The sequence below is a fragment of the Vulpes lagopus genome, chromosome 9, assembly GCF_018345385.1.
Source record: "Vulpes lagopus strain Blue_001 chromosome 9, ASM1834538v1, whole genome shotgun sequence".
NCBI classification, from domain to species: Eukaryota; Metazoa; Chordata; class Mammalia; order Carnivora; family Canidae; genus Vulpes; species Vulpes lagopus.
The window spans coordinates 28,422,332-28,566,510 of NC_054832.1; the positions used below are offsets into that span (position 1 = coordinate 28,422,332).

A 144,179-nucleotide genomic window follows, 5' to 3' on the forward strand; every position below is an offset into this window, starting at 1 on the left:
AGAGCCAATGGGAAATCTCAGGTAGAATAAAATGATGAGGCTTGACTTTTAGTAAGGTCACTTAGGTAATAGTGTGGAAGTCACTGGAGGAAGCATGAAATAACTACAGCAGGAAATATTAGGAGCCCACCGCAATAATGTCTGAACTAAGGCAGTTAAGAGGGCAAAAGTGGGCCACTGACAGCCTTGCTACAAAGTGGTCCTCTCCATCAGCTGCACAAGCATTGACTGAGAGCTTGTCAGAAACAGAGAATGTTGTGCCATATCTCTTACCTTCTGAATCAGTATTTTAACATGGTAATCTGTACATCTGGAAGGTACCACTCTGAGATAGGGAACGCAGTAGGGGCAGTTACTGGAGGAAGGTTAAGTCACTATCCTGGGTGTGGTCAGTTTAAGGTATTTATGGTACATCCAAGAAAGCTGATCCACAGTAGTTGGGTATAAGGGTCTGGAGGCTGGGTTGAAGTCTGGTCTGGAGAAACGATTTACCATTTATCAACAAGTTTGTATTTGAAGCCATGGTCCAACCCAAGTTCCCTGGGATCTGCCCAGGAAAAGTATATCATTAGTCAAGCAGAGGGCCCAGGAGGGAGCACTAAGAAACACCATTATTTGAAGTCCCATACAGCAAAAGGTATCCACAAGACACAGAAGGAACCTCCAGTGGTAGGAATACACAATGTGAGTAGTGGGAAGAAAGTTCCAAGTGGCAGGATGGTCAACATTCTCATTCCAGCAGAGGTCACATAAGAACACACAAGAGTCCATTGGATTTGGCAATCTTGATGTCAGAGTAAAGCTACAGGTGGAGATTATTTCCCATTAAGTTCTTTCTTGACCTTAGTATGTGGGGATGCAATTTAGAGTTTTCTGCTCTCAAAGTTCAGATGAGTAGAATATGTGAGAGGAGCTTGGTATGGAGCCAGTTTGCAAATGTTCTCTCTTCCAATAAGATGATAAATTCTTTGAGGAATAAGGAAGGCACATAAAGATGAGTAAGACCCAGTCCCAACCCTCAGCATTTATAACAAAGCAGAAATAAGACATCTGTAGTACAAGATGGGACATGTATTATAAAATATCATAGAGATTCAAAAGAGGAATACACCACATCCAGACAGTAAGAAGAGCCTGCTTACTTCTCCTCAGTTGTTAGCACAGATATATGTACATACTTAACACTTAAACTGCATTAATTGCTGAATTTTCCTCTCAACAAATCTGGTATATTATTAATAAAGTCCCTTTTATTCCAAAATCCAAGGAAACTTCAAGCTCATTCATGAGATATTTATTAAAATAACACATTTAGGGAAAAAAATCAATACAATGTATACATCATTACTGAAAACTGTATACCATCATACAAAAAAGGATTTTATTTGGGAAATTGATTCCTAATTTATGGCAAGTTTTACTTTCAGAAATAAAACCACAAAACAACACAATCTAATTCAATCTTAAAGGCTGGCATGCTGAGCAAGGAATGTTCTTATTCTTTGTAGGAGCTCCTTCTTTACACTGTCAGGTACCAGGGCTGAAATATAAAAATAAAGATATAAGAGTAAGAAGATTCTAATTAATATATGTCAAATTGGTATTTGATATTTCATTCAGAATGAAAATAATTTCATGAATAACCCATATGCTTCAAAAAAGAGAGGTAAAGACATCTGAAAAAATAAAGTATATCTGCAACTCATTATTTGAGTAAATTATCCATCCAATACCTAAACATACTGCACATTGATGAGAAAAAAACATGCGAAAATTCTTTAAACCAGGAGTGGAAAAGGCCTTTTTGAAATACAGAGAGTTATAACAGATGAATAAATCTGATATAAAAGCAACAATGACAATTTAATAAGTTGGTCAAAATCACAATAAACAAAGGCAAAAGACAGAAAGTGGGAAAACACTTACAGAAATGGGCTGATCTCTTACTACACAATTTCTCCAAATTGATAAGAAAAAGATCAGATTAATAATGACCAAAAAAAGATGAAGAAAAGGTAAAACACAGTTCTTGAACATAAAAGGGTTAGTTTAACTTCATAGCTGAAATGTGAATCAAAACCACATTCAGACAGCATGTTTTACCAATCATGTTGACCAAAATACCAAAGGTCAGTAATATCCCTTGTTGGCAAGACTGAGGGAAAACTGGCTCTCTTATATTAGCTGGTAGAAAACATAAAATCGGTACCACATTTTGAGGAAGATAATTTGGCAATACATATTGAAATATGTGCACATACTCTCTGACTCAGCAAAAATGCAAAAATTGCAACAGGAGTTACATTTGTGGTATTTTTACTTTTTCAATTTTGAACCATTTGACTATTAAATATTCAGAGTATCACTAAAAAATTAAAAAATTGTAAAAAGCCCTGCTCTTTGGAATTTTAATTAGAGCCTTGCTGCTAGTAATTTCATATAACAATTATATATCAATAAACAAACTACACTATTGTTTTTCCTTTCTTGGCTACTAATAAATAAGGACAATAGGAAATTCACTAAAACTTCTAATGCTACTTGTTTGTATCCAAAGGAAATGAAAACTTCAGATACAGTTCAGTAATTGTACACTGAATTCCACAAATAAGTACACAAATTAAGTAAGACACATACTCCTATTTACAGATTGCTTAGTTTAAGCTTGCTAGAAATAAAAGCTACATAATTAATTCAAGACCACTGGAAATGTGATCAGTATGTATATTAAACACTTAATAAAAATTACGGTGATGGAGTATAGATCAGTTGCCTTGGAGTTAGGGATAAGGTGTGAGTATAAAAGGATAGCTTGAGGGAGTTTTTTGGAGGGGAAGAGGGCAATTACATGAATCTGTACATGTGTATAAAATTCATAGAAGTGCACACTAAAAAAAGATCAATTCTACTATATTTTAGTTAAAAAAAATAAAAAATAAAAAAATAAACACTTCTGGCTATAAAAGGAGACTAAGAACATAAAACATTTATTTTTATTTCTCTGTTCTCTATTTGCCCATTTTCTAGCAGTGGTGCTATAAGGGATCGAAATGTCCAAGATATGAGTGTTAAAGGAGAAGCAAAGGAAATTTCTACCCTGTATAACCAGCTCCAAAATGTTAATAGTTGAAGCATAAATTACAGAAGGAAAGAAAAAGAAATCAGATAAAATTATTTTAAAATGTAAATTCAGGGACGCCTGGGAGGCTCAGTGGTTTGAGTATCTGCCTTTGGCTCAGGGCGTGATCCCGGGGTCCTGAGATTGAGTCCCATATTGGGTTCCCTGCAGGGAACCTGCTTTTCCCTCTGCCTATATCTATGCCTCTGCCCCTCTCTCTCTCTGTATCTCTCATGAATAAATAAAATCTTAAAAAAAAAAAATGTAAATTCATGCAGGAAGCTATAAATACTGTGTTTTGTTTTTCTATCCCTGAGACATGCTTGATGAAAAAGTCATGTGTTTTTAGGTGTAAGCAGGCCTACAGATGGCTGGAAAGGACCATGGGATTCTGTAGCTCTTTCCTAGCAAGTAGTTCAGAGAATTAGTATTTTCTTGTAATAATTTTCAAACTTTTTTACACTTGGATTCTTTTTACTACTACTATGTGAAAAAGAAGTAATGGATCATCTAATTTATCTGCTTCCACTTAAAATTACCAAAAGAAACCCTTCAAAAAATAAATGAAAATAATGTAGCCACAACTAGCTAACAATGTAATGTAATTCCTAACTTAATATTTATTACATATAATCAATGTTAATATAGTATTTCCTCTTTTTCTTTTGTCTTCTGTGAGGAAATAAAGATGATGGTAGAAATTTAAATATAGGTTACCTTGAATATGAAGTTTTAGAACTACCAAATTCTTAATTTAGACACTTAAGAAGACAGGGCTTTACTTATTTTCAAAAAGAAAAGCAACAGCAGAGCATTGATTCCGGGGCTGGAGTAAAACTTTGAATTATTAAATATTTAAATGAAATCAGGCCATACTTAATAAAATTTATAAATTCTAGCTTCAGGTAATACTTGCCTCTACAAAATCCCAAACTTTAAAAATTATCTATCTTAACAACCATTATCAACTTACTTTTGTATACTGTTTTAGAGTGCAAAAACATTTTATGCCTCTCATCTCATTTATTACTCAAGACTATGCTAGAGAGGCAGGTAGGCAATTATAATCTTTCCCAATGAGTACCCAATAATTTTGGAAAGGTTGTTTTTCCCTGTAAAAAAAAAGAAAAGTTGAACCAGCAAGAGAGAGAAGAAAAAATGTCTTCAGCACACGTTTCATTCCATATAATTTATATTCCTTACCTCTGCCTTTTGGTGTGATTTCAGCCACCAAGTCATCAACAGTAACGTGTTCTAGTCCTTTTTCTTTAATTACCTCTTATGCAAAAGCAAAAAACAAATCATATCATTTAAAATCATTATCTGTAAGAAAGATTTTCATAGAGGAAGGGTTAAGATCATGTTTTTAGAGTGCAAATTGGTCTTAAAAAAAAAGAGGATACTTCTTTCTTTCTTTTCTAATGAAGATTTAGTTCAACCTTAAACACATTAAGTATTCACCAGATCAAAATCTTAAAAGCCTGTTCATCTCTCAGCTAAATAACCTGTAACTTAACAATTTTAACAATTAGAATGAATGTGACTATAAGGTCAAATCTAACATGTGTAAGAAGCTGGAAATCTTTAACTATACATATCTTATTTCACCATAACCATACCACCTCTTGAATATGTATGGAAAGAGGAAAAAGCTATAATTTGAGTCTAACTTGTAATTTCATAGCCCAGAATTAAAGTACAGAATAACTCCTTTGTTCCTTTCTCTTCTCTAGGCTGGGCCAAAGGAAAGAGAAGAGGGTAAGGAGTTAACATTTACTGAAACGTTATTATGTGCTGGGTGATTAACAGCATTTGATATTCACAACAATCTAATGGGTTGGGCATTTTTCCACTCACAAGTGACCCAACTGAGTCTTAAAGATTAAATAACTCCTCCAAAAGTGAGCTGAAATCCAGCTCTAGTCTTTTCCAGTGAAGGTCTGTATGACCTCAAAATCTATGCTTTTTCTAATTTGCCACACTGCCTTCTTAGGATTGGTAATATAAATAGTCTCTATTATCATTAATTGTAGAAACCATGACTATATAATGGGAGTTCATTGAAAATATCCAGAATTCCATTATACCAAAGCCAAGCCAGAAAAGGAGGCTCATCTTCGTGACATGTATAATCTATTTAGCAGCAGCATCAATACCTAGCAATTTAACAAGCTTCCATTCTACATTTTTAAAAAAAGTAAGTAGAATTACCTAAGAGCTTTTCTAAGTAATTTTTATTAACACTGTAAAGCCAGGAGATATAATTCCTATAAAATCTGCCAATCATAAAGTATTCAATTTGTTATAAAGTTAAAACAGAGGAATAACTAATGTTTACTTTGAATAGGCACACTGAAAAAGGTTGGAACGCATACTTTGATGCCAGAAAAAATCTTACCTCACTTGTTTTAAGAAAAATACAATGAAAATTTCTACAGATTTAGGAATTATGTCTTATCAAAAGGAGATGGGGCAATCACTACCAGGAGATTATATTTTGTATTTGTTTAAAATTAGTTAGGCAGTCAATAGATCTTAAAATACTGCCTATTATTTTTCTAATGAACCCCAAGCCAACAAGAACAATAGAATTAGCTTATCTTGTAAATGAAACTGATTACCTTTACAGTGTGCCTTCAACTGGTCCTTCCAGCCACATTCAATTAATTTAGCTCTCAGCAACTCTTTGAGGCTGTTGAAAAAGAAATGTTTTCATATTAAACTACAACAAGGTACAGTATTTTAGACAGGAATGATTGAAGCAAAAGTTCAAATGTTCAATTAAAAATTGGCTGCCTTCTAATCACAAAAATTTTAACTGTGATCTAATCTTAGTTCTATTACTAAATAATTCTTTGGTCTTATGCAAGTCATTTGAACTCTGGACTTCATTTTCATCATCAGTAAAATTAAGTATGTAGATAGGGTACAATAATTCTCAAGAAACCCTCCACTCTCTGGCCTTCTCATACACTTTCTACTTCCACCAACAGTAATATTATGGGTCTTGTGACAACTTCTAAATAGTATTAGTTGAGCTTGAATTGAAGCAGCACACCTCGAAGGTTTCAAACTCCAAAATCTATTCTTTTTTTTTTTTTTTTTTTTATGATAGTCACAGAGAGAGAGAGAGAGAGAGAGAGAGAGAGAGAGGCAGAGACATAGGCAGAGGGAGAAGCAGGCTCCATGCACCGGGAGCCCGATGTGGGATTCGATCCCGGGTCTCCAGGATCGCACCCTGGGCCAAAGGCAGGCGCCAAACCGCTGCGCCACCCAGGGATCCCCCAAAATCTATTCTTTGACTACAGATTCTTATCCTTTCATTCTCTTACTTCCCCATCATATCCCTTTCTAACCTCAAAAACTTTCCCCTTTTTTCCAATAACCTTCTAAATTATATACTAAATATGGTATTTTATTGACTCTAAGACTGGTTTTTCCCCACATTTCAAAAATTCAGTAATTGGTATGCCTATCACAATTTAATTGGTAGTATCTTTTTTCCTCCAGCTGGTAAAAAAAAAAAAAAAAAAAAAAAGAAAGAAAGAAAGAAAGAAAGAAAGAAAGAAAGAAATTAAATGGTGTGTATCCCAACTAATGGCAGAAAAAGGGTGTAACAAAGTATTTTCTTTCCTTGTCGTTTTTCCATACTCAACTCTTAGAAATCCTTAATCTTCAACCTAAATCACTTTTCAGCATGAACATGTCATGTCCCAAACTAAACCACTTCTCTTTCAATAATATTCCCCCCAAATTCATTATGTGACACTTCTATCTGGATATTTAATTAGGTCTTTCCATCTTAATAGGGCCAACCCAAATCCTGCCTCTCTCCACCTCAACCTATTCTTCCTTTCAGAATGCCACTGTCCATCCTGGTTCCTCAAGCTAGAAAATTTAGCATCCTTCACTCAGCAACTCTGTTAACACTATACATATAATCCATAGAAGCAATTCCTATTGGTTCTAGTTCTAAGTATACACTACAATCCAAATGTTTTTCATCATCTTTGTTATTGCTCCCTTAGTCCAAGCCATCTTCTTCTCTTGACTGGACTGTTACCAAAGCCTCTAACTTGTCCCCCTGCTCCCTTCTTTATATACTTTGCTCTCTTTCCTCTTCCCAAAACGGTTTGGTGGCTTCCCAACTTACTTAAAAATTCCAACTCTATGCTACAGCCTAAATAACCCTCCATGATATTCCTCCTCTTCAGCTATGCTTCTGACTTTATCTCTTCTTCCCCTCACCTAATTTATAGAGGGTTCATGAGCCTCCTTGTGGTCCTCAAAATGCCAGGCAAGCTCCTATCTTGGGTTCTTGGCTCTTGGGAGACCCCTCATTCCTTCATATCTTTGACCTCTTATCAGTGAAACCTTCTTTATTTTTCTCTGCCTCAGATACACATCTCATTATTCTCAGTTTTATTTTTCCTCTAGAACTTATCACTGCCTACATAATACAGACTAACTGTCCATCTTCTCCCATTAGAATGTAAGCTCCATGAAAGAACAGACTTTATTTTGTTCACTACTCCATCTCTAGCACTTTAACAGACCATAGCATATGGCAGAAACTCAGTAATTTTAAATTGTATGAATGAAGAAACAGCCAATAATAAATAATCCCCTTTATTCATTACTGCCAATACTATATTCTCTCAGTTCCCCAAGGCATTGTTCTGGATGTCTTCTTCCTCATTTCTCACATGGAGGGCTGCTTTTACTTTAACAAATTATAAGTTCTCCCTTCCATTTTTGCTGTTTTACATTTTTAATCTGATACAATCTAACACATTCTTCTGTAATCCACCTCTAGCCCTTCAAGTCTATCTTCCACATTGGCAGCCTAATATTCCTAAAGAGCAAATGTGATGTAGTCATCCCCTTTCTCAGAATCTTTTAATGACTCCCACCACCCAAGGATAAAGTCAACAACAGATGTTTCTGCAAATCCATCACCCACTTTCCTGACCTTTCTTTGACACCACTTGTAGTGTAAGAAATCTGCATAGGGTTCCAACAATTGAAATGAGACCTAGGCCAGGTTGACCATAACTGGCCTATGTACCTAAGTAAGATGGTAATCACGCCAGGTACTTTGCTGGAACTACTAGGAGAAAGGTAGTCTGAGCCAGAGGGATATGAATTCTGAACTGCTAATCTTTGCCACCTGGTGGGTAGAGTCTGCTTGAGAATAAAGCCAACACAGAGGAAAACAGAGCTGAGAAAGAAAAAGAAAGACACATACTTGGTAACAATTTTGAGTGCCTGGACCCAGTGGAGACAGATGCAACTTTAAGCCCTAAACTTTGTAGTTAGATGAGCTTATATATTTCCATTGGTTAAGCCAGTTTCTGAGTTCTATCATTTAAAATGAAAGAATTTGGACTTCTACAAAATCCATTCCTCCTGTCCACTGTTCCAGCAACATCACTCTCACACTTTACCTGCTAGCTTTAATTCTGTAGTTCCTCAGAACAGTATGATGTTGTAACACACCTCTGTGACTGCACAGTCTGTTCCATCTGCCTAGAATGTCTTCTGTCCTTTATTGGCTGAAAGAACTGCTAATCTTTCTCCCCGTGCTGAAGTACCTCTTTTACTATTTTGTAATTGATTACCTTAACCCCACCATAGAATTCAAAAATCCCTCCAGTTCCTTCTTTATATTTTTCTTATGCAATTCTTCATCCTGTTTCTGGAAGCCTTTCTTGATTCCTGACTCTCTGTTTAATACTTCCAAACCTGTTCATTCTTCAAATATTTACTTGGCTAATTATGTGCTAGGGATGATGCTTAGGGATACACTGGTATTTCTACTGTCAAGGACTTAGATTATATTGAAGGACACAAACAAGCAAAGCAAGTGGATATAATACAATGTGATTAAATGCTTAGATAGAACAAGGTATCTGGGACTAAATAGATTCCTAGAAGAGGTGATGTTTAAACTAAAACCTGAAAGATGAAGTAGACGAAAAGATCAGGGAAGACAAATGTTTCAGGGAGTAGGAACACCACACGCTGCTCTGAGGTTAAGAGTGTAGTAACTGAACTGGTTCTACCATATTTTCTCCCTGTTAAAACTGGGTACCATTATGTTTTTAATTGCAGTTATTTGGGTATTTTTTCTTTTCTATTAGATTATACATTCTTTGAGAAAGAGTCATTTCTTATTCATCTTTCTAGATGACTCACTTTCCTTTAAGTAATGAAATACTGAGCAGACCTGTTTTTTTAGAAGTTAGGAATTGAAACTTCTGATAATCTCTATTTGCTGTAATTCCTTCCACTGACATCAGTTTTGTTCCTTGATATTTAGACTCTTATTACATATAACATAACTATAATTTAAAGATGTTAAATGTCATTTATTAACACAATCTCTTGCTTACCGTTCTCTTTCTCCAGTTTCTATCAACTTTTGGTTAATCGCTGCTCTCATCTGCGCATCTTTGTTCATCTTGCTAACCTGAACATCAACATGTATTTTCAGATACAGAACACATAAAAAGCATTTTCTTCTAAACCCTCTAGGTAAGCATCCTAATATATTTAACATCCTATCAACTGAGGGGGTGATAAATTTCAACAGTGTGTTAACAATGTCATTACTCTTAATATTGGTCACTGCATCCCAAGAAGTCATACTGATTAATTCACTTTACAATTTTCTTCCGCCATATACCCTTTATTAATGAGTCTTTGGATAATGATATTTATCGTATCATTTATGCAATACTTATGTGCCCGGTATTGGGCTAACACAGGGGTTGGGTTTTTTTTCCCCATTTAATTCCCAAAACTTATTCTTTCATGTAAGAATTATTAACACAATTCGTATTTTACAATTGAGAAAACTGAGGCACCAAGATAGCAAGTGGTGAGGACAGGATTTGAACTCATGTACTTTGAGCCCAGCAGTCTCAACACACTTTTAACAGCACATCATAACTGCTTATCATTTCTGCACCTTAACTGCATTCAAAATTTCGGGGAGGCCATATAACCTAGAGAGTAATACAAGATTAAGCACTCTTGGTGAAAAATTAAATTTCCAGATTAGGTTCAAAGTGCTTTACTTTTTTTTTTTTTTTTTTTCTGTAGGGTGTGCCCAGAATTCTACAACTGCCAAACTAACTCTGAGTATGTGCTTGTGTATGCTCTTCATCGAAGCTTGCTGGTGGAATAAAGGAAAGAACAAATCTCAAACTAACTCCTAATTTAGAAAACTCCCAATTTTCAGTGAAAAAAGACAACCAAAATCAAAGTGACGTAGAAAGGAGAGGAAGGTTAGAATGTAACAGCTGCAATAAGCTAACATTACTGCAGATAATTTGTCACTAACCTGGGACCACTTTTGCTGTGTCCCGTCTCGCCTACATGAAAACTCAAGACTGGCAACTGAGTTTTGAGTTGGGAAAAAAAATTTTTTTTGAGTGCAACAGGAAAAAAGGAAGGGTTGAGAAAGGGCTGAGAAATGTTTGCTTGTGGCTGGAGGCTAACATTTTCAAAATAATTCTAAGGTCTAATCGGTACCATTCCTAGAATATTGAACCTGATCTCGCCTTGGCCCCTAAAATACGGATAGTGACCTTGGGCAAGTCAATTCTTAAAGGCCTCAGTTTTCTCACTGGTAAAACGAGGGCGCTAGGGGATCCCTCCCAGTTCAGACATTCTTTGGGAAAATAGAATAGGGCGGAGACAGCGGGAGAGGCGGGAGGGGAGGAGCCAGAAAACAAAGCGTGGACTGGCTTCAGGCCAACTCCGGTTGCACGCCCTGTCGGAGAGCCCTACAGGCCCGCGAGCGCGGGTCGGGGAAGCTAACGAAAGACAGCACATCGAAAGGAGCCTGGGCTGGGCCCGGGTCCCGGCCCTGAGGACCACGGGCATAGCTCACCACCATCACCGCGGGCGAGGGCCGTCCCTTCCCAGCGACGAAATGACCCTTGCGCTGACGACCGTTACCTACCACACTCTTCGGCTGCCCGGACCTAGACCCTCAGTAGCTCGGGCACCTAAGCACACAGAAAGCTAAAACACGCATTTCCGGGGCGGGGTCTCGCTCCCCTGCCTATAAATGTGAGAATTTAACCAGCGCGGGCCGCCTCCTGGTAGCTCAGCCCTCTGGGTAAGAGAGTCCAGCCCATGTTGTCGCTGGGGCGTTAGGTCTCCAAGAAACTACACAGCCCGACATGCAACAGAGTCAACTTTCCCTTGGACACTACATTTCCCAGAAGGCGTCCCGCACCGCGCAGTGTTTTCTGGGATGGGAACCACGCCGCCTGCGAGCCTCGGCGCTACGGGCGAAGCGCGGACCTTTCAACAAGAGCTTTATTAATTCTCTCGCTGCGACCCAGGAAGGCTATGGAGGTGGCTGCTAATTGCTCTCTGCGCGTGAAGAGACCTCTGTTGGATCCCCGTTTCGAGGGTTACAAGCTCTCCCTCGAGCCTTTGCCCTGTTACCAGCTGGAGCTTGACGCAGGTGGGAAGCGGCGGCGCCCCCTGGCACTCTAGTTCTTCCCCTTTCGGCTGCCAGCGGCCGGACCCTTCCCTCATTTTCTTCCTTCCTGATTTGGGCGAGCAAGGCGTCCGGGGCCTTCCGTCCGGCCGGTCGGGCTGGGTGGACCCGGATGGGCCGCTTCTGGACACCGACGCCCATCCCGGGACCCAGTGGGAGTCTCTCGCGCGGCTCTTAGGTAGCTAGACCGGGGCGGGCCCGGGCTCCAAGGTCCGTCCTGCGGTTCGCGGTGCTGCCTGGGCTCCGGCCGCCTGTCGGTCCCTGGCCTGGGCTGCCGCGGAGAAAGCTCAGGCAGGACTTGCCTTCGCTCTCGAGCATCCTCTGTAACCGTGTGCGTTAAGAGGCCACGCCTCCTCGGAGGGCCCCCGGCTCCGGTTTCCTCTAGCGGAGCCCCACGTCACAGAAGAGAAACTCCGATGCAGTTCAGAGCATTGTCAGTTACACAGGTGCTGTCAGACCAAAGGCATTATCGTAGGCAACATCTCTAGAAGATTTTGAGGACAAGTTGATTTAGTACCTACACTTCTGCTCTTTTGTGTGTCTGAGGCTAGCCGAAACAAATTCACCCCTGCTTTTACGAGGTATAAGAAGCATTTTAATACATTTTAATACTCGCCTCTACTGGTGTTGACGCATGTTGTGAGTGGATCACACATTGAGAAATACTGATCTAAAGAATTTTATCAAATAAGTGTTTATGAAGCTTGTAAACATCTATTGAGAGCCTGTTTCATGTTTACAAGCTGTTATCAAGATGAATAAGATACAGTCTGTAGGGATCCCCGGGTGGCTCAGCGGTTTAGCACCTGCCTTCGGCTCAGGGCATGATCCTGGAGACCCGGGATTGAGTCCCACATCCGGCTCCCTGCATGGAGCCTGCTTCTCCCTCTGCCTTTGTCTCAGCCTCTCTCTCTCTCTGACTCTCATGAATAAATAAAGTCTTTTGGGATCCCTGGGTGGCGCAGCGGTTTGGCGCCTGCCTTTGGCCCAGGGCGCGATCCTGGAGACCCGGGATCGAATCCCATGTCGGGCTCCCGGTGCATGGAGCCTGCTTCTCCCTCTGCCGGTGTGTCTCTGCCTCTCTCTCTCTCTGTGACTATCATAAATAAAAATTAAAAAAAAAAATTTAATAAATAAAGTCTTTAAAAAAAAATAGAAGGCACAGTCTGTAACATAAAAGTGCAGTTGGCTACTTGGAAAGAAAAATATAAACATAATTACAAAACTGTGATAAGGCAGTGATTGGGTTATGTACAGACCGTAATGGTAGTGGTAATGGTAGTGCTTACGTATCTTTGCAGACCTGCCTGGGGATCTGGGAAAGCTTCCTGGAGCTGATATCTTAAGTTGGGTTCTGAAGGATAGGTAAGAGTTGACCGGGGTAAGCTAAAAGGAGCTTGGTTTTTCATCCCTTCCTTTCTTTCTTCCACCTCATGTCAGTAAATGGTACCACTATGTTTAGTTTATGCATTAAAAAAAGCAACCCAAAACTCAGTGGCTCAAAACGGTAAGCAATTATTGTTGCTCACAAGTCTGCAAGTCGGGTAGGTGTTTCTTCTAGTGTTGGCTTGGACTCATTCTTGTGTCTTTGTTCAGTTATGCATCTGCTTGATGGCTCTCCTCATCTTGGCTATACTTCCTCACAAATTTGGAGGTGTTCTGGCTACAGACTAGGATAAAATTATTTCAGATGCTCTTGCTTAGCTCTTCTCTGTGTGATCTTTCATTAGCCCAGGCTTAATCCAAGAGAAAAGTAGCAGCACACAGGCATTTTTTCAAGCTACTGCCTGGAATAAGTTTGCTGTTGTCCCATTTTTCCAAACAAGTCATATAAGCAAGCTTTAAGGTCAGTATATAGTAAGCTCATAGCAAAGGGTATAGATTCAGGGAGGCATAAAAATTGGGACTATTAGAGCAAGTCTATATATATAGTTGCTTATGTTGGAGTCATGAAGTATTTCTTCTTTTAGTCCCTCTGTTCAGTCTGTGGGCAATATAGTCAGCTCAAGGTTTGACTTCTTGCCTCTACCTTTCTCCAAATCAGTTATATCTTACCTGAACTATAGTTTATTGACTAGCTTTCCCACCATTCCATTCTCCTTCCTTCCATTCTCTGTAAAGCAGTATCATCATAGTTTTTAATTTTCTATTTATTTGATATCCTGTTTCCTCCACTAGACTGTGGAGCTCCCTGATATCAGTAATATTTTCTTTTGTTCACTACTCTATCCCTAGTGCTTAGCATTGTAGGTGCTCAATAAATTGAGTGAATGAAGAAGAGAAGGAGTTGTTATTGAGGTCATTCCATTCCTTAGAAAGCAAGAGCAATGGAAAAGGGTAAGTTGTGTGTAGGACACTGATGCAGCTCTGTGTAGGTGGAGCAAAAAAATCTGGAGAAGTAGAGACCACTTAGAAAAATAGGTGAGGGCACTGTTTGTCTTGTGGACTTTATCCACACATCTGGGGAGTAAGTCACTGTTTCCCAGACATTTTCTTGGGCCCTAATGATTAAAAAATAAAGCTCAGCTGTCAAAGATTTGCCAACTTTTTAATTTGCTAAGGGGAGATGTTTCTTTTTTTTGTTTGTTTCAAGTTTATACTGAAATTCTATTTAGTTAACATATAGCGTAATACTGGTTTCAGGAATAGAATTTAGTGATTCATTACTTATTATAATGCCCGGGTCACATCACAGGTGCTATCAGTGCCCATCACCCATATAACCCATCCTCTGAACACCTCTCTTCCAGCAACCCTCAATTTGTTCTTTATAGTTAAGATTCTCTTATGGTTTGCCTCCCTCTTTTTCCCCCTTCTCCTATGTTCATGTTTTGTTTTTTAAATTCACCATATGAGTGAAATCACGTGGTATTTGTCTTGCTATGACTGACTTGTTCACTTAGCATGATACACTCTAGTTCCAAAGTGGAGATGTTTCTTAAAAACTGATGTCCTCACCCATTCTTTCATAAACAAAAGGATATTTTAACATCAAAAAAGCAGAGAGCAAATTCTCACAGTAGTCCTCTAAAATGCATTAGCTTTATTAACTACTCACTAAATGGTCCTTGGTCTCTCCTCTTTTCACCATTGTTGGTTTTGGAGTCTGTGTTTGAGATGTACAGTTGGAGGTGATGAGGTCCCATTTAGGGTTTTAAGTATAGAAAAAAAGAGATTTAGAGATTGAATGGTTTAATTTTAGATTCTGTGGAGATTGAATTTGGAAGATTGGAGGAATAGGACCAGGGAGACCAGTTTGGAGGCTTTTGCAGTCCTTCGTGTGAGGGGCTTGCATTAAGAATTACTACTTGAGGAGGAGGATGGAGAGCTTAATTCTTTTAAAAACTCTTTTCTAGAAATAATGAAGTATGATTGAGGAGCTCCTCTTAGCAACTTGGTTTCTTTAATGCTCCCTAAGGAGTTTACATTAATTCAGCAAGATGTTAGTGACTGGTGTGTGAAGCTGTGCATTTAGGATGTGAGGATGAAGATGTGCTCTGGTTTAAAAAAGCTTGGAGTACTGGTCTATTTTTATTCTCTTGTTTTAAATAATGTTAGTAAATTGTTCTAAAGTTCCCTTTGCTACATAAACTATAACTGTCAGTCTGTGTATTCCAAAAAATTAAACAAACAACTCCCTTTTTTATGAAATTGTGATTGTTCTTTGACCCAGCAATTCTAGTTCTGGGCATTTACCTTATACAGATCTTCCTTGACTTAACGATGGAGTAATGTACAGACAAATCTTAAATTGAAAAATGCATTTAATACATCTGATCTACATAACATCATAGCTTAGCCTAGCCTACCTTAAATGTGCTCAGAACACTTGTACTAACCTACAGTTGGGCAAAATCATCTACCACAAAGCCTAATTTATAATAGAATGTTGAATGTCATGTAACTTATTGAATACAAAGTGAAAACCAGAATGGTTGTATGGGTACGGAATGGTTGTATGGGTACGGAAAGTGAATGAGCTGTTTACCTTCATGATCAGTCACGTGCCTGACTGGGAGTTGTACCTTGCTGCCATGGCCCAGCATCACCAGAATATCCTACTGTAATATTGCTAGCTTGGGGAAAAATTCAGAGTGCAGTTTCCACTTTTACATCCTTGCAAAGTTGAAAAATCCTAAATTGAACCATTTTAAGTTGGGGACTGTGTACATATTTTTTTCCTTGAGTCTTCATTCTGTAAATGTCTTTGTATATGTTTTCCCCTTACATTTCACCTAGCTAACTCATACTCCATTCATTCATCTTGGTTTACATGCTACTTATTCAGAGATTCCTTTCTGGACTGTCTAGTTAGAATCTATACTACACAATCTGTTTAAATTAGAATCTGTAGTCTGTTTTCCTATTATACCTGATCATAGACTTTTATCATACATTGTAGCATCCAATGTCTATTTTCTCTTTTAAGATTATTGGTTTTGTTAGCGATGGTTCTAATGTCCATATTTAAGTGCTTTGCTTTGAAAGGGCTGGAGCATGCCTGGTGATTAATAAGTGATTTTATATCACACATATTAAATAGGCTTATTAGGATAATTGATAATAAACTGCATGTATTTAAGTGTACAGGTTGGCAAGTTTTAAAATATATACACACTACTCCTGAAGTCCTCACCGTAATCAAGATATTAAACTTTGTTTTCTTCCTCAAAATTTCCAGTGCCCTTTGTAACTAGCCCGCTGTTCCTCCACTTTAATCCCAAGCAACTGTTGCTGTGCTCTCTGTCCTTATAAATTAGTTTGCATTTTCTAGAGTTTTATATACATGGAATTATACAGTATGTACTCTTTTTTGTCTCACTTTTACTCAGCATAATTACTTTTAGTTCATGTTTGTGTGAGAGAGGGATATTGAAATCTCTGGCTATCATTGTGGATTTTTTTTCTTTTCAGGTATTGTCAGTTTTTGCTTCATATATTTTATTTTATTTTATTTTATTTTATCTTATTTTATTTATTTATATTTTTTAAAGACTTATTTATTCATGAGAAACACAGAGAGGAGAGAGAGAGAGGCAGAGACACAGGCACAGGCAGAGGGAGAAGCAGGCTCCATACAGGGAGCCCGACGTGGGACCTGACCCCGGGTCTCCGGGATCACCATCTAGCACCAAACCGCTGAGCCACCCGGGCTGCCCATGCTTCATATATTTTAAAGCTCTGTTATGTTGCATAAACACTTTATCATGTCCTTTTAATAAATTGACACCCGTATTATTAAGGAATAACCTTCTTTATCCTTGTTGATATTCTTTACTCTGAAACCTTATCTGATATTAAAATAGTCACTCAAGCTTTCTTTTGCTAAATCTTACCATAGTGTATGTATTTATTTCCATCTTTTAACTTTTAACCTGTTTGTGTTTTAGTATTTAACATGTATATACTATTGGCAGAAATAGTTGAGTCTTGCTTTTTTAATTCAACCTGACAATCTCTACCTTTTAATTAGACTATTTACATTTGATGTGATTATTGATTTTGTTAGTTTAGGTCTTTCATCTTGCTGTGGATATTCTGTTTGTCCTATCTAGTCTTTGGGAAGATGAAATTTTCCCTTTTTTTTCCTAATTTTTCATTCCATTTTTTTCTACCTTCTTTTGGATTATTTTCTTATGAAATCATTTTTTTTAAAGATTTTATTTATTTATTCATGAGAGACAGAGAGAGAGAGAGAGAAAGAGAAATTGAGGCAGAGGAGAAGCAGGCTCCATGCTGGAAGCCCGTCTTATGAAATCATTTTTATCACTCTTTGTTATTTTACTGGTTGCTTTAGGGTTAAGGGTATATACATCTTTAACTTATTACATAATACATTCAAATAATTTTATACCACTTGTAATATAAGACCCTAAAATAGAATACTTGTTTCTTTCTTCCTGGCCTTTATGTTGTATTTGTGTTTTCAAAAGATACTTTTGGGGCTCCTGGGTGGCTCAGTGGTTGAGTGTCTGTCTTTGTCTCAGGTCATGATCCCCGGGTCATGGGATCAAGTCCTGCATCAGACTTCCCACAGGGAGTCTGCTTCTCCCTCTGCCTATGTCTCTGCCTCTCTCTGTGTCTCTTGTTAGTAAATAAATAAAATCTTTTAAAAAGAGAGACATTTTTGCCCTGTGTAGGATTCTATGTTGATATGTTTTCTTTTTTCAATACATTTGACCCTTGAATAATGTGGAATTGAAATATTCAGGTCCACTTATATGTGGATTTTTTTTCAATAAATAGTACATTACTGTAAAAGTATTTTCCTTATGATTATCTTAATAGCATGTTCTTTTTTCTAGCTTTATTGTAAAAACACAGTATATAATATACAGAATATATGTTAACTGTGTTATTGGTGAAATTTCTGATCAGTAGTAGGCTGTTAATAGTTTAGTTTATAGACAGTCAAAAGATGTATGTGGATTTTTGAATGTGCCACAGGTCAGTGCTCCTAACCTTTGTGTGATTCTAAGGTCAACTTGTCTTTAAAGATGTTGCCTGTTACTTTTCTTGTTATTAATTGTTTCTGATGAGAAATCTGGTGTTTTCCAATCTTTATTATTTTTACATGATGTGTTTTTTCTCTTTTATATTGGTTTTAAGCAGTTCGATTATGTTGTGCCTTGCTGTGGTTTTCTTCATGAGTCTTAATAGTTCTAAAGTTTGGAAAGTATTCAGCCATTATTTAAAAAAAAAAATTTTTTTTTAATAATCCGGTTGCCCGTTTTTAGATTGCCGGAAATTGATCCCAGTTCATCAGCGCTCTTGATTTGTATGTTTTTTCAAACATTCTTTTTTTCCTGTGTCTTATTTTGGGTAATTTCTATTTTCATGGTTTTACTTTCATTAATCTTTTCTTTTGCAATATCTAATCTGTTGTTAATCCCATTATGTGTATTTTTCATCTTGGATATTATTTTCATCTTTTTTGTATCTTCATGTCTATTGTTTTGAATGTATGGAATATACTTTAATAACTTTAAATGTTCTGTTCTGCTGATTATAACTTCTTTGTCAGTTATGTTGAGCTTCTGTTGATTGATTGGTCTCTTCATTATCAGTTTTGTGTTTTTTTCCTTTTTGCCTGCCCAGTAATATTTGACTGGATGCTAGAAACTGTGAATTTTACCTTGGCTGGAAGATAGATATGTGTTCTTATAAATATTCAACTTTATTCTGGGATGCAATTGAGTTACTGGAAACAGATTATTCATTTACTGTTTTATGATTCAGTAGGCTGGTCTGGAGCAGTGCTCAGGCTAGGGCTAATATTCCCCACTAATGCAACAAAAGTTTTCTGTGTACTCTACCCATTATCTCATGAATTTAGGTATTTTCTTCATTCTATCTGTTGGAACAGTCATGGTTTCCAACCTTGTGTGAGTGCCCAACACTTCCCTCTTATTCTAGAAGAGGTAGAAGAGAATGGAATAGTAAACAACTGTGTGAGAATTAACCTTGGACAGGAGAAGAGAAACAAGAAAATCAACAGCTGTTTTTCTTCTGTGTGTTATATAGCAAGTACTTTACATGTTTTAAGATTAAGCTTGTCAATAATTTTTTAGGACAAGTATTACTAATTTTCATTGAAGATGAGGAGATGGGATAGAAAGGCTAGTAACTTAATAAAACTACTTGACAGTGACCAAGCCGACTCTACAGCTCATCCTTTTTCTAATCTGTGTGGTCTCTTTGGGCTATTTTTTTCAGAGGAAGGAGATTAAAAGCTGGTGAAGAGTTGGGCTATAGTCAGGGTAAAGGGTGAAAAGAGCTATGTAATTATTGGATTTGTGTAGAGTTAACTGTAAATTTTCTATCTGCACTTAGGGTAGAAAATATGGGGAAGAGAGGTAGATGACCATGTTAATTTGTGCAGAAACATATAAAATAGGTTAGCGGGAGCAGTGCTCCAAATTCAGTTCTTTTGTTCTGTAAATCTTGTTACAAAACTCATAACACAGACTTGTACAGTAGTTACACCCTATCCACAGTTTTAGTTTTGCTATCTGCAGTTTGAGGTACCCATGTCAGCTGTGGTGCAGAAGCAGATGATCCTCCTCCTGATGTATTGTCAAAAGATAAGTAGTAGCCTAACACTACATCACAATGCCTATGTCATTCCCCTCACTTCTTGTCATCACGTAGGCATTTTATCATCTCCCATCACCAGAAGAAAGGTGAGACAATAAAATATTAGAGAGAGACCACCTTCATGTAACTTTTATGACAGTATATTGCTATAATTGTTCTATTTTATTATTATTGTTAATTTCTAAGTAGGCCTAATTTATAAATTAGACTTTATTATTGGTAGGTATGTATAGGTAAAAACAGTATATATAGGGCTTAGTACTATCTGGTTGCAGATAAGGGGGTTGGCAGGCTACTGAACTCTTATTTTATGTCTTTATATGCAAATAGCAAGCTCAGGAACTAGGCGAAAAGAAATGGTCTAAGAAGTGGCCTTTGTAAGTCAACATTTTAATGTTCTTTGCCTCTACCTCCACTTTTTTAAAGCTATTGTACTTTGCTATAGGTATTAGAATGAATCATATTTAATTGGTGTCAAAAGTGTTGAATATTGGCAATTTCATATTCAATATAACAATATATTTTGAAAGGAAAAGAAGCAGTAATTGTAACCATTGTTAATACCATTACAAGGATCATCTCTATTTTGTATTTACTATATATTTATATGTATGCTCAATGCCAAGCACGGTACATGTAGTAGACCTTCAATAAATAATTTGCACATGAGGAGTGGAGACGCCGGCCCGCAGGCGCCATGGTCTTCCTCACCGCGCAGCTCTGGCTGCGGAGCCGCCTCACGGACCGCTACTGGCGGGTCCAGGAGGTGCTGCAGCACGCGCGGCACTTCCGAGGAAGGAAGAATCGGTGCTACAAGCTGGCGGTGAGAGCCGTGACCAGAGCGTTTGTGAAATGCACAAAAGTGCGGAGACTGAAGAAGAGGAACATGCAGACCCTCTGGATTAATCGAATCACAGCTGCCTCCCAGGAACATGGCCTGAAGTACCCGGCATTCATTGTCAATTTAATTAAGTGCCAGGTGGAGCTCAACAGGAAAGTACTTGCGGATCTAGCCATCTATGAACCAAAGACTTTTAAATCTTTGGCTGCTTTGGCCAAAAGGAGGCGACTGGAAGGATTTGCTGCTGCCCTAGGGGATGGCAAAGAGCCTGAAGGCATATTTTCCAGAGTAGTGCAGCATCACTGAGGGGGATTCCAACACTGCCTGCCCTTTGCAGCTGAATGTCTTAGGAAAATTGTTTTTCCCCCTGATAATCACAGTGGTTAACATAGGGGCTAAAAGTTATGACACCATGTGTGTAAGTTTGGTCAGCAATTATATTAGTTTGCATTTTAGTGACAGGTGTAAGAGAAAGGCCCCTTCTTCCCTTACTGGGACAAATCTAGAAATCTTACACAGATGTGCAAATAAAGCTCGTGTGGTGTTCAAAAATAATAATAATAATAATAATTTGCACATGAGAAACTATAAGTTTTTGAGGTTTCATATATGTTTTATAAGAAATTTAGGTAAGATTAAGGAAGACCTTCTTCTTGTTGTTGGACCCTAAGTTCTTTTTAAAAGACTAAAAGAAAAAGATTTTCCAGCAAAGCTCTTTTATTTCCATTGCAAGATAATATTAAATAGTAAAATATTTAGTACTATGGCCTTGTTGCCTTTTTTTTTTTATTATTAAAAGAGTTTATTTATTTATTCATGAGAGACACACAGAGAGAGGCAGAGAGAGAGGCAGAGGGAGAAGCAGCCTTCATGCAGGGAGCCTGATGTGGGACTTGATCCTGGGACCCCAGGATCATGCCCTGAGCCGAAGGCAGGTGCTCAACCGCTGAGCGACCCAGGTGTCCCTTAGCCTTCTGTTAAAGAGATTTCTCTTCTTCCACCATCTCCAAGATCCCAGCAGAGATTTGAGACTCCCTGCGCTCTGCCTCCTTTCTTAGGAGGCTCTACAACAGAGCTCCGCCAGTGGTTAAGTTCATTACATTATGGGCACTGCTTTTTCCTTTCGGTTCTGCCTCTCCTTTTATAAACTGAAGATGGTTGACATGAAAAATCCAATGAAAACTTTTGCTTTCTCATTTGAGGCCAGATATGCAGCTTTTTCTATGCACTAACAAGCTTTTACAAAGTATTAAGTATGTAATATGCCCTGTGTTCATTTCTGTGTCCTAATAATTTAGTAGATTATCTTGTTGGAACGCAACAACAAAAGACTTAGACTATATCACAGTCACCTAACAATGGTTTTCCAGAACCATAGGTTCACAGATGAGAATTTGTAGTAAGGCAGAGGGATAAGATGCCTCTGGCTTGTTTGTGATTGCCCAGGGTTTTTGGCACAAATATGAAGAAAATGTATTTGTTCTATCATTCTCTACTATTAGTACTTTGGGCCATTATGTTATCATGCACGTTTCTTGCAGTATTGAATTTCATCCACACCGTGGTGCTAGAAAACCAAGAATTGATGTTGCTTCTCTCCTAATCAGTGGAATATGTATTTCTAAGTGTTCCTTATAAAATAAATACTTCCTTGAATTACAAATAGCAGCTTCTTCAGCCTTCATCAGATCCATGATAAAATTATGATTTTACCCCTGAGATGCCTCCAAACTTCAGTCAGGCATCCTTTACCAAGATGACTGCAATAGCCTCCTGATGGATCTTCCTGGTATTAACCTTAAAAATAAAATTGGCCAAGTTATTTTATCAACAAAATGGATTTGTTTGGAATATTAGAGAATTGGAATTCGGGACCTGCAAGCTGCAGTAAAACCATCAGCAAGCCCAGCAAAGAAAGGAGAGGGATGTTATTTTATGGTGAAGATGGAAGAAGTTGGGAAGGGTTGTTTAGAATGAAAGTTTGCTGGAGAAAAGCAAGAGTACAGGGTAATGTTGAATTCTCCCTAGCTAAATTGCAGTGTAGTCCCATTTCTTGTAGGAAATGCAATGTACATCTTTTCCCTGTGGCAGCCTGTAATTGATGATTCTTTCCTATTGAATATTCTTCTGTTGGGGTCTGTAATTAACAGTTCTTCCTATAATTGATATTGAGTGCTAGGGTTCAGCCTCCTAGCCTCTCCACTGTATTTTTAGTGAATTTCCTTTTATTAATATTTACACTGGATTTACCTTGCTTTGCTTCAGTCTGTTTTACGTGTTGTAGTTACAAGTAATCTTTTATAAATTCAAATCTGAACTTTACTCTCCTGCTTAAAAAACTTAAATGAATTACATTGTTTATTGATAAAGATGAGGCCTTTCAGGATCCAACTCCTACCCAGTTTTCTAGCTTTGTTTATCTGTAGCCTTTTCTTGTACAGATCTTCATGGTGCTTTGTATTTCAGACAGTTTGGCCTTCTTTTGGTTCTTCAAACACCAGTTTTTCCTCCTACTTTGCCTGCTTTTCATTCTGTGTGTGTGTGTGTGTGTGTGTGTGTAGATATATTTCTTCATAAGTTAACTCTGTTTTATCCTTTCTAGCTGGGCTCATATTTCTGAAACTTTTATCAATACCCCCACTCCATAGATCAGTACCCAGTGCTGTTTCATTACATGGTACCCAGTAATTTTTCTTTCCAATATTTATTACAGTTTCATTATATATTATGTGATTATATTTGACTAATGTCCATTTTCTCACTGCATCATGAGTACCAAGAGGGTAGAGTCTGTGCTCTTTGCTCAGTATATCATTGGTGCCTATTAAAATATTGCTGAATAAATCACTGAATGATATAAAACAGGTAATAGAAGTTGGAACAGAGGAACATTATGGAAAAAAATACTTGAAATTAGAATATAGTAGGTTGAGGGTTTTTTAAATTTCTTTTATTTACAGTAAATTGAGTTTTATATTAAGGTAAGGTGTTAGCCCAGCATAATTTACTTACGCTTTTCCTGTCAGAGAGGAAATAAATTCTAAGCTATGGACAGCCCTGAACTATAAGGTTCCTATCTGGATGTGTGGGGAAGAAAGAGTGGGAAGCAGAGATCATTTAATAGATTAAATAGATCATTTGATAGACATTTAATAGGTTAAATTTATGAAAGTAGCTAGGAGAGTAGATCTTTATTTTATTTTATTTTTTTAAGATTTTATTTCTTTATTCATGAGGAACACAGGTAGAGACAGAGGCAGAGGGACCCTGGGAACACGCCCTTAGCTAAAGGCAGATGCTCAACCACTGAGCCACCTAGGCGTCTCAACAGTAGCTCTTAAAAGTTCTTATCATAAGAAAAAAATAACTATGAGGTGATGTGTTCATTAACTTACTATGGTAATCATTTCACAGTATGTTCATATATCAAGTCATTATCTTGTATACCTTAAATTTGTACAATGTTATATGCCAATTATATCACAATAAAGGCGGAAAAAAGTAAAATAAAATTATGGAAATTGCTAATATCCTAGTGGAAAACACTGTTCTTTAACTAGGAAACCTTGTTTCTATTCCAGGTAGAATATTTTGTTCTGTACCCCTGGAAAAGGTGATAAGACATTGGAGAAATCACCATTTGTGCTTACAGTTATTTCCATAATTGTGCAATGAAATAATAAAAACATTCTCTTTATTTCTTAATGTGTTGTAAAAAAAAAGAATGAGCTATAATAGAGGTAAAAGCATCTTAAAAACTATAAAAATTCTCTATAAAATACTTAATATTTACCCAAAAGACAGGATATTTTCAATTTTAGAATTTCCCTGTTCTTTTTATTTGTAATTACAGGGAAGAAGTACCTAAAAGAAAAGATCCCTGTCTTTAATGGCCACTGTCAGGGATCATTCAGTTTTATTCATCGTTTATCCTCTATACCCAGTGCCTAGAAATTGTTTTAGAATGAATAATATGGTGACTATGTCTGGAAGGGCTTTGTGATTAGCATTATGTGATTTCTTCACCTTGTAAGCATTCTGTGGAAAGAAGTAATCTGAGACGAAATCTGTGATGTTTATTTTTATTTTTCTTATATTTCAGCTGTGGCAGAAGTAAAACTTCGAGATGATCAATATACACTGGAACACATGCATGCTTTTGGAATGTATAATTACCTACACTGTGATTCATGGTATCAAGACAGTGTCTACTACATTGATAACCTTGGAAGAGTTATGAATTTAACAGTGATGCTGGTAAGAAAAATATCTGTAATATTAGGATTTTCCAAAAATTTTATTCTTAATCTTCATTCTTAATCTGATATCCAGAGAATTGAGGTACACAAATCTTTAATATATGGAATCCTTCCTATCATTAATCTATGTAAGGGTACATTCTGTTTAATTCAGTTTTAATTTTTCCCTTTGTTCCTGTTACATTTAAGTATTTCCCTCGACTCCTACCAATGAACAACTACCCAGTAATTTTTCTTTCCAACATTTATTACAGTTTCATTATATATTATGTGATTATTTGACTAATGTCCATTTCCTCACTGAATCATGAGTACCAAGAAGGTAGATTCTATGCTCTTTGCTCATCATTATATCATCATTATATATATGGGTTTTATAGATCAATATTGATGTTAACTGTTCATGTCTGTTTTTTTCTAATGTGAAATATTAACCCTCACTATGACAGTGGATTTTTTCCTTTTAATTCTTTATATATATATATATATATATATATATATATATATATATATATTTTTTTTTTTTTTTTTAAGATTTTTTGTTGTTGTTTATTCATGAGAGACACACAGAAAGGCAGAGACACAGGCAGAGGGAGAGACATACTCCCCACAGGGAGCCCAATGTGGGACTCAATCCCAGGAGCCCAGGATCATGCCCTAAGCTGAAGGCAAATGCTCAACCACTGAGCCACAAAGGCGTCCCTCTTTTTATATTTTTAATTGTGTTATTTGGGCCACAAACATTTTGTCTGCTATGGATTTGTCCTTTTAGCATCAAGAAATGCCCCTCTTTATCTCTGGGGATAGACTCTGGGAATGATTTTCATCTTGAAATCTTACATAAATATAGTTGTACTGGCTTTTTTATTTATTAGTGATATTCATTTTTTTCTATTCTTTTTCTTTCAGTTTATCAGTGTTGTTTTTAATCTAATGTCTTAGACCACTCAGCTATCCTGACATGACAGTGTTGTTATTTTTAAAGTGTGTCTCTTGTAAACAGCATATAGTTGGGTCTTGTTTTGTATCTATCTAGCATGACAATCTGTCCTTTAATTGAACGGTTTAGTACATTTATGTTTAATGGAATTACTGATATGGTTGGGTTTATGTTACCATTTTGCTTTCTTTTCAGTTTGTCCCATGTTCTTTGTGTCTTTCTCTGTTCTTACCTATTTTTGTATTAAGCAAATTTTCTTAAAGTTCCATTTAATTTTCTCTTTTGGCTTTTATCTAAACCTGTTTGTATTGTTATTTTTTAATGGTTAATGTATTCTTAACTTTAATGTATTTTTAACTTGTATTTATTAATGTATTCTTAACGTTATTCTTTAATGTATTCTTAATTGTATTTATTAATGTATTCTTAACTTGTATTTATTCTTAAGTTATAGTTTGCCTCTAATTAATATTATTTTACTATAAAAACTTTATAATAACATATATTCTTTTACTTCTCTTATACCCTTCAAGCTATTTTTGTCCTATATTTTACTTCATATGTTGTAAACTCCACAACAGATTGCTAGTGTATTTGCCTTAAACAGTCAGTAGTATAATAATAGCTTCCTAACTATTCCCTGCTCCTTCTAGTATGGTTCTGGATTGCATCTACAGAATCATCTGATTTTTTTTTTTTTTTAAGATTCCACATACTAAGTGAGATCATACCGTATTTTTCTTTCTCTGACTCATTTCACATTAGCACAGTGCCCTCAAGGTGTGTATCCATGTTATTGCAAATGGCAGGATTTGGCAGCCTGGGTGGCTCAGTGGTTTAGCACTGCCTTCAGTCCAGGGCGTGATCCTGGAAACCCTGGATCGAGTCCCATGTCAGGCTCCCTGCATGGAGCCTGCTTCTCCCTCTGCCTGTGTCTCTGCATCTCTCTCTCTCTGCGTCTCTCTCTCTCTCTCTCATGAATAAATAAAACCTGTGAGAAACAAAACAAAACAAAAATGGCAGGATTTCATTCCTTTTTATGGCTAAATGAAATACTGCATTGTGTATATAACACGTTTTCTTTATCCCTTCATCTATTGATGGAGACTTAGGTGTTTTTTTGTTTGTTTTTTTAAATATTTTGGCTATTGTAAATAATGCTGCAGTTAACATAGGGGTACATATATCTTCTGAAGTTAGTGTTTTTATTTTCTTGAGACAAATAGCCAGAAGAGGAATCACTGGGTCATAAGTAATTGTATTTTAAATTTCTTGAGGAACCTCCATACTGTTTTCCACAGTGGCTTCACCAGTTTATGTTCCTACCTACAGTGCACGAGGATTTCCTTTTCTCTACATCCTCTCCAACACTTCTTACTTCTTGTCTTTTTGATAATAGACGTTCTGTCAGGTGTCAGGTGATAATCTCATTGTGATTTTGATTTGCATTTTCCTGGAGTAGTGATATTGAGAATCTTTTCATGTACCTGTCAGCCATCTATGTTATCCTCTTTGAAAAAAATGTCTGTTCAGATCCTCTGCCCATTTTTTAATTAGGTAATTTGTGGGGGTCTTTGGGGCAGTTGCTAATTGTATAAGTTCTTTTTATAGTTTGGATGTCTTATTAGGTATATGATTTGCAAATATTTTCTCTCATTCCCTAGGTTGACTTTTCATTTTGTTGATCATTTCTTCTGCTCTGCAGAAGCTTTTTTAGTTTGATGTAGTTCTATTTGTTTATTTTTGTTTTTATTGCCTTTTCTTTTGGTATCAGATTCAAAAAATTATCGTTAAGACCAACGTCAAAGAGTTTACCACCTATATTTTCTTTTGGGAATTTTATGGCTTCAGGTCTTACATTTAAGTCTATAACCTATTTTGAGTTTATTTTTGTGTATGGTATAAGATAGTGGTCATGGTCCAGTTTCATTCTTTTGCATGTGGCTCTCTGGTTTTCCCAGCATTAGTTTGTTTTGTTTTGTTTTATTGAAGTTTGATTTGCCAATATATTCCCAGCACCATTTATTGAAGAGACTGTCCTTTCCCTATTGTATATTCTTGGCTCCTTTGTTGTACAGTAATTGATCATATATGTGTGATTTTATTTCTGGATTCTATTCTGTTCCAATGGTATTGAATTCCTTACTGTTTTGATAAACATAGTTCGTAAAGTAGTTTGAAATCAGGGAACATGATGCCTCCAGCTTTGATCTTCTTTCTCAAGGTTGCTTTAGCTTTTTGGTTTTGTTTGACTTTTGTTTTTAAAGCAAAAATAAATATATTTTTTGTTTTTAAAACAAAAATAAATAAACTTTATATATTTATTCATGAGACATGCTGAGACATAGGCAGAGGGAGAAGCAGGCTCCCTGTAGGGAGCCTGATGCGGATCTTGATCTCAGGACCTGGAGATCACAACCTGAGTCAAAGGCAGACGCCCAACCACTGAGCCACCCAGGTGTCCTTGCTTTAGCTTTTTGGAGTCTTTTGTGGTTCTGTGCAAATTCAAGGATTGTTGTATTTCTCTGAAAAATGCCATTGGAATTTTGATAGGGATTGCATTGAATCTGAGGATTGCTTTGGGTAATATGAACATTTTAATAATATTGGTTCTTCCAATCCATGAGAATGAAATATCTTCCCATTTATTTGTGTTTTCTTGTAATTTTTTTTAAGATTATTTATTTATCTATTCATGAGAGACACAGAAAGAGAGGTAGAGACCTAGGCAGAGGGAAAAGAAGGCTTCCCCCATGGGCATCCCGATGTGAGACTCCATCCCAGGATGCCAGGATCATACCCTGAGCCACTGCAGGCATCCCTTGTAATTCTTTTTATTAGTTTCCTATATGTCCTTCCAGAGGTGGTTTGTTTTTTCTGTGTGTCTGGTTTTTTTTTTTTTTTTTTTTGGAAGTGTGTGTGGAAGTGGAAGCCCAAAGTGTGTGTGTGTATACACATATATTTTAAAGATTTTATTTATTTATTTGAAGGAGAGCATGCACATGTGAGCACAAGCAGGGGAGGAGCAGAGAGAGAGAATCTCAAGCAGATTCTACACTGAGTGCAGAGGCAGACATGGGGCTCAATCTCACGACCCTGAGACCATGACCTGAGCTGTAACCAAGAGTTGGACGCCTAACACACTGACCCACCCAGGCCCCCTGTGATGTATATTTTAAAAGTACAAACTCTTCATCTTGGTATATGCAGTTTATGGTGCCCTTATCTCCAATCTTTGTTTTACCATTTTGTACCCCATACCCCAGCAATACCAAAGTCTTACAGTTCTCAAGAGATGCCCTGTATCCTGTTACCCTCAGCCAGTTTTCCATGTGATTAACTCTACTTGGTACGTTCTTTGTTAGTTCTGTGTCAGGTTGCCTCCCAATCTTTACTTAAGTCTCAGCAAAGCATCTCATCTATTAAGCTTTCCTTGACATCCTCCCTTTGTTCCTCCTGGAATATTCAAACCATTGGCTCTCAGATCTGTGTGAACTTTGAATTCCTTCTAGGCCAGGGGCTGGTACACCTTTTCTGCATAGGGCCAGATAATTAATATTTTAGGGTTTGTAGGCTAGACAATCTTATGTCACAACTGCTCAGTTTTACTTTAGTAGTGTGAGAACAGCATTAGACAATATGTAAATGAATGAGTGTGATGGCATTCCAGTAAAACTTTATAAAAATAACATTACTTGGATTTAGCTTATTGACTGTAGTTTGCCAACCCTTGATCTAGGCCCTGGGTTTTTCTTATATTTCTATGATCCTGCCGCCCAGCAGGAGGCTCAGTCAGCATAATTGTTGAAATAATAACACCTGTTTAAAGTTTATTCTTATCCTTTGGAATTGACTTTGCATTCATTCACTGATTCATTTATTTGAGAAAGAGTGAGCGTGCATGTGCATGGGAGGGGGGCAGAGGAAGAGTGAGACTCTTCAAGCCAACTTCCTGCTGAGCACAGAGCCCTACCTAGAGCTTGATCCCAGAACCCTGAGATCATGCTCTGAGCAGAAATCAAGAGCTAGCCACTTAACCAACTGAGCTACCCAGGTGCCCTGGCTTTGCATTCTTTGTAGGATCTTCCTTGTATTTCTTTCTTGTTCAGGTTCAGGCATGAGTCTTTGGTTTGTTGAGATTATTTACTGAATGATAAATATTTATTTTTCTTCCACAAACATTTATTGAATGCCATTATGTGCTTAGTAGCCACATAAACAAATAAACACATGATAACATGTAACAGTGGAAGTAGGGATAAGATTCAGACATAGTGTGGAGGAGGAAATGATAAATGTTGAAAGATGAAGTGTTCAGAGAACTTTCAGAGAAGATGTCACCTGAGTAGAATTTTGAAGGATCAACTAGTTGCTATGCAGATTGAGGCAGTTGTGCTGCAAAGCATTTAGGAGGTGTATTCAGCAAACTTCCACAGGCATGTGTGTGCATTACAGGTACTCTAGATTGATTTGCTGAAACACAGAGTATGTATGGAAAGACCAGTAGTATGTAGTCTGCAGTTGGTGAGGATGATGGCAAGGTGGGCAGAGGCCAGGTTTTGAAGGGCAGAGGAACAGTAATATTATTCTGTGTAAAGCAAAGAGAAATGTTAAAAAGAAAGATTGATTCTTTTATTTTAGTGCAATGCTTGGCTGGGAGAGGGGTGTGGATAGGGTCACAGTTTTGGGCCAGAAGGTTGGTTTTATCAGTTCACTTGTTGGTAATCACGATTTGGGATATTAATACCAATTTAAATCACAAGATTGATTGGAAATGTGGAATGAAAGTGTAATGATAGCATTTGAAATACTATAAGCAGTATGGACTGGTGAATATAGTTTTCTTCTCCCATTGGAAAGTTTTCACAGCAAATCAAATACTGTAATTTTATTAAGATAGTTTATTTGAATGGAATCAGGGTAAAGATTAATGTTTTTGATCCCTATTTCTGACCTATACTCAGGCTTTTATGGACATCTTAGAATAACTAGTTATAGTTCCTTATTTAGTTTAGTCTCTCTTTACCTATGGGCTCATTAAGGATGCAGTATACACATACACTCCTATCTACTTGGATAGCGTGTACCTATGAGTCAAATGTCCTTTATGCATACATGTGCAGTGTATTCTCTATACATGATTATACATGTCCATATGCTATATATGCATAATTGCATTTTTTTTGTGTCTTTTAAATTTAAGGGCTTTTATGTTTTTTAGATTCTGTTATGTTTTCCTTGTTAGGAAGACAAATCTAAAATCTGGAAATTCTCTAAGAATATTGACTTAGCCTAACTTAGTCACATAGTCTAATTCATACTATTCATTCAACCTTCAAAATATGTACTGAATACCTAACTATATGTTACACATTGTCATAGACACTGGGAATACTGCAGCATACAAAATAAAGTCTCTTCTTAATTCACAACAGAATATGAACGACAATTGACCGTTAAACAATACTGGGAATCTGAGTGCTAAGCCCCTCCCCTATTGCACAGTAGAAAATTTGAAATAGAAAAGTACAACTTAATAGCTTACTGTTGACCAGAAGCCTTACTGATAGCATAAAGTTGATTAACACATATTTTATATGTTATGTGTATCGTATATTTGTATTTATTTTCACAAATTAATACTGTTTTTTTATTTTGTTTTTGGTGATATCTGTCAGATTTTCATTAAAGTTTTGCATGCTTTAAGGAAAGGAATTGGAGAGCTTTCTGGAACTGGAACAGTTTAGGACTGGAATGATTTGTTTCTTGTATGTTAAACAAAGATGCTCTTTGGACCTATTTTATATCCTTTTGTTCTTTTCAGTTACAGTCTTCTAGTTACCTGTCCGATTGATTTTATTTGTAATTGGTTTAGTCAAAGTCTGTTTTTTTGGTAATTTTATAAATATTTTTTTGCCAAGAAAATTTGTTAATTTCTTAGGCTTTTACATTTATTCCTGTAAATTTGCCTGTTTTATGCTCTTGAGATTATCTTCTCTTTTTCCTCAATTTTTTTTCCTTAATCAAACTTTAGAAGGGTATTTTTATTACTTTATTTTTAAAGAACCACATCTGAGGTGATTTTAGTTTGTTTTCTGTTTAATTTAGCTTTTGTTGGGGATCCCTGGGTGGCTCAGCAGTTTAGCGCCTGCCTTTGGCCCAGGGCGTGATCCTGGAGTCCCGGGATCGAGTCCCACGTCGGGCTCCCAGCAGGAAACCTGCTTCTCCCTCCTCCTGTGTCTCTGCCTTTGTGTGTGTGTGTCTCTCTCTCTCTCTCTCTCTCTGTCTGTCTATCATAAATAAATAAATGAATGAATGAATGAATAAATAAAATTTAGCTTTTGTCTTTGTTTTTCAAACTGTATTAGTCATCAAAATCACTTGAAGTAAATGATAAAAACAAAAGCTAATTTCAGGCTATAGTTCTTAAAGATTCAGATTCAGTATGTCAGGTTGGTCATGGTCTGGGAATCTGTATTTTTATTAAGGACCTCAGATGATTTTGCTTGTGGTCCAATGACCAAGTTTTGAGAAACTCTGTATTTGTGGTGTAGAAAAATACCACACTTATTTCTTAATATTTTTCTAATTAGCAAAAAGGAAACTGGCTTGTTTTTTGAACTTCTGTGTTGGGGGCAGGTGGAGAGAGTTGGCCATTGATTACACATTGGCTTTTTTCTTAAGCACAGAAGTTGTTCTAATACCCATTTTATTGTCTGATTTTATTCTTTTTCTTTTCTTTTTTCTTTCTTTCTTTCTTTCTTTCTTTCTTTCTTTCTTTCTTTCTTTCTTTCTTTCTTTCTTTCTTTCTTCGTTGAGTCAAAGGCACACATGCACAAGTCTCAGGTTCTTTTGCTGTGGCTGGTTTACAGATACCTCACCCTGTTAAATCTGTGCTAAACACTATTATGGTCAGAGAAAAAGTTATATGGGACCAAGGAAGGAAATCACACATTGTCTGACCTTGAGATTTTGTCAGAAGCCAGCAGATGGCAGCAGTTCAACACACAAGGTTTATAGAGAGGCCTTACAAGTTAGTTTATAATCCTCAATTTTAGAGAAATGTCAGTTGGGTCCAGGAAGTGCTTTTAGGAACTAGAAAAAGCCTTAGGAAAGCAAAAGAAAAACGTTATATTTTTAAAATGTAATTATTATGTTGTCATTTTATTAGAGTATTATGGTTTCTTTTAAAGTAATGTTTTGTTTCTTAATATTTAGGGAATTAACTCTGTTATAACTTATGTTTCCATTTACCCTGAAAAACTGGTTTCTCCTAAAGTAGTATGTTGTCTCATGGTGCCTCTTTAAATTGCACTTAAAGATCAGAAGTTACTGGATTCCATTTTAAGCCCTTTGTGAAGCTGTGTCTTGAAGTGAGTGACACACTATAACTGTTTGTTAGTCTACCTCAGTTGCAGGCCAGTATCTCCATACTAGCATTTCTAGATCTGAATCTCACCTTATTTTCTATAGTTCCCTTTATTAATAAGGAGCCAGTTATTTACCTGGTTAAAGAAAAAAAAAAGGGAGGAATAAGTTATTTGAACTGTGTGTTTTTAATGAATTATTAAAAGTTTTCTGTTATATATATGAGACATTAATCAAAATCCACTTAATGAAACATCATTTCTTAAAGTTTTAGCAAAAAAGGAGAAAGGGAAAAGGAAAAAAGGAAGTTTTCTCTTCTTTCAAATAAACTTAAGTTACTAGTGATGAAAGTCTTTCTCCAGAAAAAAGATCACTTCCTTTCAAAAGGACAAAATCTTGGGATCCCTGGGTGGCGCAGCGGTTTGGCGCCTGCCTTTGGCCCAGGGCGCGATCCTGGAGACCCAGGATCGAATCCCACATCAGGCTCCCGGTGCATGGAGCCTGCTTCTCCCTCTGCCTGTGTCTCTGCCTCTCTCTCTCTCTCTCTGTGACTATCATACATAAAATAAAATTAAAAAAAATAAAAAATAAAAGGACAAAATCTTAAATGTCAACATGTAATAATACTAGTAAGTGGCATCCTTACCTATTTTTTCTTGACTATTTTCTTTAAACTTGAGTAGTGAGTAGTGCTTTTTATAAACATAGGTAGTAGAAAAATGCCTTGTCAGTTCAAACCTTGTCTTATAACTGTGACAAGAGGCCTTCAAATTCTGGTTTAGAGATATTTTTCATAAATACAGTTCATATATTATTAACTGTATCGTTTATATATGATATATTGACATTTTAATTTTTTATTACATTTTGTTGACCCAGGAATTTAATTTAAAAATTCTAGATAAGGTGTTAGTCTGAAGAAAAACTGAATATTCAGGTAGTTGCATTCAGAGTATTGTTGTTGTGGGGTGTTTTTGCAGGCAGAGGGGAGTATTCTAGAAATTGCAATGAGATCTGGGGTATCATTTGTTTAGAAAAACTTGGGTAGTGTTTTCTTCTCAAGAAAATGTGGAGTATAGGAGAGACCATCAACTTTTGGAGTGGGGTCAGTCAGGATTTCAATCTTAGCCCTTCCATTTTCTTAGCAGTGGAGTTCTGGGCAAATGATGTAATCTTTTTGACAGAGTTCTTTATCCCTCAAAGTGTACATAATGATTTCAACTTCATAGGGGTTTGTAATAGTTAAGTGAGATGGGAAAAAGTCAAAGCACTTATTTAATAGGATACCTGTACATTGTAGTTATTCAGTAAATGTACCATTCATCATTGAAATTTTAATTGTTCTGTAATTCAGCCATGGAATGTTACTCCAGAATTATTTTCAACAGCTTTGAACATAGTTACATTCACCTTTTTGTTTTTGTTTTTTTTTTGGTCTGGAAGAAAATGATTGGGTGGGACAAAGACATAGATCCAGTATCATAAAGCATTATTATGAGGACACTTTGTAAAACTGTCAGTGGAGGTTATTCAGAAATAATCTAATACTCTTAATTTAAAATTTACAGAAGAAAATATTTTACTGCATACAGTCCATTTAAAATTAAATGTACCCTCTGAGAATTTGATTTCAAAAATTAGGAACATCCAGATGCTTTCACTTAAAACTATCATTTAACTTACGTAAGAAACACTGGTGTGTTTCGTGTTTTAATTTAATTTTTAGCTTTACATTTATATACATGAATATCTTAATCATCCTATTGATATCAAAATCCTTTATCTGATAGACTTCCAGCAATCTTAAGTTATGTGTAACCTTGTATTTAAAAGAAAATAGCTTAAAACAGTAATTAGTAATTGAATATGAAATGAAGAATAGTGATTCAACAAATTAAGCCCTGCATTTGTCCTAGCAGTGTTCACTAGATTAGATGTAGTAAAGGGCATATAGTGGTAGAGACCACTAGAACTCTTTACTTTAAAATAGTTGTTTTGAGGAAGAAGTCTCATTTTATTTTATCCTATTAATATTTTTTAAACTATGTATATTACACCTAAGTTGCTCAGTTAAAAAAAAAAAAAGTCAAACAATGTATTTGAAGCAAAAATGGAAAGTTTCCTCTTAACCTTCAGTCTCCCCTACTGCCCATTTGAACATTTGGATAGTCATGTATTTCTTGTTGAGTTGCTAAGACTCCTTATATGCTGTAGATGCTAGTCTTGTGCTATTTTTGTGGCAAATATTTTTTTCCCTGTGTCCTACATGTTTTTTATTTTTTACAGGAAGACTTTCTCCACCCTGAGTTAAATGTGATTAATCTTCTAACAAAGTTATCTTCCTTTTTCTTTAAAACATTTAGATTATTAATCTGTCTGGAATGTGGAATATTTTTGTGTATGCTGTAGGGGAAAGAACAATTTTTTTCCAGATCTCTGGTATCCCAATAGCATTTTTTGACTGCTTCATTTATTTCTCAGTAATTGGAAACGCCACATTATGTTCTAAATGCCTACATAGGCATCAGCCTTCAATAGAATATCTCTTAATTGATCTCCATTTAACTGAACACTGAAGTAACTGATAATCTCTATTCCCTTTATATAATATACTGACAGGAGACCACAGTAAACTTAATGTTTACTGCTTGTAGGTTACTTGGTACTATGTTGATAACAATTCTATTTCTGCTAGTTGAGTTTTACATTACTAATACTCATAATTGGTCATTCTAAAAACTTTATTTTAGCTGTGCTTGTCATTGTATTTTCATTATTTAATCAGTATTAAATAAATCAGTAAAAAATGAATACAAAAAGAAGGAAAGGTGCCATTTCAAAGAAAACTAAACTAGATGCTTTAGAAAGAGACAGTGAATCACTAAAAAATGTGTGGCTGGTAAGGACATTTTGTATAGTTTACTTAAATTTTGTTAATATATGCATTTATCTAAGTAATTTTAGGAACAGGGAATGATATACATGAATCAAGATTTATTTTTGGCCTGTAGGAAAATCTGTTAACTGAAAACTAAAGCTTTAAGAACAACAACAAATTATTCAATTGAGTACATTTTGATACATGTTTATTTCCTGAAATGTAGACCTTTTTATATATATATATTTTTTGTAAAACATTTTAATGATGCAGTCCATCTTACAGCTTTAAAATGTGAGGATATAGATAAAATAAAAATGTGCTAAGTGTGGTGTTCTCATACTGCCAGGCTGGTGTCCATGGAGGCATTTAGAACATGATGTAGTATTTCCAATTAGTTGAAAATTCTGATCATTAACTCTAAACTTAAGAATGAAGACCAGATTATTCTAGTGTATTAGTTATCTATGGTGTGTAATATATTACTTCAACACATAGTGACTTCAAACAATAAATATTTGTCATCTCACAGTTTCTGAGGGTCAGAAATCAGAGTGGCTTAATGGGGTGGTTTCTGTGTCAAGGTTTCTCATGAGGTTGTAGCCAAAATGTCAGCCCAGAGAGCAATGATCTGAGGGGTCCACTAGGGCCTTCAAATAGCTCACAGGGTGCTGGTTGTTGTCAGGAGCCCTTATGTCCTTCCCATGTGGGTACAAGTGCAGTACAAGAGAGAGACCAAGACAGAAGATGTAATGAAAACTATGACCAAATTTCCGAAGTCACATACTGTCATATGTGACATACATGTATGTGTGTCACACACGCATGGCGTCTGTCATATTTTATTAGTTAGAAGTGGGTAGTACAACTCATACTCGGAGGGGAATTAGGCACCTTCTCTTGAATAAGATAGTAACCACTACACTGCAGATATATATTCTGTGTGCATATGGATCAAGGAGAGAAAAGGATTCATTTATAATATCTGGCTTCTTTTTAGGACACTGCTTTAGGAAAGCCACGAGAGGTGTTTCGACTTCCCACAGATATGACAGCATGCGACAATCGCCTTTGTGCATCAATCCATTTTACATCTTCAACCTGGGTTACCTTGTCGGATGGAACTGGACGATTGTATCTCATTGGTACAGGTGAACGTGGAAATAGTGCTTCTGAAAAATGGGAGGTGCGGTTTTGTTTTCTGTTTTTTAGACTTAAGCAAATTCTAGAAAGTATATATAAGGTAGACCTTAGTGATTTTGAAGTAACACTTTTTGGGCATGGTTTATGTTTGACATCTTCGTTTTTATGACATATAATGTTTTAGGAGTTTTTAATTAAATTTAAAATATATACCTTTTACAAAACTGATACATTAACCATTTCTGGTTTGACCTGGGGTCATTGCAGTTATCAAGAATTGCATTCATTTGTTCAATGAATGTTTATTGAGTAAAGCAGTACACTAAATACTGACATTGCCTCCTTCTTGATGAAGAGTTAGCCAAGAATTACATTGGGATATCTTCTCTACTCATGTTATATCTGTTAGTATCTTTATGGGCCTAGCATGCTTCTGAGGTACAACTCTGCTGGCTGTCTGGTAAGTTGCCATTGGTCAAATAATGAGTTTATCAAAGTATTTCTTACTTAGAGGAATACACTATAACATAAATATAGTAATATACCAATCTCTAAGATGATGTTTTTATTTCAGCTTTCTTAAAACAATGTAATAACATTTGTAAATCTGAGGGGCAGACTAGGATTTTAATAATAATAAATAAGGAATTAATTTCTTGAGAGCCATAGTTTCTGAAGGTCAGAATGACACTGAGTTATACTAGTAAGTATATTGTGATACTGCTAATAGCTGAATCTCAGCACGTGGCCTCTTAGTTCTGGGTAAAGAAATATGAGCTTAATATATTTACATCTCACAAAATGGTTTTATCAGACCAACAAATGCCTACAAAGATCGGGCTTTAATTATTTGAGAAGAACCAAGAAGGCCTTAGAACCAAATGGTTTATCTTTTTTATTAAGTTATATTAAGTGGTATACTACAAATTGTAGTAATTTAAAAAACTAAACAAAAAACACAATAAATAACTAGAACAACAATAGCGTGTTTGAAGGGAGCCTTTGCAGGCCTTGTGGTCACAGATTCAAATATTCATTGGACTTTGTGACATTTTTCTGCTATGGCCTTCGGTAATAACTTTTTTTTTTCCTTTTCTTTTTCTTTTTTTTTTTTTTTTAACTGAGGCAATGTGATATATAGCATGAATACCTGAAACAGTTGGAATGAGTTCGGAAGGTGATGGGCAGGAAATATATGAATGAGAATTTATGTATGATCAAGCTATGGAATCTGTTGGTTATGAGCAAGAAGAGACACACTGACCCAGCTCACCTTCAGCTTAAAAATAACACCACATACTCTGCATAAAGGAAATTCATATGGATCTATAATTCATTTGGTTTCTGCTATGTATATCACCTTGGTACATATTAGGCCTTTAGTATATTTTTTAAATCAAAAATTTTAAATCTGCTTCGTGTCCTCTTCAGTATACACTGCTGTAATGAAATAGCACCCTCTGAGATGTTTACAGTTAATAATAATTTTGACTGGGGATTGGGGAGAGGGGGAGTGGGACAGGGATGGGACTTGGGCATTAACTGAAGTGAGAGGGATACTGTGGAATACTGGTCACTTTAAGAGAAACACCTTAGGAGAGTTTTAGGACTTCGGGGAAGTTGGTGGAACAGAGAGGAAGCTAATGGTGGGAGCAGTTGGGGGTGCAGTAGGGCATAAGGCGGCCTCATAAGGGCCATGATGACTGCAGTGTAGAAAAAGAAAGGAAGGGAGACAGCAAGACTACCTGCTTTTTGCCGGTGTGTTGCATCTAAAATGATGGGGGTGCTCTTACCGGCAATATCATATTTGAGTTGCTGGGCTTGTTCAGGAGACTGGAAACTTCAGTATAAAATATATAAGAGTTTATACATCTACTCCCTGGTGTCATTCCAGTCCCTTTCACTCACATGAGAGAAAAAAGGGGAGGAAGCAATAAACTAGCTACTTGTACCTGACAAAACTTACCACCTATCCTTCTTCCCTTTTAGTCTCCTGTTGTCCCCCAAACAAAAGCAAAAACTGAGTCAACCAACTAAAACCTGTCATCTCAGTTTTGAGTGTTTGAGATATTTTTTGCTGTTCTTGCTATTTTCTGTTTGTGGAAGACTAGAATGGATTTGAAAGGTCTACAGTTTGAGTAATTTTGGTGCTCAAACACGTAGGGAAATTGACATTAAGGCACATGTTTGTAAGGCTTTCAATGAAAGTAGGAGCAGATAAGATGGGATTTCCAGATAAAGGATGTTTTGTTTTTTTAAGCTAACTTTTATCATTTGGATATTTTCTTCAACCACTTATTTTTTCATTTATTCAAAAATCTTACTTAGCAAACAGTCTTAAATGTGTCTTTATTATTTACTCTTAAATAAGTATAATGGTCCTTTAGCTTATATATTTGTATATAAAAAAGAATGTAAGATTTTGCGTCTCTCTATGGTGCTTATTAGATTTACTTTGTAAAAAGACACTTTAGTATTATATTTAAATAGAATTTGTTGAATTAAAACTTTTAAATGTAAAGGGACCCTTTATTTTTGAGAAATAAGGAAGTTTTAATGATTAGTTCTCCAGTTCCTTTGACTCTCACCTTTGCAGACTTCCAGGAAACAAACGAGAACCCAACAAAACAATAGTAAAAACCCATACATACACACATGCATATACGTGTACAAACATGAACAATATTAAGAAACTAAGAGGAACAAAGCAGAAATAAATCCTATATAAGATAGGAGAAAAGCTAAAGGAGTCAACATTGACCTGCTCATGTCCCCTTTTAGAGCACTGTTTTACTTGATAATTCTTTTCTAGGTTGTTGCTTCTAGTTTTCTTTCTCCTTTTGATGCTGCTTGGATGTCCTATTGTTTTCCTTGTTTTTAAGCCAAGAGTACTGATCATTTTTCTCTATTAAACAAATAGGCGTTTTTAAAAAGCTCTTTCTTCACAGAATGTTATTTGAACTTGCAAATTTATTTAAAGGCTTTTTTTCATTTTTCTATACCTTGTAGTAAATAGTATCCAAATTAGTTGTTGTATTGTCAGAATTCCATGCATTTCCTCTGTGCTACCTGCTTTTGTGTAATATATTTGTGTGTATAATCTTTTTTTAGATTATGTTTAATGAAGAGCTTGGGAATCCTTTTATCATAATTCACAGTATCTCACTGCTGAACACTGAAGAACATTCAGTAACTACCTTACTTCTTCGAATAGAGAAAGAGGAATTGGATATGAAAGGAAGTGGATTCTATGTTTCTTTGGAGTGGGTCACCATCAGTAAAAAAAATAAAGGTAAAATATAACAACATTGTGAGTCCACAGTGGTTGGCACCATTTAGTAGATTTTGAAATACAAAGCTGTTCCTGTATATAATGTTGGCTTTTTCTTGGGTGGTGTTGCTGTGATTCTAATACCTGACACCTAGTAGAATGAATTCCTATAGATAATTTCTCCGCAGGTATGGGTTATAGAAAAAATAGTAATGTGCTTCCACAGTCACTTAGGCCTTTTTGTATAAAAGGAGATATTCTCACATAATTCTAGAAAAATTTTAAGGATATATTTTAAGGATATATATATATATTCTTAAATGTGTATGTATATTACACAAGGATTTACATATATCGTTGAGTGTAAATTAATTATAAATTACAGTGTAATATTGAAGTATAAATTAAATATAAATACCTAGAGGGAAACAAATACCTTTACTTTCTTAAATCACAATTGTGCTTTCTTTCAAATCTAATTGAATCTTGCTGTTTGTTTCTACCTTCAGGAAAACTACTAGTTTTTCTTAGAGTACTTCACCATGGAGAAAGTTTCAATCATCTATTCAGAACTATCTGTCAGACTTCTAACTTGGACATTTGAAGTTATTTTTTTCTTTATTAATTAGGATTTCTTTCATGGTGTGGCCTTACTCTTCACTATTGCTTATTAGTTCTTACTTCAGAACTAAGTGGATTTTTCTGTAGAAGACTCTGCCCTTTTTCTCAGTTTTTATTAACTTACTCATTTAACTTATGAGTATTAAATTAGAGTTGACCCTTGAACAACATAGTTTTGAGCTGTGCAGGTCCTCATATATGTATTTTGATAAATACAGGATAGTACTATAAATGTATTTTATGATTTCCTGAATAACACTTTTCTTTAGCTTATTTTATTATAAGAGTACAGTATATAATACATGTATAAAATATGTGTTAATCAATTGTTTTTGTTACCAGTAAAGCGTCCAATCACCAGTAGGCTAAAGTTAAGTTTCAGAGGGAGTCAAACACAGATTTTTGACTGCACAGGGGATTGATGCCCCTAACCTTTATGTTGTTCAAGAGTTAACTGTTAATTTATAATCTGATAAAGGCTATTAGTATTTGTGTTCTAAGAGGGTTTTTTTAATTTTAAAATGAGCATGTGTATAGATGTACAGATACTGTGTACTGTTGTTTTTTTTTTTAAGATTTTATTTATTCATGAGAGACAGAGAGAGAGAGAGAGCGAGAGAGAGGCAGAGACACAGAAGGAGGGAGAAGTCGGCCCCATGCAAGAAGCCCGACGTAGGACTTGATCCCGGGTCCACAGGATCAGGCCCTGGGCTGAAGGCGGTGCTAAATCGCTGAGCCATCCAGGCTGCTCCTGTGTACTGTTTAATATAATTTGTTTTTTGTTTTTCCCAATGTTGTAGTTTCATATCTGGAGGAACACAGTAACTTAAAACTTTAAGTTTTAGAAAACATTTTTTGTATAGGGCTAGGTGGTAACCATACAATTTATTACCACAACTGCTCAGTTCTGCCATTATGGTACAAAAGCAGCCATAAGTAATACATAAATAAATGAGTATAGCTATATTCCAATAATATTTTTTAGGGATGTTTGATTTTTATGTAACTCTTAAGTGTATTTAAACATTATTATTGATTATTCTTAAAAAATAAATTAAAAAATTTAAAATACAAAATTCATTCTTAGTCTAGAAACCATATAAAATAATGCATAAATGAAACTTTGCCTCCACTGGCCTTACTTCAACAATTCTCTGCTTTAGATAGTAAAAACTTTAATTTTTTTTAATTAAGGTACATAACTCAAAAACTTACAGAGAACTCATCATGCATGTTTTTCCTCCTGTTCCCAGTTCTGTGACAGCTTTAGATCAGTTCACAGTAACTTATCAGAACATGGTGACATTCTGCTCAAGCTCTACCACCTGCATTCCCTTTGCTTTGTGTCCTTGCCTCAACTGGACAGATATAATTAGACTCACTTTTCTTTTTTCTCCGAAGGTTGTAATTAGAAGAATATTAATTCTCCTTGTAGTTCACTTTTTCTCTCATTAATCTTCGTAGGTGTCTCATTCCTTTCACCTCCTTAAGTATTATTAATGTGATTGTTACTCTTTTTCTTCTTTTTTAATAAACATAATGCTTTTCTAAATGTGTTGAGTGGAATATCTGATAAGTAATGTTTTGTAGTCCAATAAATTTGAAAGTGATGTATAATATCCCTATTACATTAAACATGTTAAAGGCTCTAAAAATTTTGAGTTATAAAGACAATTTAAATTTTTTTTAAAGATTTTATTTATTTATTCATGAGAGACACAGAGAGAGAGAGAGAGAGAGAGAGAGGCAGAAACACAGGCAGAGGGAGAAGCAGGCTCCACGCAGGAAGCCCAACATGGGACTCAAACCTGGGTCTCCAGGATCAGGCCCTGGGCTGAAGGCAGCGCTAAACCGCTGAGCTACCTGGGCTGCCCAACAATTTAATTTTAATCAAGTATTTCCCAACTTAGTAATCGTGGCGTTCACTTGAAATTCACCTGTTATTTTCTCTTGCATGCATGTTGGGCAAAGCCACCCTATGTAAGTATGTAAGTCTGAGTCTTTGGCCTACTCTTTGCCTTGCATGTACATGCACAAACAAGTTTACTCTTAAATATGTATGAAATGAATGTGAATGTAGGTGAAGATTTAGAGGAAAAAATGACATATTTTAGAACATATTGTTTTGTATAATGTGACACTGAGTTACGATTTTTGACTACTTATTATGAAGTTTATAAAGTACAATCCACTTTAATTGAGTAACAGTGTAAGTAAAGGTATGGACTCAACTATAATGTTTTAGTACTTTTTAAAGCAAAAAAAAACCGCACCTGTTTTCAAGAATAAATTCAGTTATTTTACCAGAAACTTTCATGATAACAGTTAATTTTGTATCTTTTTTTATATTTCATATCTTAAATTTTAATTTTTAAATTAAGTATCATTATTTATGCTTGATTACAGTTACCCTGTAGATCTGTCTCTGAGTGTGTATAAAACTCATTTCTATCATAAACATTTCACTTAAGGAAACCCTCTTATCAATAGCTAGCATAAGCAGAAAAATAGTCCACACCATACCTTTCCTTTATCCTTAATGTGTGGCTCTTTTCAGAAGATGTCTATCATGTACCTGTTGAGAAAATAGATAGGCTATAAGAAAAGAAAAGGTAGATCCATCAGAAGCTGATATTTCAGGTAAGTTAGTCACTTTCAATGTCTAGAGCACTGCTGTCCAGTGAAAATTTCTGTCGAGTAGACATGTTTTATATGTGTGCAAAGGCTAGCCATGTGTGGCTGTAGAACATTTGAAATGTGGCTAATGTGACTGAGGAATTGAATTGTAAATTTTACTTAATTTTGATTAAATAGCCACTATGGTCCATAGCTACACATTGGAAAGCACAGTCTAGAGCAAATTTCATGAGACCTTACTAGTATTTTAAAATGGAGGTATATTGGGGCATCTGGGTGGTTCAGTTGGTTAAGCATCTGCCTTTGGCTCAGGTCATGATCCCAGGGTCCTGAAATTGAGTGCTTCATTGGGCTCCTTGTTCAGTGAAGAGCCTGCTTCTCCCCATGCTTATTCTCTCTCTCTCTCAAATTTTAAAAATTAAAAAAAAGTAGGGACGTATTTACAGAAAATTAGGTTATAACTCTTTTTATTCCTATGAAAAGACTTAATAGCATGGCTTTTAACAGTACACTTAAAATACTTAATTTTAATTAAAACTAATACACAAATATTTTCAGGATATTTTTATAATATAGTGTTTTATTTATAACTTCTTGTTTTAAAATTGTTTTTGGGATACCTGGGTGGCTCAGTCAGTTAAGTGTCTGCCTTTGGCACAGGTCATGATCCCAGGGTCCTGGGATCAAGCCCCTCATTGGGCTCCTTGCTCAGTGGGGAGCCTGCTTCTCCCTATCCCTCTGCTTGTTGTTCCTCTGTTTGCAAGTGTGTGCGCTCTCTCTCTCTCTGTCAAATAAAATCTTTAAAAAAATACTTTGTTTTTTTACAGATAATAAAAAATATGAAATTATTAAGCGTGATATTCTCCGTGGGAAGTCAGTGCCACATTATGCTGCTATAGAACCTGATGGGAAGGGTCTGATGATTGTCTCTTACAAGTCCTTCATGTTTGTTCATGGTGGTCAAAATCTTGAAGAAAATAAGAATGAGAACATGTCAGAGAAAATCAAAGGTAATTTTACTATTTACCTTCACGGAGTTCATGTGTTTATGTACACATACTTTTATATCTGTTTTGTCTTCCTCGTTAGGTTGTGTGTTCTATGAGGACAAGACAGTTTTTAATTTTTCTTCATTTTCCTTTATATTTCTCAGAATTGTCTTTTGCAAAATGTGCTACCTAAATAGTATGAACTGTTTTAATTAATAATTTTGTAATTACCAAAAATGTTTTTTAAAAATCTGTACTTTAGCTTACCTGATTAGATGTTTAACAGATTCCTATTAAATGAATAAATGAATAAATGATGTCTCTTTATTGATGTTAAAGAAGCTAGCATATTAGTATTAAATTAGTATTAAAGATATTATATACATCTTCTTAACTTTTAGTACTAAGCTGAAAAAAGTTCTTGAGGGCAAAATCACTAAGTTTTCCCAATGTTAAATGAATAAATGGATGGAGGTAATGTTTTAGAACGAAGACAATAATAAGGTCTTTCAAAAGAAATTTATATTTACTGGGGCGCCTGGGTGGCTCAGTCATTTGAGTGTCGACTTTTTTGGTTTCAGCTCAGGTCATGATCTCAGGGTCCTGGGATTGAGCCCTGAGTTGGGCTCTGCACTCATGGGGGGGTCTACTTGAGGATTCCCTCCCTTCCCCCACCCCGCTCGCATGTTCATGTACATACTCTTTCTCTCAAATAAATGAATCTTTTAAAAAAATAAATTTATATTTACATACAAAGAATATGTACTCTTTTTTTTTTTTATTTTTTTTTTATTTATGATAGTCACAGAGAGAGAGAGAGAGGCAGAGACACAGGCAGAGGGAGAAGCAGGCTCCATGCACCGGGAGCCTGACGTGGGATTCGATCCCGGGTCTCTAGGATCGTGCCCTGGGCCAAAGGCAGGCGCCAAACCGCTGCGCCACCCAGGGATCCCGAATATGTACTCTTATATTCAAGAGAATTTCACTCTGTAATCAGTACTATTCATATCTCTGATATAGCCAGAGAATACTATATTTTATTTAACAGAGATTTTTCACAATATTTAACAATTTTACATATTAATCTTTTTCCCTTTTTTAATTATATAAAATAAAAATTATTTTCACTATTTTTATCTATTTAGAGCTTTCTAAACAAAACATTCTTTGAAAGGTATTTGAAAATAATAATGTAATAAATATTTTAAAAATATTTTTCCCAGGTTTATAAATATATGCACCTTTGAATATCAGAGTTGTGCTTGATGGCTTTTTATTTAGGCTCTTAACAAATTGGTTTCCTTATGTGTAATATGTTTTTTGTTAGATTATCTCCAAGATCCTTTTCCAAATAAATTTGTCTTAATTTTAACATTAAACTCTTCTAGAACTTAGTCAAAAGAGCTATTATATCTCTAGACCACATGCCCTTCAGAACTCTTGGTGAGCAATTGCAAAGGAATGAAAGAATGCCCTAATCTTAGGAACCATTCTGCCTAATGACCCAAACCATGTGGTTCCAAGACAGATCATAGGGTGGTAGGGACACATCTTTTTAAGTCACTACCTACTAGTGCAGGTGTGGTTTTTCTTGTTGACATCTCACATTATGTTTTGAATTCCTTCTGAATACATCATTGTGTCATTTCTTCCTTTTTAGTATGAGTCTCAAATCCTCTGTATTTTTCTGGGGTTTTTTTTTGCCTAATAAACAGCCTTTACTTATAAAGGAAAATAATTTTTTAAAAAATTATGGATAAGTTGTTAATTATAGCATGCTTTCTTTTGAATAATCTGCCTTATTAACTTTTGTGGTAGACAGAAACTTGAGTAAAACAAATTATTTGTCCTAAAGAGCTTATAGTTATCAGTCTTTTAAGCAATAGTTGAAACTTTTTCAGTGAGTTTATATTAAAAGAACTTTTTCTAAAGAATGAGAGAGGCTCCGAGAGCTTGCTTAAAGAATGTGGTGCAAGTTAGAAATTAATCCAAAGTAACAATTTTATACTGAGAACTTTGCATTTTTATATTTTCTTCTATAATACCATGCTTCTTAAATTTTATCTAACATCAAATAGAAGTGACCCTTTAAGAAGATACATGATAGTTAATGCTAATCTTCATATCTAGTACTCAAAGTCTTTACATAAAAGTGCACAAAAATGATAACCCATAAAAAGAATAATCACATTTAGTGAGAGTTTATGATATATTTAATAACAGGATTGATATTAAATTTTATTTGCATTAACTCATTTAAACTTTAATAGTTCTGTAAGGTATATAATATTTTGTTACCTTGTTTTACTGATTAGGAAAAAGAGGATCAGAGATAAAAGTTGCATGCCAAAATTAATAAATGGTTGAGCCAAGATTCAGACCTGCTCTGGAGATCAGCTCTGGAGTACTAATTCCTAACCACTATATTATATTTCTTTCTAATGAGGGGGTAGACAGAGTAATGTTTATGGATATCATTAAGCAAATGTTTAATTCTTTTTGTATTTAAGCCATATTTTCTTATTTCATGGTTATAGTATGATGGGTTTAAAGGTGTTTCTTTAGTAGCTGGCTTTTTAGAAGACAAGCCAAGGAGATAGAGAAGGAGGTGAAGAGAGGATTCTTTTGTTGGGAACTTAGACAAAGTACATGGACAGCCCTTGAATTTCCTGTGAAATTGTTTTCATGCAACAAAGTTGTGGGTTAGAAGAGTCAATTCCTTTATAAATAAATATATCTTTCATTTTTGTATAGAGGTGTATTTCAGCAAATTGTGGTCTTTTGTATCACAGAATTCCATCGTTAGGTCATATCAAGGCAATGGGAAATTTCATGACAGTGGTTTATGACATATTTGTCATTCTTTTGAACTAAGAATCTGCTGTGTGTGGTGTGTGTGTGTGTGTGTGTGTGTGGTGTGTAAAGACGAGCAAGAAATAAGAAAAGAAAGGGGAACTGGAAGGCAGGGGGAGAATGAATGGGGATAAAGGTTTATTATCATTAGTATTAGTATGAATGTTTATGTTCTGAAGCATTTGGTAAGCCTGCAAGAGGAAATGTTAAGTGCAACTGTTAATACTCCTTGAAAGTTCCCCAAAGAGATCTATGTGTGTTTATTTATTTATAATTACTTTTTTTTGTAAGATCACTAGAAATTATGCTAGGTTCTTTTCGATAGGTGTTCTTTTGTATGCTCTAGTCTCTAGTGTGCATTTTTTTCTCCACTTTTTATTAATAATGTATTTTTCTTTTCCCAACAGAACCTCTGTATTACTGGCAACAGACTGAAGATGATTTGACGGTAACAATACGGCTTCCAGAAGGCAGTTCTAAGGAGGACATTCAAGTACAGTTTTTGCCTGATCACATTGACATTGTGCTGAAGGGTCAAAGGTTTCTGGAAGGAAATCTCTATTCATCTGTTGATCAAGAAAGCAGTACATGGATAATTAAAGAGAATAATAGGTATATACACAGTTGTATTTATATTTAAAATTTTGTTTTTTATTACTTTTTCTTCTTTTTTGTTTTAATCCTTTCCACAGTGGTCATACCAAAGCTAACTACTACAATAGGTCAGTCTGTATTGGTGATTCTTTTTCATGAGATAGATTAAAAATGGAATTAAAGTATCAAAAAGGATAATTAAGATTAAGATTAAAGATGCTAGTGCAGTCATTGTATTCTGTGGCAGAGCTTTTCATTACCAGCTCTGAATAAAATAATAACAATAGTAACAGTAATGAATAGATAAAAATGTGGGGTTTTTTTTTTGTTTTTTTATGAGAGAGAGAGCATGTGCATGCAGGTGAGGGCAGAGGGAGAGTGTGAGGAAGGAACAGAGTCCCCACTGAGCAGGGATCCTGACACCTGAAGCAGGCTGGATCCCAGGGTCCCAGGATCATGACCTGAACCAAAGGCAGATGCATTACTGACTGAGCCACCCAGGTGCCCTAAAAATAGTTTAAAAATTTTTTAAGTATAATTAAAATAAATAACCAACTTTTTAAATTAATTTCAATTTTCCAACTAGATAATAATTCCCGTTCTTTAAATTTTAAGATATATAAAAGGGTACACAGTGCAAAGCCTCCCTCCACTAGGCCTTCCAGTCACCCCTCCACTCACCATAACCACTAGTATCAGTTTCCTTCTACAGGTATTTTATTCATGTTCAAGCAGATATATATATTTTTTTGACCAAAAAAGATTTCAAAACATAACCATACATAATTTTTACAGCTTACTTTTGTTAACTTTCAACAATAAATCTTGGAGAACTTTTGATAATGTATATATAATGATTTATTTTATTCTCCCTTATGGCTATTTATGTTATTTTACTCTATCAACTGCACGATCATTTTTTTATAAAACGGTCCATTATTGTTGGATATTTTGACTGTTTGTAGTCTCTAGCTACAGTGAATGATTTATGTGTATATGTGTATATATGCATATATATGGAAAGAATTTCATGTGCAGGAATATATATGAAGGATAAATACCCACAAGTGTAATAGTTAATATTTCTTTGAAAATTATGGAGAATAAATATTTTTCTTATGTAAGTTAGCCATGTACATTTTTTTGTGAATTGTGTGTCCAGGACACAACAGTAAAAGGAATACATGACATATTCAACTTTATCAAAACTTTTTGGGGGCACCTGGTGACTCAGTTGGTTGAGCATTTGCCTTTGGCTCAGGTCATGATCTCAGGGTCCTGGGATCAAGCCCTGCGTTGGGTTGCCTCTCTCTGTGTCTCATGAAAAAACAAATAAAATCTTTTTTTAAAAATCTGAATTAAAAAAAATAATAAAAAATAATAAAAATCTGAATTTTAGCTATAAAAACTCAGTAAAACGAATATGTAAAACAAATGGTAAAGGTTAAGTATCTTTTAAAACTATAATCCCTTTCTCCTACTTTTATGCCCCTTTGCAAATCTGTTGTCCTAGATACTTTACTTACTCCCCAGTTATTTGGATTAATAAAATTACTTTTCATTATAGATTGTTAGTAATTACTGCATTCTGTGGTAGATTAATGGATCATATTAGGCATTTAATTTTAAAAAGAGTCAGGTTTTGTCAGGAATAGTTAAAATTAGATATTTTTACTTTAAATACAATTTTGAATTCGTAATATAGGACCCATATGAGTCTTTGATATGAATCCAAATCCTGAGAGTCTAAGAAATAGATACCTACTTCAAAAAAATTTTAAGCTTTATGATTTTTTTTTAAAGATTTAGTTTATTCATGAGAGAGAGAGAGAGAGAGGCAGAGGGAGAAGCAGGCTCCATGCAGGGGACCCGATGTGGGATTCGATCTCGGGTCTCCAGGATCACGCCCTGGGCTAAAGGCACTAAACCGCGGAGCCACATGGGCTGTCCAGCTTTATGCTTTTAGATCCTGAATTCATTTTGTTAATTGGGAAATTTGGTGACTTGGTTACATTCTTTTTTAATGCAGTAAGAAACATAGATTGATAGATTGATAAGTAATGATGTCATTTATAATTTAGTATTACTGAACTAAGAATTTATTATTCAGTGAATTCAACAAAAAAAATAATGATTTCCATGAATCTGATCCCTTGTCTTTCTGTTTAGCCACATGCTTTTTTAAAAACCATTCTAGTAATTCTTGCTAACCAATTTTAACATGGTATGTTTAAGTAATCACTATAGTTCTTCCAAAATTTTCATAATCACTCCTGCAAATATTTATGGAAGTATGTTTATTGTAATTCTCAGAAAAGTATTACTCTTTTAGAGGGAGAGTAATAAGTTGACTTGAGCTAGATTAAAATCAATCACTTAGACTTGATAGTTTTAAAAAATTCCACTTTCAAGGTGATAAAATGGTTTATAAAGTCCTAACCAACAATCTTACTTTCTTAATGAATGTCACACTTAATAGCACATTCAGTTATACCAATTGAATAAATACCTAATTTTGTTACCAGTTTGTCCATTTACCTGGATAATAAAGATATGAAAAAGGATACTAAGATGAACCTGGAATCTAATGTGTCTGGTAATCACCTATCTGACAATGGTTTGATCCCCACAGTCAAGCACATTGGCTTTTTGCCTCATTCTTTGTGAACCTTGGCATACTAACGCACTGAATTCGTAACAGAATCTCATAAAATTACTCATCACTAATTTTTCATTGAAGTATAATTAACATATACATATTAGTTCCAGATGTACAATATAATAATTCAACAATTCTGTACTCAGTGCTCATCATGATAAGTATATTTACACTTTTTAAAAAAAATATGTATTTATTCATGAGATACACAGAGAGAGAGAGGGAAAGAGACAAAGACACAGGCAGAGGGAGAAGCAGGCTCCATGCAGGGACCCTAACATGGGACTCAATTCCAGGTCTTCAGGATCATGACCTGGGCTGAAGGTGGCACTAAACCACTGAGCCACCAGGCTGCCCCCCCCCTTTACACTTTTTAACATATTTTTAAAACTTAATTATCTGAAATGTTCTTCAAAAAATATTTTATATCTTCACATTCTATTTAAACATGTTTTTATGTTTATGAGAGATTTGAGGGTAGCATTTATAAGTTGGCAAATTATCACGTATTAATAGAAGTCACCAGGCAGTAACCCAGTGACAGTCTAGAATAGCTAGACCTCACACAAATAGTTTCAGCATTTAATATACGAGCATAAACCAGTATTGTTTTCCAATTAAATTTAAGGTACTTGATTACAGTTTTACATTACAAAGGATGATTATGATGATGTGTTGGTGGTGTCATTGGTTTATAAACATGATTTTCTGTACTTGATTAAATTATTCATATCTCTCATTTATGAATAGTTAATGTTCTCTCTCACTTTAGAAGGATTTGTTCACTAGTCTGTAGGTTATTATGTATGGGGTTATATGTTTTTTGCTTGGATAGTAGGATATGATACTAGTTTTAAAATGTAGAAATGCAGTTGTGCTAAAAAGGGTTGCATTGATGAGGTATGCAAATTTAATGATGGTTCAGAAATTCTTTATAAATGAGATTGTATGAATTCTAACTTCTTTAAGTAGCAACTGACTAAAAACAGTATTTATTACATTCTGGTCACAGTAAAATTTCTTTAGTAGTTTTTTATATATATTTTTTCAGAGAGGCAGAGTAGTACAATAGTGAGGAACATAGACTTAGAACCAGACTGCTTTACTAGCTTGTGATTTTGGCAAGGTTACTTAACTTTTCAGTGTTTTTTTCTTTTTATCTTACTTGTCAATTGAAGATGAAAATAGTACTTAACTTTATTTGGTTGTCGTGAGCAATCAATGAGTTAAAATATGTAAAGTGCTTAAGACTGCACCTGGCATATGGGGAAGATTATGTAAGATTTGCTGTGATGATTCTTCATCATCATCATCACCTTCCTCTTAGAGAATATATTATAGTAGTAATTTTTAATGCTAATGATAGGAACTCATTACACTGAAAAGATATTTTGTATAGTCTCTTAAAATAAGTAGTTTCAGAAAAATTTAAAGTGCCGTAATTAATTCATGAGGTGGTGATAATAACAGCATTGAAAAAGAATAACTGATAGGCTTGCATGTTCTATTTGATAATTATGGTAATAGTTATTATTGTGTCCTTGCAATATTTTTCATTGCAGTTGTGTTCCAGGGCATGGGTTAGTATGGCACACATGTACCAGAGATGACACGTGGAAAAGGTTGCTTTCCAATGGAACAGCTACCACCACCCCACTTTTCTTTGTGTTCTAGCAACAGCTACTCCTATAGTAGCTTACATGAATTTCCCTTCCTATTCAAGAAGCACATGGACAACTCCTGTGCCCTGACTTAGCTCTCTCTCCCCTTCCTGCTACATCACACCTTTAATCTCAGGATTCCTTGATGGGCTCTTTTTTGTGTATTCGGAATTTGTGTTGAATGGTTTAAATATACAGAATTAGATTTTCAGTTGATACAGACCACATTAACAACTGTTTTCCCTAAGGAGTTACCAGAGTTAATTTCTAATTTCTACTTTCTTTTCAATTCTTTAAAATCTGTATTTTAATAATTGATCTAACTTGTCTGATGTTTACATTAATAATTATATATTATGGCTACAGTTTAGGAAAGTGAAGCTAATTGTTGTTGGCTCCATGTGCCAAGAGGCACCTTTAGTTTTAGTCTCTTTCCAGTTAACTCTATGTGCCCACCCAGTCACTACCCTCACCACCACCACTACTCCCCAATAAAATATCTCCTAGATCCACACTGCTTGCACTTCTGTCACTTAAGTTCAGTAATAGCCTGCATACCTGGACTACAACAGTATTTTCTCAGTGGTCTTAACTCTTGCCAGTCACTCTTCTCATCAAGTCATTTGACATACTATTTCCAGTGGTACTGTCTTGTTTGTTTATTTAGTATAAATTATTTTTATTTTTATTTTTTTTAGTATAAATTATTTACCCTTGGATTACAGATTTTCCATCATATGTAATATTAAAATTAATACAAGTTTTGGTAAAGCATCTCTGGACACCAACAGGAATAAATTCAGTGGAAGAGTTTGGTGTTGGTTATATAATTTGTATAGCTGCTTAATGTAACATACTTTCTCTTTTAACTTCTAGCTTGGAGATTTTTTTGATTAAAAAGAATGAAGGACTAACATGGCCAGAGCTCGTGGTCGGTGATAAACAAGGAGAGTTTATAAGAGACTCAGCCCAATGTGCTGCAGTAGCTGAACGTTTGATGCATTTGACCTCTGAAGAACTGGTAAGCAATTACAGTAGTAGTGTCACTTTCCAAAGGCCCAGAAGTATGTTATATGAGGATTATGCCATGTTTTTCACACATTATTTTACATTTGTTAATGTTAGAGACATAGATTAAGCACTCCAGACTGGTGTTTGAATATAGTTTAAATTCTAATATTCATTCCTTATACTACATGAATACATATATATATGTGTGTGTGTGTGATTGTTATATATAAGGTGGGTGTACACATATGTATCTGTGTGTGTACATATATATGTATACACATGCATACATACATATATATTCACACATATACACAAGTATATATGTTCTTTTCTAGAAAAATCAGTAGACTGTTACAGGGACAAAAATTATGATTTTCCTGTCTACCTAAGCAAATCTACTTGTCATCATTGAAATTTTCTAGGTTATTTTAGACACAAGGGGTTAAAATATTTACTATGATTTTGATTGATAGAGTAATTCATTGTAATGATTACAATAATATACTAATTCAACTATGAGATTTTGTTGAAATGTTCCAATCTGATAACTTTTAAAATAATATTAAAAATTTGAATAAAGTATACCAGAATTTCAGTTATAGGCTTATTCACCAAAAATTATATCAGCACATGTAAAATGTCTGACTTATTGCCATCTGTGGAGTTAGAGCAATGAGGAAAAATATATGAAGACATAGTCATACTGTAGGGTTACTTGTATCCTAAAGTAGAAGGGAAATTAAAATATTGAAGTAAATGTTTCTGTCAAAAGAAAGCATGGCCAAAATGGAGAAACCAAGTTTCATGTCTGCCAGCAATAATTAAAAATCTCAGGAATCACTAGAATTCATATATAAGACTATGAAACTGTGATTTCATAGTCCTGGTGTTCTAATAAGTCGTGCAGGCTGCATTGCCCTACTGTGTTCCTTCTTTCAGCAAGTATTTATTGTATTGCCCTCTGGAATGTAATAGTAGTTATAGTAGTAGAGGTTTGTTTTGATATTGTAGATTATTGCTGTTAACTGCCTTTTAAACTTGATTTTCTTTCAAATGAATATCGGTCTGTATGAGTAAATTATTTATGGCTGAACACCAGTGTGTTTGTTATAATTTGAAAAAAAGGAACATAGAATCTTATTATCTGCAACTGAAGATTGTCTTGTATTTCAAATCATTGTAATTTTTCTTGCCTTTCTGCATTGATTAGAACCTTTAATCCACTATAAAATAGAAATGGTGAATAGTGAAAGCAGACATTCTTGCCTCATTTGAAATCTTGGAAAAATTTTTTAAAAAATGAAATCTTGGAAAAATAATTGAATATTTCACTGTTAAGTATTATGGATTATTTTTGACATGTTGAGAAAGTTTTTTTCTATTTCTGTCATTCTGAACATTTTGTATCATGAAAGGCTATAGAATTTTGTCAAATACATTTTCTTCATTTGTAGGATAAACCCCACTTGGTCATGATGTATTATCCTATTTACATATTACTGGTTTAACCAGGTTTGTTAAATGTTGTTGAGGAGTTTTTGCATCTGTATTTGTGAGGAATATTGGTCTGTAGTTTTTGTTTTTTTATTTTTATTGTCATCCAGTTTTGATATCTGGGTAATGCTGATGTCATAGAACAAGTAGGGGAATGTTTCCTGCTTGTTCTTTTTCTGGAAGAGATTGTATAGAATTGGCATTATTTTTTTAAAATATAGAATTTGCAACTGAAACCATCTAGAATGGAGGAGGGGTTTTTTGGAAATTCTTAACCATAAATTTAATTTCTCATAGATATGGGATTATTTTGGGCATCTATTTCCATTTTTATTGTCTTTTTTCAGTTCCCAGTTTCATTTCTGTTATTAGAGTATTTTCTCCTTTTTGCACTTTGGATATATTTTGCTCTATTTTTAAAAGTGAAAGTTTAAATGATTGATTTTTTAACCTGCTTTCCTATTTAATGCTATACACTTCATTCTAAACAATACTTGTCCTGCATCCTCCAAAATTTCAGACTATCTTCTTAATCTCATTAAAGATTGATTTGATTTGGTGCTGTATTTCCTTTTTCTTTTTACGTGGCTGATATATTTTTTTTAAGATTTATTTATTTATTCATGAGAGACACACAGAGAGAGAGGCAGAGACATAGGCAGAGGGAGAAGCAGGCCCCATGCAGGGAGCCCCATGTGGGACTCCACTCTGGATCCAGTGAGCTCCAGTGAGTGGAAGGCAGAGAGGCTCAATGGCTGAGCCACCCAGGCTATTTATTCCCTGTTTGTTCTTACTCCTGGGGCAGAACTTTTCATGAATGTCAGCTGAGAGTCTAGGATGTTTTCCAGGGCTTCTCCTGTGTGAGCCCTAATCTTTAATTTTTGTCTTCTGAGCACTTGAATAATATCAACAGTCAACTTTTGAACCCCTTGCCTGCTGCTGCTTTCCACTTGTCTTTTTCAGCTCAGCTTGAAAATCAGTAAATGGCTACAGAGAAGCCGCAGAGTCTAGGGTTCTCTGTAACTCCCCTTTCTCTGTAATCTTGTCCTTTTAGAATGTGGCTGCCTGGGATCCCTGGGTGGCGCAGCGGTTTGGCGCCTGCCTTTGGCCCAGGGCGCGATCCTGGAGACCCGGGATCGAATCCCACATCGGGCTCCCGGTGCATGGAGCCTGCTTCTCCCTCTGCCTGTGTCTCTGCCTCTCTCTCTCTCTCTGTGACTATCATAAATAAATAAAAAATTAAAAAAAAAAAAAAAAGAATGTGGCTGCCTTGATAGTCCTGAACTTTTAATTTTTGCCCTCTTCAACAGGTAATGGAAAGGGGAAAGGAGGGAGGAGTACAGAAGGTGCTTTTTGTATGCTGCTGGACAAATAAATATATATGTTCTTGAACTGTTGAAAAAATGCCCCCAGCTAATTGGCTGGTAATTGCATTCCCAGCCAACCATAACAACCAGAATGGTTTCCACTGATACGTAGGCTGGAACAGACAACCACAACTAGTGGGTGAGACATGGACAGGTTTGATAATACAGATCTGTATAACTCCCTGCCATTTCGTTTCAGAGGCTTTCTCAGGTCATTTCATTAAGTTCTCAATAACATGACAGCATTTTTGGGAAACTGGGTATGTGGATATTTGGTCAGTCAGTTGTAGAATTACATTTCTGTTGTTTATATATGCAGTTTATCACTTGAGCATTGGGATTCTTTTACTCTAGAGGTATATAAGACCAGACAGTGATTCTTGCATTAAGCAATGGAACATATTAAAATTAATGATTGCATGTATCTCCTCTTTAGGCTTATTAGCTATACCTCTGTGTTTTTGTTTGGGGATATTTGTGTGTGTGTTTAGCAATTTTGGAGTTAACACTCTACATCTTTAATTCATTACTTACCTCTATCGTTGAAAGGTATCACTTTGCTCATAACTTAAGAACTTCGCAATGTATTTCCATTTCTTCATCTTTTGTATTATTCTTATTGTACATACAAATTATCCTTATTGTACATTTTATTTCTTAATGTTATAAACTCAATAAGTGTTATTTTAACTTTAATCAGTCAATTCTCTTTTTTTTTTTTTTTTTTTTAGTCAATTCTCTTTTAAAGAGATCAGAAATATGGGGGGGGGGGGGAGTCTTACATTGACCCACATCCTTGTCATTTCCTCTGTTCTACACTTCTTTGTGTCAATTCACATTTCCATCTGTTGTCATTTTTCTCCTGGCTGAAGAACTTCCTTTAGCATTCCTTATAATGTAGGTTTGCTGGGTAAATTCTCTCAGCTTTTATTTGCTGCAAAAATACTTGTTGTCATCCTTTTAAAATATCTTTTTTAGGTATGTAAGTCAATGTTGATGGTTTTTTATTTTCTCCCTTTTATAACTTCAATTATACTACATTGTTTCCTGGCTTGCACAATTTCTGATGGGAAGTTGGCTATCATTTGTATCTTTGTTTCTCTGTTCATGTGGTTTTTTTTTCCTCCTCTGACTACTTTTAAGATATTCTCTTTATTATGACTTTTCAACAATTTCATTATATTGTGATTTGCAGTGAGTTTTTTTCATGTTTCTTTGACCTTTCTGAATCTGTACGCTGATAGTTTTCATCATTTATTGACTATTTCTTCAAAATTTTTTCCATTCTTCCTGTCTTCTTCCAGTTACTTATTTGTTAGACCATTTGATACTGTTCCACAGGTCACTGCAGTTGTGTTTTTTTTGTTTGTTTTTTGTTTTGTTTTGTTTTGTGTTTCATTTTAGATAGACTATTATTTCATTTCAATCTCACAGGTCTTCAATCTCACAGGTCCTGTCTCATTAGTTGTCAGTCCCATCTTTTTTGCTTTCCATTTCAGGTATTTTCATATTTAGCAATTCAACTGGCTTCTTTTTGTATATTTTCCATACCTCTATCAATATACACATGTTTTTCTTTACATCTTTGAGTATATAAAACATGTTTATATAACCTACTTTATTATCTTTTTCCGGTGACTTCATCATTCTGCCATTTCTGTTTTTGCTGATTAGGATTTATTGGTCTTAGGTCTGAAATTTAGGTTGTTTTTAAAAATTTTATTTATTTATTCATGAGAGAGAGAGAGAAGCAGAGACACAGGCAGAGGGAGAAGCAGGCACCATGCAGGGAGCCCGATGTGGGACTCAATCCTGGGACTCCAGGATCATGCCCTAAGCCGAAGGCAGACACTGAACCGCTGAACCACACAGACGTCCCTGAAATTTAGTTTTTAATTACTGCTATAATCTTGATATTTATAAGAATGAAGAAATCTATTCTCTTATTGATGGTTTATTTTATTTTCTGGTCTAAGAATCCAAATCCAGATAAAGAAAAACCTCCTTGTAATGCTCAAGAGTTAGAAGAATGTGACATTTTCTTTGAAGAGAGCTCCAGTTTATGCAGATTTGATGTCAGTACATTAAAAACTACTCATGTGGTAAGTAGTTGATTATTATATTTCTAAAAATTTATGAATAAATACAAGTTACATGAGATGGTAATTGATTGACCTAATGTATAATTTGTAAAGCTGGCTTGATTGGCACTACTGGCTATGATCTAAAACTCCTCACTTCATGAAATGGCAGTTTTATACCAACATCCCCAATAAAACAGTGTTGTGTTGTTTTGGTAGTATTGTGTATTTGATATATTATGATTTTTTTTTTGCTATTCAGATTTTTATATGTAGTTACAACTAATTTATAATAACCTCATATCTTTTTTCATTTGAAATTATGACATAAGTATTTTATGTTGTCATTTCAATTTAATTTAATGGCTGGGTGACACTCTATAATGTTATTGTTGGTGTTCATATTTGTATGTAGTGGTTGTCTTAGAGAATATAGTATATACATCTTTAGTAAATTATTTTCAAATTGCATTATTCATGATGATGCTTTTTTTTTTTTTAAGATTTTATTTATTTATTTCATGAGAAAGAGAGAGAGAGAAGCAGAGACATAGGCAGAGGAAGAAGCAGGCTCATGCAGGAAGCCTGATGTGGGACTCGATCCTGGGACTCTGGGATCATGCCCTGAGCCAAAGGCAGACGTTTAACCACTGAGCCACCCAGGCATACCTGCTTTTTTTTTTTTTTTTTTAAGTCCCTTTTTTACATGAAGCCTTTTACTGTATTCAGGGGTTTTATCTAATAGAGTTACAGAAGTCAAATTAGACCAAGGCTCTAACAAATTGATTTTCAGTCTATATTCTCATTATGTTAGCAGTTATTACCTATTTAATTGCATCTTTACTTAACCTTCAATTTTTTGTTTGATCTTTACTAATTGGCATGCAAGATATAGGATTTTTAGTCTGTGGGGTTTTTTACTATTGACTGTTTCATAATATTACTTTTGACTCTTGTGAAGAATTTTTTCATTTATTTGTTTTGGTGTTTCTGATTGACTTGTGTGACCTTTTTTTTTTTCTTAAAGATTTTATTTATTCATGAGAGACAGAGAGAGAGAGAGGCAGGGACACAGGCAGAGGGAGAAGCAGGCTCCATGCCGGAAGTCCGATGTGGGACTCGATCCCAGGACTCCAGGATTATGCCCTGGGCTGAAGGCAGGCGCTAAACTGCTGAGCCACCTAGGGATCCCCCTTGTGTGACCTTCTTTATAAAATATGTTCCTAAAGAGCATGCATTGAGACTTTCGTTGTAAGTAGGTTCTGTCTTCAGAAGGTTAAGAAATGTCCATATGATCCCTCATTGTATCACATTTTTAGGGATGATATTTGGTAAACATTTGTAGCAGTTTGCACATACTCTAGAACTGTTTAATCACAGTTCAGTGTTAATTGCTAATTTAACTTCAATGATTTGGTATTTGTATAAATTGCAAAATGATCACCACGATCAGTCTAGTTAACATTTGTCACCATACATAGACATTTTTCTCTTATGTTGGGAACTTATAAGGTCTGCGCTGTTAGCAGTTTCAAATATGAAGTATAATATTATTAACTATAATCATCATGCTATGCATTACAATCCCCAATACTTACTTAAAACTGGATGTTGATAGCTGTTGACACACTTAATTCATCCCCCAGCCGCCATCAGGTGTGAAGTGTGAGGGAATATCTCATCGTGGTTTTGATTTGCATTTTTTGATATTTAATGTTGTTGAGCACCTTTTCATGTAAAAGATGGCCATCTATAGGTCTTCTTTGGACAAATGGTGTCTATTTAGTTCCTTTAATCATTTTTTAATTGCATTGTTTGTTTTTTGCTATGTAATTATAAAAGTTAATTATAAATTTCGGATATTAACCCCTTATCAGATAGGACTTATAAAATCTTTGCCCATTCATTAGGTTGCCTTTTCATTTTGTTGATCGTTTCCTTTGCTATTGAGAAGCCTTTTAGTTTGAAATAGTTCCACTTTTTAATTTTTACTTTTGTTGCCTTTGCTCCAAAAAAATCATTGCCAAGACCAATGCCAAGAAACTTACTGCCTCTGTTTTCTTTTAGGACTTTTATGACTTCAGATCTTATGTTAAACTTTTTAATCCATTTGAATTAGCTTTTGTGTATGATGTAAGGATAGTGGTCCAGTTTTGTTCTTTTCTATGTATGTGGCTATCCAGTTTTCCCAACATCATTTATTAAAGAGATGGTCCTTTCCCCATTGTATATTCTTGGCTCCTTTATCATAAATTAATTGACCATAAATGGGTGGGTTTACTTCTAGACTCTGTTCCATTGGACTCTATTTTTATGCCAATACTATACTGTTTTGATTACTGTAGCTTTGTAATATAGTTTAAAATCAGGAAGCTTTTTTTTTTTTTTTTTAAAGATTTCATTTATTTATTCATGAGATAGAGAGAGGCAGAGGGAGAAGCAGGCTCCATGCAGGGAGCCCGATGTAGGATTCGATCCCGGGTCTCTAGGATCATGCCCTGGGCGGAAGGTGGTGCTAAGCCGCTGAGCCACCCAGGCTGCCCCAGGAAGCGTTTTCTAAGATTGCGTTGGCTATTTGGGATTCTGGGGAAAATGCCATTGGGAATTTTGATAGGAATTTTATTGAATCTGTAGACTGCTTTGCTTAATATAGATATTTTAATAATTTGTCCAATCCATGAGCGTGGAATATCTTTCCATTTATTTTTGTTTTCTTCAGTTTCTTTCACTGGTGTCTTACAGTTTTCAGAGTACAAATTGTTCAACCTCTTGGTTAAATTTATCCTTACTTCTTTTTGATGGAGTTGTTAATGAGATTATTTTCTTAATTTTTCTTTCCAACAGTATGTAACTAGTGTATGGAAATAACAGCTTTTTGTATTTTGGCTTTGTATCCTGCAACTTTACTAAATTTATTAGTTTTAACATTTTTTTGCTAGAATCTTAAGGGTTTTCTATGTAATATGTCATTTGCAAATAGTGACGGTTTTACTTTTTCCTCTCTGATTGGAATGCCTTTTATTTCTTCTTCCTGCCTTAATTGCCCTGCCTAGAACTTTCAAAACACTGTTGAATAAAGGTGATAAGAGTGAGCATCCTTTTCTTGTTTCTGATCTTTGAAGAAAAGCTTTTAATTTTTTAATGTTGAGTTTGACATTAGCTGTGGGCTTGTCATATGTGGCCTTTATTATGTTGAGATATGTTCTCTCTGTACCATTTTTTGAGAGTATTTTATAAATGCTGAATTTTGTCAGATGTTTTTTCTGCATGTATTGAAATGATCATATGATTTTTATTTTTCATTTTATTGATGTGGAATATCCTAATGATTAACTTACAGATACCAAACCTTCCTTGCATTCCTGGAATAAAACTCACTTGGTTATATTTTATGACCCTTTTTATGTATTGTTTAATTCAATTTGCTAATATTTGGTTGAGAATTTTAGCATCTGTGTTTATCGTCAATATTGGCCTACAGTTTTCTTTTCTTGTGGCATTTTTGTTTGGTTTTGGTATCAGGGTAATACTGGCCTTGTAAAATGAGTTTGGAAGTGTTCTCTCCTATGCTATTTTGGAAGACTTTCAAAAAGATTGGTATTAATTTTTATTTAAATGTTTGGTAGAATTCACCAGGGAAGCTCTCATCTTGGACTTTGTAGGGAGGCTTTTGATTACCAATTCACTTTATCCATTTCTTTAAGTTGTCCTATTTGTTAATGTATAATTGTTCATGGTAGTCTCATTCTGATCCTTTGTATTTCTGTGGTATCAGTTGTAACTTTTTCATTTCTGATTTTGAGTTCATTCTTTTTTCCTTGGCAAGTCTGTCTAGCTAAGGTTTGTCAATTCTGTTTATCTTTTCCAAAGAACCAGCTCTTAGAGACTAAAAAGACAATAGAAAAGATCAGTGAAACTATTTCATTTATTTCCACTCCCATCTTTGTTATTTCCTTCTTTTTAGTAACTTTGGGCTCTTTTCTTTTTCTAGCTCCTTGAGGTATAACATTAGGTTATTTGTGATTTATCTTGTTTCTTGTGGAGGTCATTTATTGCTATTCAGTCTTAGGAACATTTTTACATCATTCCAAATGTTTTGATATATTGTTTTTCCATTTTCTTTTGTCTCAAGGTATTTTTTTATTTCTCTTTTGGTTTCTTCTATGACCCATTAGTTGTTTTATAGCATGTTGTTTAATCGCCACATATTTGTGAATTTTCCGGTTTTATTTTTGTAAATGATTGTAGTTTCATACCATTGTGGTCAGAAAAATGCTTGCTATGATTTCATTCTTCTTAAATTTATTAATATTTGCTCTGTGGCTTAATATATGATTTAATCTGGAGAGTATTCCACATTCACTTAGAAGAGTGTATATTCTGTTGCTTTTGGATGGAATGTTATATATAGAAGTCTGTTAAACCCATCTTAATGATCTTCTGAGTGAATGATCAAACTATTGGTGAAAGTGGGATATTCTATTCCTTCAGGTCTGTTAGTATTGCTTTATATATTTAGGTGTTGCTGTGTTGGCTTCATAAATATTTACAAATGTTATATTCTCTTGTTAGAGTGACCTTTTTATCACGATATAATGTCTTATGTCTCCTATTAGTCTTTGTCTTAAAGTCTGTTTTGTCTGATATAAGTATAGCTATCCCAGCTTTCTTATAATTGCCACTGAATGGAGTATCTTTTTCTATCCTTTCACTTCCAATCTATGTGTTCTTCTATCTGAGGTGAGTCTCTTCTAGGCAGCATATACATGGGTCTTAGTTTTTTCCTTCTTTTCAGCCACTCTGTATTTTTACTGGAGAATTTAATCTATTCATATTTAAATTAGTATTGGTAGGTATGTACTGATTGCCTTTTGCTACCTTTTTTTCTAGCTATTTTGTAGTTTCTCTGTTCTTTTCTTCTCTGTCTTCCTTTGTGATTTAATGATTGTTCATAGTAGTATGCTTAGATTCCTTTATCTTTTGTGTATCTACTACAGGTTTTTGCTTAATAATTGCCATGAGGTTTACATTTAACAGCTTATATTTATAATAGTTTGTTTTATGTTGATAACTTCAGTCTGAATGCATTTGAAAGCTCTCCATTTTTACTCCAATTTTATGTTTTTGATGCCACAATTAACATTTTTTAGTATTGTTTACCTCTTAACATCACTGTATTTACTACTCTTGTTTTTTAACGTTCATATTACCTCTTTAAGTGATTAACACACCATATTTACAACATTAGAATATTTTGAAAGTTAGTATTATTTACCTTTACCAGTGAGGTTTGTATTTCAACATGCTTTCCTGCTTCTGTTTGGCATCCTTTTTTGTTCAGCCTAAAGAAGTTTCTTTAACATTTCTTACAAGGTCAGTCTAGTGGTGATAAACTCCTTCAGCTTTTACTTCTCTGGAAAACTGTCTCCTGCAATGCTGAATAATATCCTTGCCAGGTAGAGTATTCTTAGTTGGAAGATTTTTTTCTTTCAGCACTCTAAGTGTATCATATACTACAATCTTCTGGCCTGAAAAATTTCTGCTGAAAAAACTGCCGCTAGTCTTGGAGGGATGGTGGGGGTCCCTTGTATAAAATAAGTTGTTTTTCTTTTCCTGATTTTGAGATTGTCTCCTTGTTGGGGCACCTGGGTGGCTTGGTTGGTTAAGCATCTGACTCTTGATTGCAGCTGAAGTCGTGATCTTTAGGGTAGTGAGATCAAGCCCCACATCAGGCTCCACACTGAGTATGGAGTCTGCTTGGAATTCTCTTTCCCCTACCCCTCTGCCCCACCTTTCAAGCATGTGCTGTCTATCGCCCTCTCGAAAAAAAAGTTCTGTCCTTTTTTTTAACTTTTAACACTTTGAATATGAGACGTCTTGGTGTGGGTCTCTTTGAATTTGTCTTACTTGAAACTTTTGGGCTTTCTGAATCTCAGTGTCTTTCCTTCCCTAGATTAGGGAAATTTTCTGCCCGCTTTTTCTTCATTCTAGGATACTTATAATGCATATGTTCTGCTTGATGTTGTTCCATAAGGCCCATAAGCTATCTTCACTGTTATTTCCTTTTTATCTTTTTGCTGCTTTGATTTGATAAGTTTTATTGCCTTGTATTTGAGTTCACTGATCTTTTTTTCCTATTTCATCTAGTCTGCTATTGAAGCCTTCTAGTATATTTTTCAGTGATGTTATTCTTCAATTCTGTGACTTCTGTTTGATACTTTCTTACATTTTTTTGTCTCTTTGTTGAAGTTTTCACTTTATTTATCCATTCTTCTGTGCTTAGTATCTTTATGACTCATCTCAAACTCTTCATTGGGTAAACAGACCACTTACATCCATTTCATTAAGTTGTCTTTCTGAGGTCTTATTGTTTTCTTTCCTTTGGAACATATTTCTGTTTCTTCATTTTCTTGACTCTGTGTTGGTTTCTATGCATTACATAAAACAGCCACCTCTCCCAGTCTTGCAGGCATGGTCTCTTGTAGGAGATGAAACTTAATGTTGAGCTCTGCTCTAGCTCTTGTCTCTCAAACCTTTTTGATTGTACAAGCAGCTTATTTTACTTTTTGTAGCTCCTAGTATTTGAGAATGTACCAAAACCTGTCAGTGTCCCTAAGTGGAGGATCTCAGTCAGCTACTTTAGGCTGACTGGAAGCCTATCCCCCAGGCAACAGCTTTTAAAGTATGCAAAATAATATAGTCATGTTGGACCATAAAGAGAAGTCCCACTGTCCACCAGAACCACGTAAACTAAAGGTGTCTCCAGGTGGCAGCTACAAAAATCAGAGTGCCAGAGAAGTATACAAGCTCCTTTCTAGGAGATACTGGCACTTTGGAAGAAGGCAAGGGAATAGCACAGCAATAGTGCCTGATGATCTCCATCCCTGGAAAGTATCTCAGATGTCCTTGTATGTGTGTCAAACCAGAAGGCCATCCCTTGGGCTAAAGTTCCAGGCCAAGCAAATAGGCCTTTTTCACAGAAAGACTGGGGTATGTTTCATTCTGCTAGTGCTGTGTCCTGGTGGTAGTAGCTGACCAGTAATGACATCTCCAGGTGTAACTGTCCCATGCAACCCAGGAATAAAAGCTCCACTACTAGAGATAGGCATTTTAGGGGGCATCTGCTGGGTAGCAGCCATAAAAACTGAGACCACCAGATTAAAAACTGGGGTGCCTGGTGTGTGTACAACAAGCTTCCCTCTGGAGATGATGTGCCCTCGAATACAGAAGAGGGAGAGTGCAAAGATAGTCCTAGCCTTCTGAGATTTCTGGAGAGGGTTATAGCTAGCTCTCAGTTGTATATTTAATTAGAAACCTGCCCCTCAGGCTGCAGCTATGAAGATAAACTAATCGGCCACTTTTACGAAAAGAAAGACTGGGTATTTGAGGTTTTTGCCTCCATGCTTTTCCCCTAGGGGTGGTAGTTGGTTAAGAATTCATTCTCTGTCCTATACAGGCTTGTGGAACCTGCAAGTATAAACTCCACTGGCTACCAGAGCCAGGTGATCTAGAGGCCCCTCATGGATGGCAGCCACAAAAATTGAGGCACCATTTAAGGGTACAGACTCCCTTCTGACAGATTCCAGTACTCTGGAGGGAGGCAGAAAGAGAATGCAAAGTTGACACCTGCCAGTCTGTCTCTTAGGAGCATTCCAGTATGCCTCTAGCTGTGTATTAAATTAGATGCTTTAATAAGATAAGCAGATGAACATCTTTCACAGAAAGTCTGGGTACTTTACAGTCATCTGCCTCTATGACTGGTGAGTGTGTGCCCCATGTCTCTTTAATAATAAGTTTTTCAGTTCAGGCTGCCTTGGCTTTCAAACATGTTTTGGAGGTTCATCTCTCAAGTGCAGGTCATAAAAGTTGGGGTGCTTGATATTGGGTTAAACCTATCAATCCTTAGGAAGTAGCTTGGTGTTTGAAGTGCCCTCTTGATTGTAGATGACTGTGCCAGGTTTATATATATGGTTTATGGTAAGATTATGTCTCAGCTCCTCTACTTGCTTGGGGGTGTGGGTTTTTTTTTCCCAGCGGGGATTGTTTCATATGTAGCTATAGGCTCAGTGTGTCCATGTGAGATGAGTTCAGGATCTTTCTATACTGCCATCTTGAACTGAATCTCCAAAATATCTCATCTTTGTTTCAGTTGGGTTAAATTTGAGACCAAAGTTTCTTTTTTTAGAAGTATAAGAACTTTGATATTTCTCTTATTAGATATTTTAAATAAATAAGCAAAGATTTTGTGAAGTAAAAAATGCATAAACATTGCTGTTTGAGTATAAATGTTCCATTTATAAATGGAACAGCTCCAACAACTAAGTAGTAAGTACATCTTTCTAAAGGCAGAATTGGCTTGTCAGTGTATTATATGAAAGTCAAGTTCTACCTGGTCAAATGTGTAGTTTCTTGGTATACACAAGAAGGTACCAGTTTGCTTGTCATTGGAGGAGGGGGAACAAAGTAGGCTGTAGTGTTTCAGATGTTCACTGCTACATCCACTTTAGGAATCAAACAGTACTTTATTGACAATTTGTACTTCTTTTTGCAATGTTTACTTCAAATTCTCTCTTCTTAATTTCATTTGTCACGACTTTGGACAGTTTGAAATTACCTGTACATGGAAAGGTCAGTATATGTCCTTATAGTTTTAGGAAACAATATTGTAACAAAAAGGTCAGAACTCTATATTATAAATGATAGATTTTTCAAAATATAAAATTTCCTGAGAAATGGAAATCAGGGTTAAGAATTTGGCATTTGGAAAATAAAATGTTAAATGAATGTATGCAGCAGCACAATAAAAGAGAAATATTAAATAGTAGATCTGAGAAAGAAAAGTAAAAGATGTGGTCACTGGGATATAAAGCTCAAATCAGAATTCAAATACAAATGAAGAATTATTTTTGCTTCCATCTTGAGCTATGCTATACAAAATAGTAGCCACTAACCGCATAGTAGTTAATGAGCATTTGAAATACAGCTTTTCTGAATTGAGATGTACTGTAAGGGTGAAATACACAACCAGATTTTGAAGTCTTAGAATAAAAAGAATATAAAATATATTAATAACTTCTTTATGAATTTAGTTTAGATATGCTTGGTTAAATATATTACTAAGACTTTTTTCCTGTTTTTATTACCTTTTAATATGATTACTAGAAAATTCAAAATTATATATGTAGTTGATTACTGTTATTCAAAAGAAATTAACTACATATATAATATAGTGACCAAATTAAATACAGACTTGAGCAATCAAAATGAGGATATTTTTGTGTGATAGGATATTTTTAAAAATTAAATTACAGTGAGTTTCTGAGATCAGATCAGATGGCATTCATCATACACTACTTAAAACAAGACTGAAATAGCTGAAAAAAATACTTGCAAGTTACAAATAAAGCCATCAAGACAGGAAGCAGAGGAGTTACAAAGAGGAAATAATTCTTTTAGGTTAGTGTCGTTATGAGAGCTAGTAGAAAAGGCATGTATCCAATACACTAAATCTTTTAAGAAGGTATTAAGGATAAGATCAGAAGTTAGAAAGTACCTAAACCAGTGGTTCTCAAATTTTTTGGTCTTTGAACCTCTTTACTTTTGTACATTGCTTGGATGGAGTATCCAATTTTTATTTGCATTGTATCAAATTTGACCAAGTATCAGAAATTAAGCTATATTGGAGTGCTGGATGGTTCAAGTCTGACTCTTGATTTTGGTACTGGTCATGAGATCAAGCTGTGGGGCTCTGCACTTAGCAGGGAGTCTGCTTGAGAGTCTCCCTCTTCCTCTCCTCTCCCCCACTTGGATGCACACGCATTCTGAGATAAATAAATCTTTTTTTCAAAAAAGAAATTAAGCTATTTAATAATTTTCCTAATATGGCCTCCATAACAAAGTACCACAGACTAGGTCATTTAAACAAAGGAAATTTGTTTTTTACAGTTCTAGAGGCTGCAAGTCAGAGATCCAGGTGTTAGTTTGGTTAAATTCTTCTGAAGGCTCTCTCCTTGGTTTATAGATAGATAGCTATCTTCTCCTTTTAGTAATCACGTGGTCCTTGTACTTGTGTTTGTTTCCTAATCTCTTCCAAGGATACCAGTCATATATTGGATTAGGACCCACCCTAATGACCTCAGTTTAATTTAACCACACTTTTAAACGTTCTGTCTCCAAATAAGGTCACATTCCTGAGGTACTGTGTGGAGTTAGGACTTAAACATATGACTTTGGGAGGATTACAGTTTAGCTTATAACAATATCCTTCACTTAGATTTTATAGCAGTTATTAACATTTGCCACATTTATTTTTTCTTTCTCCTATTCTATTTATTAAAACATTTAGGAATGAGTTGCACATACCATATCCTTTTACCCCTAGTACCTCACATGTATACTAAAAATGAAGGCATTTTCTTACATAACCACAATGTAAGTCAGGAAGTTTAACATCAATACATAACTGTTACCTAATACAGTTCATATCAGATTTTACAATTGCTCAAATAATGTTACTCAATGGCAATTTTTTTTCCTGATTCAGAAACATTGCAATTAGTTGTGATGTCTCTTTAGTCTCCTTTAATTTAGAATACCCAGTTACCCAGCTTTTATAACATTGACTTTATTTTGTACTTTTTATGAATTGTATCCAATATTTCCTAAAAAGCAGATTGAATTGTTGGATTTTGCCAGGAATACCACATAAATGATATTTCCTTTTTAGTCTATCATATGAAGAAGATCTTCATGGCAGTGTTGTGGTGTGAAATTTAATTGGGTGGTACTCACCATGTTCCTTGGCTCCTAAGTTATCATCTTCCCCTTTGAATTAATAAGTACTTTGTGTGAAGGTCAAAGTAATCTTTATAAAGGGATTAGTAGATTTTATCATTTCTCTCTGCCTTTCCTCCTTATACTGGCTACCTATCTGTCACATTTAGAATAATTAGGATTTTTACCATGATCTATAAGCCCACTTCAAATTTTCTGTGACCCACTGTACGTGTTTTGAGATTCAGTCACACACGCACACCTGTAAAGCAAAAATTTCACACAACAGTACTATCCTTATTGCGTAAGACATACTTCATTCCATACTATTTTCAGTGAGATAAAAACAGTAAGTTCTCTTTTTAATCTACTTAATTTTTCCAAAAATGTTGAGACCCATAGTTTAAAAGATACTGCCCTCCAGTGATGATGTCTCTCAGACTCGACCATTTTTTTCCTGACTCACTTTCCTTTGGCCATGACGGCCTTCCTGCTGTTCCTCGTATTAAAAACCTGCTTGTGTTAAAACCCTTATACCTGAAGGGTTCTGCCTTGTCTCATTTGTCCCTTATTCAGTCCTCTCTTCACGTTTTACCTTCCATCTCTTCATAACCTGTACCAAACACAATTGCATTTCTATCCACCTGCTTTTTCTTTTTTCTCATGGTACTTTGTATTTCTTGATAAATTTACATTGTCTTATACATTATGATACCACTAAAGATCCAATCTCATAATTTTCAAACATGAAAAAAAAATTTTTCTTATATTTCTTATAAAATGGCCATTGTCCACAGGTTTTAGTAAAGTAAAAACGTAAGTACATTTCCCCCAGTTGTATTTTATGCCACTTAGCTAAGATCTGGTATCTTCCTATGTTCCAATCTCTAGTCAGTGTTAAAACATCATTACATAATTAACTTTACAAATGGATATTCAAACAAAAATACAACTCAGAATTTTGTAGGACTTCTGTTTTCAAACATCAGTTTTGGACATGCCACATATGTACAACTTATTAATGAAATTTAAGCACAATATACACATTTTACAGTATATGGGTTCCCATGATCTGAAATAGTGCTCAGCCAGGGACATCCTCAATTGTTGCTTAATAATTACTATAAAGAAGGGAGAGTGAGATTACTTAATAATTACTATAAAGAAGATAGAGTGAGAAGACACTGAGCATGCCAATAAATTGCCAGTAAGGCAACTCACTCTGAAAAAACCTAAAAACTAGCACAACAAATCTTCCATAGCTAAAAGCGTAAAGAAAGGCCACATTGAGAGGGGCAGAGATACTTGGTCATGAACCAAACTCCCAGCCTGGGACCCACAAGCAAGAGGAATATCATAGGCTCAAAAGAGTTAGGGGATCAGTCCTCACACTCTGTATTCCTGGCCCTGGGGAACTGCACAGGGAAGGTCAGTCCCTGTAATATCTGGCTTTGAAAATCAGCAGGGTTCATTGCTTAACTCTGGAAGCTTTGAAAATTATGGGGCTTAATTGAGAGGGCCAAGAGATAAGAAACCAAGTATCCGCACTTAAAGGGCTATTGTGCTATATTACTTGGTCTGAGACCCAGCACAGAAGCATCAATTTGAAAAGTACTTAGGGTTAAACATAGAAATGTATTGCCTAATTTAGGACATGTGCCAGAGGGGCAGGAATCTGTAGGAACTTTCACTGGGAACAGAGGTGCTGGCAAATACCATTTTTCGTGCCCTTCTTCACCCTAGCTGGCTGGAAGCATGTGAGAGCCAATTTTGATATTCTCCCAACTACTCTGCAATGCACTTTTCCCTACTCCATCATTCCTTGTGGACTTACCACTCCCAGTCTGCCCCCCCACCCCCACCCCAGCACATGCTCCTCCAAAGTGGCTTCAGCCTGGACCATCTGGTGGGCAGCCCTGACCAGAACCACTGTCCCTCTAAAGCAATTCCTGCCCCAGGAAGGGGAACCTAAGTACCCCCTCCCACCACCACCAGCATGCCCACAGTAGCTATAGCCAGGCCTCTCAGCCAATTGCCAGGAGCAAGCCAGTGTACCTGCAGTCATTACAGACAGCTAGCATAAAGGCTGATCATGCTCGTGGCAAGCTCTGCCCACAGTGTGCCCACAGTAATCATGGCAGTTCATTATTGATCACTGGGTAGAGGGCCAGCCCTGCCTACAAGCAACCCCAGACCCAGCAGGAGGGTGCATGCAGCCCAAGAAAGGACATCCTTGGAGCACCTGGTTCTAGTGACCTGGGGGAATTGCACTTCCAGGCACCACAGGACACCTTCTACATTAGGCCACTGTTTATTCAATACCAGAAGACACAGCTCACTTACCTAATACATAGAAACAAACACAGAGCCAGACAAAATGAGGAGACAGGATTATGTTCCAGACAAAAGAACAAGACAAAACTCCATAAGAGCTAAACAAAATGGAGATAAACAGTCTACCTAATGGAGTTTGGAGAGTAATGTTTGGGCTTGATACAAGAGTGGATAAACAGTGAGAACTTCAGCAAAGGGAAAGAAAATATAAAAAGAACCAATCAGTGCTGAAGAATACAATAATTGAAAAATACACTACAGGAAATCGACAGGTTAGAGAATGTAGAAGAATGGATTGGGAATCTGGAAGACAGGATAGTGGAAAGCAACCAAGCTAAACAGGAAAAAAAATAATTCTTTAAATGAGGAGGTTAAGGGACCTCTCTGAAATATCAAGTGTAATAACATTTGCGCAAATAACATTTGCGTTATTGTTTTTAGGAGAAGAAAGAAAGCAAGAGAAAACCTGTTTGAAGCTATAGCAGCTGAAAATTTTCCTAACCTGGGAAGGAAACACACATGCATATTTAAGAGCCCCAAACCAGATGAACTCAAAGAGGTCCACACTAAGACACAATAATTATTATTTATTTTATTTTATTTTTTTAATAAATTAATTTTTATTGGTGTTCAATTTACCAACATACAGAATAACACCCAGTGCTCATCCCGTCAAGTGCCACCTTCAGTGCCCATCACCCATTCCCCCCCACCCCCCACCCTCCTCCCCTTCCACCACCCCTAGTTCGTTTCCCAGAGTTAGGAGTCTTTATATGTTCTGTCTCCCTTCCTGATATTTCCCACACATTTCTTCTCCCTTCCTTTATATTCCCTTTCACTATTATTATATTCCCCAAATGAATGAGGACATACACTGTTTGTCCTTCTCCGATTGACTTACTGCACTCAGCATAATACCCTCCAGTTCCATCCACGTTGAAGCAAATGGTGGGTATTTGTCGTTTCTAATGGCTGAGGAATATTCCATTGTATGCATAGACCACATCATCTTTATCCATTCATCTTTCGATGGACACCGAGGCTCCTTCCACAGTTTGGCTATTGTGGACATTGCTGCTAGAAACATCGGGGTGCAGGAAGACACAATAATTAAATTGGCAAAAACTAGAGATAAAGAGGGACTCTTAAAAGCAATGAGGAAAACAAATAGTTACATACAAGGGAGAGATGTTTCAGCAGAAACTTTTCAGGCCAGAGGGGTATGGCCTATGTTCAAAATGCTGAAAGGAAGAAACGTATAACCAAGAATATTGTACCTTCACAATCTAAGGAGAGATTAAAAAGTTTACCAGACAAAAGTTAAGGGAGTTCATCACCACTAACGTAGCCTTACACAACAAATGTTAAAGGGACTTTCTTAAGTGGAAAAGAAAAGGCCATAACTAAAATTGAGAAAATTATGAAGGAAAAACTATCACTAGTAAAAACAAATATACAGGTAAAGGTAGAAAGAAGATCAGTCACTTATAAAACTAGCATGTACATTGAAAGATAAAAGCAGTAAAATCAAATATATCTTTAAAAATTAGGAGATACACAAAATAAAAGATATAAGGTAAGACATATGCATAAAACATAGAAAAGGAAGTATATATGTTCTAACTTAATATAGACTGTTGTACACATGGGAGGTTATATATGAACCTCATGGTAACCACAAACTAAGAACCTATAATAGATACACAAAATAGTAAAGAGAAAGGAATGTAAGCATAACACTGAAGAAACTTAAGTCACAATGGAAAAGAGCAAGACAAGAACAGAACTACAATAGTAACCAGAAAACAGCAAATGACAATAAGTACATAGTTATTGATTACCTCAAATGTAAATGTACTAAATGCTCCAAAGATATAGGGTGATTGAATGGATTAAAAAAAAATCCATGCATATTCAGCCTATGTAAGACTTTCAGATTTGAAGACACATAGAGACTGAAAGTGCAGAGATGGAAAATAATCCCATGCAGATGGAAGTGGGAGGAAAAAAGGGGTAGCAATACTTATATCAGATAAAATAGACTTTAAAACAAAGACTGGAAAATTTTTTTAAATAAATAAATAAAACGACTGTAACTAGAGACAAAGAATGGGTAATTGCACATTGTTACATAATGATAAAGAGATCAACCCATTAAGAGTATATACCAATTATAATACTACATAATGATAAAGGGATCAATCCAACAAGAGTATGTACCAATTGTAAATATCTATGCAACCGACATAGGAGCACCTGCAAATATTAAAAGACATAATGGAGAAATTGACAGTAATACAATAATAGACTTTAGCACTCCACTTAAATCAATGGATAGACCATCAAGACAGAAAATCAGATTAGTAAGGAAACAGTAGTTTTGAATAACACAACAGACTAGATGAACTTAATTAACACACACACACAGAACATCCCATCCCAAAATGAAATACACTTTCAAGTGCACATGGAACATTCTCCAGGATAGATCTCATGTTAGGCCACAAGACAAGTCTCAACAAATTCAAAGAGATTGAAACCATATCAAACATCTTTTACAGTCATGGTGTATGAAACTAGAAATCAATTACAAGAACAAAACTGAATAAAACACAGACACATAGAATATAAACAGTATGATGCTAAACAACCAGTGGGTCAATGAAGAAATCAAAGAGGAAATCAGAAATTACGTGGAGATAAATGGAAATAGAAACACAATGACTCAAAATCTTTGGAATGCAGCAAAAGCAGTTCTAAGAAGGACATGTATAGCCATGCAGGCCTATCTCAAGAAACAAAAATATCAAATAATCTTACCTTACAGCTAAAGGAATGAAAAAAAAAGAACAATGGTCAAAGTTAATAGAAGGAAGGTAATAAAGAATAGAACAGTAGTAAATGAAATACAGACTAAACAAACAATAGAAAAGACTAATGAAACTGAAAGCTGGTCCTTTGCAAAGTTAAACAAAATTGATAAACTTTTAGCCAAAGTCATCAATTTAAAAAGACTCAAATTGAAGCAGAAATGAAAGAAGTTAAAACCGATACCACAGAAATACAAAGGATTATGAGACTATGGCAAAAAATTATCAAGTTATTCAACCCAGCTTGAGCTCTCCTGCCTTCTGCAGCCACCGTCCAGGGGCCCGCCCAGTCAGCTTGCCCGTGGTCACGGTTCAGCCTGTGGTTTTCTGTGTTTCTTGCCCACTGGGGGCGTGGGACACGCCGGGACCTGCAGGAGGGCAATTACCGTACACCTTACATACCTCTGCTTTTGTTGTTTTCAAATGCTAGATGAACGTTTCTGTGCTAGGTTCTTTTAAATAAAAAGGGGTTAAAACCCAGATGCTGTATATTAATTTGTAATTATGTATAAAGTAAAGCAGTTTTACAGTAAAACTGCAAAAAATTTTTTCAGTGTGTTTTCTGGGATTTTGCCACAACATACTGGCTTTGTATTTTATTTATCTTCCTCTCTAGTTATTGGCTTCAGACTCTACTTGTAAAGTCCCCTCCACCCTTTCAAAAAATAAATGTCCTTTAAGTCTTAAAAAAAAAAAATAATTCCTAGAAATCTATAATCTTTCAAGATTGAGTTAGAAAGAAAGAAAAAAATCTGAACAGACTGATAACTAGTGAAATTGAATCGTTAATCCAAAATCTCCTAAAAGCCAATGTCCAGGAACAGATAGCTTTGAAGGTGAATTCACTAAAAATTTAAAGAAAAGATAATAATACCATTCTTCTCAAACTGTTTCAAATAATAAAAGAGGAAGGAATGCTTACAAATTTATTCTACAAGGCATTACCCTGATACTAAAGCCAGGCAAAGACACTTTAAAAAAAATCACAGACCAGTATTTCTGATGAATATAGATATAAAAATACTCAACAAAATATTAGCAAACCAAATTCAAAAATACATTAAAAGGATCATGCACCATGATCAAGTGGGATTTATTCCAGAAATGCAAGAATGGTTCATTCTCCACAGATCTGTCAACATGATAAACCACATCAACAAAATGAAGAATAAAAAACCCATAAGATCATCATAACAGTTGCAGAAAAAGCATTTGACAAAATTTAACAAAAAGCATTTGACAAAATTTAACATTGATTTGTGATAAAAACTTTCAATAAAGTCAGGTATAGAGGGAGCATACCTCAACCCAGTAAATCCCACATATCAAAAGGCCACAGCTAATACTATACTCAAACTGAAAATTTTCCTCTTAAAATCAGGAACAAGACAAGGATGTCTACTCTTGCCATTTTTATTCAACATTGTATTGAGAGTCCTAACTGCAACATCAGACAAGAAAAAGGAAAAGGCATCCAACTGGTAAAGAAGTAAAACTGAGAAGTCCCACTACTGGATATTTACCCATAGAAAACAAAAACAATTCATAAAGATAATATGCACGAGTGCCTGGGTGGCTTAGTTGATTAAGTGTCCAACTCTTGATTTAGGCTCAGGTCATGATCTCAAAGTCGTGAGATGGAGCCCCTTGTCAGGCTCTGGCTGGGTGTGGAGCCTGTTCATTCTCTCTCTCCCTCTGCTCCTCTCCTATCTTCTCTCTTCCTCTCTAAAAGCAAAAACAAAAAACCCTAAAAGGTATTGCACCCATGTGTTCATTTCTGTATTATTCACAATAGCCAAAATATGGAAGCAACCCATGTGTCCATCAGTAGAAGAATGGATAAAGAAGATGTCGATGTTTACACACATGCCGGCACATGCACACACACACGCACACACACACGAATGTTACTCAACTATAAAAAAGGATGAGATCTTGGCCATTTGTGACAATATGGGTAGACACAGGGAGAGAATATTATGCTAAGTGAACTAAGTCAGAAAAAGACAAATAAATGTGATTTCACTTATATGTAGAATCCAATAACCAAAACAGACAAGAAGCAGAAACAGACCCATAAATACAGAGAACAAACTTGCCAAAGGGAAAGGAATGACCTAAACAGGTGAGTGGGAGTGGAAGAAACAGGCCTGCAGTGATGGAAAGAATAAGTCATGGGAATGGAGGACACAGGTATAAGGAATATAGTCAGGTGATGTTGTAGTAACACTGTATAGTGACAGATGGTAGCCATACTTGTGGTTAGCATAGTATGAAATAGATACTTATCAAATCATTATGTTGTTCATCTGAAACTAATAGAACATTAGATGTTAAACCACAATTAAAACTATCGCTGCAGATGACATAATATATATAGAAAACCCTAAAGACTCCATCAAAAGTTTGTTGGAACTAATAAGTGAATTTACTAATGTTGCAGGATACAAAATTATGAAAATCTGTTGTGTTTCTGTATGCTAATTACCATCATAAAGAGGAATTAAAACATCTCATTTACAGTTGCATCAAAAGCAATTAAAATACCTAGGAATAAATTTAACCAAGGAGGTGAAGGACCATGTACTCAGAAAACTAAAACATTGATGAAAGAAATCAAACAACACACAAGGAAATGGAAATATATACCGTGCTTATGGATTGGAAGAATTTATATGGTTTAAATCTCCATATTGGCGCCTGCCTTTGGCCCAGGGCGCGATCCTGGAGTCCTGGAATCAAGTCCCACGTCAGGCTCCCAGCATGGAGCCTGCTTCTCCCTCCTCCTGTGTCTCTGCCTCTCTCTCTCTCTCTCTCTCTCTCTGTCATAAATAAATAAGTAAATAAATAAATAAATAAATAAATATCAATAAATAAATCTATCTATCTTAAAAAAAAAAAGTCCATAACAGTCAAAGCAATCTAGATATTCAGGAAAATGCCTATCAGAATACCAATAGCATTTTTCACAGAACTAGAACAAAACATCCTGAAATTTGTATGAACCACAAAAAATTCACTAATACCCAAGGTATTGAGAATGAACAAAGCTAGAGGTGTCACAATCCCAGATTTGAAACCATACTACAAACCACAGTAATCAAAACAGTATAATACTGGCACAAAAACAGACACATAAATTAGTGAAACAGAATAGAGAGCCTAGAAATAAACCCATGCTGATATGGTCAATTAATACATGACAAAGGAGGCAAGACTATACAGTGGGGATGGGGCACCAGGGTAGCTCAGTTCGTTAAGGGTCCAACTCTTGCTTTGACTCAGATCGTGATAAGGTCATAGGACTGAGCCCCGTGTAGGGCTCTGTACTCAGCAGGGAGTCTCCTTGGGAATCTCTCCCTCTCCTTCCTCCTCTCTTTCTGCCTTCCCCTCCCCCACTCTCTCTAATAATAAATCTTTTTTTTTTTTTAAATGTACAATAGGGAAAAGATAGCTTATTCAATAAATCATCCTAGGAAAAAAGAACAGCTACATGTAAAAGAGTGAAACCGGACCACTTCTTTATACCATATACAAAAAAAAAAACCTCAAAATGGATTAAAAACCTAAATATAAGACCTGAAGCCATGTAACTCCCAAAAGAACACATAGGCATTAAAGTTTATGCCTCAGCCTTAGCAATATTTTTCTCAATGTCTTTCCTCAAGCAAGGGGAACAATAACAAAAATAAATAATTGGAACTACATCAAACTAAAAATCTTTTTGCATGGCAAAGGAAACAATCAATAAAATGAAAATTCACTTACTGAGTTGGAGAAGAGAATTACAAATGATATTAATTAATATGCAGAATACATAAAGAACTCCTATAACTCAAAAAAAAAAATCTGTTTTAAAAATGGGCAGAAGGGGGATCCCTGGGTGGCTCTGCGGCTTAGTGCCTGCCTTTGGCCCAGGGCGCGATCCTGGAGTCCTGGGATCGAGTTCTGCATCGGGCTCCCGGCATGGAACCTGCTTCTCCCTCTGCTTGTGTCTCTGCCTCTCTGCCTCTCTCTCTCTCTCTCTCTATGTCTATGAATAAATAATAAATAAAATTTAAAAAAAAAAATGGGCAGAAGATCTGAATAGAATTTTTCCAAAGAAGACACACAGGTGACCAAGATACCTGTGAAAATATGTTCAACATTACTAATCTTCAGGGAAATGCAAACCAAAACCACAGTGAATCATCATCTCACACTGGTAAGAATGGCTAGTATCAAAAAAAACAAGAAGTAACAAATGTTGGTGAAGATACAGAGAAAAAGGAACCCTCATGCACTTTTGATGGAAATGTACTTTGGTGCAACTGTTATGAAAAACATGGAGTTGCCTCAAAAAGTTAGAAATAGAAATAACCACATGATCCAGTAGTTCCACTTCTTGGTATTTATTCAAAGGAAATAAAAAACACTAACAAAAAAGCACTAACCTCCACTGTTCATGTTAGCATTATTGATGATAGCCAAAAACCAACATCAGGAATATTATGTGTCCATTGGTGCATTAATGGGTAAAGAAAAAGTGTATATACATAAAATATATTTTTTAGCCATAAAAGAGAATTTTGCCATTTGTGACAACATGGAACACTTTGATGGCATTATGGTAAATGAAATAAGTCAGAGAAAAATATATGATCTCACTTATATGTAGAATCTCTGAAACAAAACAAATGAACAATGACAAAAACAGACCTGTAAATACAGAGAACTGGTAGTTGCCAGAGGGGAGGAGAGTAAGAAGATAGACAAAATAGGTTAAGGGGATTAAAAAGTACATACTTGGAGTTTTAAAAAAAAAATCACAGGGATCAAAGTATAGCATAGGGAATATAGTCAGTGATATTATAACAACTGTTGATTTATGGTAACTATACTTACCGTGGTGAGCATTTTGTAATGTATATGATTGTTGGATCACTATGTCATACACCTAAAACTAATGCTGCATTACATGTCAACTAGGCTTCTATTAACATTAACAAAGAATAGTTACTATAAAATGGGCTTTGGAGAGCATCCAGTGATGGTAATTAAGAATATGGATTTGGAAGCCTACCCAAACTAAAATCCCACTTGCTGTTTATTAGCTTCTTAACTTAAATGTCTTAATGTCTTAAGTTTGAGTTTCTTCTATAAAATGGCATCATATTCCTAATTCTCAAGTAGTGAAGTTTAAATAATGTACTTGTAAAATAGTTATAAAATAGATATATGTATATATTGTTCTCTGCCTCTAGTTCCTAGCACAGAGTTCCTGAAACCCTTGTAATTTCCTAAATGATAAGAGCAAGAGGAGCATCTTTTTTTTTGTAATATCTGATCTTTTGATATAGGTTCCTGACACAGAGCCACTAATCCCTTGGTATTTGACCCTAGGTCAAATAACTCCTAGTAGGTTATAGGAATGTCCTTTGTTCTAAGGAGATGACTCTTGGTGGGCTTTTCACCAGAAAGACCACACCATGATTAGAAGCTTGGAACTTTTCAGCCCCACCTCCTATCCTTTAAGAAAAAGAGGGATACTACAGACGGAGTTAATGATTGATCATGCCTATGTGATGAAACTTTCATAAAAATCCCAAAATGCAGTGTTCATTGAGCTTCTGGGTTGCTGAACACATTACCATGTGTTCAGAAAGATGGCATGTCTGATGAGGGAATGAAAGTTTTGTGCACCTTCATATAGATTGCACTGTGCATCTCTTATCTGGATGTTCATTTTTATCTGTTATCATATTTTTTTATAATAAATATGAGTTTTGTTAACTCTCTTAGCATATTATGGAACTCAATGAGAGCGTTTTTAGAACCCTGATTTGTGGCCAATCAGAAGTACAAATGACAACTTGGGACTTGAGATTGGCATCTGAAGTGAAGATTTGAGAGAGAGTCTTGTGGAACTGAGGCTTTAGCCTTTGGGATCTGATGCTACCTCCAAGGAAATTGTGTCAAAGCAGAATTGAATTGTAGGACATCTTGCTGGTAAAACCCACACATCTGGTGTCAGAAATGTTCTGACTGATAGTATTGTGAGAGTAAAGGAGAAACACAAGAATATCTTTCCCTTATACGATTGTAGATACAGATCAACGCAATACTTAACGCATAGTGAGAAATGGGTAAATTTTAGCAATTTGTTCTCAGTATAGAATGTTTGGATTTGGAATTAAATAATAGAATTTGGAATTAAAGTTCCATATCGTTAACTTTTCAGTCTGGCCTCAAAAATACACTTTGTTTCTGAACAGATAAAACCTTTTTCTTAATACTCATTTTCAATTTAATTTGGTAATAGCAGTGATTAGAGGTTATTTAAATGTCTTTACTTGGACATTAATCTTCAAAAGTCTTTATTTGCTAAGTGTTCTACAAAGAGAAGAAAAAGTCTATCAACTGACTACTTGAAATACATTTCAAAGTTTTCTCCAGAGAATATTTTACTCTAATTGTATTGTAGTCTTACTAGTACTTCAAAGATAAATACAATCTTTTCTTTAATAAATATGAAAATAGAAGAAATGTGGAATTATATTTGCCAAAAGGTTTATGCATTTAGGAATTTTTTCCTAAATTTGGCAGTAGCAAAGAATGAGTTTGTCAAATATGTAAATTGTCTAGTATAAATTAATTCTTCTAATTTAAGTGTTAAAACTTTAAATTTCTTTTTTAATGGAATCCTACTAAAACTTATTATTTGCCCAACATCTTCTATAGAATATTTTGAAGAGAAAGTAACATTTTATTGATAGTTGAATGTCATCAGGGTAAACATAAATTACCATGCTGTATATGTATATAGTAATACTCAGAGATATTTGAAGTAAGTAAGGCTCTTTAACCCTATGGCTAATAAGTACCTTTAGCCTTCTCCATCTAAAAATTTTATTTTCTGGCTATTCATGGTTTGTTTCAGTTCTTTCCACTGCTAATAAACTACTGGGTATTACTTCCTTTGTCAGTGTTGGCCCAAAACATTGTTCTTATCCTTCTTTCTTATTTGCTGTCCCATTTTGCTCTTGAACACCAACTTGTCACTTTGAGATTGTGGCATATGTTCTTACTACTCAGGGAACTTTGAACATCTTATTATTGATTCTTACAGGTAATTGCCCATGCCAGATAATAGATAATGTCTCACTTCCCTTGTTTTGTCTGCTTCAAAGTATGATAATGTTTTTGTTGTTCTGCAGACATTTTCTTTCTTATGTTGATATTTTTTGTTTTTATAAGATCATACAAAAGTGCCCTTAATTTTAATTGTACTTTTTAATTATCACATTTCATTGTAATCTTAATTCTGATTTGTTTTTCTTTTGGACAAAATTATGTTGTGTGGATTTTTAGAGTTTGCAGGAAACAGAAAACCTTCGGAATTATCTTGAGATGGATATTTAGTTGCAAACACAAGTGGAGATTATAGGGAGCTGTAGAAACAGTCTCTTTCAGATCTCATGAAGAACTAGAAGGTCATTCTATAAACAAATACATTGGCAAGTCAGGTCTAAAGGAGAAGTAAAACATTGTTTAGAAAATAGCATGTAGTTTTGATGAACAGGTAATCTCCTTAGCTCTTGAGAACCGGATGTCCCTTGCTCTGTACTTCAGTGCAGTGCATGACATCTTTCCTGGATTATTTTAAGTAACAATAGTCTTTAGTTGCTGGAAGAAGAGCATCAAATCTTAGCATCTCAAGGCTCAGAAGAAGACCTATTGCTGCTGAGGGGGGAAAAAATAACTTTTGAAAACACCTCACTAGGCCTAGGGGAGAAATCAGATCATCTGAGGCCTATTAGAAGTTTCCTACCACTGGAGGAAGGAGAATATCACTGAAAAGGTCCAAACCCTGAAACTCAGGGATATAAGGCCCAGGACTAAGGCTGAACCAAGAGTATGAAGCCCCTCAACCCCCTGCCATGAGGCTAGGAAGCAGTGAGTAACTGACAACAGCAGTCTACCACTAAAGAAGTTAAAGCATAGAGAGACTCTGACAGGCAGATAGATATATAGTGAAAGCCTAAAGCTGGGGGCAAAACAGAGCTGAGGAAAATCCTCCATCAACTCAGCCCCCACCAGAGTATAACTTAACACAAGGGGAACTTGAAGCCAGGGTTGCACTGAGAGTAACTATAACAACAACAGAACTCAAGTTTAGACCAGCCTTTTCACATCCTTACTCTGTCATAACTACCCACACTAATGACCTAGCAGAAGTGTGTCCATTCCTAGGCATAAATACTACTTACCTCAGTCTCTACTGCCTTTCACATCCAGTATTCGATCAAAAATTACAAAGCTTAAAAAAGGGTGTGTGTGTGGAGGGGTGGGCACACCAGAAAGAAACATCCCACTGACAAGAAATAAGGCAGACTAGGTCACAAGACTCAAATCTCAAATGATCTGTATTTTGGAACTACTAAACAAGGAACTTAATGTAACTGTGTGATATTAAAGAGTTTTGTGGGGAAAATGGGTTACATGCATATATAAATAAATACAGAATAATAGCAGAAAGAAACTAAGCAAAATGAAAATTCTAGGAAAAAACAGCAAAAAGAATGCCTTCAACATATTTACCAGTATATTCAATATATCTGGAAAAAGAATTAGTGACCTTGAAAATAGGTCATTAAAAATTAGTAGAACCTAAGCCAAAGTGGGGTGTGGAATGAGAATTAAAAAGAAAAACACTGAGCAGCTAGGAGGTATGGGGAAATATTAAATAGTCTAACATACATCTGATTGGGATCCCAGAAGAGACATGAAACATTCACCAAAATAGACCAAAATAATCAACAAATTTTATTGATTGTCTTAAAAATAATTTTAAAATTTTTAAAAATAATCATAAACAGAATGTTCTTTGACCATAACAACTAAAGTAGATATTAGTAAAGCAGAAAAATCTGGAAAACCCATCCAAATAATTTGGAAATTAACACATTTCTTAAATAACCCATCAGTCATAGTGGACCTCACAAAGGAAATTAGGAAATTTTGTATTTAATGAAAATGAAGCACAATCCATATGGGATGCAGCTAAAACAATGCTTAGAGGGAATTTTTATAGCATTATAGGTTATATTAGAAAAGAAAAAATATACTAATAGTTTAATCTTGCACCTTAAACTAGAGAAAGAAGAACAAACCAAATCTGAAGCAAAGATTCTGCTCTTAAAGGTAAGAGCAGAAATCAGTGGAACTGAAAATAATAAAGAAAAGCAATGAAACCAAAAGCTGATCCTTTGAAAAGACTAATCTTGGTAAATCTCTAGCAGGATAATCAAGGAAAAAGAAAACACAAATTATCAAACCAGGAATAAAAATGTGCATAAAGGTCCAAAGACACTAAGGTGTAATAATGGAATATTATGAGTTCTATTTTCATATCTTTGACAATTCAAGTGAAACAAATTCCTTGAAAGATAAGCATTACCACAGTTCACTCAAGAAGAAATAGATAACTGCAGTAGTCCTGTATCTGTTAACAAGATTGAATTTATTGTTAAAACCCGAACAAATCTCCAAACCTAGATAGCTTCACCATTGTTCTACCAAACAAAGAAATAGTATCATTATTCTACAGACTGTCCCAGGAAATAAAAAAAAAAAAAAAAAAAAAAAGGAACATCTCAACTTATTTTATGAGGTTGCAGTACTCAGCCAGGAGGACAAAATAAAAAAGGAAAGAGGAAGGAAGGGAGGGAGGGAGGAAAACCAGTATTGTCCATGAATATAAATGCAGAAATTCTCAGGAAACTATCAATGAAATCCAGTAATAAGTAAAGGGATAATACATCATGACCAAGTAAAGTTTATCTTGAGAACTCATGACTGATTCAGCATTCAGATTGACATTCAGTATTATCAACAAATGAAAGAAAAATATTTTAGTCCCATTTATGCCATTTATGATAAAAATGCTTGCCAAACTAGGAATTGAAGGTAACTACCTCCCTGAGAAACCTAGAGTTAACATTATACTTTATGGTAGAAGATCAAATGCTTCACCCTAAGATTGGTAACAGGCAAGGGTGTTTGCCCTCATTACTCCTAGTCAGCATCATGCTAGAAATCCATCCTAGTGAAGTGAGGCAAGAAAAAGTAGTAAAAAGCATAAATAATTATCACAAAATTCCAGTACTATTATAAGAAGAATGAAACCATACATTGTTTAGGTTTTATCTTAAAATCATGTTTATATGCAGTTCCTTTATCCACTTAGTTTGCAACCTTTGAATAGAATTATAAGCCTATTTTCCTTTTTTTTTTTTTTTAAGATTTTATTTATTTATTCATGAGAGACATAGGCGGGGGGGCGGGGCACAAACACAGGCAGAGGGAGAAGCAGGTTCCATTCAGGGAGCCTGACATGGTACTCGATCCCGGGTCTCCAGGATCACACCCCGGGCTGAAGACGGCGCTAAACTGCTAAGCCACCAGGGCTTCCCAAAGCGTATTTTCCTATCATGGCCAGTAACCAACAACCCAAGAAGGATCAAACATCTTTCGGTGGCATGTGTTTGTGTGTGTGTGTGTGTGTCATAATCTTGCTTATTTAGCTATGTGGAATACTTGATTTAAAATGAAGACAAGGAAGGCTGGAATTTACTAAATAAAATGAATATTACACAATCTCTTACTATACATAGAAGAATTCTAAAATGTTTATCTCATTAAAGCATGTTTTGTCTCACAGTGTATTACTATTTGCAGTTACTATCATCAGACGAATTTTAATTTGTTTTTAAAACTTACAGAAACTTGGTTTTGAGTATATTTAAAACACCCAATCTTATTTCAAGAATAACTTGTTCAGGGGCACCTGGGTGGCTCAGGTTGTGATCCTGGGGTCCTTGGATCGAGTCCCACATCAAGTTCCTCTCAGGGAGCCTGCCTATGTCTCTGCCTCTCTCTGTCTCTCATGAGTAAATAAATAAAATCTTAAAAAAAAAAAAAAGAAAAAAGAAAAAGGAATACCTTGTTCACTTTTTTCCTGGGCAGATCTGCAAACTACTGAAACATGCATTATAGTAAAGTATAAAATTGAAAGTGATGGGCATATAGGTAGAACTATATATAAAATAGAATTTGACAATAAAATGACAAGCAGATAATGAATTTTTCTTATTTTTGAAAGGGTGCCAGAATCTAGAAACTTGTCTAAATTAAACAACATAATTAACATAAAGCTTTTCTTTGTAATAACTATTCACACATTCTTCAGCATAAAATTATTTAAGTGCTATACGATTCTATGAAGATCACTGCTGAGTTGCTGTGCTTTCCTTATTAATGTTGCTCATTTGTTTAATTTGCAATGCCAATAATATTTAAGGAAGAATCTATAGAAGATGCCTAGAATGGTAATAAAGAATATTTGCATTTACTAAGGTCTTTCTAAATGCCAACACTCTGCAGGTGCTTGAAATATATTTTACTCATTATAACAATTACAAAATAAGTACTATTATTATCATCATATTTACAGGAGAATAAAATAGGGGCTAAGTATCCTACCTAGAGTCACAGTTCTCACACTCAAAGACCATATAAAGGAAATGAGATAAGTTCTGTAGGAGAGGTATAAATTATTATTGCCATATTTCTTTTTATTAATATTGGAGAAAACTGCTCAGAAGAGAAGGTGCTATTTAAGTATGGCATAAAGTACAGGCATACTTAATTTTACTGTGCTTTGTAGATGCAGTGTTTTTGTTATTTGGCTATCCTTTTTTACAATTGAAAGTTTGTGGCAACCCTGCTGAGCAACTCTGTGGGTGCCATTTTTCCAACAGCATTTGTTCACTGTGTCTCCTTGTCACATTTTGGTAATTCTCAATAATAGAAAAGTTTGAAATATTATATTTGTTATGGTCATCTGTGATCAGTGATCTTTGATGTTAACTATTGTTTTTTGGGGGTGCCACAAACCTTGCTCATATGAGATGACAAACTTAATCTATAAATGTTGTATACATTCTAACTGCTTTGCCAACCTGGCCATTCCCTTCTCTTCCTCTCCAACCCTCCCTATTTCCTAAGACAATAATAATGAAGTTAGTTACCAATTAATAACCCTACAGTAGCTCCTAAGCATTAAGGTGAAAGGAAAGATCACATGTCTCTCACTTTAAAATCAAAAACTAGGCCTCTTGCTCCAAATGGTTAGTTAAGTTGTGAATGTGAAGGAAAAGTTCTTGAAGGAAAGTAAAAGCGCTACTTTAGTGAACACACCAGTGATAAAGCAAAACAGCCTTAGCTGGTACAGATTGAGTTTTAGTGGTCTGAATAGAAAATGAAACCAGCCACAACATTCTCTGAAGCCAAAGACAAACCCAGATCAAGACCCCAACTCTCTTCAATTCTGTGAAGGCTAAGAGAGGTAAAGAGCTATAGAAGAAAAGTTTGAAGGTAGCCAACCTTGATTCATGAGGTTTGAGGAAAGAAGCCATCTCCATAACATGAAAATGCAAGGTGAAGCAGCAGCAAGTTAACCAGAAGATCTGGCTAAGATAAATAATAATGGTGGCTACAGTAAACAACAGTTTTTTTTGTTTTTTTGTTTTTTAAGATTTTATATATTTATTCATGAGACACAGAGAGAGAGAGAGAGGCAGAGACACAGGCAGAGGGAGAAGCAGACTCTATGCAGGGAGCCGGACATGGGACTTGATCCCAGGTCTCCAGGATCAGCCCGGGGCTGAAGGTGGCACTAAACCGCTGAGCCACCCGGGCTGCCTCAACAACAGATTTTCAGTAGACAAAACAGCTTTCTATTGGAAGAAGATGCCATCTAGGACTTTGATAGCTAGAAATAAGTCAGTGCCTGGCATCAAAGCTACAAAGGATAGGCTTGTTGCTCTTGGAGGTGAATTTAGCTGGTGTTTTTAAGTTGAAGCCAGTCTTCATTTATCATTCTGAAAATTCTAGAGCCCTTAAAAATTGTTCTTAATCTACCTTCCTTTGCTATATAAATGGAACAACAAAGCTGGATGACAGCATTTTTTCTAACATGGTTTACTAAATATTTTAAGCCCACTGTTAAGACCTGCTGCTTAGAAAATAAAAAGATTCGTTTCAAAATACTACTGTTTGATAATGCATCTGGTCATCCAAGATCTCTGATGGAGATGTACAATGAGGTTAATGGTTTCATGCCTGCCAACACAACATCCATTCTGTAGTCCATGGATCAAGGAGTAATTTTGACTTTCAAGTCTTATTTAAGAAACACATTTTATAAGGCTGTGGCTGCCATAGACTGTGATTCTTCTGATGGATCTGAACAAAATCAGTTAAAGACCTGAACAAATTCACCATTTAGGGTGCCAGTAAGAGCATTCATGATTTTTGAGAAGAGATCAAAATACCAATATCAATAGGAGTTTGGAAATTGTTGATGATTTTGAGGGGCTCAGGAGTTCAGTAGAGGAAGTAACTGCAGATATGGAAATACCAAGAGAACTAGAATTAGAAGGGGAGTCTGAAGATGTGACTGAATTGCTGCAATCTCATGATAAAACTTGAACTGATGAACAGTTGCTTCTTTGACATAAGCAAAGAAAGTGGTTTCTTGAGATGGAATCTAATTCTGGTGAAGATGCTATGAAGATTATTGAAATTGACAACAAAGGAGTTGTTGAGTCCACTGTAATGGAGCTGCGTATAAAGTACGTGGGTGTGGAAGAAAAGGAGCATCTGAGTCGGAATAAGGGGTACATCACAGGATCTCCATCCCCATCTTCTTATTCATGGTTGATCTCCCTCAGTGGTTAGCCTTTTACTTGGTGGTTTAGGGCCCTCTAATCTCTCCCTGTTGTCCATTCATATATGCGAGGATCAGTGGTACATCATTTTCACTGTTACTACCCCATACATTCTTAAGGCACTTGTCTCATAAAAGTAAACACATTGTTACGAAAATATGTTTTCAATCTGTATTTCAGTTATTTTTTTTCTTCTGTGAAAGCCCTTGGTAAGTAAATAAATGAGCATATTAGAAGGACATGCAGGGAAGAGAGCTGAAACAGTGTTGGGTCTATCTTAGTATAAAAGGCCAGGCAGTTGGTGGTTTTGAAAACAAACCTCATTTAGCCAATGATTAGCAGGAGCAAAGCAAACCATGTGAAATTGCTGCTTTTGTAATTAATAGTATTTTGATTCTCCTGTAATAGAGAGCTGTATAAAGAGAGTGGAAGAAAAGGAACATCTAAGTCAGAATAAGGGGCCCATTTTTTTCCAAGAATAAATGTACCAGTTTTATTTTAAACGTTTCACTGTTATATAAACAAAGCTGCAGTAAACATCCTTGTAAGTATATATACACAGGTATAATCTGTGAACAATGTCTGCCAGCCTCTCTCCTTTCTGTGAAGAACAAACAAAAGCCCTATCCTCAGGCATTGCTGGAGCAACAGAAGTTGGGTTGCTCTGTCACAGGATTCTCCTGTGACCAGGAGCCTGTGCTGGTACAGCTATACCAACAAATCCTCTTGCTGGAGAGTCACTTCAGTTTTTCCTATTGAATACAGGTCAGGTCTCTACCTCTCATTTTAACCCAACACTTTTATTCTCCAGGCTGCTTTGAAACTCACGAGAACAATTCAGTATTTATCAAGTACTATGCATATTTTATATTTTCTACATTCGTTATGATTTTGTTCATATGGTATTTAGACATTTTTAACTCTGATAACATTAAAGAATCATTTCAACCTATTTTCATTAAAAGAAGTATTCTTGTAGGTAGAATCCAAATATGAGTCTCAACTTGATGTTTTTGTATTAAAATGAATTCCTCTGGTCATCAGTATTGCAAAAAAATTAACATAATAAACATTCTTGACATGGGTACTATAATTAAATTGTACATCAAAGTAAATAATTTATAAACAAACAGATTTGAGCTTTAATCCCAGCATTGTGGTTCTTCTTTGTAGCCTAAAACAAGTTCTCAAACTTTCCAACTATGTTCTTTTATCTATTAAATGAAGATAATAATAGCCTTGTAGGTTCTTGAGATTATTTATTACATGCCTGGCATTTAAGCACATGCTTATAAAGCCTAGGAGCTATCTTTGTTCTTGGTAGTTATTATTATAAGTTACATTTGTAAACATCATATTTGTATTCTGTGGTTTAAAAATACTTTCCGGGGATCCCTGGGTGGCACAGCGGTTTGGCGCCTGCCTTTGGCCCAGGGCGCGATCCTGGAGACCCAGGATCGAATCCCACATCGGGCTCCCGGTGCATGGAGCCTGCTTCTCCCTCTGCCTGTGTCTCTGCCTCTCTCTATCTCTCTGTGACTATCATAAATAAATAAAAAATTAAAAAAAAAAAATACTTTCCGGCTTAAAAATATTCTGCCTATAAATTAGTGCTTTAATATCATGTTTAAGCCAGGTTATTAGTATAGTGTAGTGGTTAAGAACATAGATTCTGGGTTTCAAATCTCAGCTCCATGACTTATTATTACCAGGCTGACCTTCAGTAAGTAACTTAAAGGCCCTGTATACCATTTTCCTCAACTTTGAAATGGACATGACGCTAGCACATTTCTCCCAGGCACATTTCTGAAGAAGTAATCAGATTATGCATATAGAAAGTTTAGAAGAGCTGCTGACATAGCACTGTGTGTCAGTTATTGGCATCATCATTATTAATTTGCTGTCTCTTTTTATTTTAGGTGAATCTTGGAAGCAACCAGTACCTTTTCTCTGTCATAGTGGACCCTAAAGAAATGCCCTGTTTCTGTTTGCGTCATGATGTTGATGCCCTACTCTGGCAACCACACTCCAGCAAACAAGATGATATGTGGGAACACATTGCAACTTTCAATGCTTTAGGTATAAACCAAGCTCTTTGCAGGCGCGTTTTCTATTATGTCAAAAATCATGGTCATTTATTTTAATTCATTTCTTTTTTTCTTTTTCTTTTTAATTTGAGCTGTCCTAATTATATTTAAATTGATTTGTGCTATAATTTCGTTGCTTTTACTATGGCTGGTGAATGTTAGTACTTTTGGAACAGTAGGATTAATCTGTTTTTATGCTTGTACACAAGATCAACACAATAGAAATCAAAAGTGGTTATCTAACCACTGGAGTCATTCTAATCAGTCATTTGTTTATTCCAAGTAAGCTATACTGTATTAGAACATGAACAGTGGGTTTGATAGTACCCTACGTGGAACTTGTATTCAGGTTTCTTCAGAGTAATCTTCAAAAACATAATAGAATTGCTCTAAGATAATGCTCATGAGAAGACATCTTTCATGGAACTGTCATGTCAAAGAGAGCCATTGTAATGAAAACACTTAGGGAAATGGTGGTAAGCAGAAATCAAATTTATTCTGTAGGATAAAAGGGAAATGGTTTTAAAACTAGGTCTTGAAAATTTTTAAGATACATAATTATAGACTCATGCAATAATTGGTTTTATGTCTAGATATATTAGTATTGTGTGGGAAAAGTTTTTTATATAAATTAGGCACAGTTATTGCTTTATTGAGTGATTATTTTAAACTGGCAACAGGAAGTAAAATTATACATTCTGAATACAGCCTTAATTATAGAGGAGATTTGTCAATTATCCTTTATAGTTAATAATATAGGTTGCTTAAACTAGTTAATTTAGACTCCAAGTGGATTTTTATGATGTGAAATACAAAGTTTTGTTGAAAAATTTAAACACATAATTTCTAGCCTCTGTACTATAATTTGCATTTAGTTCTGAGTCTTTTTTCAGTAAAGAAAGTACTATCACATAATTTTCATATGCTCAGATTATTCATTTGTATCCCTAAATCTGTTATCATAGAATTCTACTGTGCTTGAGTCTAAGTTAAATTAACGTTACGTTAGATGTAGTCTTGAGATACTATATACATTATTAATTTTCTCGAGGTTTAGAATTAGAGCTGATTCTAAAATACTCAAATAGGTATCAATATCCTCTTCACATTTCCTCCTCAGATCCTGCTGAATATTAAAAACCATCATTGAAGAATGCCTGGGTGGTTCAGTTGGTTAAGCATCTAACTCTTGATTTTGGCTTAGGTCATGGTCTAAAGGTCATGGGATTGAGTCCCATGTGGGACTCAGTGCAATGTCTGCTTGAGATTCTCTCCCTCTGCCCTTCCCCCTACCTGCACACACAAACTCTCTCTCAAGTAAATAAAATCTCAAAAAAATAGTATTGCTCCTTCTGTGCTCAGTTGTTCCTTTGCTCATTACTTGGTGAATCTCAATTTACATTAGTGTTCTATTTTTTACCTTACGTGTTATGACATTCAGTAACCATGTCCCAATCTGAAAGTCCTAATTTGTATTTCAGAACACAAACACCCTTTTAACCTGTAAAGATTTTTTTTTTAAGACAAGATTTTTTCAGAGCCTAATTAGTTTTCAAGGGATGTCCTAATTGAGTTTTTAAAATCAGATACTTGAATTTTCATTCCATCTTATAATCTCAAGGCCCTACTTCTGGAAGCTGAAGTACAACAAAATCCTGTTACATTGTTGGTGTATAAAAATACCACTAACATTATAAATAATAAGAGCATCCATTGTCATACTAGCATTTTCAGGTTCAAGGCCTATATTATGGACACACTCCTGAAATAACTTTACAGCAGTATTCTATAAATATTTTCCCATTTATTTGATAAAAAAAGATTCTTTAATGCTACATATCTGATTAATGAGCTTAATTATTTTTTTTTTAAAGATTTATTTATGGGACACCTGAGTGGCTCAGTGGTTGAGCATCTGCCTTTGGCTCATGGCGTGATCCCAGAGTTCTGTGATCGAGTCCCATATTGGGCTCCTGATAGGGAGACTGCTTCTCCCTCTGCCTGTGTCTCTGCCTCTCTTTCTGTCCCTCTCATGAATAAATAAAACCTTAAAAAATATTGCTTATTTATTTGAGAGAGAGAGAGAGAGAGGAGAGAGTCTCAAGCAGGCTCCATACCCAGCAGGAGTCACTCAGCCCATTTCACAACCCTGAAGATCATGACCTGAGCTGAAATCAAGAGTCTATCTATTTTGTTCCTTAGAAATTAAAGCTATATTTGCACCAGTTGGGAGAAATTGATTGTGGTTAATCATTAATGGTTCAGAATTCAACCACTGTTGAATATTTATGGTGTATATTTTATTAAGGCATTTTAATCTGTAGTATAGATTATTAAATACTAAATGTTTAATCACATTTTTCTTCTTTTTAATATATGAGTTTTATTTGTTTATTTCTTGGCAGGCTACGTCCAAGCATCAAAGAGAGACAAAAAGTTTTTTGCCTGTGCTCCCAATTACTCCTATGCAGCCTTGTGTGAGTGCCTTCGTCGAGTATTCATCTACCGTCAGCCTACTCCCATGTCCACTGTACTTTACAACAGAAAGGAAGGCAGGCAAGTAGGGCAGGTTGCTAAGCAGCAAGTAGCAAGCCTAGAAACCAATGATCCTATTTTAGGCTTTCAAGCAACAAATGAGAGATTATTTGTTCTCACTACCAAAAACCTCTTTTTAATAAAAGTAAACACAGAGAATTGATTACTCCAATATATTGGCTTCTCTATACTGAAAAAGTATTCAGTGGTAGCCAGAAGGCTGGTAGTCATACTATAGCCTGTTAAGTTTTACTATGTTAAATAAAATTATCTTGTATGAATTTTTTATTTTTTAAAGGATATTGGAAGTATATTCAAGAGATTATGATTCTGTAAAAGCTATGGAACAAAGCTGCAAATTTAGAGAAAACTGGCTTCTGTAAAAAATGTAAAGAAAGTCTTAGTAAGTATAATTTTTTTAAAAAAACAGGCTGTGGAATTTCATCTTTTATATGAAAGGTGTACAATTCAGCGTTTAAAAATAAAAATATTTATCATGTATGCCTTGTTCACTAATAGTTTTCCCTCATTCTGTACCTATAGAATTTTTAGATAACAATTAAAATGTTGATTCTTGTAAATACTACATTGCTGAGGAAAAGGGGGAATCCAAGAGAAGTACAGCAGGTCCAGTATTGTTAAAGGTTGCTGAAAGACTAAGATTTTTTTGAAATTAATTTTTTCCAATTTTTAAATTTTTGTCCATTTGTTCTTCTTCAGACATAGACAAAGAGAAATGATAAGATTCCACAAAGTGTAGCTCTTATTCATTGATAAACAACAAACCACCTCAGAACTCAGTGATTTGAAACAAAGATATTTGAAATTCACTGATTTGGCCATCTCTGTTCTTTCTTTGTGGCATCTCATTCTCCAGCAAGCTAGATTTGTCTTATTCCTGTGATAGAAAAACACTGCAGGAAAGCAAGCCTTAGTATATAAGAACTTATCGAGTCTGTGTTTCCATCATTTTGCTCTTCTTCATGGAAAAAAAGCAAATTATATGGCCAAGTATAGAGTCAGTGTGAAAGAGAACTGCACAGGAACACAGATAACAGAAGGTATAATTCTTTGAAGCCATTAATGTAACAGTCTGTCACACACAAATTATGATTTATCCTTGTAGTTCTCCTTAACCTTCTACAGTTAAAAAAGAAAATCCTGTTTATACATTAAATATTTTGTGTCATGAATTTTAGTTTCTCATTATTTCCTTGGATTTTTTTGGTTTGCATTTACCTGGAAAATCGTTCACTTCATATACCATTGTAATGAGCAAAAACAGCCAAGATAATAGGTAAGCAATCAGATATTAAGATATTTATGAAGTAGTAATTAGTGAGATGGTATCATTGGATCAGTAAGTAGATATACATTTTTTATTTACTTACTAGAAGAAAATGTGTATAATCTCAAGATTGAGAAGACTTCTGAAGACGCAGAAATAAAAATGTAAAAGATTAGTAAGTTACAAAATGTAAAATATCTTTATGGCCTGATTCTGTTAACAGTGGTAAAAGAAAAACAGCAGACTCTGGGAGGATATTTGTCAATGCATGATAGATGCAAGTTAAAATCTAGAATCTCAAAACATAATAAACATAATAAAAAAACAAAGAAAGTTTACAGAATAGAAGCAGACAAAGAATATTAACAGCCAAGTCATAGAAAAATAAGGATGGCCAATACTTCTAAGAAGATGCTTAGTCTCCCAGGTAATGAAGGAAATTGGTAAAAAAATGTAAAGTTTTGTAACAGTGCATATCAAGGTAGGGGAAAATAGGAACTCTCCTACACTGTTGGTAGGAGTGTCAGTAGGTACCAAAGGATACTTGGCAGGATGTATTCAAATAAAGTTCATTTTCTAGAATTCCAGAAATACTAGAAAACACTCAACATATGCACAGTGCAATAAATATAAGATTATACATTGTAGCAATGTTTATAATAAAAATTTGGAGGAATCTGTCCTTCATTAGGGGAATAACTAAATTGCAGTATTTTTATATTAGAATAGTATATATATTAGTATTTATAAAAAGCTTTAATTTAAATCCCTCTTTATGGGCCTGAAAACTCCCTGACACTTATTATATAAGTAAGATTTTCCACCTTTCTCATAGAAGAAAGATGCAGTTATATTGTAACATATAGGCAATTTACAACAGGATTTGTATACACAATTTTTTAAAGATTTTATTTATTTATTCATGAGAGACACAGAGAGAGAGGCAGAGACACAGGCAGAGGCAGAGGGAGCCCGATGCAGGACTCAGTCCTGGGTCTCCAGGATCCCACCCTGGGCAGGAAGCAGATGCTTAACCCCTAAGCCACCCAGGCATCCCAGGAGTTGTATGTTTTCCTAAAGAATAGATACACCTGTGAGAACTCTTTGTTCATAAAAATGTTAAGGAAAATATCCTTAGTACCTCAAAGGAAATACAAAAATTAGGATTATGTGTTGCCCTGGTTCCTAAATTTCTACCATGGGAAGGAAACAAAAAGAGCCAACCCCGTATCTTTGCTTTGAACAAATATTTTGGGTTTAAAAACAGGCAGGCCATGTTGCAAGACAAGTAACTTGTGTTGGATTTATTGCCAGCCACATCCATCTTGAGATTCTGTTCCACCTGTCTTTTCCTGCAGCACATTAACCCAGGCATGTATTATGGCCGTGTGTCAGAATGTGACAAGATCAATTACACAAGCATTTTTCAAGCCTCCATTTATGTCATTTTCTCATATCATAATGGCCAAAGCAAATGACGTAGCTTATCCCACAGAGTGAAGTACCTTGCAGAGTTACATGGCAAAAGACATGGGTATGGGGAGAGTAAAGAATTGGAACCATTTTTGAAATCTTTCACATGTACCCATACTATGTCCAAACAATATAGATTTCTAACCGTTTTCCCCCCTAGTTCGTGACACACACAAAATTCTACTTACGGCACACCAGGGCTGCTCTTGGCCAGAAGTGACCTCGGCTATCCAAGGACCAAGGGATTAAATATCTAGGTAATCTTTAAATATTTGCAACACACTGATTTAAAGTCCAAGAAGTAGTGTATACACTGGAAGACTGTCATAGTTAAGTGCTATACTCAATTTTCTTAAAAAAAAACTAGTGAAGATTTTTATTTTTGAAAATATACTGTGCCATTTAGATCCAAAATGTACAGTTTTTACCATTTCAAATGTACATACATGTCATTGTACCAACTTTTAAAGTGAACTTTATTATTCCCAGGGAAGATGGTTGAGTAGGATTGTAGGCTTAATTTGTCCATGGATACACCTAGATGAAACCCTCATCAGTATAAATAATCCAGAAAATGGCCCAACAGACTCCACAGCTAAAAGTAAGGAAGAGACCACATTGAAGGGGGTAGGAAAGGTGGAGACATGGTCCAGAGCCAAAGTGACCCACAGAACTGACCACGGGAGGGATGCATACTGCAGGCACAAAAGGAGAAAGGAGCAGGCCCTACACCAGGCATATCAGGCATGGGGGACCCATCCAGGGAAGATGAATACTCATAACATTTGACCTTCAAAACCAGAAGGTCTTACCTTCTCAGTTCTTAGAATCAGGGGGGCTTAACATCTGGAACAAAATCATGGGCTCAGCTCTGGGCGGGCCAGAAGGTGATAGAACACAGTCCCCATCATTGAAGAGACAGCATCACAAACAGCCCCTCTGAGATACAGCACAGAAACAGCAGGTCGAAATACACCCCAGCTATACGAGGGGGATTTGTTTGTTAATTTTGGGGCCTGTGCTGGAGACTTCTCCAAGGACAAAGGAGCTGGCAGGTACTATTTCTCTTACCTGCCCCCAGCCTAGATACATAGACACCAGTAGGAACCAGCACAGCCTGAACACTCTCCACCTAGCTTGCTAACAGTGTGCCCAAGCGCCAAGTACTTGTGCAGATCTGGCCTCATCTCAAATTCCTCTCACAGCAACCAGCACCAACCTTGCTAACGCTGCATGCCCTAATCCCTGTATTCTGCAGACTCGCCTCCAACACACCCTCAATTGGAGTCCATCCAAAGCGGTGCCACAAGCATGGCAGTGTGCAAACAGCCCTGATGGGTCAACATTACCATAAAGTAACTCCTGCCCAGGGAAAGAGGAGATAACCACCACACAAACCACTCCTGACTACAGTCCCAGCAGTGGGCTGGGGGCAGACATCTAGTCTGACTGCAGGCCTTGCCCAACAATGAAAGCTCTGGGACAACACGGGAAATGCCTTACAGGTCTGTCCTACTGCAGCTCAAGCAAACACTTGGTCTGATCCAATTCAAGCCCAAGGCAGTCCCAGACTGGACCATTAACACAGAGCCAAACCCTGCTACAAAAGGCAAAGAGAACTATTGCAGTGACTGGACTGAAGGCAAATGCAGTTCAGCCATAATAGTAGAGTGCATGCAACACACAGGAGACAACCCTAAGCTGCCAGGTGAACAGGAGCCATTGCACTGCAGGGCACTCCACTACCTCTTATAAGGCCATTATTTCAAGAGTAGAAGATGTAGATGACTTTTCTAACACATAGAAACAGACACAGAAAGACTAAATGAGACAGAGGAATATAAACCAAATGAAGGAACAGGACAAAAATCACAGCAGGAGAGTTAAATGAAAGGGATAGAAGTAATATACCTGATAGAAAATGTAAAGTAATGGTCACAAAGATACTCACTGGACTGGAGGAAAGAGTGAAGGACTTCAATGAGACCCTCAACAAAAAGAAAATAAGAAAGAACCAGATAAAGATGAAGAACTCAATAAATAGTATACTAGAGGAAGCAGAAGAATGGATCAGCAACCTGGAGGACAGTAATAGAAAGCTATCAAGCTGAACGAGGAAGAGAAAATAAAGAATAAAAAATGAAAATAGATTAAGGGAACTCAGTAACCATTAAGTGTAATACCTTCCGCTTATAGGGGATTCCAGAAGCAGAAAAAAGAGAAAAGAGGGGCAGGAAATTTATTTGAAGAAATAATTGATGAAAATTTTCCAAATCAGGGGAAGGGAACAGAAATCTAGATCCTGGAGGCACAAAAAGCCCCCAACAAAAATCAACTGAAGGAAGTCTATGCCAAGACACTAATAATTAAAAATGGCAAAAAGTAGTGATAAAGAATTTTAAAAGCAGCAAGAGAAAACTGATACATATAAAGGAAACCTCATGAGGCTATCAGCTGATTTTTCAGGAAAAACTTCACAGGCCAGAAGGGAGTGACTTGATGTATTCCAAATGCTGAAAGAAAAAAACCCTGCAACCAAGAAAATTCTACCCAGCAAGGCTATCATTCAAAATAGAAGGAAAGGTTAATTATATCTATAAGTCTGTCAAAGAATTCACAAAATGGTGTATAGTGTGACACCATATACTGGGGGGAAGAGGGGTAAAAATTTAGTGCTTTTAGAATGGTTCAAACTTCAGTCACCATCAACTTAATATAGACTATTATATGCATAACTATTATATATAAACATAATGGTAACCACAAGTCAGAAACCAGTAATATGTATACAAAAAATAAAGAGAAAGGAATCCAAGAATATGACTAAGGAAAGCCAGAAAACTATGAGGGAGAGGAGCAAGAGATGGAACAGAGAAGAACTACAAAAACAATGGTAAAACAACAAAATGGCAGTAAGTACATACCTATTAATAATCTGTATGTAAATAGACTAAATGCTCCAATCAAAAAACATAGGGTAATGGAATGGATAAAAAAGCAAGACTCATCTATATGTTGCCTATAAGAGACAGGCTTAAAGACACATGCAGATTGAAAGTGAAAGAATGGAAAAGCATGGAAATGAAAACTAGGGAAGCAATACTTATTTTGGACAAAATAGATTTTTAAACAAAGACTAACAAGAGACAAAGAAAGACACTACATAATCATAAAGGGAACAATCCAACAAGAAGATATAACAAGTATAAATATGTATGTCCCCCAACATGGGTGCACTCAAATACATAAAGTAGCTAATAAAAAAAATAATAAAAGATATAATCAATGGTAATACAATAATAGTTGGGGAACTTAACACAACACTTACTTCAATAGATAGCTTCCAAATTCATTCTGTGAGGCCAGCATTACCCTGATATCCGAACCAGATAAAAATATTACCCCAAAAAAGAGAACTACAGGCCAATATCTCTGATGAACATAGATGCAAAAATCCTCAAAAAAAATAGCAAATCAAATCAAACAAACATTAAAAACATAATAATAATTCACAGCACTCAAGTGGGATGCATCCTAGAATGCAAGGGTGGCTCAATATACCCAAATCAATCAATGTGAAACATCACATCTAAAGAGAAAGTATAAAAACTATAATCATTTCAATGATAAAGAAAAAGCATTTGACAAAAATACATCTATTCAAAAAAACCCACAACAAACTAGGTTTAAAAGGAACACACTCCAACATAATAAAGGCCATAAAAAAAAAAAAAAAAAGCATCATGCTTGGTGAAAAACTGAGTTTTCCGCCAAAGATCAGGAACAAGACAAGGATGTCCACTCTCACCACTGCTATTCAACACAGTACAGGAAGTCCTAGCCACAGCAATCAGACAAGAAATAAAAGGCATCCAAATTGGTAGGGAAGAAGTAAAGTAAACTATTTTCAGATGACACGATACTGTCATGTTACATATAACCTTAAAGATTCCACCCAAAAACTACTAGAACTGAGAAATGAATTTAGTAAGGTCACAAAATACAAAATCAATCTATAGAAGTCATTGCATTTATATACACTAATAATGAAATAGCAGAAAGAGAAATTAAGAAAAGAATCTCATTTATGATTGCACCCAAAATAATAAAATAAATACCTAGGAATAACTTAACCTAAGCGGTGAAAGATCTGTACTCTGAAAACTATAAAGCACAGACAAAAGAAATTGAAAGGCAAACTAATGGAAAGATATTTCTTGCTCATGGATTGGAAGAAAAAATATTGTTAAAATGTCCATACTACCCAAAGCAATCTAGAGATTTAAAGTTTAATGCCAACAGCATTTTTCACAGCACAAATAACGCTAAAACCTGTATGGAACCACAAAAGACCATAAATAGCCAAAACAATCTTGAAAAGGGGAACAAAACAAGGTATCACAATCCCAGATTTCAAGATACACTACCAAACTGCAGTACTTGGTATATAGTACTGGCATGAAAGTAAACACATAGATAAATAGAACAGAGACCCCAGAACTAAACTCACAATCATATGGTCAATTAATCTTTGACAAAAGAGGCAAGAATATGCAATGGGAAAAAGTCTCTTCAACAAATGGTTTTGGGAAAACTGGACAGATATATGCATAAGAATGAAACTGGACCACTATCTTACACTTTACACAAAAATAAACTCAAAATGGATGAAAGACCTAAATGTGATATCTGAAACCATAAAAATCCTAGAAGAGAGCATAGGGAATAATTTCCTGACATCAACTGTAGCAGCATTTTTCTAGATATATCTCCTGAGGCAGGGGAAACAAAGTAAAAAATAAATTGTTTGGACCACATCAAAATAAAAAGTTTGTACACATCAAAAGAAACAATGAACAAAACAAAAAGACAACCCCTGAATTGTAGAAGGTATTTTCAAATGATATGAAGAGTTAGTATTCAAAATGTATAAAGAACCTATTCAACTCAACACACACACACACACACACACACACACACACACACAATAATCCAATTAAAAAAATGGAAAGAAGACATGAACATACATTTCTTCAAAGACGATGCAGATGGCCAGAATGAAATGATGTTCAACATCACTAATCATCAGGGAAATGCAAATCAAAACCACAATGAAATATCACCTCACATCTGCAAAAACACAAGAAAAAGTGTTTCCCAGGATGTAGAATAAAACAAACCTTCATGCACTGTTGGTGAGAATATAAACTGGTATAGCCACTGTGGAAAATAGTATGGAGATCTCCTCAAAAATGTAAAAGTAGAATTACCATATGATCCAATACTCCCATTACTGAATATTTACCCAAAGATTACCAAAACACTAATTCAAAGATATATACACCACTGTGTTTACAGCTTTACAATGGCCAAATTATAGAAGCAACCCAAGGGTCCATCAGGAGATACATGAAGCAAGAAGTAGCATATATATACACAATAGAATATTTCTTAGCCATAAAAAGAATGAAATCTTGCCATTTGCAACAACATGAGTGGATCTATGGAGTATAATGCTAAGCAAAATAAGGCAGAGAAAGACAAATACCTTACAATTTCACTCATGTGGAATTTAAGAAACAAAATAAATGAACAAAGGAAAAACAAACAAACAAACAAACAAATAAAAGACTCTTAAATATAGAAACAAACGAATGGTTACCAGAGAGGGGGCAGTGTGAGGGGATGGGTAAAATAGGTGAAGGGGATTAACAGTACACTTATCATGTTGAGTACTAAGAAATGTATAGAATTGTTGAATCACCATATTGTACATGTGAAACTAACAACACTGTTTGTTAATAGTGGAAATTTTTAAAAGTAAACTTTAAGTATGATTTGCAGGGATACCTGGGTGGCTCAGTTAAGTATCTGCCTTCAACTGAGGGCCTGATCCTGGAGTCCCAGGATAGAGTCCTACATCTGGTTCCCTGCATGGAGCCTGCTTCTCCCTCTGCCTGTGTATTTGCCTATCTCTCTGTGTCTCTCATGAATAAATAAAATCTTATTTAAAAAAGTATGATTTGCACGCAATAAACTATGCCCATTTAACATGTGCAATTGGACGTTTTAATATATTTTTGTATAAATTATTCATATGTAACAATATATAATGAAATTACATGTATATTCATATATAACTAGTGAAATCACTACTATAAAGATGGACTGGCTTTATTAATAATACACAAAATCAATTTCAGATCAATTATACCAAGAATAAAGAAAGTCATTTCATGACAAAGGTCAGTTATGCAAGAGAACATAACAAATGTTTATGCTCCTAATAACAAAGCTTCAAGATACACAAAGACTGATAAACTACAAGAGCAAATAGAAAAATCAACAATTATAGTTGGAGATTTTAATATTCTTCTTTTAATCATTGATAAAACAAGCCAGAAAAATCAATAAATATTTAAGAAATTAAACTAGCACTATCAACCAACTTGACATTTATATGAATATACTAGCTAACTACAGAATAATGTTCTTAATATTCTTAATATTAATAAACATTCTTAAGGAGAAACATCATATATATCAAAATAGAGTATATTCTGGGACATAAAGCAAATCTCAATAAATCAAAAAGTATGAAGTCATAGGTTGTATGTCCTTCAGAGCAAAATAGAATTAAAAATCAGTAACAGAAAGGCTTTTTATTTTTTTTAAAAGATTTTATTTATTTATTCATGAGACACACAGAGACAGAGAGAGAGAGAGAGAGAGAGAGAGAGAGGAAGAGACACAGGCAGAGGGAGAAGCAGGCTCCATGCAGGGAGCCTGATGTGGGACATGATCCCGTCTCCAGGATCATGCCCTGGGCTGAAGGCTGTGCTAAACCACTGAGCCACTGGGGCTGCCCCAGAAAGCCTTTTTAAAAAATTCCCCAATACTGTAAAATCATATACACACTTCTAAATAAATCAAAAAAGAATCAAGCAGTAATTAGAAAGTATTCAAAATGAATGGAAATGAGACCTATCAAAATGAGTGATGCTGCTACAGCAGTATTTAAAGGAAAACTTATATCACTGAATACTTTTATTAGAAAAGAAGAAAGATTTCAAGTCAATGACCTTAGCTACCACTTTTGAAAACTAAAAAAAGAGCACCTCAACCCAAAGTAAGTGGCAAAAAGCAAATAGTAAGTATTAGGTTAGAAATCAATGAAATAGGAATTAAAAAAATCAATGAAACCAAAATCTGGTTTTTGTAAGAACTGATAAAATTAACCTTCAGTCAAACTGATCAGGAAAAAAAGAAGAAAGAAGAAAGATAAAAATTACCAACATCAAGCAATGAGAGAGATGAAATCACTACAAATTCTACAGATATTAAAAAATAATATGGGAATACTATTAACTTTATTCTAATAATTGTAACAGTTTCGAAAATATGAACAAATTCTTTAAAGAACAAGTGACCAAAGCTCAGTCAAGAAGAAATAGATAACTTGAAAAGCTTTATATTTATTTCTAAAATGGAATTTATAGTTAAGAACCTTCCCACAAAGCCTCACAGACCAGATGGCATAACAGACAAATTCTACCAAACATTTGAAGAAATAGTGTCAATGCTAACTTTCAGAACATTGAAAAAGAGGGAGCATAACCCTGATATGAAAACCCTGCAGAGACAATACAATAAAGGAAAACTATAGACTAATATCCTTCATGAACATGAATGCAATAATTCTTACCACAATTTTAGCAAATTAAAGGGTAATGTAAAGGATATGAAAAGGGCAGTACATCATGACCAAGTGGAGATTATCTGAGCAATGCAAGTTTGGTTTTAGATTTTAAATACACCTCAATGAAATTTACCATATCAACAGATTAAAAAACTAATAAACATAAAATCTTACCAGTAGGTATTTTTAAAGTTTTGGATAAAGTCTAACATCCTTGTGAGAAATTTTAGCAAACTAGAAATGAAAGGGAACATCTTCAATCTGATAAAGGGCATCTGCAGAAAACTATAGGTAACATCATACTTAATACTGAAAGACTTAGTGTTTTCCCCACTCTCCCACCCTTCCCCCTAAGATCAGAAATAGAGTAAGGATGTCTTCTTTTGCCACTTCTACTTAACATTGTACTACCAAGTTCTAATCAGTATAATAAGGCAAGGAAAATAAAAGCCATCCAGATTCAAAAAGAAAAAATAAAACTTTCTTTATCCACAGGTAACACAATCATTTGTGTTGAACATCCTTTGAAATTTATTTAAAATAAAAACAAAGTACTAAAACTTTTAGTTATCAGTTTCAGGAAATAAGATCAGTATACAAAATTCAACTATCTCTATATACTATCAACTAACAATCAGAAAGTGATGAAAAACAATGGCATTTACAATAGCATTATGTTCATGAATCAGAACAGTTGTGGTAAGATGTTTCCCTAGGTTTATCTAAAGATTTAATGCAATCAAGTAATCCTAACATGCTTTCTTCTTTTTCAGTAAAGTATGGTATTACAAAGGACCTAGAATACCAAAAAAGAATAAAAAGGTCTAATATCACCAGATTTTAAGACTTATTATAAAGCTATAGTAGTCAAGACAATGGACATGTGGTATTGGCATCAAGGCAAAGTGATTGGTAGACATATGGACATATATGGCCAATTGAATTTAGACAAAAACATGAATGCAATTCAGTGGAGAAAGAATAACTTCTTCCCAAAAAAATGGTGTTAGAACAATTAGATACCTATTTTCACCTTTTTATTAGACCAAATTGTGGTCTTACCAAAGACATAAGGTACTAATCCCTGAAACCTATAAATGTTACCATATTACAAAAAGTGATTGCATTAAAGATTTTACATGGAGATTTTATCCTGGATTATCTAGGTGGACTCTAAATTCAGTTACAGTGTCTTTATAAGAAAGAGGCAGAAGTAGATTATAAATACAGAGAAGAGGTAATGTGAAGATGGACACAGAAATCAGAATGATGTCCACAAATTAAGCATTCTGGCAGCCACCAGAAGCTAGATGAAGCAAATAACAGATTTTCCTCCAGGACATGCAGAGAAAGTACAGTCTTCCTGGTGTGTTGATTTTTAATTTCTGACCTCAAAACCATGAGAGAATATGTTTCTGTCATTTTAAGTCACCAATTTTGTGATAATTATAGTAGCCATAAGAAAATGCCTTATACTAAAATTGAAATGGATCATAGATCTAAAATGTAAAACTTTGAAACTTCTTGAAGATAACATAAAAGAAAAATCTATAACCTGGGGCTAGGCAAAGATTTCTTGTTTATGACACCAAAAAGCAAGATCCATTGAAGAGAATATCAATAAATTGAACTTTAAGAAATTATGTTCTTGGTATGACAGTCTTACAATAAAAGACAAGCCACAAACTGAAGAAACTTTAGCAAATCACTTATCTGATAAAGGGTTAACATCCAGAATATATATAAAGAATTCAACCAAACTCCTCAAAGCTCAGCAATAATCAAATGAATAAATGTCTTTAAATGAGCCAAAGTAATAAACAGACATCACCTCAAAGGAGATATATGGATGGTAAGTAAGCACATGAAACGGTGCTCAACGTTATCAGTCATTCGGAAATAAAAAAAATGAAAGTATAATGAGATATGATTATATAGCTACTGAAATACTTCTAATTTAAGACTGATCATACCTAGTGCTGGCAAGGATGTGAAGCATTTTGCTGATTAAAATGGTGAAATAGTAGAATCACTCTGGAAAATTGGCAATTTTATAGAATGTTAAACCTTATGACCAAAACATTTCACTTAACCATTCCATTCTCTGCAAAGATTTGTACATAGACACATTATCTGCAATAGTTAAACCTGAGAAAAAAACAAATGTCCATCACAGATGATAAATCCACTGGGAAATATCTATGCAATAGACTATTACATGACAATACAAAAAAAAATAAACTATTGATGTAATCAACATGGATGAATCACAAAATAATTATACCATGTGAAACAAGCCAAGAATGTACTGAATTATTTAATTCAGATAAAATTCTAGAAAGTGTCAACAAATTTATTTTGATAGGAAACAGATCAATGGTTGCTGAGAGGGGTTGAAGAAAGATTATAAAATATCATAAGGAAACATTTTGAGGTAATGGTTGTGTTCATTGTCTTAATTGTGATAGTTTTATGAGTATATACATAAGAAACTTTATTCAACAGTATTTTAAATGTGCCATTTATGTAAATGATTACTCCATAATGCTATTAAAATTTTTATCCAGGGATTAGGTATTGAATTTTATAAAACTTTTCTCCTATTGAGCAATAATTTTTTAGTATATTTCTGCTTTTATTAATAACTTGTATGCAGTAGCATTTTAGTACACATTTTCTATATATTTTGGGCATCAGCATCCATTCCCCTTCATTTTGGTAGTTATACCATAAATTCTTTCTGAAACCATATATTTGTGTCTTACTGACTCCATCCTTGACACCATCACTTAAAGCTAGGCCAGTCAGTATTTTGCATTGCTCTGGTTATGCTGATTGGTTCATAAATGGGAACCTAACCCATTTAGAATCCATGATTCACAATGAGCATTGGCTGTGATATCTGGGACAAAGAGAAGTCCCAGAGAATGAAAGGATATAAACAAAACTGAATTTGTCACTCTAGTAAGGTGAGAACCTCTCAAAATGTGGACCCAAAAGAGGGATAGAGCTAAGAGGCTGTAAAACAACAAACAGACCTTGATTGTATTATCTAGTCTACCTAGCAGTACTTAAAGCTAGTCCTATTCTTGGATGTTTGGGTAATGTGAGTCATTAAGCCTTTAGTCAAAAGAAGCCTGATTCCAAGATGAAAAATTCTCTAACTATGCTCTTAACATTGAGACTTTATGCTAGACATTTATATCTGAGTTAATGGATGATAGTTAAATTATGTTTTTACCAAGAGCAGCAGTAAACAGTGGTTTATATATATAAATTACAAGTGCTTTTTAGAAGGGGAAGTTTTTTCCACTTCAAAATGGTTTTGCTACTCTCCTTGAAAATGTATATTTATGAAAATAAATTTAGAAAAAAACTTCTTTGGTGCCAGGGAGGGAAGATAAAAGATTTAGGAGATGTTTCAATTCCGAAACTGTATTTTCTGATTTTGCCATTTTTCCTTGTGACCATGCTACAAATACTCTACTATAAATGTGGGGGAAGCTGTAGCATATTTTATTTTTAAGTCATTTATATTTTTTCTATTCTAAATTTAATGTTTTTAAGGCTTGAGATTCATTTTAATGTTTGCTAAAATATTCAACACAGATATTTACTTATTTCTGGAAAAATGGTACCAGGGAAATGTTGACGAAGATTGACTATATTCTTGACATTAAAATAAATATTGTTCCATTGTCTGCCATGTGTACTTACACCGTGAAAAATATGGTTTGGCATAAAACGTTAATTCAGTCACTGAAATTATAAAATGAAGAACACTCAAAGAAATACTGTTCTTCTCCAGTTCTTTGCTCAACAGCACATGTGTATTCACTGTTATTCTTTGTCTACAAATACATACTTCACTAGAGGAAAAAGGAGAAGGATGAGGATATGTTAATGGAAGTACAGGGTAATAAAAGTATGAAGTGTATTTTCTAATGTTGGTATAATAGATTTTGCTGGAGCTTTGTTACTGTTGCTTCAGGAACCCAGCTGTAATTAGATAGGAGGAAAAGCAACCAAGAAATCAATAACCCAAAACAAAATGGAAAGCTGCTTTGGAGAATAGCCTGGCGATTCCTCAAAATGTTAAGCATAGAATTACCATAGGACCCACTAATCCCAAGCATGGGTATATATCAAGAAAAATAAACACTAGTACATGAATTTTCATAGTAGCATTACTCATAATAGCCAAAAGTATAAAGAAATGGATGGGTAGATAAATACATGCTATATCCATATAATGGGATATTATTCGGCAATAAAAAGGAATGAGGTACTAGTACATACTACAACATGTATGAACTTCGAAAATATGCTAGGTTTCTGTGTAACTTTGCTAAATGCCAAGATTAATCAAAATGCAAACACAGATCTTCAAGTTTTATTTAGTAAAATGAACATGATTTAGGGAGTCAGATTTTCCTCAACACCTACTCTGTAAAATGGAGACAATACATTCCCCACAGAATTGTGAGGGTTATAGTTTATAGAGTGCCTAATTTTTTCCATACATGCTAGTTTCCTTAAAAGGCTTTATAGTATCTTAAAGAATATACAACTGATAAACACAAAATTATTGTGATAACATGATCTTGGGTGTTATAGGAGCCCTCCACCACCCCCACCACCCTCATAATTGGCTTCTAAAGCTCACAGAAAGAGAACAAAGTTTGCTAAGCATGCTACTTCTAGGCTTGGAGAACCAACTGTTGTTGAGGGCACCAGGGCTTACTAAGAGGCTAGTATTCACAGAACCTGTACTGCCAGCATTCATACTCTTATTACCTTCAGGTTATTTTAGTGGGCTGAGGTAAAAAGAGAAATTTCTCATTTGGAAAAGGGAGAGAGAGGGAATGCCTAATTATCCTCCCCAAAGAGATGCTGAGAATTTCTCGTAAAGCATGTAGGTGTCAAAGAAGAACAACTGCATTTGTTTCCTAGTCGGATTTCTGCTTAGCTATCATAGGCTTTTCTACCTGCCCTTTGCTCCTGGAGTAGGGTAAAGAACAGTGTGGACAGATGGTTTGGTAGTGGGATACTAGTGAGGAAAGGGGACACTGAACTGGGTTCCAGAGATGAGTCCTCTTCATAGCTGTGGGTACCAGTGTTAGGAGTAAAGAGAATCAACAAGATTGGAAGCCAGGGATTCTCCAAGGACAGACACAGTATGTGACAATGAAGCACCATATCTGAGGGCAGCTACAAAGTGGGTGCAGCTCTATGGGAGTAAGGTAGACTATGTAGCTGGGTCTCAGAGGGGTAACTGTTAAAACCAGAAAGCTTAATTCTGAAAGTCTCAGGGATGGGAATGAAGTTGGATAGACATTTGCAGGTTATTAATAGCAGTAGACTGTGATATAATGGTTCAGCTCCTGGCTACTGCAACCTGACTGCTTAGATTCATAGACTCAGGATCAGGGGCAAGGTGTAGAAGGAATACACAGTCTTTATTTTGCGATTGTGTTAAAGGTCCAACCTTTTACATTTCTTTGAAAACTTTCAGCAAGTTAAGGACAGGAAATTCTTTCAAAAATAACAAAAAACAAAACTCCTTGGGGTCTTGAAATAGAAGATAGACTAAAAACTCTATCTTAAGTTTATCTAAATAATGGGTTGGAATCTTTGCCTTAGAATACATAGGAGCCATAGGCATTTCAAAATTCCATTTCTTTTTTTTTTTTCAAAATTCCATTTCTTAAAGGTAAGAATAATATTACAGCTAATATATAAATAGCACCTACTATGTACCAGCCACTGTTCTAGCACTTTACATATTAAACTCTTTTCTCATAACAATTCTTTATTATTCTACTAAAGAGGAAACTAGGATACAGAATTTAAGTAATCTGCCTTAGTTATAAGCAGTAAGTGTGGAGCTTGGGTTTAAACCAAGGCAGTATGGACCCTGGGGAATTCTTAACCACTTTTTAAATCTGCTTTACATGTACAGGTAGTGACTTGTCCACATACTTTTTGATGATTGTGGTGGCGATTTCTTGTTATTTTTGTTCCAAGTCTCTAAGATTTTAAGCAGATGGAGTTTTGAACACAGTTGTATTTCTCAGTCATTGCTTTTCTTTTACTGCTTGGCTAACTTTTCCTGTGGCTGTCAGTATTTTATATCTTCAGAGACAGAGGCTTTGGGAAAGTAAGTAAGTAAAAATATTTAAATCATGGAAAAATTTGGTCTATGATTCTAGAAACTCATGACTTCGCCCCATGCTTGTTTAGGTGGGTCTAGATAATTTCAGTTGTGGTTTCCATAGCACTGCTTTTGAATTTCTTCCAAAGTGCATGCTTTTAATGGTTTCCCTGGTGATCTAGCAAATGGTTGACCCCAGCTGTATGATAATTCCTAATTAGTCTTAAAGGGTTTATTACAGTTTGGTATGATGAGAAGAAAAACTGCCATTCAACTGTTTCTGAACAACCCAACTTAAGCAATGCTTCTTTGCATAGTCGGGGTTTTTTTTTGTTTCTTTGTTTTTTGTTTTTTGTTTTTTTTTTTTGACTCTCTTTTTTTCCCCAAGTTTTGGCTCTCCCCCTCCCTGTTTTTAAAACCTTCCTTGAGTGTTTTAGTTCTCAAGGGATCACTTCAACCTGTTCTGAATCTTGAGCTAAATGTACTTGTTTACTTACCCAAGGACCATGTTTTACAAAGATAGCCAGTAGCTAAAGCTCCCTGATTTACTCAGGGTCCATGGATTATTATAACAAAGCAGGAAAGCCTGTTGACCTATTTGCCACGTCTGCCCACTATAGAGCCAGATGCAGTGACAGATTTTTGAAAGGAGTGAACTTCTTTGTAGGGAATTAACTAGTGGTTTCTACTGCATTCCTGGCAGGACTCTGGAATGATGACTCATAAGATTAGGCTCATTGTAGAGAGTTAAAGAAAGAAGTGGAACAAACCATCTCTCCCTTAGCAAATGTTCTCACTTTGGTGTTAACCAGTATTGATTCTAGGTCTGAAAGCAAGTAGTACCAACTTTTCAAACTGATGTGAAATTAGAAATTGCAGTCAGTCCATGGTCATCAAAAACTAAATATGTTGGGGTGAGTTGGAAACGTTGCTTTTAATAAATAAGGAAATTCAGTATTGCCATAAGCATTTAAGTGGTTTACGGAGAAGCTTTTTGGCAATTATACTCCTTAATTTTCTCCAAGAATTATATTTAAAACCACATTAAAAACTATTATATATTAATATCCTATTTTACTTTTATAGCCACCCAGATGAAAATAATGTGCTAAATGATAGCATTTTCTAGATAGTGCTGCCAAGCTAGTTTTGCCCATTCTGGAGTCCAGAATCTTAATTGTAATTGGAATCCTAGAGAGATTAACTTGGTAGATTTATTGTTTTATTGTATTTTGTTAGTATTCTAATACAACAAATTACTAAACTATCTTAGTAGTTCTGGAAGTCACAAGTCCCAAATTGGTTCTACTGGGCTAAAACCAAGGTATACAGAAGATTTGTTTCCTTGACTTCCAGCTTTTAGAGGCTGCCTGATTCCCTTGGCATATGGTTCTTTTCCATCTTCAAAGCCAGCAATGACAGTTCAATTTTTCATGCTTCATTACTCTGACACTACTATCCTTGTGCCTTCTTCTAGTTTTTGGGACCCTTTTGATTGCCTTGGGTCGACCCAAATAATACAGGATAATCTATCTTAAAGTCAGGTTATTAATAACCTCATTTCTATCTGCAACCATAGCATTTATTTGCCTTGTAACATATTCAGATTCTGGGGATTAGGAAGTAGGATATTTGGGGAAAGGGGTGCATTTTTCTACCTACTACAGCTAGTAGCCTATTATCTAGAACATATGGATTTTTATATCAGTATTGTAGGTTGAAGTCTTAAAATTTTTTATTTTATTATTTACTGTTGTTATCAAGATATAAAAAAATATATATCCTGAAAGCAATCTCTATCTTAAGCCCTATTTGAAATAAGAAAATGTACAAAAAAATAAGCAAATAAAATATAATACTGGTAAAAATATTTGCTACAATTATGATAAAAATTCATATATGAAATGTTCATACAAATGAGTAATAAAAACCTAAAGCTCACTCTAAACTAGGAAGATAGATTAAGCACATTTCAAAACAATTTCTGGAAGAAAGAAATTAGTGGGTGATGAAGCAGGTAGAGAAAATGATACCTATAACATTATGAGGCAGGACAGTGAGGATATAGGCACCAGTTTACCAAAATAGAACCCCATGGAGGTTCTGGACTCAGATTTGATTAGGTGGGAAAGTGATGAATAAGGCTGAAATCAGAAAACAAAACATAGCTCTGATTATTTGGAAGTAACTAAGACTTCTGGTGAAGATTCTGGAGCTTCCAAGAAAAGTATTTCTCATTTTATAATTTGGGCAGATCTGTAGCCTCACAAATGGTTCTGTACAGGACCATCATGAAGTGGATTATATTTGTTGACACACCCTGAATTTCCTCACTAGAGTCCTCAATTTTTTTTATGCTGGAGAGGGACCTAGTCAGAAAAAAGACCAAGATACCTAATATCACAGAATATCCATAGTGGCAATCTGCCCATTTGTTTAAAACACCAATGAAGGGCAGCTCTGGTGGCTCAGTGGTTTAGCACCGCCTTCAGCCCAGGGCCTGATCCTGGAGACCCAGGATCTAGTCCCATGTTGGGTTCCCTGCATGGAGCCTGCTTCTCCCTCTGCCTGTGTCTCTGCCTCTGTCTCCTCTCTCTATGTCTCTCATGAATAAATAAAAAAAATTTTTTTAAATAAAAAATAAAACAACAATGGATAGCTGATGGTGGGGATTCAACATTTATAGGATTTCCCAGAACCGAAGAAAAAAAAGAATTTTCAGGCTAAAAGGACCCACCTAGTGTCCAAAAAAGTGTAGAAAGACACACTTAGACAGTATCATGAATTTTTACAATTCCAAGATTAAATGATGATCCTAAAGTCTTCAAAGACAAAAAACAAATCACTTACAAGGAATTAAGAGTCATGCTGACATCAATTTTTTCCAGCTGTCCTAGAGAGTAGAAAATAATTGCACAGTAAATTGAAAATTCTGTCAGTTATTTTCAATCCAGAAATTTTCCTGCATGTAAATTCTAGGAAAGTTGAATATGTTCTTATTAAGGATATGAAATCCTAAAAACAGTGTGATCAAAGTAATAAGAAGGAACTTATGAGGACTTTAAAAACAGTTAACCCTTGAGTAGGTAGTATCCAGTCTAGTTAGGAAGAAAAGGACAGAGGGCTTTGAGAGGGAGAGCTCTATAAAATAAAATCAATGTTAGAGCTTAAAAACAAACAAACAAACAAACAAAAAAACCTCAGAGTATGCTAAATACATATAAAGCAAGAGAAAAAATTGCATAGAATTCCTGAGCAAAATAGAAAGATGGAGAAGTCATGGTTTGCAGATGATGCTAAGTGATTCATGGCATGAAGTTAAGTGTGTTAACCTTAATTTTCTCTTCCAGCGGCATTGGGTTAAGCTATTGTACACACAGAAGAGGAAATGCAATACAAACAGATTACTTGGGGTTTTAATGAACATTCTTATATAATCATAAATACAGAAATGTTTTATATCAGGTCTCAATTTTTAAAGTCAGCCTAAAGACACAGCAAAGAATCCCTGCAATGATTGCCCAAAATAATATAAATATTAACCTTGTAGCTGCAGAGGGTGACATATAGAAGGGAAGAGGAAGAGCCAAGAAAAAGCATGAGTGCCAATCTCTTTATCTCACAAAGTGGGATTTGATAAGTAGAATGTGCAATTTAAATTATCAAGGCCATCAACAGAATTATTTAAAAAATAATAAAACCACGAATATCACACTTAGGAAGAGTGTAACAGAGGCTGTTAATCCATTACCCCTATCCCTACAACCTACCCTAGAGGCTATCCCAGCTAATTCTTGCACAGATTGCTCTGATAGCCTCCTGTGTCTCTCTCTCTGCTAGAATGGGCTTGGTCTATAAGATGGACAAGCCAAAAGTGCTACTAATATGGCCCAGAAATAACCCTCAAACAATGAGAATGAAAGTTTGTCATCAGGGAGACAACTTTGAGTTGTCTCTTTTTACAGGGTCCCCAGAAACATTTAACCCAGTTACCCACAGAGACAACTCACTCATTAATCTGCCATTCATTAGCTTTTCTTTCGTCTGTGTTAGGTTTCCTCACGCCCTCACTGTGCTTCCCAGAATTGCCTTCCCAAATAAACTACTTGTACATAAACCCCTGTCTCAGGGTTTGTTTTGCTTGGAACCAAACTAAGCTATAAATGTGAGTCAAATCTTTTTTTTTTTTTTTTTCTACATCCAGGAGCTAATACATATTATCTAAATTTGATAAAATAAGAAATTTGAACATATTATCAAATGAATTATGGTGAAAACCACCAAAACAAATTTAAAGAGAAATATTAAGAGTTTGTTTCTGATGGAGGGTTAGGTGGGATGGCAGACTTTGCTTTTACTATATAAGTGACAAAGGACACGAACTATTTATAAAAGAAGAAAAGGCTAAAATTGTATAAAACTTTCTCAGCCTCTCTAGTTACTAAAGAGATATAATGATGAATCATTTTTCTTTTCTTTTTTAAAAACTAATATATATAATTATGTATATAATTTATTAATATATGTATTAATTTATTAATGAGAGATAGAGATGGGGGGTGCAGAGACACAGGCAGAGGGAGAAGCAGGCTCTATGCAGGGAGCCCGACATGGGACTTGATCCTGGGACTCCAGGATCAGGCCCTAGGCTGAAGGTGGTGCTAAACCACTGAGCCACCAGGGCTGCCTGATGAATCATTTTTCACTTAACAATTAGGAAATCTAAAAACTTGATAACCAGCTTTACATAGGTAACAAGAGTGAAGTGAGAAGCATTTTTTCATGCACTGTCAGAGAAATTCTAAACATACACAGTCTTCCTGAAAAGCCAATTTAGATATTTGGCTAGGAGTCAATATTTCTCATATCTGCTATAATTTCTTTTTTTTTGGATGCAATTCCAGAAGAGGAATAAAAAAATGCAAACATTTATCCATAAAGATGTTCGTTGAATCATTATTTGTATAGTGAAAACTGAAAACAAATACTTAAGATTAGGGGAATTATAAGTATATTAGCATACATTTATATATTAAAATACTACAAAGACATTAAATAGTGTGATTTTGAAGGGCTCTTAGTCACACGGGAAAATGCTTATGGTCTCAAGTGAGATGAAGGCAGAATACAAAATTAGATATGATTTACTACTTCAAATATTTAAAACTTTATTAGCAAAAATTAGCAAAAATGTTTTGTAATATGGTAAGTTCTAACTGGCATCAGTCTGTGAAAGAATTTTGTTAGGAAATTATTATATAAGACATTTGGAGTGAAGTTGAATAATTGAGATATAAAGGCAATAAATAGATTATGATGAATGAATCTACATGTATGGGGAAAATGCATTTATTTATTATTATTAGTAGTAGTAGTAGTAGTATTGCTACTGGTAAGAGGAAAAGAGAGAATAAAAGGTGTAGAAGATGGGAGAGAATGAAATGATGGCAAAAGGCCATGAGGTATGCAATATGGCTGTGCCTCCAGACATAGCCTCCATGAAACTTCTAGTGCAGTTCTCTAAACTCACAAATGTGATTTTTATGGAGGCTGATCAGAGAAGAGGCTACCATGTTGTGTGCTTTGTTCATGGTGTGGTACAGGTAATATGCAGGGATGCTGGATCACCTTCACAGGAGTGATGGGGATGATAGAAACTTTTAGGAATTAGCTCATGTCTTTGGAGGTATTTGGTTTCCACAAGTAATGGGTTTAGAAATGGGGGTTCAGGAAGTTTCACTTATATCTGAATCACCAGCATTATACCTACATTAAAAACTATTTTAGCAAGGACTTTGTAAGTGACAGAAGCACTTGGAAGGGTTTGAGCTGCATGAACCAGAGGCCATCTGGGACCTAGGGGTTGGAACTAGAACTTTAATGCCAGTGACACATATCCTCTTGGTTCTCTTTCCTTTACCAACTTTATTCCCTCCTGATCTCACTGGATTTCTCCATCTGCTATAATGAGACTGGCAACACGTTACAGTATTATAGCCTAACAGCTTTACTGATATGGGAAACAAAGGCAGAAGAGAAATTATTAAATTTCTTTACTACCTACATTGACAAGTCCTTGAAACGGGCAGAGTGACATTCTTCTAGGGACTCAACTGCCTCAATGTTAATACTTTGCTAAGGGCAAAAGGCAATCTTAGCCTTACCCCCAGAATCCTGTAAGTGTACTTTAACATATAAAAATTCCTTTAGAAGTTTCCTTTATCTTTAACCACCCCAAGGTCCATGTTGGCAATCATTCCCCAAGCATATGGCCCACCGATATACATCTGAAATGTCCCATGACTAACGTTTAATTAGATGGTAATAAATGGCCTTTTCCCCAACAAGAGCTAGCTCCCTTAAGGTCCTGGAAACTTGCTTCCAAAATTCCGTAGAGACTTATGCTATCCCTAACCCCTCCCTAACTTGAAAGTATATAATGGGCCACTCCTCATGATCCTGGTACAGCTCTTCCTGCCCACAGGTGCTATTCCAGTGCTTTAATAAAACCACCTTTTTGCACCAAAGACGTCTCAAGAATTCTTTCTTGGCCATTGGCTTCAAACCCTAATGTCTTTCCCACATCATTTATGATTAGTTTAAGTTGGAAAAAAAAATCAGCAATGGCCTCAAATGGGTTTGACTTGGTTTGTGTGTTCGTTTCGTTTTCATCACTGGGGACAAGTGAGCAAGTTTCTCCAATGGAGCAATTGCAGAGCGGGGATTAGGCCTGATACTGATATGGGAGAGCTTGGTTCTTGTCTCACAGAGTCAAAGAATGAATCTCATGGACACAGGAGCATGAGTAAAGTGGTAGAAATTTATTAAGCAAGGATACAGAGAAAGCTCTCAGAAGTGAGAGGGGTCCTAACAGGGTTGCCACTGAGGACTTTGGCCTTTTCCTGGGAACCTAACCATGGAACCCAAGGCCTTGAGATTTCTTTGTGCTGTCTCAAGTGATTGACATAGGACTGTTTTGGGGTCTGATGAATGAATCTCTGGGATTGTTTGGTAACTGTCAAAGGGAGATACTCCCTAACACTTTGGAGCTAGGGAGCCTAATTTATTTTCTTCTGTTTTTATTGTCTTATCTGTTTTCTTGGTATGGGTAGGAGCCTGACTCTGGACCATTTGGTGTCCTTGGGACTTATGGGAGCCTGACTCTGGGCCTTTCCCTTATCTTTCCCTGCCTAGACCCATCTGCCCCTAGATAATTCCTATATCAATACTAGATTACAGGAGGACAAACAGAGCCCATGGAAGGATTCTGAGCCTAGCTTGTCTCCACAACACAGATAAGCAAGCAATAATACGCCCAAGTACAGAAGACAAAAAATTGTAAATCAAGAATTCTAAACACTGCCACGTGGCTCTGAGTAAGGGATGGACAGGACTAAGTAGAGGGAGATATGTAGGGGGCCATGGGATCAGGATCACAAAATTTAAAATATATGGAAGTATAAGGAAACCAGAGATAAAGAAATCCTGTCCTAGGTGTCAGAGGTAGGATATTGTTACAACAGTTACTTGTGACCAACAAAGAATTACCAGACCCTAAAAAGGAAGTATTATCACTAGCCCTTAATCAATGGTGATATCAGTGTCAGGTTTGATCCGGTTGGTAGTGAAATGGAGAGGACAGGCAAAGGTGGGTTGAAGCAAGCCTTTAATGGACATGCTCTCTGGTGAGGTTCCATGGCCCCACAGGGAGTGAAGCCAGGGAAGTCATGGGCCGGTAAAGTCGCTTCCAAATGGAGTATATGTGAGCTTTTGAAGGGGAGGGGTAAGAGGTTGGGGTGATAGGTATTAGGGCATATTACTGATGGAATGAGTATGGGGCGATAACTGCTTATGCCCTTAGATGGGGGTTGGGTAAGGTGCCATTCAGGTTTCCTATGCAGGTCCTGTTTTCCCATGATGGCGTGTCCTTGGGTGGTCTGCTAGTGGCGGGAAAGTCTCGAGGCAAGGGTAAAAAGATGGAGGGTCTGCCGCAATTTTGTTGGTGCCTCCCACCCGCCTTGATCCCACCAGCCCAACATTACATTCCTCTTGTTGTTATAGGGTGTTAGTTCAGATCTGGCTACTTCCTGATGAGTAGGGGGCATCATGGGGTCCCTCGGAAGTGGACAAGTGGGAGTAGGGGTGAAGGAGGAGTTGGTTGACAGATACTCAAGACATTTCACGAATTTGTTCTTGGATGAATCGGAGAATGCAAGGGGCCACCATTAATAATATGCTGATGATTAGGAGTGGACTTAGAAGGGGGAGGAGCCATGCAGTTAGTGGGGTCTGCCACCATTGGGGTGTAGTTGGGCCGCCAGGAAGGTATCGGGTTTCACGAACTTTGGCGAGGGTGTGGAGATTGGTCTCAACTACACCTGTTTTATTGATGTAATAACACCATTCCTCATTGAGAAATATGCAGGTTCCACCTTTGTCCACAGTGAGAAGGTCTAAGGCACGTTGGTTTTGGAGCACAACTTGAGCCACTGATGTTATTTGGCCTTGTAGAGAAGACAGAGACTCTGCTGAGGCCATGATGGCCCCTTGAAGCCTTTCAGATAAGTCTCTGGTAGAATCTACAGAATTAATTAGAGCCCCTGTACCCAGTCCTGTAGCCACCAGGGTGGAGGCCAGGGAGATCCCGATAAGGAATGAGACTGGATAAGGAGAAAGACTGCCCATTTTTGTTTTTGTGGAAGGTTAGCCAGGAAGGAAACTTTAGCTTGGTTGTACATGGTCTTGGAACTAAAGAGATGAGTAGGCAAAGAAGAGAGGGGGAGGTGTTAAGGGATTTAGAAAGGGTGCCATTGCACCAGAAGAAGCCTCTGATGGGGGACATGATGAGATGATGAGAGATAACATTTGATAGGGTGACATTGCAGAGGGAAGAGTTAGGAGTGGAATAACAGAAGGGAGTTGGTGGTTAAGGGGGTCAGTGAATAAGGGAATGTTATGGAGGGAGGGAGAAGGTCCTGGAGGTGTGGGTGTGGGGTTGGTGCAGTTAAATGGATTAGGGAGGGGAATGGCCACTAGGGGGGGCTTTGCCCAAGGCAGCACAGATAAAGCAGTGGGACAAATTGCCCATGACAGGAAGGTTGGTAAGGGTAGCACCTTGTTGGATAAGTTTTACCCAGGAGAAGGGGCCTTGCTTCTGAGTTGGATTAGCTTGTAGGTGGGTCTGGAGATGTTATTCCTATGCATGTATGGTGTGAGTTTGGTTGCTTAGGGCAGATAGGATTTGTGGAAGTGAGACCCACACATATGCTCTATAGATTCAGAGAGAGGAAGCAGGGTAGGAATCAAAAGGCCAGCAGTATAATTTTGCAGTCACCCCGGTTGCCCAGTGGGAATCCCAGGGATCTGGAATAGTTAGGAAGTACGACTTTCTGTCAGTGGTTAAGATGGTGTTGGCCACGTGTGGTAACAAGTTGGGTAGTATGCATGTTTCAAAAAAGGTAAGGACAACCGCCATTGGTTTCAACCCAGTAGGTACAGCAGTTGTAGTGGACTTGGTCATAGACAAAGCAGATTGAGGGGTCGGAGGATCTTTGCGGGGCAGAGTTGAATGCAGGAAAGGAGAAGTTAATAGAAGCCTGACATCCCAGTGGTTGACAATCAGTAGTAGAGAGAAGGTAGGCCCAGGATCCCTGGTCCCAGGCTTCTGTCATGTAAAACCACCACCTAAACCCAGGGTCAGTGTGGAGTTACTGAGAGGATTAGGAGGATGTGATGGCATGATGGCCGCACCCGAGTAGGTCCCAAAGGCTGTGCTGTCCACACATCTTGTGAGGGAGCTCACTTTAATTTAGAGATGTATACCTATTGGTGGTGTCCTAGGAGTTTAGCGGCCATGGGGGTCATAAGCACCACTGTGTGGGGGCCAGTCCACTTAGGCTGTAAAGTTTTTGGTTGTAGTTCTTTCAGCAGGACACTATCCCCTGGGGCCAGGGCTTGGGGAGTATCTCTGGAAGCAGGGATGACTGAATCCTCATGGGCCCACAGGAGGGTTCATAGAAGAGTTAGGTAAGGTAGGTAAGACAGGAGAAGCAGAGGCAATGATGGAAGATTTTGAGTGAGTAGGAAGGGCTGCCCATAGAGAAGCTCAAAGGGACTTAGACCTGACAGCCCTCTAGGGGTAGCTCTGAGCCTCGTTAAAGCCAGCGGGGAAAAGGGTTGGCCAGGACAGGCAGGTTCCAAGGTAAGTTTGGTGAGGTGTTCCTTGATAAGGCTGTTGGCTCACTCTACCTTACCCAAAGACTGGGGATGATATGGGATATGGAGCTTCCAGGTAATGTTTAGGCTCTCAGAGACTTGCTGGGTGATGCTGGAGATGAAAGCTGGGCTGTTTTAAGATTGTGGGGTCTGTGGGAGGCCGAATCTTGGAATTATGTGTTCAATGAGTATGGTGGCCACCACATCCACCATCTCCCAAGCTGTGGGGAAAGCCTCTATCTACCCTGCAAGGGTATCCACCAAGAACAGTAGGTAGCAAAAGGATTTGTGGCATGGCCTGTGGGTGAAATCAAGCTGCCAGTCCTCACCAGATTGGTGGCCATGGAGCTGATGATTGGGTCCCGGCCTGCGAATTCCCCCTTGAGCATTTACAGGAGTAGGCCTTGCAAGACTGATGTACGTCTCTGATAACCTTTCAGAGATGTGGATAGTGGAAAAAGGGTTCTAGAAACTGGTGTAAGGCCTTGGGACCAATGGTAGGGATTGATGTATGTCTGAAATGATCATGGGAGCTAAATGGTTTGGAAGAGTGAGTTTCTTTTGAATGAAGATCCAGCCCTTATCCTTGGTTATTCCTCCCATTTTTTTGAGCATCTGAATCTCCTTAGCAGTGTATGAGGGGAGGAGGGGGACTGGGGAGGAGCCTAAGGCTGTGGCTCGGAGAGTGGAGTCGGCTTTATTGCTGCCTCAGGACACCGGGTCCTTGGAGGATTAGTGTCCACGACAGTGAACAATAGCTACTTCAGTGGGAAGGCTGAGGGCCTTGAGTAGTTTTGAAATGAGGGGCCCATTGATTATGGGGGTTCCCTTGGTCGTAAGAAACCCTCACTCTTGCCAGAGGACAGAATGTGCATGTGTGATGAGGAAGGCATATTTGGAGTCAGTGTATATGGTAACTCATTGCCCTTTGGACACATGAAGAGCCCTGTGAAAGATAGTTCTGCCTTCTGAGAGGTTGTCCTGAGGGGGAGGGGAACTGCCTCTAGGATTGCATCTAGGGTAATGACAGCATATGCCACATGTTTCTGGCCATCTGGGGTGATGAGAGAACTACCATCCACAAAGAGTATTTGGTCAGGGTTAAGGAGAGGTTGCTCAGAAAGTCCCGGATGTGGAGGAGTCAGCTCTTCCAGGAGTTGAGGGCAGGAATGGGAGGGTTCCGGGTTAGTAGAGGGGGTAGGTAGGAGGGTAGCAGGATTTAGACAAGGAGAAGTTGACAGATGTCAGGATTTTCGATGAAGAGGAGGTGATTAAGTTGGATTCCAGAAGGGGTCAGATAAGAAATAGATTTGTGGCTCAGTAGACCTCCCAGGAGGTGAGAGGAGAAAATGGTGAAGGGCCATCCCAGAGTGAGTTTAAGGGCCTCCCTTGTAAGGGAGGTGGCAGCAGCCAGGGCTCTGAGACATGGTTGCCAACCCTGAGCAATGACATCTAGTTATTTTGAGAGGTATGCCAATGTGTGTTACGTTGGTCCCATTTGGCTGTACCAGGACGCCAGTGGCCAAGCCGGAACGCTCATCAGTAAATAAGTAGAAAGGTTTTGAGAGGTCCGGAAGAGCTAAAATGGATCCTGAAGTAAGGCAGTCTCGTAGTTTGGAAAAAAGATGTTTTACAGTGGAGGGATCTGTCAATGGTCCCTGTGGGGTTTCGCTGCCCTATAGAGGGGTCATGCCAGGAGAGTGAAGTTAGGAGGACTCCAGTGTTGGAAGAAACACACAAGACCCAAGAAAGAGAGAATGTTGTCGGTGTTCTGGGGGGGCTGGAGATCCTGGAGTAGATGGATGCAGTCTCCAGTGAGTGTTTTAGAGATAGGGGTTAAGGATATACCCAGATAGGTAACCATGGGGGTGCAAAGTTGCACTTTGGAGGGAGTAACCCAGTACCCTTTAGAGCCAAGGAAATTAAGGAAGAGAGCAGTGTCTTCCTATGAGGAAGGGAGGGAGGGGCTATAAAGGAGGAGGTCATTGACATTTTGGAGGAGTGTGCTATGTCCAAAAGAGCATTGTTGGAGATCTCCAGAAAGGGCCTGGCCAAAGAGATGGGGGCTATCCCTGAGGCAGTACCATCCAGGCCAGTTGTCCTGAGGTATGTGTGTTGGAGTCTTTCCATGTGAAAGCAAAGAGAAAGTATGAATCTGAGTGTAGAGGAACAGTAAAGAAGGCATCTATGAGGTCTAAGACTGAGAAGTGAGTAGTGGTGGAGGGAATATGGGTGTATTGGGTTGGGCACCACTGGGTAGAGAGGGATAGCAGTCTTGTTAATGAGTCTTAAATCTTGTACTAGGCAGTAGGCTCCAGAGGGTTTCCTGACAGGGAGAATGGGGTTGTTGCACGGGGAGCTGATGGGGATTAGGAGGCCCTGCTGGCAAAGTCAGTCTATAATAGGTTTAAGTCCCCGTCAGTGAGTTTCTGAAATTGGAAATTGGGGATAAGAAGGAAAGGAGGTTTGATCTTTTAAGTGGATTTTTACTTGGTGGGGTGAGGTGCCACAATTGGTTTAGAGGTGTCTCAGACTTGGGGCTTAACCAGTAAAGGGAGATGGGGTGGTGAGGAGGGATCAGGAGAAATTAAGGGTAAGATGAGGTGAGCTGAGACAGTGGGTGAGGGAGAAAGACGAATGGTGGCTTTGAGTTTGTGTAGGATATCCTGGTGGAGGAGAGAAGCTGGGCAGGAAGGAATTATAAGGAAGGAATGTGAGAAGGGGAACCCATCCAGGCTGCAAGAGAGGAATGGGGTAGTTCGTGGAATAGAGGAGGTGCCATCAATTCCCACCACTGTTACTGGAGAGGGGAAGCTGGCACCTGAGTAGGAAGGCAGAACAGAGTAGGTCACCCCCATGTCCAATGAGAAAGAGATGGACTTACCCGATACCTGGAGCAGGACCCTGGGATCGGTGTGGGTGAGGGGGGTGTCTGAGTCTGGGCCCCATCAGCCATCATCCAAGCCCATGGACTGGAAGGCAGGACTTACCCGATCAGGGTTTCCCCCACATGGAGGCGCCGAGGATCCTCCCAGACCGGGGCAGTAGGATTTGCAGTGGCCCATCATTCGATATTGAAGGCATGGCCGAGTTTGCTCCTTGGGATTGGGACATTGATGGGCCCAGTGTCCCTCGGTTCCGTATTTGAAGCAAGCCCCAGGTGGGGGCAGTTAATTCCCAGGTGAGGGCAGGTGGGAGGGATCCCTGGGTGGCGCAGCGGTTTGGCGCCTGCCTTTGGCCCAGGGCGCGATCTTGGAGACCCGGGATCGAATCCCACGTCGGGCTCCCGGTGCATGGACCCTGCTTCTCCCTCTGCCTGTGTCTCTGCCTCTCTCTCTCTGTGTGACTATCATAAATAAATAAAAATTTTAAAAAAAATATTCTTGGCCTCCACAATTGGAATTCCTTGATATAGTTTCCCAGGTTAGCAGAGGAAGACCCCAGCCGTTTTTCAATTTGGGAACGATGTTGGAGTGAAAATGGGACATGAACACATATAACCCCCTCTGCACCCACCACCTCTGGTAAGGGACAGAGCAGGTCAGGGGAGGAAGAGACCCTGTGAGATCTTGTGCGGGTAGACATCGGAGGGGAGGCAAGAGGTGAAGGTTGAGGTTTGGGGATAGGTAAGGGTGTTTGGGACGCAGAGGGAGAGGGAGGCAGCAGGAGGTTTCGAGTAGGGAGGAGGAGGGGTAGGGACAAGTGAGACCCTCAGGAGGTTCCGAGAGGGGGGAAAGAGGATGGGAATCAGGGGCTTTTGTTTTTGGGGCAGAAGGAGGTGGTACCGATGCCAGAAGGACTTGAGCAGCGGAACATTGGGAACGGAGGGAGGGGCGAGAACAGAGGTTCCAAAAAGTCTGAACGTAAGGGAGCTCAGAGCATCTACCCTGGCGCTGACAGAGGCTGTTCAGATCCCAAGGATCTGGTAGTCAAGGGTACCCTCAGGGGCCACTGGGACTGGCTGTCTAGGCGGTACTGAGGCCAGGCCACTGTACAATAATGGATAAGATGGCATTTTCTGAGATCCCGTGAGAACCCCAGAGTTTCAAAATTGGCCAGTAGACAGCCCAAGGGAATTTTGAGGTCAAATTTGGATTGGGCAGTTCCCATGATTCTGCCGGGGAACCCAGAGACTGAAAACAGGCATCCCCGTTTGCAGCTCAGGGTCAGGGCAGAAACAGAGGTCACCGTGAGGATGAGGACGCCTCCTGATCCCCAGGCACCGGGGGAGAGCCACCGGCTCGGAGGAGGTGCCCCGCGGCCGGGCTTCAGGAGGGACCACCCGGACCGAGGCAGGGAATCGGGGGAACTTACCCGCTTTCCAGGCGCTGGGTTCAGTGGGGACCTGGTGGTGAGAGGAGAGGCTTCCCACCAGAGTGGGGCCTCGATCGCCTCCCGGGTGTCGGTGCCAAATGTCAGGTTCGACTTGGTTGGTAGTGAAATGAGATAGGCCAGGCGGAGGGGGGTCAGGCAGGCTTTCAACGCCCGTGCCCTGGGGCGAGGCTCAGGGCGCAAGGGGGTGGGGCCGGGCAAGTCACGCCCAAAGGGAGTGCAAGTGGGCTTTGTAAGGGGAGGGGAGGGGGTTGTGTCTGTATGGGGTGATAGGTATTAGGGTTTATTACTGGTGGAATCCATATGGGGCATAACTGCTTAAGCCCTTATATGGGGGTTGGATAAGGTGCGGTTCAGGTTTCCTGCATAGGTCCTGTCTCCCCATGATGAGGCGTCCTTGGGTGGTCGGCTGGTGGCAGGAAAGTCCCGAGGTGAGGGTAGCAAGGTGGAGGGCCCCCATTTCGTTGGTGCCTCCCGATCCCCTTGATCCCGCAGGCCCAACAATCAGCAGAGATGTTCAAAGGATTTAGGCTCTCTGGTTCACTTTTAATAAAAGACCAACCCTCCAAGGCTGCAGTGGCAACCCTGTCAGGACCTCTTTCATCCGAGAGCTTTTTCTGAATCCTCACTTAATAAAACTCTATCACTTCATTCAGTCTCCCTTGACTGAGAGATTCATCCTGAGATGAATCCGTGAGACCAGAACCTTGCTCTCCCACTTCAGCTCCAGGGGAAATAGCTATACTGTGGATTATCTGAGACCTATGAACCCATCAGGCTGTAGAGCTCCGAATGTGTGGACACTTGTACAAGCATCCAAGAAGAGGAGTTTTCCCCATTACTTAACCTTTAAATCCACACAAAATCACTTTCTAATATGGACTGACAACCAGAGGATCATGTAACATGCATTTAGTAAGTACATAGGCAATCCACTAAATAAAAACCAAGTAACAAACCCAATAAACTTCCCTAGCAGTTCTATTATTCTTGAAGGAGCCTTTATCTCTCTGTAAGATAGCTCATCTTCCTTCCTCTCCCCTTACCTCTTGTCAGACTCCATAAAAACCACTTCATTGCCCTTCTACTTGTCTTCAGGTTTGGCTCTTTGCTGGCAGTAGCTTATCAGATAAACTCATCTGTGCTAATGTGTTACATCGCCCAGGTAACGGAGCTTATTGTTGACTACAAAGGATAAATCTCCCTCGTATCTAAACTGTCCCCCTGGGCCAAATTACTTTCCTCTAAAATGCCAGTGTATTTTTCATTAAAATGCTTTCAAATCCTTCAGGTTATTAGGTTTATGGCAGCCCCATTAAGCAGAACAATAATGATTTATGTAAGCAGTTAAGCCAGGATCTTTGTTTTGTTCAATAAAAAGGTTCAAGTTCTGCAGCTGGGTTTTTAGGTCCTATATAGTCTTGCATTACCAGAGTGTCTCTATAATTTAGAAGATACCCCCTATTTTGTTTCCCAGAAGCCTATCAGTCCTCCTTGGGACTGTTCTTCAGGATTTGCAGCATGGAGAGCCCAGCTGTGATGTTCAAGCCTTTGCTGAGGAAGGGGCAGGTGCTTTGGATCAGAAGAGACCTTGTAAAACTTCTAGATCTACCCCATATGGGCACTGTGATTGGGTCACTTAATGAACCAAAGTTTTCCCAGCCATAAGTGGCTAAGAGTACCTTACTGAGTGTTGCACAAATTAAATACTAAATGAACCACTCTGCCAGGCTGTAGTGTCTCCAGCCTCAGATCCATTTCTTGCCTTTCCCTTGCTCTGTTCTGCATTGCAAGTGAGTGGCCCTCTGCAGACTGCATTTCTCAGGTTCCCAGCCCCGCCAATGGTGGGCCAATGGGGAACACTGTGGATTAGAAGTGTAGAAGCCAAGGTATTTTCCCCCTAGGTCTCCTCTGCCTTGGGTGACATATCTGGCACAATCTGTCTTCTTCATGACCCCAGTTCCTGGGGGTCAGGTGCACCCTGACTCTAGCCCCTAGGATGGGGTAATCCCACCTCCTCTCTTTCCCCCTGGCCTAGGAGGATTCATCTTAGGTTCCTGCGATAGGAATCTCTGCCTTGCCTTAGTGTGCCCTGTTTCTCAGCTTTTCCGTCACTCATGTAACCAATTCTCTGCATTAAATTACGTGTTTTACAAGTTCAAGTGGTTGTTTCCTGCTTAGTCCTGAACTGATATGTCACCCTAGCATAGTAACGGTACATAGTAGGTATTTGTTGGGTTTTGCTGAGGTTGCTTAAACTCCTACTGTAGGATGAGATTGTTAAAGAAACCCAGAGCTGGACAGTAAAAACAGGTTCCATTCAGGGACTACTGCAGGAGGGAAAAGAGAGCTTAGCATAAAAGTGGGGTTAGTTCCAAATACAGCCTGGACAAATGAGGATTTGGAGCCAAGGAAAAGGGTGCGGATCAGTGGATGGAAAGTTATTAAGGGGGGGAGGGGAGGAAGCCCTCATAGGATTTTTGCTGAAGGCAGGTCAGGGTAATCAGACATCAAGGGTGTCTCTAAATTGCCTTAAGATTCTTGCTACCACTGGGTGATGCAGGTCTGGCGAGGATAGACATCAAGGTCAAGAGGCTTACAGGAGCCTAAAGTTAGTCAAAAAGACTCTTGATCAAATCTAAGTATTTTTTGCTAATCAATAAAAAGAAGTAATACGTATGATAGTATAAAGGATATGTTAGTAGGTTAGTAAAACAAATTCAAATTTCTGCTTGTTATACATTTATTCAAAATGTCTGGAAATCAAGGAGTAATAACCAGATGAGCAAAAATAGCATAAACACTATTTCTTTTAATACATATTACTGGCATTAAATATCATCTCCCTGAATGCAACATTAAGTGTATTTTATACAGCCATAAAATGACCAGTATTCTGTGGGTTTCATTCACTACTAGTACGCAGATGTAGAGGCTAAAGAACTATTTCCAATATTACTGTAGCAGAGATGATATATAATCAAATAATACCCAATTTCCCCTTCAGCTAACTTTGTCTCCACCTTTCTGGGAGAAGCATCATAGCAGTGGAACAGAAACCTGTCAGAATGCTTCATTATCATCCCCATAAACCCACTTCACTTGTTCTCAATTAATGGGATCAATGACCACCCAAGCTCCTCAGACCTCTACCTCAGAGTCACTGTGGACCTTTCTCATTATCTTACTCCCCTATTCAAGCCATTTTTGAAGCATCTCTACAAAAGCCATTTAATCTCCAGTCATAATCTCAGACCAGCCATGATTGCAACCTCAACAGACTCACACCTGTACAGATGGACCATAGAATTCCCAAAAGTTACCTCTACCTCATTATGATGTTAAAATCTCCACCCAAGGAGAAGCACAAACCTCATTAATGTAACATACGTATAGGCATATTTCTTAAGTACACATGTATGATCCTATCCTACCTCCCTTTCAAAAGACCATTTGTTACTTGTCTCAAAATAATCATCAAGATAAAAATTTAAGACAGTGACTAATGTCCTTTTTCTTGTCTGGGCACATTCAGGCAAAGGATAGAATTTGAACTTTTCCTTCAGGTACTCAGCCTTATAAAATTAGGAGTCTTAAAAAATTTTGTTTTTTTTCAAATTCTTCACTACTCAACATATGAAATCTCAAATCACTCTTGAAACATTTTATAGAATTTTAAACATTTAACATTACTGGTTTCTAGCTTGTATCTTTTAGTCTTCATCCATTTTTCTAAATAAATCTGACATATTTCACCAAGTGGCAACAAAAATGTTTGAATAAAGACTACATATTTTTTTAACCTCCTTCCACTTTTGTGGATGATTTGGCAACTATAAAATATTTGGATTACTTTCATCTTTAGTGAAGATAAACATGCATATTTCAGGAGGAAATTTCAATTTGAAATTGAAAAACCATACTAAAATAGGACATGTACTCAAAATAATTAAAACTAGTAAAGAAAAAACATACAGTGCACCTTTTGACATTGATCTGTGGGTTGCCAAATGAGGTACTGAATTAAAAAACAATTTTGCAAGTGCTTAGTTCATCTATAGTTGGCTTTTTCCCCCCTAAGATTCTGTTTATTTGAGGGAGAGAGAGTGCACACATATGAACAGAAGGAGGGGCAGAGGGTGAAGCAGACTTCCCGCTGAGCAAGGAGCCTGAACATGGGCTTCAATCCTAGGACCCTGGAATCATGTCCTGAGTCGAAGGCAGAGGCTTAAATGACTGACCCATTCAGGTGTCCCTATAGTTGGCTCTTGATAGGCCTTTTTATTGCTCAGATAGCAGAGACTCCATATTGCTTATCTTTTATACTCAAAGCCTAGTACAGTGCCTGTCTATTCATAGATGTTTAATAAATGTCTGTTGAATGAAGAAAAACATCCTAGGCTCCTGCCACCTATATTGTTGGTCTGTGTCAAAGTTATAGTCATTATCACTCTATTAGTCGTAGGTCAGTTCAGAAAATAGAAACTGTATTAAGCATCTCAAACAGAAGGGATTTAATATAGAGAAATAGTTACATGAGTGATGGAAGGTGAAAGCACAGCAAGGGGTTGCTGAGGTAAGCTGGAGGTGATAGCTCTAGGAAGAAACCACTCCAACATTGCCCCTAGAGCTAAGGAAATAGTGGGCACAATTAGGATTACCTTGTAGCTCAGAGCAGAGTCCCTGAGGAGTTGATGACCAGAAGAGGGGTTGAAGAGAGAAACTGCCCCATGTGGCAGCCACTAATGTCTCTGACTCAGGTAGTGCTAAAGGAAGCTGGAAATGAGAACAACTGCTACCACTAGAGCAATGCTAACAGGCATTCCCCATTTGCTCTCCTTTCAGTCTCTGTAGAACACAGTGTTTCTCAACTAGGGGTGATTTTGTTTCCTGGGAGATATTTGCAATATCTGGAGACATTTTTTGTTTGTCACACTGGGGTAGAAAATGTTACTGGCATCTAGTGGTAGAGGCCAGGGATCCTGCTAAGTAAGCATTCTACAATTCCCCTGTTCTGGCCAGACTGTAGAAATCCCCGACAAAAAAAAAAAAAAAAACCACAAAAACAAAAACAAAAAAACATTACAAATCCCAGGAGAGTAACATCACCAAGATAGTGATATAGATCATTCCTGACTTTGCTCTCATTTAAAAAAAATGGACAAAACACTACAGAAAATCCTAGAGCACAGGTGAGGCTGAAGCACCTTCCCCAGTCTCCCAGTACCACAGAGGCAAAGATAAACTGAATTATAAAGATAAGAGCCTGTGTTCCTCCAGGAGGAAAAGAGAGTCCAGTGTGGACATCTAGCTTCCCCAGAATTGTGGTTCACTTCTTGGGACTCCCAACTTTGGTCTCATCAGACAGAGGTTGTTGGGGAATCTGTAGGGCTTGACCACTGGGAATCTCATTGTGATAGAGACAGGGAGAGGGATTTGCAATAATCAGCAAATGGATCATGGCAGACTGAGTTCCTACCCGCAGTGTTCAAGTAGTTGTCTCAATCAGTAGTTTTGCTTACTTGCAGAAACAAGATGGCAGTGTACAGTGTAGTCCAACCAGGGAACTTGGTGGTGCAGGTCTGCCTGGGTTGGGTCCTCAGATGAAGAGTCTTGATAGCCCTGGAGCCTGTTCTGTTGCTGCCCAGGCAGGGATGCTGAGTCATAGTCCTAGGACCACAGGGGAGGGTAGCTGCATAGCCAACTGTATCATCTTAGTCTGACTCACTGCTGAATATATCTCTGGGGCCTATCTGACCAGAAAGCATGGTAGGAACACCTAGAAGCTGAATGGCCCAACAACACTTGGGTAGAGAGTTTGACAAATAGAGCTGATGGTCCACAGAGCAGAGCCCGTCACACTTAAGGAAGTTAAGGAGCAGGTTGGTTAGTTAAGACCACAAACAACCTTTTGGAACTTTGAATTAGCATCCCTGCTCTGCCCAGGCAGAAAGGCTAATTTATAGCCCTACCCACTATTGAGTGCAGCTGCTGGCCCCTCCAAACCAGAAACCTGATTGAGAGCACCTGGGAGCCAGTTTGAAGGAGACCCTCATGTTTCACTCAGGCAGGAGAGCTAACTCATAGTCCCAGCCACTGCAGAATGCAGCTTCTGGGCCCCTTTGACCAGAAAACCTGATTGAGAACCCCTGAGAAGGGGCTGGGGCTGGCCCTCCCATTCTGTTCCAGCAGGAGAGCTCATTAATAGCCATGCCCACTTCCCCACCCCCCATATAGCTCCTGACCAGAAAGTCTGGCCTGGACACCTAGAAGGGGAAATTAAAAAAAAAATATTTTGAACCAACCAAAAACAAAAACACAGCATACCAAAACTTATGGAATGCAGCAAAAGTAGTTCTAAGAGGGAAGTTCATAGTCTTAGGTGACATTAAGAATCAAAAAGGTCAAAAAAAAAAAAAAAAAAAAAAAAAAAGAATCAAAAAGGTCTTGAATAAGTGACCTAATACTATGACTAAAGGAACTAACAAAAGAATAAACTGAGGCCAAAATTAGCAGAAGGAAGGAAGTGATAAAGATGAGAGCAGAAATAAGTGAAAGAATAGGAAAATAATAGAAAATATTAACAAAGAATTGGTTCTTTGAAAAGATTTTTAAAATTTGACAAGCTTTTAGCTATACTAACCAAGGAAAAAAGAGAAGACCCAAATCAACAAAATTATAAATAATAACAAATAAAATAAAAATATAAATGTAAATAAAAAAGAAGACATTATGACTGATATCACATAAAAACAAAGAATCATAAGAGGCTACTATGAACCACTATATGCCATCAAATTGGATAAGCTAGAAGACATGGAAAAATTCTTAGGAACATACAACCTACCAAGATTGAATTGGGAAGAAATAGAAAATATGACCAGACAAATTACTGATTGAATCAGTAATCAAAAATTTCTCAAAGAAGAAAAACTCAGGACCAGATGATTCTATTGGTAAATTTTACCATACATTTAAAGAAGAATTAATACCAATTCTCCAAAAAATCAAAAAGGAAAGACCACTCCCAAGCTCACATTACCAGGCCAGCATTACTATGATACCAAAGTCAGAAAAGGATACCACAAGAAAAGAAAACTACCTGATAAATATAAATGCAAAAATTCTCAAAAAAATTCTAACAAATTCAGCAGTGCATTAAAAGAATCATTCACTATAATCAAGTGAATTCATCCCTGGGATACAAGGATGGTTTAACATACATAAATCAATAAAGATGATATATTACATTAATAGAATGAAATTAAAAATCATATGACCAACTCATTAAACATAGAAAAAGCATTTGACAAAATTCAATATCTGTTCATGGTAAAAATTCTTAACAAATTAAGTATAGAAGGAATGTACATCAATATAATAAAAGCAATATATGACAAGCCCACAGCTAACACTACACTCAGTAGTGAAAAGTTGAAAGCTTTTCCTCTAAGATCAGGAACAAGACAAGTATGTCTTGTTCAAATAGACAAGTATGTCTACTCTTACCACTCCTGTTTAATATAGTACCTAAAGTCCTAGCTAGAGCAATCAGGCAAGAGAAAGAAATAAAAGGCATCAGAATTGGAAAGGAAGAAGTAAAACTGACACTATTTGCAGATGACATGATACTATATATAGGAAATCCTGGACTTGACCAAAAACCTGTTAGATCTAATCAACAAATTCAGTTAAGTTGAAGGATACAAAATCAGCATACAAAAATCAGTAGTGTTCTATACACTAACAATGAATCATCTGAAAAAGAAATAAAGAAAATGATCTCATTTACAATAACATCAAAAATAATAAAAGCCTTGGGACACCTGGGTGCTCAGCGGTTGAGCATCTGCCTTCAGCCCAGGGTGTGACCCTGGAGTCCTGGGATCAAGTCCCACATTGGGCTCCCTGCATGGAGCCTGCTTCTCTCTCTGCCTCTCTCTATGTGTGTCTCTCATGAATAAATAAATAAAATCTTTGAAAAAAAATAGTAAAACCCTTAGGAATAAACTTAACCAAAGAGGTGAAAGATCTCTACTTTGAAAACTATAAGACATTGATAAAAGAACTCAAAGAAGACACAAATAAATGGAAAGGCATCCTGTTTTCATGGATTGGAAGAATTAACATTGTTCAAATATTTATACTGCCAAAAGCAATGTATAGATTCAATGCAGTTCCTATCAAGAGTCCATTTTTTTTTTATAGAAGAAGAAACAAAAACCCTAAAATTTACATGGAACCACAAAAGACACAGATAGCCAAAGCAATCCTGAGAAAAAAGAACAAAGTGGGAGGCAACACTTCCTGATTTCAAGAGATATTATAAAGCTATGGTAATCTAATACTGTGGTATTGACATGAAAATTGACACGAAGACCAATGGAACAGAAACTAGAGTCCAGAAATAAGCCCATGCAGATATAGTCAGCTAATATTTGACAAGGGAGACAAGAATGGTAGATGGAGAAAGGCAGTTTCTTCAATAAATGGTACTAGGAAAATTGAATGTTGACATACAAAATAATGAAACTAAACCTCTATAACACTTACAAAAATGAACTCAAAATGGATTAAGATCTCAGTGTAAGACTAGAAATCATAAAACATAGGAAAAAGCTCCTTGACATGGATGATGGCAATGATTTTTGTTTGTTTGTTTTAAATACTTTATTCATTTATTCATTAGACACACACACACACACACAGAGGCAGAGACACAGGCAGAGGGAGAAGCAGGCTCCATGCAGGGAGCCCGATGTGGGACTCGACCCTGGGACTCCAGGATTATGCCCTGGGCTGAAGGCAGGCTCCAAACCACTGAGCCACACAGGGATTCCTGGCAATGATTTTTGGGTATGACACCTAAAGCAAAAGCAAGAAAATTGAAAATAAGTGAGACTACATAAAACTAAAAAGCTTCTACACAGCAAAACAATCAACAAAATGAAATGACAGTTATTAGAATGGGAAAAAATATTTACAAATCATATATCTGATAAGGGCCTAATATCCAAAATATGTAAAGAGTTTATACTACTCAATAGCAGATAATAATAATAATCCAATTAAAATTGGCTAATGACCTGAATAGACATTTGTCAAAAGAAGATTTATAAATTACCAACAGGTACTTGAAAAGGTGCTCACATCATTAATTTCCAGAGAAATGCAAATTAAACCACAATGAGATATCACCTCACACCTCTTAAAATGGCCATCATCAAAAAGATAAAAGATAACAAATGCTGATGAGGATGTGGAGATAAAGGAAGCCTTGTGCACTGTTGGAGGAAATGTAAATTGTTACAGTCACTATGGAAAATAGTGTGAACATTCCTCAATAATATTAAAAATAGAAATACCATATGGTCTAGCAATTCTACTTCTAGGAATATATCTGAAGGAAATGAAACAGTGTGGAAGAGATATCTGCACCCCCATGTTTATAGCAGCATTATTTTTAATATTCAAGAAATGAAAACAACCTAAATGTCCACTGAGGGATCAATGGATAAAGAAGGTGTGGTATAGGGGATCCCTGGGTGGCTCAGCAGTTTGGCATCTGTCTTTGGGCCAGGGTGTTGTCATGGAGTCCCGGGATTGAGTCCCATGTCGGGTTCCTGGCATGGAGCCTGCTTCTCCCTCTGCCTGTGTCTCTGCTCCCCACCCCCATGTGTCTATCATGAATATATAAATTAAAAAATCTTAAAAAAATAAGAAGGTGTGGTATATATATATATATATATATATATATATATATATATATATATATATAATGGAACATTATTCAGCATAAAAAAAGAAGGAAATCCTATCTTTTGTGACAACATAGATGGACTTTGAGGGCATTATGCTAAATACCCAAGACAAATACTGTACTATTTCACTTATGTGTGGAATCTAAACAAACAAATGATCAAGCAAAACCAAAAAAACCCAAACCCATAGAAAAAGAGAACAGAAGTGAGGGTGGGAATTGGGGAAGGGAGAATGATAGAAACTTCCAAGTAAGAGAAATAAGTACTAGGGATGTAAATAAGATAAATAAGTACTAGGGATGTAATTCACAACATGATGACTACAGTTAACACCATTGTATGGTATATTTAAAAATCATTAACATAGTAGTTCCTAAGAGCTCTCATGACAGGAGAAAAACATTTTTTTCTTTTTTGGTTCTATATGAGATGATTGATATTAACTAAATTAAATTGTGATAATCATTTCAAAATATATGTAAGTCAACTCATTGTGCTGTACACCTTAAACTTATACAGGACTGTATATCAATTACATCTCAATAAAACTGGGGGGAAAAAAGAATCATTCAGCCTAAAATGTCAGTAGTGCTGAGGCTGAGAAAACTTGCTTTAGCATAACCCAAATGAAGGCAGATGAGAAGGTAGTTTGAAAGTGAAGTTTGCAGAGTCCCAGCCCCACAATATCAGAGTGGAGCATAAAAGAGTAGATTTGGATCGCAGAGACAATAAATAAATGATTGGCATAATCCTCTGCCTAGAAAATCTTATTCTTGAATACAGAGAGGGTGTGAATGTCCATGGATCAAATGAAATGTGTGAAAAAAGAGAAGAAATGTAAGTAATTTTCAAAAGCAAATATAAAAGGTTTGAGATTTTTCCAGTGTTTGGTTATGTGGCATAGTGGTTAAAATATGAAGGATATATATGTTTGATATGATCTGACTTGAAATATAGCTTAAATGGCGTGCATGCAATACATTTTGAAATCTTGTGGAGGCTTCTCAGAGTGAAAAGCAGACATACTCTGTAAAGCTACAACTGAGGTACAAGGAGAAGTCATTGTTATTGCTGATCTGGAGAAATGATCAGGTTAACATCTGGGTTAGCACTCTAATGATATTAGATCCCATAGCCAAAGAGTTCTGTGAATCTATTATTTCCAGTTTTTCTTGTTCCTATAGCTGTGTAATAAATTTCTCCCAAACTTAGTGGTTTAAGACAATGACATTTTAAAATTCTTATATTTTCTGAGGGTCAGAAATTTAGTTCAGACACAGTGGGATGACATGGTGCCTGTCTATAATGTCTGGGACCTCAGCTGGGAAGACTTGATGTCTGGAGGCTGGTATCATGAGGCTCCCTTACTCACATCTATGGCCTAGGTTGATGGAAGACTAGGGCAGCTGACCAGACCACCACTTACGGCCTCACCATGTATCCTGGATTCCTCCGAATATGGTATTCTCAGGGTGGTCAACTTTTTTAATTGGTGGTATAAGGCTTGAAGCTCAAGTGTTCCTCTGAGCCCAGAAGACTGAGCCTTGTAGCCACACAGCATCACTTCTCTGCATTCTGTTGATTGAAGTAGTCACAAGCTGGCCCTGTCTCAAGCAGAGAGTGACTCCACCTCAAGATGGGTTGGGAGGTGTCAAGATCACATTGAAGAATGATATGCAGTGGTGGATATTGTTTACCATCCTAGGAGAAAAGCCTACTCAAAAACAAGTATTTTGAGAGAGAAGGAATGGGATTTTCTTCACAGAAAGAGAGAAAATCTAGTATAAGTGGAATGTCCTGAATCCCAAGAGTTATGTTCAAATTCTAGATCTATCCCTTCAATTCTAGTTATACAATCTTGGAAATATTACTTCATTTTTTGGTTAGTTTTTTTTTTAATCTGGCAAAAGGATGATGCCTAAGAACTTTTTAAAAATATGAGATTCTTTGATCTTACTTAACTGGGGAAAAGATCACATGATAAATGAGTATCTATTGTGCATGAGATTTAAATAAGAAAAAAACAGAGGTTTTTAAGGAGGCCAAAATAGAAAATGTACAAAAACCAAAAACAATGGGGATCAAGCAGAATGAAGAAATATTTCAGTTTTTAATCATTAAATTTTTATTACTAAAAAGATCATTGGAAACTTGTTAATCTAACCTCTACTATTTTATAATAAGAAAATTGGGGTCCAGTGAAATAAATTGAATGAGGGAAGAAAAGTTATTTTTCAAAAAAATATTTTATTTATTTATTCATGAGAGACACACACACACAGAGAGGCAGAGACACAGGCAGAAGGAGAAGCAGGCTTCACTCAGGGAGCCCGACCTGGGACTCAATCCCGGGTCTTCAAGATCAAGTGCTGGGCTGAAGGTGGCGCTAAACCGCTGAGCTGGGGCTTCCCAGAAAAATTCTTTATTAGAGAATTTATAGGAAAAAGATTTGAAGAATTTTTTATATTCATTTCAGATGCTAATTTTCCCCTCATGGTAATATCAGGAAAACAAATGGATATCTGAAGAGATTTAACGTAATCCCTTTGAATGATTTAAATTTATAGAAATATGTATCAATTTTTTTTGTCTTGGTCTTTTTAGGACTACTTGAGGTATATGCATGGGATCTGCTAATGTGGAGGTCCTGACGTCATCTCTAGCAGATCATCAGCAGACATGAAAAAGACCTGGACTGAAGCGTAGGTGTAGGACTTCAGTCCTGGTCCTTTGACACTTTGGGTAAATCATAGAATTCCTCTTCCTAGCCTTTCATTTCCTCCATTTGCAACTGAACCACATGCCATCTTTTTTTATAATCTCTCAGGGAATCTAGCCCATCGCTTGGTGTTCATTAAATGCAGGTTAATCAATTAAAGCTTTCACTTGAGAGGGACATGTGGAGAAGCATCTTTCAGTTGGAATGGCAGGACTGATATCTAATCATCAAGTTTTGCAGTAACAGTGAATATGTGTTCCCTCAGACCAGAATAACAGAATAACATCTCCCTGTCTTTGTCTCATTGTTCTGCTAGTTCAGGAAGTCCGCTGTGCAGGCTCATATGTTCTCTTCAGTGAGGTTCTCTGGATCACTACTGACATCTTTCTCCTCTTGGACTCCAGGCAATAGATAGGTTTCCCAGGACAGCAGTTGGTAACACCTCTATGATTGGATATCAATACTCTTCTGTTCTTTATTCCTGGAAGTGATTTTATGAGACTGGCTCATAGGCTACCATCCTGAGGTGGCTGGTTTCATTCTGATCCTCTTTCACTATCATTTCTATTCAGTATAATTTTTCTGTTCCAACTGTCACCTTGATGAAGTGAAAAAAGCAATTTCTCTTCCCTAACCTCCAGATAAAATTCCCAGAGGGAAAAAGCTAGGACAAAGGGTAACTGGATATGTGTGTGCCTGTTGACACTAAAAACTAACTTCTCACTAGGCATAAGGTGAGCAAGTGATACTTCTGTAATACCAATCCCCTTTCCCACCCTGCAACTCACCTACCCCCCAGGGGTAGAGATGGGACTCACAGCATTAAAACAGACCTTTCAGAGATACACTCATAAATCCTGCTTTTCTTCATTCTGACAATTGATCTGACAATTGACAATTGTGTAATTGATCTATGTCACTGGAGGAATATATATTCATATATGATCTGGCTTTGGAAATTACCTTTATTTCTGTGTCTTGGTTATAACTAAAAAAATTATTTGGTTAGAGTTGCCTTTCCTAAGAGTTTTTAAACATTTTCATTAAAAATGTAAATATATGAAAAAATGAAAACACAGAACAAATTTAATAAAATTTTCTTACTGAGAATGTAATATTAGAGAATTTAAAAAGGCAGTGACTTATTTCACATTGTCTATTTCTTTTGCAATTACTTGTTTACTTTTTGTTGTAAGCCAATAGCAATGTATAGACATTTTATAAGGACAGAAAAAGGGAAAGAAAAAATGTATTTCTTGATGTATTACTTAATTCTTTATATTTGAGAAAGGATTTTCACAGCCTTGTTTCTTGCTGGTTGTTGCCCAGGGGTCATCTTCAGTTCCTGTAGGACATTTGCACTCCTGGGCATCCTTCCTCCATCTTTAAAACCAGCCATGTCTGATTGAATCCTTCCCACACCTCAGATCGCTTTGCTCTCCCTGTCTGCCTCATCTCTTCTGCCTGTTTCTTATAGAATTTTATACTTTAAATAGGTGCAGTTCCAAAAAAGAATAAGATACCTAGGAATAAACTTAATCAAAGAGGTGAAAGACTTGTACTCTGAAAATTATAAAACACTAATGAAAGAAATTGAAGGTAACACAAACAAATGGAAAGATATTCCATACTTATGGATTGGAAGAATGAATATTGGCAACATGTCCATACTACCCCAAGCGATCTACAGATTCAGTGCAATCCCTATCAAAATATCAACAGCATTTTTCACAAAACTAGAATAGGTAATACTAAAATTTATATGGAGCCATGAGAGACCATGAATACTAAAGCCATTTTCAGAAAGAAAAACAAAGCTGGAGGTATCACAATTCCAGATCTCAAGATTTACTACAAAGTTATAGGAATCAAAGTAGGATGGTACTGGCACAAAAATAGAAACATAGAACAATGGAACAGAATAGAGACTCCAGAAATAAACCCACAATTATACAGCTAATTAATCTATAAGAAAGGAGGCAGGAATATACAATGTGGAAAAGATAGTTTCTTCAATAAATGATTCTGAGAAAGCTAGATGACAGCTACGTGCAAGAGACTATAACTGGACCACTTTCTTATACCATATTTAAAAATAAACTCAAAATGGAATAAAGACCTAAATGTGAGACTTGAAACCATAAAAATTTTAGAAGAGAAGATTGGCAGTGATTTCTTTGAAGGTGACTCTAGAAACATTTTTCTAAGTATGTCTCCTGAAGTGAGGGAAACAAAAGCAAATATAAACTATTGGGACCACATCAAACTAAAAGCCTTTTGCATAGTGAAGTGCATTGACAAAATCAAAAGGCATCCTACTGAGTTGGAGAAGATATATGTGAATGATATATGATATATCTGATAAGGTTAATATCCAAAATATATAAAGAACATATAACTCAACACCATAAAAACCGATCTGATTAAAATATGGGCAGAGGACTTGAATAGATATTTTTCCAAAGAAGATGTACAGATGGCCAATAAACACAGGTAAAGATGCTCACCATCACTAATCATCAGGGAATGTAAATCAAAACCATAATGAGATGTCACCTTACACCTGTCAGAATGGCTAAAACCAGAAACATAATGACTAACAAGTGTTGGTGAGGCTGTGAAAAGAAAGGAACTCTTGTATACTGTTGGTGGGAATTAAAATTGGTACAGTCACTATGGAAAGCAGTATGGAGGTTCCTCAAAAAATTAAAAATAGAAACATCATATGATCCAATAATTCCACTACTGAGCATTTACCACCCAAAAATGTAAACACTAATTCAAAAGATATATGTACCCTTACATTTACTGCAGCATTATTTACAATAGCCAAGATATGGAAGCAACTAAGAGTCTATCAATAGATTAAGAAGATGTGATAAGGAAGATACACGCATGCACATTTATGTGTGTGTGTGTGTGTGTGTGTGTGTCTGTATGTGAAAGACGGGGGAGAGAGAATATTACACAGTCATAAAAAAGATAAGATTGTGCCATTTGTGACAGCACAGATGGACTTAAAGGGTATTATCTAAGTGAAATAAGTCAGAGAGAAAAAGATGAATACTTTATGATATCACTTATATGTGGAATCTAAAAAACTCGAATGAGTAAACAAATAAGAAACCGAATCAGGGCAGCCCTGGTGGCACAGCGGTTTATCACCGCTTGCAGCCCGGGGTGTGATCCTGGAGACCCGGGATCAAGTCCTGCATTGGGCTCCCTACATGGAGCCTGCTTCTTCCTCTGCCTGTGTCTCTGCCTCTCTCTCTCTCTCTCTCTCTCTCTCTCTCTGTGTGTGTCTCTATGAATGAATAAATAAATTTTTAAAATCTTAAAAAAAAAAAGAAACTGAATCAGACATACAGAGAACAAACTGATGGTTGCCAGAGGAGAGGGGGATGAGGACATGGGCAAAATGCGTGAAGAGGTGTGGGATATACAGGCTTCCAGTTATGGAAATAAGTAAGCCACGGGAATAAAAGGCATAGTATAAAGAAGATAGCCAATGCTATTATAATAGTTTTGTATGGTGACAGGTGGTAGCTATACCTATGATGAGCATGTATAGGCTTGTTGAATCACTATATTGTACACCTAAAACTAAGGTAACATTGTGTGTCAACTATACTCAATAAAATATTAAAAGTAAATAAATAGGTACAGCTTATTTTTTTATAAATGATATCTCAAAAAAGGCTAATTTAAAACTCATCTCAGTAAAACCTTATGAAACTATAAGACAAAATATGATATTTGAGGAACACAGTATGAATAAAAAATAAGCCAAAAAAATTCAAGTAGTATTTATGAAGCCACATTTTCAATTGTTTCATTTATAGTTAGTCTTTTTACTTTTTAAAATTTGCTGTTTTTAAAAAATGCTTTCTTGTGAGGGAATTTTGGGGATGATAAACTGTTTTGTATCAGGCCATAATGCTGAACTCAAAAGTCTGTGTATTGTCAAAACCCAGAAATTGGGGCTCCTGGTGGTTCAGTCAGTTAAGTGTACAACTCTTGATTTCTGCTCAAGTCATGATCTCAGAGTTGTGAGATTGAGCCCCACATGGGGAGCCTGTTTAAGATTCTCTCTCTTTCCTTCTCTCTTTATCTTCTAGCCCCAGCTCACATGGTGCTCGTTCTTTCTTTAAGACAAACAAACAAACAAATCCAGAAACTGTATAAAAAGTAAATTTTATTGTATATAAGCTAAAACAAAACAAACCCTCCTAAAACAAATGCAAATGCAAAAACCCCCACCAGAATGTGAAAAAGAACTCAAAAGGAAATATAAACTGTAACAAATAAACCTAATTGAATTGCAAATGAACAGTCATACTGAGAGAAGTGAAAGAGTGAAGAATTAACCTAAGTTATTTTGCAAGATGGTATTTTGATTGGGTAAAGACAGGAAGTATTGAACAAAGGTCCAATATTTTAGTTAGTAACTGTTTCTCAGAGAATGGAATAGCAATTCTACTTTATATAGTGAGGTTCATTAAATAAGTAAATAAAAATATTTTAACAAATGCAAACCAGATTCTCACTGCTGTAGAATAAATTTACAAATAAAGAAAGGAGGCAGGCTGGAATAAATACTTTGAAATCTGAGGCATTGGTATGAACTCATTGTTTTTTAATATATGTATGCAGATAACACAATAATAAATTTGCTCTGTGTATATCCATAGGTTAGTGTGTTTGTGTGTGTGTGTGTGTGTGTGTGTGTGTGTGCATGTGTATGCATAACTAAGCCCTGTCTGCTGAGAGGGGTCTGTGACCAATGACACCCCAGGAATAATTTCATCTAGCACCCAGATCTTGGTTTCTATATGTCATTCTCCAATAGAAGGAAGCAGGCTCCTGAAAGAAGCGCTTGATTCCAGGACTAAGACTTGGAAAATACAAGATGATCCTGGAGTATCTTATGGTGTCAGACGCTAAAGAAATATTCAACAAAGGATGGAGGGGAAAGTCATGCTGAAAAACAATGGAGCTAGTGTGAAAGAGTTCTCATTGGGCAATGCTGGAATACTTTGAACAACAGAATAATAATAGTCTTAGGTTATAACTCTAGAATAAAATTAAAATGCATGAGTTCATACTGTTTATAAATACATTATTCAAGAAAGAAAGAAAGAAAGAAAGAAAGAAAGAAAGAAAGAAAGAAAGGGACAGCTCTTCCTAACAGAAGAACTCCAATGAATAAATGCTGAAGAAATGGGAAGCATAAAAAAAAATCATGAGAACATGACATCAATGTTAATAATTATTGCAGCCAAGAACCATCAATCAATGCTAAAATTTATGGTCTAATGTTTGAGGAGAAACAGGGTATTTGCACGATCTTTACTGCCCCCCCAATATTAATTACAAAGTGAAAAATAAAATTACACCATTTTGATGATAGTCTTGCCAAAAACATATAAACTAATCATGAGAAAACATCAGAAAAATTTAAGGAATAAAGTATAGAATAACTGACCAGTGTTCATCAGAAGTGTCAAGGTCATAGTAAACAAGAAAAGACTGACAGTCTGTCATAGATTTTACAGGTTTACAGTTCTTTATATTGGCATTTATTCAAAGTGTTGACAAATCTCCATTCATAGCAGATTTTGACATATCTTTCAGTAATTGATAGATCACGAAAAAAGTTTAGTAAAGATTGCTCGTTAAAGTATTGTTATGACAGTTGCTTTGAAATCTTTTTCAATTAATTCCAACATCTGTGTATGTGGCATTGGCATCTATTGATTGTCTTTTACTCACGGGAGGTAGTAGAGTAGAACTATCTTGCAGTTAAAATCAGCAAGTCTTGATGGTTTTGTTTGTACTTGATTAGAGGTATGTATGAAGCAAGGATGCAGAGGGTGAGGAAACAGGTAACATGTAGCCTCAACAAATTTCCAAGACCTCTGGCTTGGATAACTGGGTCGATTTTGGTATCATTTATCGAAATTGGTTGTAAAACAGGACAGAAAGTGATGAACTTGTTTTTTTCCTATGCAAGGACAAGATGCCTATAGGACAACCACAACCTTGTAGGAGTATCCTCAAACCATAAAGCAACTGTGTATTCAGGCCTTAGCTTAGAGAAAAGGTCAGATGTTAAAATGCAACCTGTGAATTGTTTTTGCAGAAGTGGTGTGTGAAGCAATAAAAATGGTTTAGAATGATTGACTAAAAAAGTTAGAAAGAACAGAAATATTTCAGAGGGTAGACAGAAATGGGAAACTAATAAAGATTAGGGAGGAATAGTTAAAAAGGGAAGAGGAAATCCGAAATGGGTGACAAAAGTCTAAGGAGTAGAGAGTTTCAAGAAAGGGAGGAAAATAGCGGCCTCGCAAGATAATGACCACAATGGGTATTAATCACCGGTGACATTTGCCAGTTGCAGCGTCTTGGTGAAAGCAGAAAAAAAAAAAAAATCAATGGATTATGGAATGAAGGAAGCTAAAAAGCAAGGCAGTGAAGTTAATAAGCGAGGTCCACAGTTTCTGGAATCTTGGATTAGGAGGGAAGAAATGAATGAAGCATATGGTGAAGAAGTATATGATAGAAAAGCATGTGATTTCTAGACTTTGTCAAAAATACATTTCCGAGTAACCACTTTTATTTGTTTCCTCTTATATGACTAGAGTGTGATCTTGGAAAATGAGAATAGACTGCAAATATTTAGGCAATTAATGTCCTAGTAATATAAAGCCACAAATAGATGTCTGAGAAGCCCAAATCCCCAGAGCTGCTGCTTGAAAAAAAAAAATTCTCCATTAATTCTGATCTGCTGTTGCCATTCAAATAGAGCCAGAGGTAGCTGAAGCTTTGAAAATTAAAGGTAACCCCTTCAATCTCCTCCCATACACACTGTAGGACATGGTACAGACTGCTTACCTGTCTGAGCTAATTAATCAAAAGTGGGCGGCTGCTCTCACCACCTGCCATGTCCCTGGTGGTCACTATGCTCTTTAGAACACTCAACAGACCTACTACCGAGCAGAGACTTCCTTTCTCCTATCACCTGTTAATAAAAGCAACTGCACATTATGCATGCTCTTCTTATTTCTTTCTTCTGCTGTTCTCAGTGTTGTTTATAGTGTGGGTTCACTTAGTGTCCTCGACCCTTCTAGAAGGAAGCTGATTTGCTAAGGACACTCTAACTATCAAAAATAGAAATGCAGCAACACAACTCCAGATCTGCAAGACACTGTTTTCCAATGCAGAGAATTCTTTCATGCCATACTTTTTCTGGTTTTAGACAAGCTACAGCATCATTGGACATTTATATATATATTTTTCAAAGCAATACATCCAACCTATGAAAGCCAAAAATAATTTTTTTCTATTTTCTCTGTCTTGTTCTTTTGCTTTAACAATAAAAATTTATTAACTTCTTGACTTAACATGGTAGGTGATAGAGTATTTCCAATGCTGATTATTGCCCAAGTCAACAAGCATCTATTAAGAAACCAAGAAGGGAAAGAGCTGAATCTGGATTCTCAGTTTTACCTGCTAACACCATCAGAGGCATTATCCTTGAATAGAAAAGGGCAGGGTCATTCTGATATTGTGTAGCTCTGCATCACTCAACAACCTAAAAGGGAGCCAGGGTAATAATTCAATAATGAAAAAACTTAAATGATTGAGAAAAAGTTTTAGGCTATTTAATCTGTATAAGAGAAATATTAAAAAGTGACTTTGTGGGAGATGATGAACTCTTCCCAAAGTTCCTATTAGCTACAAGCTGAATGGTGATGACCCCAA

General features: G+C 36.5%; 3 protein-coding genes across 5 annotated transcripts; 2 read left to right on the forward strand and 1 right to left on the reverse strand.

Annotated features, from left to right (window-relative positions):
* Positions 1–1,278: 1,278 nt before the first annotated feature.
* On the reverse strand, positions 1,279–11,170 carry ENY2 (ENY2 transcription and export complex 2 subunit). Of its 2 annotated transcripts, none has more exons than XM_041769265.1 (5): positions 11,019–11,170; positions 9,514–9,590; positions 5,740–5,810; positions 4,322–4,396; positions 1,279–1,540 (listed from the first exon to the last, which is right to left on the reverse strand). In XM_041769265.1, the coding sequence occupies exons 1-5, from the start codon at positions 11,022–11,024 to the stop codon at positions 1,464–1,466; spliced, it is 306 nt and encodes a 101-aa protein (XP_041625199.1). In that variant the 5' UTR covers positions 11,025–11,170; the 3' UTR covers positions 1,279–1,463. The 2 variants fall into 2 exon arrangements, with proteins under 2 accessions (XP_041625199.1, XP_041625200.1); XM_041769266.1 differs by having other exon boundaries at positions 11,091–11,169.
* Positions 11,171–11,372: 202 nt separating this feature from the next.
* NUDCD1 (NudC domain containing 1) lies at positions 11,373–93,967 on the forward strand. 2 transcript variants are annotated; one of them, XM_041769263.1, is made up of 11 exons: positions 11,474–11,603; positions 12,941–13,004; positions 24,680–24,834; positions 37,023–37,208; positions 40,277–40,457; positions 44,522–44,704; positions 47,944–48,148; positions 53,327–53,471; positions 58,299–58,424; positions 90,072–90,231; positions 92,645–93,967. In XM_041769263.1, the coding sequence occupies exons 3-11, from the start codon at positions 24,727–24,729 to the stop codon at positions 92,935–92,937; spliced, it is 1,587 nt and encodes a 528-aa protein (XP_041625197.1). In that variant the 5' UTR covers positions 11,474–11,603; positions 12,941–13,004; positions 24,680–24,726; the 3' UTR covers positions 92,938–93,967. The 2 variants fall into 2 exon arrangements, with proteins under 2 accessions (XP_041625196.1, XP_041625197.1); XM_041769262.1 differs by lacking the exon at positions 12,941–13,004 and having other exon boundaries at positions 11,373–11,603.
* Positions 20,412–21,129, forward strand: LOC121498890 (39S ribosomal protein L20, mitochondrial-like). Its single transcript, XM_041769264.1, has one exon. It carries the CDS (start codon positions 20,434–20,436, stop codon positions 20,881–20,883), a length of 450 nt encoding a protein of 149 aa, XP_041625198.1. The 5' UTR covers positions 20,412–20,433; the 3' UTR covers positions 20,884–21,129.
* Positions 93,968–144,179: the final 50,212 nt, after the last annotated feature.

Coding starts and splice junctions, on each gene's coding strand:
- ENY2 (XM_041769265.1), bottom strand. Junction 5,811..9,513: donor GAAACTGGAGAAAGAGAACG/GTAAGCAAGAGA, acceptor CTTTTTCAACAG/CCTCAAAGAGTTGCTGAGAG. Junction 1,541..4,321: donor AATCACACCAAAAGGCAGAG/GTAAGGAATATA, acceptor TTTATATTTCAG/CCCTGGTACCTGACAGTGTA.
- NUDCD1 (XM_041769262.1), top strand. CDS start 11,486: ATGGAGGTGGCTGCTAATTGCTCTCTGCGCGTGAAGAGACCTCTGTTG. Junction 24,835..37,022: donor TGAATTTAACAGTGATGCTG/GTAAGAAAAATA, acceptor GCTTCTTTTTAG/GACACTGCTTTAGGAAAGCC. Junction 44,705..47,943: donor CATGTCAGAGAAAATCAAAG/GTAATTTTACTA, acceptor TTTTCCCAACAG/AACCTCTGTATTACTGGCAA.
- LOC121498890 (XM_041769264.1), top strand. CDS start 20,434: ATGGTCTTCCTCACCGCGCAGCTCTGGCTGCGGAGCCGCCTCACGGAC.